General features: G+C 62.2%; 9 protein-coding genes across 25 annotated transcripts in view; 5 read left to right on the forward strand and 4 right to left on the reverse strand.

The window, feature by feature from the left end:
• MEF2D (myocyte enhancer factor 2D) overlaps window positions 1-38827 on the reverse strand; it is a 107395-nt gene extending 68568 nt beyond the window's left edge. For 4 of the 12 annotated variants that reach the window (XM_074566264.1, XM_074566269.1, XM_074566268.1 and 1 more), the window contains exon 1: window positions 16772-16946. The gene's annotated coding sequence lies outside the window, so the exon portion shown is untranslated. Of the gene's footprint in view, window positions 1-5244; window positions 5496-12999; window positions 13757-16276; window positions 16411-16771; window positions 16950-38533 lie in introns of those variants that run through there. The other 8 variants (XM_074566267.1, XM_074566266.1, XM_074566258.1 and 5 more) reach the window with 7 other exon arrangements.
• A 5273-nt stretch (window positions 38828-44100) lies between these two features.
• On the reverse strand, window positions 44101-62605 carry IQGAP3 (IQ motif containing GTPase activating protein 3). The gene is made up of 38 exons (XM_074566225.1): window positions 62563-62605; window positions 60943-61030; window positions 59975-60131; window positions 59554-59631; window positions 59307-59383; window positions 59070-59137; window positions 58710-58823; window positions 57689-57867; window positions 57281-57368; window positions 56432-56595; window positions 56151-56238; window positions 55840-56003; window positions 55528-55688; window positions 55198-55322; window positions 54844-55007; window positions 54180-54270; window positions 53901-54068; window positions 53080-53222; window positions 52829-52999; window positions 52426-52509; window positions 51537-51608; window positions 50917-50986; window positions 50362-50570; window positions 49950-50102; window positions 49679-49842; window positions 49290-49514; window positions 49062-49202; window positions 48472-48556; window positions 47959-48191; window positions 47736-47868; window positions 47318-47420; window positions 47016-47160; window positions 46777-46864; window positions 45852-46064; window positions 45586-45749; window positions 45312-45413; window positions 44482-44590; window positions 44101-44214 (listed from the first exon to the last, which is right to left on the reverse strand). Exons 1-38 carry the CDS (start codon window positions 62591-62593, stop codon window positions 44101-44103), a joined length of 4926 nt encoding a protein of 1641 aa, XP_074422326.1. The 5' UTR covers window positions 62594-62605.
• A 2077-nt stretch (window positions 62606-64682) lies between these two features.
• On the forward strand, window positions 64683-69140 carry TTC24 (tetratricopeptide repeat domain 24). The gene is made up of 10 exons (XM_074566193.1): window positions 64683-65415; window positions 65495-65707; window positions 65788-65916; window positions 66940-67061; window positions 67180-67324; window positions 67556-67629; window positions 67753-67885; window positions 67953-68004; window positions 68561-68610; window positions 68914-69140. The coding sequence occupies exons 1-10, from the start codon at window positions 64683-64685 to the stop codon at window positions 69138-69140; spliced, it is 1878 nt and encodes a 625-aa protein (XP_074422294.1).
• A 1415-nt stretch (window positions 69141-70555) lies between these two features.
• Window positions 70556-73500, forward strand: NAXE (NAD(P)HX epimerase). 2 transcript variants are annotated; one of them, XM_074566301.1, is made up of 6 exons: window positions 70556-70812; window positions 72037-72211; window positions 72303-72413; window positions 72540-72653; window positions 72739-72886; window positions 72969-73500. In XM_074566301.1, the coding sequence occupies exons 1-6, from the start codon at window positions 70643-70645 to the stop codon at window positions 73169-73171; spliced, it is 921 nt and encodes a 306-aa protein (XP_074422402.1). In that variant the 5' UTR covers window positions 70556-70642; the 3' UTR covers window positions 73172-73500. The 2 variants fall into 2 exon arrangements, with proteins under 2 accessions (XP_074422402.1, XP_074422403.1); XM_074566302.1 differs by having other exon boundaries at window positions 70559-70812; window positions 72103-72211.
• Window positions 73461-76005, reverse strand: GPATCH4 (G-patch domain containing 4). 2 transcript variants are annotated; one of them, XM_074566283.1, is made up of 7 exons: window positions 75862-76005; window positions 75504-75556; window positions 75301-75393; window positions 74993-75100; window positions 74711-74814; window positions 74531-74581; window positions 73461-74399 (listed from the first exon to the last, which is right to left on the reverse strand). In XM_074566283.1, the coding sequence occupies exons 1-7, from the start codon at window positions 75935-75937 to the stop codon at window positions 73844-73846; spliced, it is 1041 nt and encodes a 346-aa protein (XP_074422384.1). In that variant the 5' UTR covers window positions 75938-76005; the 3' UTR covers window positions 73461-73843. The 2 variants fall into 2 exon arrangements, with proteins under 2 accessions (XP_074422384.1, XP_074422383.1); XM_074566282.1 differs by having other exon boundaries at window positions 75483-75556.
• Window positions 76006-83450: 7445 nt separating this feature from the next.
• UBQLN4 (ubiquilin 4) lies at window positions 83451-95989 on the reverse strand. 4 transcript variants are annotated; one of them, XM_074566246.1, is made up of 11 exons: window positions 95751-95989; window positions 93403-93554; window positions 90664-90869; window positions 90069-90331; window positions 88667-88825; window positions 87730-87955; window positions 87241-87380; window positions 86710-86793; window positions 85966-86081; window positions 85143-85320; window positions 83451-84681 (listed from the first exon to the last, which is right to left on the reverse strand). In XM_074566246.1, exons 1-11 carry the CDS (start codon window positions 95901-95903, stop codon window positions 84529-84531), a joined length of 1830 nt encoding a protein of 609 aa, XP_074422347.1. In that variant the 5' UTR covers window positions 95904-95989; the 3' UTR covers window positions 83451-84528. The 4 variants fall into 4 exon arrangements, with proteins under 4 accessions (XP_074422347.1, XP_074422349.1, XP_074422348.1 ...); XM_074566248.1 differs by lacking the exon at window positions 86710-86793 and having other exon boundaries at window positions 95751-95852; window positions 95901-95921; XM_074566247.1 differs by lacking the exon at window positions 86710-86793 and having other exon boundaries at window positions 95751-95982.
• Window positions 95990-97080: 1091 nt separating this feature from the next.
• On the forward strand, window positions 97081-99767 carry LAMTOR2 (late endosomal/lysosomal adaptor, MAPK and MTOR activator 2). Its single transcript, XM_074566310.1, has 4 exons — window positions 97081-97274; window positions 98812-98974; window positions 99108-99197; window positions 99503-99767. The coding sequence occupies exons 1-4, from the start codon at window positions 97081-97083 to the stop codon at window positions 99557-99559; spliced, it is 504 nt and encodes a 167-aa protein (XP_074422411.1). The 3' UTR covers window positions 99560-99767.
• A 340-nt stretch (window positions 99768-100107) lies between these two features.
• RAB25 (RAB25, member RAS oncogene family) lies at window positions 100108-104675 on the forward strand. Its single transcript, XM_074566311.1, has 5 exons — window positions 100108-100424; window positions 101418-101613; window positions 101747-101940; window positions 102103-102183; window positions 103820-104675. The coding sequence occupies exons 1-5, from the start codon at window positions 100385-100387 to the stop codon at window positions 103948-103950; spliced, it is 642 nt and encodes a 213-aa protein (XP_074422412.1). The 5' UTR covers window positions 100108-100384; the 3' UTR covers window positions 103951-104675.
• Window positions 104676-105979: 1304 nt separating this feature from the next.
• Window positions 105980-110849, forward strand: LOC141734473 (ras-related protein Rab-11A-like). Its single transcript, XM_074566307.1, has 5 exons — window positions 105980-106019; window positions 109684-109879; window positions 109957-110150; window positions 110237-110317; window positions 110563-110849. Exons 1-5 carry the CDS (start codon window positions 105980-105982, stop codon window positions 110700-110702), a joined length of 651 nt encoding a protein of 216 aa, XP_074422408.1. The 3' UTR covers window positions 110703-110849.
• Window positions 110850-116349: the final 5500 nt, after the last annotated feature.

Raw genomic sequence — 116349 nt, forward strand, 5'->3', positions numbered from 1 at the left:
TTTCTCTCCAGCGAGGTGCAGAGAAACGCTTGCACATTCGGTGCCGTCGTCAGCAACTCCTACACCACCCCCCACGTACGGCGCTGCGAGGGGAAAGCAGAAGGGGGATTTTATAGGCACCTACGGAGACAAAAAACAAAAAAAACCCAGAAATCTCTGTGTAATTTGGGTAACCGCTCCACCAAGCGGCACCAACCCATAGGAAACTGCCCTGCCACTCCCCGACCGACCCGTGGCCGGTGCGAGCATCACCTCCCTCTGATGGCTCAGCCCCGATAAACCCTTGGAAAAAAAAATCCCAATTACCAACCCCAGAATGAACACGCCGGCACCGGGGGAAATGCCAAAAAAAAAAAAAAGAGAGAAAAAGAGGGGATTTTAAGTCTTGCAACGGCCACAAAAACTCTTGGTGCTGCAAAAGGGCTTTTTCCCCCTTAAACCCCCAGCCCCGCTGTCCTGTCACGTCCAGCGAAAATCGCAGCGTTCGGATGCGAAAGGGAGGGGAGAGAAGCCGGTCTCTGGCCCCGGAGCCAATTAAAACAAATGGAAAGTGTTTTGCTTTTTAATCTCCCTCATTATTTTTTTTTTTTTTTTTAGCTAATCCCCTCGTTGGAAAGGGAAGATGGGCTCGGCGGCGGCACGCTGCACATGTGGAGCCCTGGCCAGGAGGGCAACCGGAGCCCTTGCTCTCTCCATCCCAGTCCTTTTTGGTCGTATTTATCCCGATTTTTTCTCTGAATTGCTGTACAGCGCTGGAGAAACAATAGCAGAGCTTTGGGAAACTTTTCAACGGGGGATTTTGACGTATGTCTTGCTCTCCTTTACGAAGAGGGGAGTTTTCTCTTTTAAAAATACTCTTTTCGCTTTGAGGTTTTTTCCCCCACTTTGCACGGGAGGGTTCAGAGGGAGGAAAACCCTCCCCAGCCCCAGCAGACCCCTCTGCTTTGCCCCCTTTTGGGAGAAAATCGGGGTCCTCTTCCCCACCTGGCTGAAGATCATGGAATCGCTGAGGTTGGAAAAGCCCTTTGAGACCACCGAGATGCTGAAAAAGGGAGCCCCGCTCCTGGGAAATTCATAAAAAGGGCACGTTTTTGAAGTGGAAAGGACCGCAAAACACCCGGGAACGGGGTTTGGTTCCTTCTCCAGCCTTGGCAGGACCCTGGATGGGACGGAGAAGGGGAAAACAAGACCCGGGAGAAGCCGGGGGGGGGTCTCCTCGCCCCCGCCGCCATCCAGCACAGCGGGGCAGGATGGGTTTGAACCTCTTCACCCATTTTTACCGTTCCCTCGAGGAAGGGGAGAGCCGGAGCGGGGAGGAGGCGGCCGTCGGATGCCGTGCCCAGAGCCCATAAATTACAGCGGGGAAAAGAGTCGCATTTGCCCTATTTCTTATCTGCTTGGAAACTGCACCGCTTTCCCAGCTGCAGCGGCGAGCTCCGTTCCCAAGAATTTCAGCAAAGCCATGACCTCTTTCCAGGATCGTGCAGTATATGGTGGCGGGGAGCCAGGGCTAATTATAGGCACAGGAAAAAGGGGAGAGAAACGCTTGGAAAAGCTCTACCTTCCCCGCAGCACGGCCCCGGCCGGCAGCACCCCCAAAGGCAAGGTGAAAGCGAAGCCGGCGCTTCCCAGACATCGCTATTCCCCTTTTTCTGGAAGGATAAAAACGAGCATCCATCACGGCTCATTCCCCCATTCCTCTGTGCTCCAGCGCGGAGGGGAAGCCCCACGGAGGGAAGCAGGACCCGGCACAAGCGCCGCGCCGGCTGCAGAAATAAATGTGAGAAGCAAAGTCATAGAATCACAGGCATTTAAGTCGCTCAGTCCTATGTTGGGAATCTCAGTGTTCCATGCGGAGACTCCGTCTCCCACCCCCCAGCGATGCCACCGGCCCCTCACTGTGCCCCATCGGCTGACGAAACACTCGCCCCACAGAGACGCTCCGCAGCCTGAAGGCAAATAAACGGGCATTAAACTTGGAACCGCCAGCAAAGCCTGCGGAGCAAAGCACGAGCAATTACGGAGCCCGGTTCATTCTCGCAATGCCGGAGGAGTCACCTCCCCTCTCCCGACCCCTCTGGCTCTGGGACGTAGGAGCGGGCGAGGAGACGTCCACGTCCTGCGAGACCTTCCAGCCAGGAGGAGGGAAGCACTAAAACAGGCAGCAATTTTTTTACCCACCACCCTCCTCTTCAGAGCCACGTTTCTACACCACAACGAAAACCAGGGAAGATAAAAATCCCACGTTGTTATTTCTTTTTGAGGCGGGGGGGGTGGGAAATAAGCTGAGGTACCCTCTCTGTTGCCGCAATGGTTTTCATTTTCCACCAAATAAAACCGAGCCTCAGCTCCGGCTGCTCGCTTGTCCCCCCGCGCGCTCGCTTCCTCGTTTGCCGGCGCATGTGGGAGCGTGGGGGTGTGCGGTTTTTGGTTTGCTTTTTGCAATCGCTCCGCGGACCGGCGCCTGATGCCGAGCGGCTCGCGGAGGGCCCCCGCGCCGCGGCCCAGCGGCACGCACTCGCCACCCCCCGCGGCTTCCGAAAAAGGGGGTGCAGAGCTCTTCCCGTCACCCCGAGAAGGATGGGATGATGGGGAGGATGCCCAAGCGAAGGGGAGCAGCTCCAGCCTCCCAGCGGGAAACCGGCCGCTCGCTAAGGGAAGGAATCCGCGGCGGCACGCCGGCTCCGGCCGATGCCCTTTTTAAGGCTCCCGTGGCAGCGGGAAGGGGTTTAAGCGTGCACCGAGCTCACCCCCCTCCATCCGGGGTCGCCTCCCGCGAGCTCACCCAATAACCCCGGCTAAAACCTTGCCCTTGGCAACCGGGACGCTCAAAAAAGCTCCTAAGGAGGACCCAACCTCAGCAAAACCAGCTCTACTTCACATTACACACACCCCCGTCCCCAGCACCGACACCCCAGAAGCCAAACAGCAACGACGTCCCCCGCAGTCCACACCAAAGACACCGGGATGGCGGAGTTGTGTTGGGTTTTTTTTTGCACTCACTCGTATTTTTCCCGCAACCACCGACACCAGAAACTTTCTCCCTCTGATAAAAGGGCAACGCCGCTCTCGCCCCGTCGCGGGACTCCGGGAGCTGGGGATTTACTAACCCAGCCCCAAAAGTGGGAATGTCCCAGGAGAGATGAACCAGGCAAGCGGGGATGGCGCTGAAGCTGCAGGAGGTGGTGGGAGCGGGAGGGAGCCGCAGGCACCCATCCCACCCCAGCCGGGCACCCATCCCACGCCAGCCGGGCACCCGGCACGTCCCGGCGCAGCACGTGGCGCCGGCGGGGACGCTGCAGCCCCGGCTCTGCGGGCGACGCCGCCACGCGCGGCTCTAAGCCCTAACGGGATAACAAGCTCACAATGAGATCCTAATGAAGGATTAGCGAAATACAGTTTAAAGAGATTAAGGCTGGGTGCAGCACTGAAACTTTTTTATTTATTTAATTTTTTTTTTTTTATTGTTTTCCCCTCTCGAGGGCCCGGCAGAGGCGAGACCCCGGATTTCAACATTCGCCGCCGGCTCCGGCGATTCGGGCTGGTTTTTCCGACGCAGCCGTGCAAAGAGGGGCCGGGGCTGCAAAAAAAACAAAAAAGGATGGAGGAACACCAGGGACAAAAAAAAAAAAAAAAAAAAAAAAAAAAAGAAAATAAAATTGCTCGTGGCGCCTGAAAGCCCTGCCCCAGGCGCTTTAAAAGCGAGCCAGAGGCTTCCTTCATCTCTCCCCTCCCACACCAGTCCCTTCCCATCTGCATCCCAGCTGCGCCCGAGCGATGCTCTCGGTCCCGTTCATAATGACTGTTGATGTTATCCGGCCGAGCCGGAGCTTTCCAAGGAGCCCCAGGGAAGCAGGTACTCAACTCTCATTCACGGAAAGTTATTAATATTAATTTCTTGGCTCTACACAAACAGAGCGAGAAGTCAGCCCCGGCCTCGGAGAGCTCGGCGCGACTGCCAGCCCCACACGCGCTCCGAAAGGTCAGGAGTCTGGTTCCCCCCCCAAAAATCAAACGCTGATGGTTTAAAATAGAAAGCAACACATCTGGGGTTGCTTTTGCGGGGGGGGGGAGCTTTTTTTTTTGGGTCACTCGGATTTTTCCCGCAACCACCGACACCAGAAACTTTTCCCTTCCCAGAAAGGGCAACGGCGCGTCTCATCCCATCACGGGACTCCAGGAGCCGGGGATTCGCTAAAGCAGCGCCAAGAGCAGGGAACGCCCCGGGGGCGATGGGGCAAGAGGGGCTGGCGCTGAGCGGGGCAGGGATGGGCTCGGTCATCCTGAATTTCAGCCGAACCGGCCAAAAACGGGCGACGAAAGGGAGGTGGGGAGGGGATCTGAGAAACATCCCTGTCGAGAGACTCCAAAACAAATCAAATGAAGATGTCTGGAGCGGATCCAGATGTTTACTGGTGACGCAGATGGAGGTATAAATAATTATCCGGTAGGAATTTTGTTCACAGGCAGCTCCCCCTTATCTAATCAGATCTCCGCGCGACGCAGCCCCGGCCTCCCACCCCCACCTCTGCTTAAAAAGTCTTGAGAAAACCAGATGAAAAAAAAAAAAAACAACAAAAAAAACTCGCTAGGAGCACCAATGTAATCCCATTAATCACTGGACATTGGGCCCAGGGCTGCCAGGACTCAGCCCTCACCCACGCACGGCTCTAGGAGGGGGGATTTTTCCTGGGGGTGGGTGCGGAGCCGGACTCTCACACCCTGTCCTGAGCGTGGTGGCATCTGGGGGGACAGGAGCCGGCTGCGGCATCGGCTGGTGGCTCTCGCCCGGAAAAAAACCCATCTGCTTCAAATACCGCCCCCGGCGAACAAAACACCTCCCTTGTCCGGCTGCGCGTTACCGACCGGCGGCTTCAGAGCCCGGACACTGCAATTACCTAAAAATAAATGGACCACAAACCCCGAGACGCCGAAGGGCAGAGGGGGACGAAGGCGGCAGCCTCGGCAGCGCCCAGCCTGGCAAAGCGGAGGGACCGCAGCCACCGGCGCCGGTGGCGGCATCACCGGGAAGCTCAAGTTTGCGTGCGACGGCACAAACAGGTAGAGAAAAGGCTTTAACGGCTCCAAAAAGAAAAAAAAAAAAGCCCACCTGAGCTCTTTTCCCAGCCATTAGCATCACACCTAACCCAGCGCCGCGGGTGCCGGCACCGAGCAGCTCCGCCGCCCCCCCGCCCCCGCCGGCAGCGCCGATGGTTTTCCAAAAATTAAACCAACCCGACCCACCGTAGGCGAAGCCGCCGAGGGTTTCGCAGAGGCCGGAGACGAGCCGTGTTGGAAACTTACTGCAGAAAAATTGGCCGCTCGGCTCCGGCTCCTTGTCCCTACTGGTGGGAAAGTCTATAAATCTCTAATAAAGAAAAAAAAAAAAAAAAATATCCCCTCCCATTTTATTCCTTCTCTCTCTCCCCCCCTCTCCAGCACCAAAGGATTGCGAAACCGAGAGGGCAGCCGGGGCTTGGATCTGCAGCATTTCTGAGTTCCTACGGAGTCTGGGCTCCCTGCCACCAGCAACAGCGGCTCTGGGGGTGTGGAAAAAGGGAGGGGGAAAAAAAAAAAAAAAAAAAAAAAGAGAGGAGAGGAGAGGAGAAAAAAAAAAAATTAGCCAAAAAAAAAAAAAAAGTCCTGTTTATTTTGGGGGATGAGAGAGAAAACTTGCAATGCACAAAGCTGGCAAAGCTGGGGGGGGTGGGAGTGTGGGGAGCGCGGCTCTGGCGCTTCTGCAAGCACCGCGCACTTTGTGATGGAGAGGAGTTTGGGTTCAAAAGCCTGGATTTCGGAGCTCGCAGGGGATGCTCTTTCCTGGGGGGCACACAGGCCACGAGCGATCCCCGGCACAGGGGGGTTGAGGCACCCCCCCGGGGAGCACCCATGGGTGCTAACAGGGGCTCTGCCGCGTCCCCAAGCTCACGGTAAAGGGAATTACAGAAGACAGGCTGGAAGAAAAGCCCGCTCCAGCCGTGACCCAGATTCCCCTCCAGCCTGATCCCTCACTGAAGTCATAATCCTTGGAGGGCTTCTGGTCTTTTTTTTCTTTTTTGGTCTTTTTTTTTTCTTTTTTTTTTTTTTTTTAAAATACATCCCTGCGCATTGCCATGGCAACGAGGGTGATGCTATAATTTCAGCATTATAGACTTCAGCGCGAGAACAGGAGGGAGAAGAAGGCTGAAATACGGACGAGCTGCACTGCTAACGGATTTGGGGAAAAAGAATTATAAAAAGAAAAAAAAAAAAAAGAACTAACCAAGGCGGCACCTCGACTTCCTCGGCAAAGCTGGAGAGCCGGGGTTCAGCTCCTGCCCCGCGCCAGGGTTTGGGCATCGTTTGGGCCCTGGCCACGGATGCTCCAGACCCCGCAGGGCTTTGGGGGATGGAGACTGTCACCCTGCCAGGACAAAGTGACAAGTCACAGAATGGTTTGGGTGGGAGGGGACCATGAAGACCGTCCTGTCCTGTCCCCTCCCCTGCCCTGGGCAGGGACACCTCCCACCAGCCCAGGTGGCTCCAAGCCCCGTCCAACCTGGCCTTGAACCCCTCCAGGGATGGGGCAGCCACAGCTTCTCTGGGCAACCTGGGCCAGGGGCTCACCACCCTCGGAAGAAGGAATTTCTTCCCCACATCTCATCTCAGTCTCCCCTCTTCCAGTTTGAAGCCATTCCCCCTTGCCCTATCGCTCCGCGCCCTGGTGAAAAACCCCTCTCCATTTTTCTCTCCCAAACCCCCAGGGTGGCCCTCGCAGCACCCCACGCAGCCCCGAGCAGGATCACCCCGTTTCGGTGCCCACCACGGCTCAGCGCCCACTCGGCGGCAAAACCAATCAACTCGGCAACGAAAAATTGCTGGGAGCTGCAGAAACAAATACCCGGGAACACATCCCATGCCCAACAGAGCCACCCGGCCCTTTTTTTAACCATTATTTTCCACCCCCTTTCCTTACCGCCCCGGCTCTGCCCAGGTCAGGTCCTGGTGGCATCCCAGTGGGATGCGGGAGTGCCCAGGGCTCCCCCTCTGGCTCCCGATGGGAGAAAAAAATCACGTTTTTGCAAGCCCATGAGATACCTCTGGGCGCTCTTAGTGTCACGCTGTCACGGTTTGGCCCCATCGGCGAGTTTTTAGACTGGAAGGCAACCGGTGACCCCACAGGAGGGATGAACCAGGACCGGAGCTGGACCCCAAAAGAGCTTCATCCCCCCACAACATCCCAGGAGCCTCCAGCTCTCCTGCACCACAGGAAAACTCCACCAGCAGAAGCTAAACCAGTTTTAACCCCGTTTCCATCTCCCTCCTCATCGCCCGGCACCAATCCGGCACCCGCCGCACTGAAAAATTTCCGAAAGCCGCCCAAATACAAACCAGCTCGTAGACAAACACCTCTGCCCAAACCCAACCCAACGGCCCGTGACCCCCCCCTCCCCTGCCGCCACGAGGGAGACGGGCTCCCGGGGTCCCAAAGGAAGCCAGAAAACCCCGGGGGACATCTCGCCCCCACGCCACGCTCGCCCACGCGGCCTTCCAGCTCCGGTCCGGTGCACGGCACCTGGCACAGCATCCTGCACCCTTCGGCTTCTCTCTCCTCCCCGACGGCAAAATCTGGGTGGCTGGTGTCAGGGCGGGGGGGACACACAGGAATCACCATGGATGGAGCCACGGTGCCTGGACACAGCTGGGAAAGGCGGCTTAAAGTGGGGATCCTCGGAAGGCGGCGTGATGTCGGGACAAAAGGGTCTCCCGAGCCCCTCAATGCTTGGAAAAAGAAGAAAAAAAAAAATCATTGCAAAAATGGGAAATTCAAAGTGGGTGCTGCGCTGGGCGGGTCCCAGCCATGGGACCCTCCTCGGTGCAACGTCCCACCTCTCCCAGGCTGGGAGAAAAAGGAGGGGAAAATAATAATAAAAAATTCAGAACATCGTGTTTCAGTCCCCAAAGGGGAGCCAACCCCCCCTCAAGCCCCAGCGCCCGACCCGGCAGCCCTTGAGCCCTCAGTGTTGCTTTTCGCTCTGTAAATTTAGCCTGGGAGGTTATTTATCTTCGAGAAGCTAAAAACAAAGCTGCATTTGCATAATAAAAAGACCCCGATCGCTCGCTGGGTGCGTGTGCGGCATGGCGGCGGTCCATGTGTAGCATGGCGGGGAGAAGGCATGCAAAGCAGCCTTCCTCCCGCGCCAAGCTGAAGGTCACCCGAGCGGATGCCGAGCGCGCGGTGGCCGGTCCTCCGGGCGGGAAAACACGAGGCAACAACATCTTTCCCTTACGGAAAAACCCGACCTCCCCACTTCCAGCTCCTCCGGCCGGAGCAAAGGCAGGCGTGAAATTCTGCTTCCCAAAGCTGGCGTCCGGCCTCAAGCCTCGACGGTGACGGTTTGATGGTTGGACTTGACGATCTGGAAGGTCCCTTCCAACCCAGACAATTAACAGGGTTGGTTTTTTCCCCCCCCCAAACTCTCTTGATTTTCAACCAAAGCCGGTCTCAGCGATTCCTCTCCCGGCTCCGGAGCACGGCGGTGTCCCCCGTGGGGATGAACCTGACCTTTGGCGGGGTGCAGCGAGATGCCCCACTCCCTCCGAGGAGGGAGAGGTGGGTCCCAAGGTGGCTCCTGTCACCCTTGGGGACCCCGGGCCCACACCCCGCCGCGACCCCCACCCTCCCGTGGCTGGGAGGCTCAGCAGCCCCACGCTCCCCCCGTCCCGCACCCGCTGCCGCACCGGGCCCGAGCCCCAACCCGCCACCGACCTCCTTGTTTTGGGGCAAAATCCCTCGGCGCCGCCCAACTCCCCGACTCCTCCTTATCTCGGCACCGCGCCGAAACCCCCTTTGCCCCGCCGCCCCCACCCCTACCGAAAACCCAAAGGAGCACCCCAAAAAGCCCCGACGCCGCCCCGAAAAGCTCGCCTCCCCCACCCCACCCCCCCGCACCCAGCCAGGGAGGGGATTGATGGAGGGAGCAAGAAGCAGCCGAGCAGCCACCAGCTGCCGCGGGAAGAGGCTTGGCCGCCTTTGCCGCCGCCGTCCCGCTCCAACCATTTGTTCTTGCTTCTATTTTCGAAAGCGCCGAGGCTCGGCGCTCCCCGGCTCCCAACCTCCCCACCGCCCGGTGAGGCGACAGCTTTCCGCAGAGCGGGGAGCGCCGGCTCCGCTCCCCGTCTTGGCAGCCGCCATCCGCGCGGGGCCGGGGATATTTTTGACACCAGCGAAGTCGAGAGGCGCGAGTTTTTTTCCCCCCGGCGGCTCGGTGCCGGCGCGTGGGAAGGGGCGGCCGTGCCGAGTCAGGGAAGGTTGAGGATGGATCCGGGATTGATCCCTGCGCCTGAAAAGCGGGAGACGGGGGTATATGGAGTCCTTTATAAGCGAGATGTCCATCGCTGGGAAAGGGAAGAGGATGGAGAGAAGCCTGGCTGCAGCCCAATCCATTCCCACACCAGTCCATGCACCCCAGGGAGAGCCCGGAATACGCACATGGGAATACCAGCCTGAAAGCTAAGCCCCCCCCGCCCCCAGGCCGTGCAACCCAACTCTTCCACCTCGCTTCCCAGTTATCGAAATAAATTCGCCACTACGGCAGGGTTTTCCTAAGGGCACGTGGTTTATCCCCAGGGATAACCGTGCCCGGAGGCACCTCCTCGCCTCCGCGTCACCTCCCCGGTGGCGCGAGGGGATGCTGGGCAGGCGCCACACGCAAAACTCATGGGCCCAAATTTCTTTACTGTTTTTGGGGGGCCTGGAAAGAAAAGAATAAAATAAAATAAAAAATTAAAAAAAAGAAAATTTCTCAACCGGCGCGAGCGCCACATGCCGGGCTCCGCACCCCCCAAGTCAAAGCTTTAAAGGGCAAAATTCCAGAGCTCCGGCAACGCCGGGTTTTTCAGCCACTCCGCCCCAGCCGAGCGGCACCGGGGTGTCCCCCCGGCCGGGACACAGGGCCCCGCACCCCAGGGACAGTCCCCGACCGCTTGCGCTCCGTGAGACGGGTTGTACCTCCCAAGGCTGGAAGCCGACGGGGAGCCCGCAGGGACCAGCTCCGCAGGGACATAAATCACGACGTTTAGCCAATATAGCAGATATTTAGCCACTATTCAGACCCCCACCTACGGTTACGTGGCCCCTCTCTGCCGCCGGATCGCCTCAAAAGAGGGGAAAAAACCCACTTATTTCTCTGCAGCCCGGAGGTTTGCAGAAGGTCCTCTCCCATGGGTGCCACCACGGAGCAGGAGCACCCGCGTCGCTCCCAGGAGATGCCCTCGGCGCAGACACCGCGGCCCGGGACAGGAGGGGACCGAACTGGTGAAAAATAAAAAAAAAAAAAAAAAAGGAATCTGGATGGTCAAAATAACTCATCCGCGGTTTTTTGGGGTTTTGTTTTTTTTTTAATACATTTTTTTCTTCCCTGTCAGTGGAAACTCCTGCTACGGCACCGCGTCTCAAGGTTACCGCTCGGGGTGGGGAAGGATTTCAGGTTTTACAACCAAAAAATTCCAGAGAGAAACCCAGAAATGTTGCCAGTTTTTCACTAAACAGAAGCCCTTCGTCCAATTTATTTAATTTATTTCAGGGTTTGGGGTTTTTTTCCCCCCCCAGCAAAAACCCCGTTTTTTCAGCCCCCAAAATTTTGACCGCTTCGATAGAAAACTCCCGCCGACGCCGCGAACGTTCTCCGTTCCCATTTGCTTTTGGGAGGCGAACCGAACAAACCAAATCCCACCCCACATATTTCCCCCACCTGCACGGCATGGGATGCGCTCCTGGGGATTTGTTTCTGCGGCCCCTAGCAATTTTTCCCTGAAGTCTTCCAATAATCGGAAAGGAAAAAAAAAATCTCCTTTTTTTTAAAAAAAAAAAAAAAAAAAAAGCTGCTCTCCAAAAGGGTTGGAGAAAAGTCACACTGTTCCAAAAGGCGCTTTTCATTTAAAAAAGGAAGGTGAAAACTTTCAACCAGGGCTATTTATAACCTTCAATAACACCTTCCACCCCGCAAGCTCCGCTGCGTCCCCCCGGGCAGGGAACACCCTGCCACGGCCCCCGGCACCGCGGGGCGCAGGACCCCAACCCCGCAAACGACCCCCCTTTCGGGGGAGGATGAGGAGGAGGAGGAAGAGGAGGAGGAGGAGGAGGAATCCCTTTGTTGCCTGATGAGCCTATGAGAGGTGACACCTTTGCAGGCGGGCTCGGGTCGGGGAATCCCAAAAATCTCTTTACTAATTTTTTTTTAGGGCTGCGGGGGGGGCGGGGGGAGGAATTAAAATAATTGAAATAATTAAAAAAAAAAAAAATTAAAAATTTTAAAAAATAAAATAAAAAAATAAAAATCAGGAGCTGGGGTTTTCCTTCCGAAAAAAGGCCGGTGCGGCAGCGGGAGGTCGCCCTCCCCGCAGCACCCGGACACCCCCCCCCGGCCGGGGGGCGACGGGAGGTGCCTCCTCCTAGAAGCGGTTTTGGGTTTTTTCGCCGGCAGCTTGCTGGAAGCTGTTTGAAGTTCTGGAAAGAGAAATAATTCCTCCTCCTCTTCCTCCCTGCCCAGAAATAGGTCATTTAATTACCACCTTTCCCACCCCAAAACAACACTGACTCAGGGCAGGAGGTGGGAGAGCTTCACCCCACGTGGCTCGTGGCCCGCAGCGGCCCGAAGCCACCACGGGATGGCTTTGACCTTGAGACGTCCGCGCCGGCAGGACCCCGGCGTCGGGGCAACGGCAGGGCGGGTGGCAAAGACTCAGCTCCCCAACTTCTGGATTTCAATTAGCGCCGGTTAATTAAAGGAAGGAGGGTCGGGAGGCGGGTGGTGCTGAGCCCCTCCGCGCAGGGCGGCCATCTGCCGGCTCCGGGAAAACCGACGGCTAATTGCACGGTGTGAAATAATAGGTGTCCTGCTCGGCACGGGGTGAAACGCGCGGCTCCGGCGCGGTCCGGGAGGGGACACCGCGGTGGCTCCTGGGTGGTGGCCGGAGCCTGACACATCCCGGCGCGGGCATCATCCTGCTCTACCAGCTCGTCCTCACCAAAGCGCCTGCCCTGGCACCACTCCGGCCGGTTTGGGCTTCGTTTTCGGCACCGGTTGCCCGTTCCCGCCGGGGACTGGGGCTGTTAAAAGCCCTTTGGGCGCCACGGCAGCACCCGGCATCGGGAAGGGGCCCCGGCGGCTGCTCTGGCATCCCGGCACTCAACCGCAGCCTGGACATCTCACCGCGACCGGACACCGCCGCCTGCACCTCGGCTCATCCATCCATCCCTCCCGCCCCGCTTTTCCATAGCTCGGGAAAACTGGGGGGTGGCTGCCGCATCCTCCCGGCCTCGGCACAAACCACGCGAAAACAGGCCGAGCTTCTTCCCCCCACACACACCCATCCCCCCCCAAAAAACCGCTCCCCCCGCGCAGCCCACGGCCCCCATAAACTCCCACCGTTCACGAGAAACCAAACGTACAGCCCACCCCTCCCAAAGAAACGGCTCCGAATTGATTTCCCGCGTATTTAACAAGCCCTCGCTCCACGTGGGTGCTTTTTTTATTATTATTATCATTATTATTTATTTTTTTTAAAGGCTGCCTTGTCCGTTTTTTCAAGCGGTGGGAAGCTGGCAGCGGGGAGGCACCGGGAGCGAGGGAAAAGGCCGGGGAAAAAAAAAAAAGGAAAAAAAAAAAAAAAGAAAAAAAATTGAAGACAAACCACCAGCAGCAAAGCGAAGTGGAGTGCGAGATGAAAACGCGAGAGATGCGGGGAGGCAGAGCTGCCGGCAGGCAGACGGCTCGATCCATCTTGAAAGCAAAAGCAAACTGCTGCTCAAACGCGGCGGAGGGAGAAACCTCCGGCTCTGCCGAGGCTCTCCGATCAAACAAAAAAAAAAAAAAAAAAAAAAAAAAAAGGGCTTAACCAAATTTCGGCTTTTTATCGAAAGCTTCGCTAATTAGAGACGGGGAGGGGGGAAAAAGGGAAGAAAGGTAAAATTTAAAAAAAACGAACTGAGGTGCAGCGGATGGTAAATGTAAATACCGTCTCGGGGCGGCGAGGGGTGGATGCATCCCGCGGTCCTGCCGGCACAGGGAGGGCGAGTGTGGCCGGGGGCAGCCGGCACCCAGCACGGCCGCGGGTTTCTGCGCCTCCCCAGCCCTACTCCTCCTCCTCCTCCTCCTCCTCCTGCTCTGACTCACTCGCTGCTTGCTCCCTGCGCCAGGCTGGGCGGCAGAGCCGTACCTTCCCGGGGGCAGGACTGTCACTTGCAATCGAGTCACCTCTGAACTCCGGACGGCTCAGCCTCTAGGAACTGCCAAAAGAGCTATAAAAATAAGAGGGAAAAAAAAAAAAAAAAAAAAAAAAAAAAAAGAGTCCCTGGCTCGAGGAGTTCGCCCTCCCGACAGACGGGACGGGACGGCTACGGGGTGAGGCAGAGGGGGGTATTTTTAGTTCTGGTTTGCAGATGGGGAAGTCCGGCACGGCGTCTACGCGGCTCGCCACGGTCCCGCTCCGGCCACCTCCCTGGGTATTAATGGGATTTAACGGGATGCTTCCCGCTCCCTTCCCGAGCCTCGGGCACCGCCTGGCCAGGGCTCGCACCGCCAGGGCTCTGCACGGCGTCTCCACCGGCGCTGGGCATCACCCCGGTGCCGGCAGCACACGGCCCTCTGTCCCCTTCCCCTCCGTTCCCAAAGAATCCGTCAAACTGTGGGGACGCCACGCAGCATCCCATGGCGGGTCCCTCCCGACATGCTCCGAGCAATGCCGGCCTGACACCGGGAAGCGCTCTGGCTTGGCAAAAAAAGAGCAAAAAGCCATTTCTACCCCTCACCATCGATGGTTTTTTTAGGTTTAAATGACTCGCCCGGGGTGACAGCGGCAAAGCCCGTAACTGAGCCCCCTCCTTCTGCTCCAAGCCCTCCCGGACCATCGGGATGAGCGGGGCGGCATCACCCCCCACTTCATCCTTCATCCTTCCTCGGGGGCCTGCACCGGCCTCGCCGCCTCCGTGCCTGCCGGCGACTCCCGGCACGTGCTGGCACTGCGGCGGCCGGGTCCCGCTCCCGGACTTTTCAGCCGCGACACTTCGGGCTTTGTCCTCCTTCGCGCGAAGCCGCCGTCAGGCTGCCCTGGCAGCACGGCGGGCCCTGGGAGTGGATGTGGTTTATGACCATATTTAGGCTCCTTTACGTTGCCAGAGTCGCAGTTAAAGGGCTGCGGCATTAAATGAGAATCAGACCCCACTTGTTTCACTTGGCAGCCTGGGAAAAATCCACCCCGGGCGACTCCAGCACCATCCGCGCCTCCACCCTGCCCGCTCGGGGTCGGGATAAAATAGCAACAGCCTTTTCCAGCTCCGCGGCTGCGCTTCCCAAGCAGAGCTGAGTGAGGAGGGGGAGGATTAAATACATTAAACACCCCCCTCTCCCTTCCCGAGAGCAACACCGACGTGTGGGGAAGCAAAGGGACTTGCCCAAGGTCACCCGCTGATGGAGCCGGCACTGCCCAAGGTCCCCGGAGCCCCCCGGCAGCACCGAGTGCACGCGGGGATGCGACCGCCCCCGGCACGAGGAGCCCTCGAGATGGTTTGCGCCAGAGCAGGAGCGGCAGCCCCGAGCCACCGGCCGCCGGAGCTCCTGTCCCTTCAGGCACCAGCACGTTAAATCCCTGCCGCGGCGCGGGCGCCGGCGCTCTCCCACCGCGCTGGCAACACCGGCGAAACCCGAGCGGCGGGGGGACATCGGCCACCTGCTCCCGGCCCAGCGCAAGTGCGGATGCCTGGGCCTGGCAGAGCCGTGACAACTGCAGGGGCTGAAGGGCAATGCCGGGGGGGGAGGAAAGAAGAAGCCATGAGGCCCTTCCAGAGGTCCGTGACCTTCAGGAGCCCCCGGGCAACAATGCCGAGGGCAGGGCAGGCACCTGGAGCTCTCCCGGGACACGGGCAGCACCAGCGCTCCCCATGTCGGCGCCACCGGCACCGAATTCTCCCGGGGAAGGAAAGAAAATCCCCAGAATAAACCTTACCTACACCCAAAATCCACAGCCCCTCGCCTGGATGAGGGGACGCGGCAGCTGCACCATCCGGGGACAGCCCCGTCCCCGTCCCCAGCGAGGTTTCGGGGTGTCTGTCCTGGGACACCCACCTCAGCAGAGCACGAAAATCCCCGCTGGGGCCAGACGCGGCAAGGGAAGGGGCTTCGGAGGGGCAGGATCAGGCCTCCCCCAGCGCGGGGAGGGGGGGGCCGCCGAAGCGCTGAGCACCAGCTGTGCTCCACTTACCAGTGTCGTCCCCCTGCCCAGAGCCCTGCCTGCAAGGAGTGGGGGGGGGGGGGCGAGTCACCAGCCAAAAACGCCTGGCAGCTCCCGACAGCCGGGGAGGATGACGAGGGGGGGACACGCCATGGGGTGCCACAGGGCGAACAGCCATGGGGAGCGGGAGGAGGGGGGGTAGACACACGTGCGTCTCATAAGTAAGAGGCGGGAGGGGGATAAAAAAATTAAAATCCCCTCTACCAAAGCCAAGGGGGCGAGCTGTCGGGAAGGAGATAAGCCGCCGGCAAACGGGCCTTAGGGATGCTCCGCGCTGGGACGCCCCGTGCCCCACATCCCTCTCCCAGCCCAGGGAACGCTCAACGTCCCGGGGAGGCCACGGCGGCGGAACCGGGGGGGGCTTTACCCCCACCACCACCACCAACGACAACCCTCGCCATGAGGGCAGCTCGCTGCGGCCGCTGTCAGATGGCAGCCGCCGTGCCGCGTCCGTGTCCCCACCGCTGCCACCGGGCCCGGAGGAACAAACAATCACAGCTGTCAGCTCCGGAGCCGGCACCCGGCCAAGGCATCGAAGCTCCAGGACTCGATTTACCGCCGGCTCGCCCAAAAGCTGCTCTTGCCACTCAAACCACAGCCCCCCCCCGGCCACCCACCCACCCACTCAGCCAACACCGCCGGTGGCCCCCTCCGACCCGGTGGTGAATTCACCAACCCCCCCACCTCCCCCCAAGCACCCTTCGCATCACCCCCCCAAAGCTGCCCGGCCCCACGGCTCCCGCTGGTCCCGCCAAGGCCGCCGCGGGGTGGCTGCGATGTGGCGGCTGCGCTCGGGGACTGTCCCCGTGGGGGTCCTGTGGGGTTGCGACCCACCCCAGGGTGGGGTGAGCACCCGCCGGTGCCTGCCCCCCCACCACCCCCCCCACCACCACCTCCCCCCCATCAGCAGCACCCGGCGGGCAGAGGGACCTGCGTCGCACCCGCATCCCACGCGTGTGTGTGTGTGTGTGTGTCGTCCCCCCCCTCCCCATCCCGCCCCTCTCACCTGTCCCCCCCCGCAGCGCCCGAGGCCGAGGCGACACTTCTTCCCTTTCCTCCCTTCTCCCTCCTTCACCTCTGCACCATTTTGGTGACGGTTTGTTTTGAAGCGGCGGCGGCGGCGGCGGCGGGGGGGCGGCGGGGGGAGGATGTGCCGCTCTCCGCCCCCGCCGGCTGCGCGCTCCGGCCGCGCTCCGCCGCCCATCCCCGCCGCCTCGGGGCGGCACCGCGCAGCGGGGCGAGGCGGGGGGGGGGGGGGCTACCAGGGACCCCCCCATACACACACACACACACACACACACACACGCACCCCGAAAACACACACAGACCGAGCTCCTCGCCCTCCCGCGGCGCCGTTCTCGGAAGTAACGCCCGAATCGCGAAATAAAAAAAAAAAAAATAATAAAAAAAAAAAATTGAAAATACCGGTTAAAAAGCGCTAAAGAGGCGCGAGCGCGGGGGAAGAGGGAGGTCGGGGGGGGGAGGGGGAACGACGACCCACCTCAGCGGGGCGCGGAGCCCGGCCGCCTCCCGGGGCTGCGGCGCGGAGCGACCATGGCCGGGGCCGGCCCAGCCCAGCGTCAGGACGCGGCGCGGCGCAGGGCGCGGGCGGCGGCGCGGGCAGCCAATGGCCGCCGCGGCGGGGAGGAAGCGGAGCGGGGCCGGGGCAGAGCCGGGACGGGGGCGGGGGGGGAAGAGAGAGAGCCCGGGGAGGGCAGAGCCGGAGGAGGGGGCAGAGCTTTGGGGGACGCGGGGGAGAGAGCCGGGGGGGCGCCAGAGCCGGGGACGGCGGGGGGGCAGAGCTCGGGGGAGGGGGCAGAGCTTTGGGGGACGCGGGGGAGAGGGACGGGGGGGGGGGCAGAGCTCGGGGGAGGGGGCAGAGCTTTTGGGGACGGGGGGGAGAGAGCCGGGGGGGGGCGCCAGAGCCCGGGGGGGAGCAGAGCCGGGGGGGTTGGGGGGGAGAAAGCCGGCGGGGGGAGAGCGGGGCCGGGGGGTGGAGGGGCAGGGGCAGAGCCGGGACGGAGGGCCAGAGCTGGGGGGGGGGAGAGAGCCGTGGGGAGGGGGCAGAACTGGGGGGGACGGGGGGGAGAGAGCCGGGGGGGCGTCAGAGCTCGGGTTGGGGGGGGGCAGAGCCTGGGGGGACAGGGGGGAGAGAGCCGGGGGGAGGGGTCAGACCTGGGTGGGATGGGGGGGAAGAGCCGGGTGGGGGGGAAAAGCCGGGGGGGGTGAGAGCCGGGCCCAGGGCGGGGGGACACACACAGGGCCAGGGCCAGAGTGGGGGGGGGGGCAGAGCTGGGGGGGACGGGGGGGAGAAAGCCGGGGGGGGAGAGCTGGCGGGGGGGAGCACAGAGCTGGGGGGCTTGGGGGGCAGAGTCGGGAAGGGGGGGGGAAAACTGGGGGGGGTTGGGGGGGAGAGAGCCGGGCTGAGGGGGAAGCCAGGGCCGGGGGGACCAGAGCTGTCGGGGGGGGCTCTGGGGGGGAGAGAGCCGGGCTGGGAGGGGGGGAAACTGGGGTGGGGGGGTCAGAGCCGGGGACTGGGGTCGGGGGAGAGCCGGGGCCGGGGGGGCAGAGATGGGGGGACTCAGCGGGAGAGAGCCAGGCTGGGGGGGCAGAGCTGGGCTGGGAGGGGGGAGGCTGGGGGCGGGGGGGGGAGTGGAGGAAAATGGGGATTTGGTGGGGAGGGGGGGAACAAGGCTGGGGCTAGGGGGGGGAGGCAGAGCTGGGTTTGGGGGGGTCAGAGCTGGGGGGAGAGCCGGGGGGCAGCGAGCCCAGGGAAAAGCTGGCGCTATGGGAGGGGGGGAAGAGCCGCGACCCCCCACCCCTGCCCACAGGGTCTGGCTCCCGCCAGCACGTCCCCACTCGTGTGGGTGCCATCCCGTGTCCCCCAGCCCCCCCGGGCAGCCCACCCCCCGCAGCCACCCACGGGTGATGGGGCAGGGGGTTGCCCAGCGCTCCCATGGGGGGGACGAGGCGTGGGGCAGTGGGGTTGGGGGGGTTTGGGTGTCGCCATCCCAGCCCTGAACCCCGGGGTTGGACCTGGTGCGTGTCCCTAAAAGCCACCCCGGGGCACGTGTGTCCCCCCTCACCCCGGTGGGAGGGGGTGCAGTGGGGGCGCTGGATCCCTCCGACGGGGCTTGGAGCAACCTGGGCTGGTGGGAGGCGTCCCTGCCCGTGGCTGGCGGGGGGACGTGGAACGAGATGGTCTTCACGGTCCCTTCCACCCCAAACCATTCCACGATGCCGTGATGTGGCGCTCGGAGGTGGTCTTGCTTCCACGTCCGGTGCTGGCAGGGACCCCTCCTGGGCACAACGCAGCCCAAATTGCCCCAATACGGGCCATGGGGCTGCTGTCACCTCCGGCATCTCCAGGATGTGGGCGTGAAGCCGGCCCTGCCCCAGCCCTTCTCCGCACCGAGTCCTCGGGGCCACACGCCACCGGCACCCACTGGCCACGGCAAAGGGTTTCCCGCGCTCCGGGCCTGGCTCCAAGCTGGGGCATTCCCTTCCCTTCCCACTCCTGTATCTTCAACCCGGATAAACCGCTCTGTGGTTACCCTCAAAAAATCCAACCCATTGAAGGATGGCTCCCAGTGGGCGCCGGGGCCGTGGATTGGGGCAGGACAGGGATTTTTAGGGGGTTGGGGAGCCGGTGCCGCGCGGCCACAGCGTTGGGGCAGCGCTGGGTGCCGGTGGCCTCAGGGATGGGGATGCGGAGCTGTGTCTGGTTCTCCCAATGGATGAGTTTAGCACCGGCCGGAGATGCGCCGTATGGCACGGCGGGGGCTCCCGCGTGCCACGGAAAGCAGTAAAAATGAAAATCAAGGTGGCGTGGGACTGAACCCGGCGGAACCGAGCCCGTGCCAGGGGTCGGACCCCTCCCAGGGGGTGTTTCATGGGCCCCCACGCGGGCAGCGCAGAGCCGGCACGAGCCCAGCGGGAGGACGGGGAGGGTGAGCGCTGACTCTGTCAAGGCCACTGTCCCGGCACGAGGGGGCTGGGGACCGGTGACGGGGATGTCCCAGCCCCGATGGGTCACATCCAGCCGGAGCACTGAGAATCGGGGGGTGCCGGGGAGTTGCCGGGGATGGGGGAGCGGAGCCAGCCATCGCGTTTTTACCAAAACCGCGCCGTTAACCGTCACCCTTAACCATTAACGCAGGCCCACCTGCGCCGGCCTCCTGTGGCACAAAGTGCTTGCCAGACCCCCCCAAAAAACCCCGTGACCTCCCCAAAAAAATGCCTGGGGTGATGTGGGAGGCTGGGCTGCGCTCCCGCTGGGGCTCTTCAGCACGGACGGCGCTTCCTCGAGCCCCTTCCCGGGGCCGGTGATGGGTTCCCCGGGGCCGGTGACTCAACTGGTGCGTTGGAAAGGAGGCGGTGAATTCTCCGAGGTGTGCGGCGAGCGCGCGGCAGGGGGGGAAAGCCGGGGGGGCGAGCGGCCCCGCAGCCCCCAGCTGGGGAGGGGGGTCCCACTGTGGGGGTCCCTGCGGGGACAGCGGGTGCTCGGGGCCGGGATGGTGGCGCGGGCGCAGCCAACCGCTCCGGGATGGGCATTTTTGCGGCCAGAGCACGACCCCTGCGCTTTTCCCCACATTAATTTGGGACAAATTAATCAAAGACACAAATATCTGCGTTAAGGTGCTCAACGGAGAGGCCGGATCCGACCCAAGCGTCACCGGTGGCACCGGCACCTCCGCCGTCGCCGCCCCTCTGACTCGGTGACACAGTTCCCTGCTGGCTCCTTCCCCCTCCACGATACGTATTTCTGGTGGACTTTCCCGTGTGTTTGGCTTTTTGGGGCTGTTTGTTGTCAGTTAGTTATTTTATTATATTTATTGTTAGAAATGGGGCTATTTTTAGCACCCTGTTGGTTTAGATAGAGAGGGGATTAGTCATCTCACCGAGAGCTGTTTGCAGTCTCTCCTCAAGGATTCTCTGGGGTTTGTTTTCCAATCAACTGAGATCATGTAGCCAAAGAAATAAAAAATAAAAATAGTCGTAATAACGCGCAGCAGCCGAGCTCCGGTGCCTCTCCGCGAGCCACGGGGTGGAAAAGAAGGGAGGATCCAACCCGGGATATTTATGAGACGAAGACGAGAACAGTACTATGAGCCTCAAAGTATTTTGGAAAGTCAGTTTGAGCGGTATTTTTTTTTTTTTTTTTTCTTTTTTCTCTTGGGAACCGAATGCTGAGTAACTCCCTTCCCACACCGGGCTGATGGCTCCGTACTGGAGCCTCCCGACAGTGGAAATTGCTTTCCCTTGCCCTGTGCCAGCGGGTAGGAGGCAGCGCTCCTGGGTCTTCCAAGATACGCAGCCACCTACACCCTCGGGCGATTAAAAAAAAAACCAAAACACCACCACCCAAGACACCCAAAAACCTAAAGTGGGAAAAATATTTGCTCCTTTCCCGCCCCGAGCAGCCGGAGGACGGGAAAGGAGCCGGTTGAGGGCTGGTTTCAAAGCCAAGAGCAGCGTCCCGTGCCGCGGAGCAGCATCTCTACCCTCCGTGCCGTGATTTTCGGTCTCTCTCCACCGCCGTTCCTCCCTCCAGCCCAGCGGGAGCGGAGCTCCCACACCGGTTTTTGGGAGACCAGTTTGGCTCTTACAAAGACCGGAGTGGGATGCCGGGAGGAATCGTTGCCCGCGGCTCGTCTCATGGCTCGCTGGCGTGGAAGCGCCGCCGCCAGCTCGTCCCCGGCAACGCCAGCGCCCTCGGGATGCCGCAGAGCGAGGGGGACGCGGGTGTCCTGCCACCCCCACGGCAGCCGGACCCTGACCCCGGGGGTGGGTGGCAATGCCATCGGCGGGGCCGCTTTGGGGGACAGGGGAGCAAACACCAACTGGGGAGGGGAGATGCACTCGCAAGGGCGTGGAGCGACAGGATGAGGGGTGACGGTTTTCAACTGAAAAAGGGGAGATTTAGGTGAGATACTGGGAAGAAATTCCTTCTTCCGAGGGCGGTGAGCCCCTGGCCCAGGTTGCCCAGAGAAGCTGTGGCTGCCCCATCCCTGGAGGGGTTCAAGGCCAGGTTGGACGGGGCTTGGAGCCACCTGGGCTGGTGGGAGGTGGCCCTGCCCAGGGCAGGTGGCGGGGACAAGATGGTCTTTAAGCTCCCTTCCCACCCAAACTATTCCACGTTTCTACGGTTCATGGGGACAATCCCCCGAGCCGAGGGACAGCCCCGGTGACCCCCGCCAGCCCCCGTGGCACCGCCACCCTGCTGCCCGCAGGGCGCACCCTGCACCCCTGGCCTGCGGGGAGGACGCGGGTGGCACATGTGCGGTGCCGAGCCGGGGCAGCGGCCCGGGGGGGGGGAACGGACGGACGGACACGACACCATGCGGGCGGGAAGGAAGCGTCGCCTTCACGTGGCCCACCCCGGGCCCCCTACCCCCACCCCCCCACCCCACCCCGGAGGCGGATTATTTGCCCTGGCAGCTGGTGGAGGCCGCGGTGTTTGCTGGAAGGGGGGGACGGGGGACCGCGGCGGGGGGGATCGCTGCGCGGAGCGAAGCCGCCAGGCGATGTCCCAGGGGACGGCTGCCAGGCTGGGTGCTGGGTCCTACCCCGGCCACGCGCCCCCTCGGCCCACCCCTGCACCCTGCAACGGGCCCTTCCTCCCTACCCCCCCCCCCCCCCGCCCCCAACCCCCCCCCCCCCCTCTTCCTCTCCAAGTCTAAATTCTCCCACAGCGTCCATTGACGTCCTGCCTGCGTCACCGTCTCCAGCACGACCAGACAGCACGTGGGAGAGGCAGGTTTAAAGCGGCAGGGCCCTGCCAGGCCTCCAGCTGCGCGGGGAGGGGGGCACGGGGTGCTGACCCCCCCCTGCACACCCCCCCTACACCCCCACTGAACCCCCCACCCAAACCCCCCCGAGGTCCTGCCACAGCCGGGAGGAGGCGTCTCCCGCTGCCACCCCAGGGTGACGTGGGAGGGGGGGGGGGGGGGGCAGCACGGGTTGGGGCGAGACGAGGCTTTTTCTCCCCCGTGGCAGGGCTTGAGCCTGAAAACACGCCGCTTCCAGGGCCCTGCCTGCCGTCCCCCCTCCCTTCCTCCCCGCCGCCCTCCAAACCCACCCCCAACGCCGAGCGGGAGCAGCTGGCGTTAGACGCGGAAGCTCCAAAAGCCGGAGCCAGATTCCCGGGCGTTTTATCCCGGCTGCCAGTCCCCGCACTTTTACATCTGGGCTTCGACTGTGCCCAAATTACGGAGCAGCTCGGCTGGGTCCTAAGGGCTGGGAACGGGGTTTTTACGCGGGGCAAGCGCCAGACCTCTGGGCGCGGGGTGCAGCGAGTTTTGCAGGGGCTCAGGTGCCTGCCCTGCAGCCCACTCATCATTCCTGCTCCTGGACATCGCTTTCCCACCGCGGGACGTCAACTTCCCACGGACTCAGGGCTGCGGGGTGGGTTGGGAGAGCAACCCCCCCCCAGGCCCCAAAACATCCCCGCTTCCTCTCTCCGTCCACGCCGCAACCCTGGGGGCTATTTTCGTCCCTTCCCTTCTATTTATTGTGCCAAAGCCGTGTGCGGTTGGAGGAGGCTGCGGTGTTTGCTTTATGATTGTTTCCTTCCCGCCCATAACCTTTTGCCTTAAACCGGGATTCGCCCTGATCCTCGACCCGAGGCCGGGACGCCTGGGCAGGGTGCCACCGGCGCTGGCACCGCAAGGCTTGGGGACACACACACACACACACACACACACGCGCACACACAGATTCCTGGCTGTGACCCTGATTTTGATGCAAAGCTGAGCGCAAACGCGCTGCCCTTCATCTCCCCGGGGGCTTTCGCAGGGCACAGGCTCGCGGTCCCGAAAAGCCTCCCCTGGAGCATCCCCAGCCCCTGCTCGGTGCCGCGCTCGCAGCCGGACCTGGGAAACGCTCTGCTTTCCCGAGGCAGCCGGATGGGCGAGGGGGAACCCTCGCGGCGAGCCCTCAAACGGGAGCCACCAGGAGAAAGGGGAAAAAAAGAAATTTAATAAAAAAAAAAAAAAAAGAATTTGCAGAAGGCGACCACCCTCGGCCACCGTCAGCGTCCTGCCCAAAGTCCCACACACCGTCTGCGGCCGAGAGAGGAACTGAGTCAGGGCCACCCCGTTGGTGGGGGCCAGGCGGTGACAGCCCTGTGTGAGTGTCCCCAAGGCCAGCACCGGACCCGCCGCGGGGACGGCTCGTTCTCATCCTCTCCGACACCGTGCTCGGAGCACCGAGGCAAAGGAAGGGGACCCGCTCCAGAGTCGGGCTACTGGGGCTGGCTGGAGGCTTGGACCCGCTTGGAGACCACAGGGCCACCAGCCTTGATGAATGGGAAGGGGGGTAGGATCCCACTGCTGTCCCAAAGCATCGGTCCACTGGGCAGGACCGTTTGCTGGCCTCCCCCGGCACGCTGCTGGCTTCGCCCCTGTGCAGTACGGCGGCGGTGTGGGAGCTGCACACCAGGAATTACGCTCCTCGGGGTAACGGTCGGGGCCAAACCCTGATGGGAAACGTCCAAAAGCTGCTTCTGCAGGCAGCAAACCCAGCCGGGGCTCGGCTCAGCACAAACCGGTGGCAACTTTGCTGGTCTGCACTGGGGGGGTTCCAACAGCAGCAGCTGGGGCAGAGCGGGCACAGCGAGAGCACCGAGGGCTGGGGGGCGAGGGGGGGGATTCTGCCCCTCTGCTCCCCTCGGGGGAGACCCCCCTGCAGTGCTGCCTCCAGCTCCGGGGCCTCGGCACAGGAGAGACACGGAGCTGTGGGAGCGGGGCCGGAGGAGGCCCCGGAGCTGCTGGGAGGGCTGGAGCCCCTCTGCTGGGAGGACAGGCTGAGAGAGCTGGGGGGGGTCAGCCTGGAGAAGAGAAGGCTCCGCGGAGACCTTGGAGCCCCTTCCAGTCCGTCAAGGGGCTCCGGGAAAGCTGGGGAAGGACTCCGGAGCAGGGAGGGGAGCCACGGGACGTTGGGAATGGGTTGAAACCAAAAGAGGGGAGATTGAGATGAGATGTGGGGAAGAAATTCCTTCTTCCGAGGGCGGTGAGCCCCTGGCGCAGGTTGCCCAGAGAAGCTGTGGCTGCCCCATCCCTGGAGGGGTTCAAGGCCAGGTTGGACGGGGCTTGGAGCCACCTGGGCTGGTGGGAGGTGTCCCTGCCCAGGGCAGGGGAGGGGACGGGATGGTCTTCCAGGTCCCTTCCCACCCAAACCATTCCATGGTTCTATGCTCCCCCATCTCCTACTGCCGGGGGGGTTTATCAGCGAAGGGAGGTGTCTTTTAGCCCCCCGCCGAGGGTTCAGCCCAGCGCGCAGCTCATCAGCCAACCGAGGCTGTGAAAAAGTCCGCCTCGGAAGAAAAAAGCCGCGGAGCATCTTGCAATTTCAAATTAACGACATCTCTCCTTTTTCCTTCCAAAGCAGAAGACCGCAGCCACGCTCTCCCTTTGCCGGCGCAGCAGCCAGCGGGGTCCCGGCAACCTCCCCGGGGCGAGTGCATCTCCTTCGCGTGTAGGAGGAGCTGCCGCTTGGGAGCAGCCCAATTTCAAGGAACTCCCCAAAAGTTACAAGGCTTAACGCCTCGCTGAATCAGAGGGCGAGATCCAGAGCGGCTCCGTGCCCTGCAGCTTGGAGGAAGCGAAGAGCTGGGTTTCTGCAGCCGGGACCTCTTTGCTCTCCGCCACCAGCTCCGTTCCCCCTCCCACAGCCCTCCCTGCGCACACTCCTGGCCCTAACGAAAGGGCCCCCGGCACCTTCCCCATCGCCCAACCTGCACAAACGGAGCCCAGCGCGCACACACACACCAAAAAAAACAAAACAAAAACCAAAAAAACCCTCTCCTGGGTGAGGTCCTTATCACCCGTGAGTCAAAGCAGCCTCCCAGCGCCGTGGGTCCGACCCATCTCGGCCCCAGCGCCGATGGCAGGTGCCCAGGGCTCGGCGTGGCAGATTCGGCCGCCAATTCCAGGGTTTTGCACCACCCAAAAAAAAAAAAGCTGGAGCCCTCCCGGCCGTGGCCCTGGGGTTTGGGACCCCCCCCGCCGCCCCGGCCCTGGCACGGCAGCGGCCACGCTGCCCTGGCTGCTGCTCACTTGATCCCGTCTCCTCCCTGCCTAATCCCCGCTCCCCTCCCGGTATCCTCTGCTCCACTTTAATGCCAAACCTTGGCTGGCGGCCACTCGGCTCCAGAGGACGCCTTTTTTTTTTTTTCTTTTTTTTTTCTCCCCCCTCCCCGGTTATGCAATGCGTGCCGAGCCTTTTGCCCGGCACTGCCAGGGAGTTTTTGGGGAGGCCGAGCTGGGAGCCCCTCTCTGGAGAGCAGGGCTGGTCCTGGGGTGCCCCAAACGGGGACTGAGAGGCGGCGAGGCTGGCTGCCTCCCTCCCCCTGCCCCCAGGGCTGCCATCCATCCCCAACCCCTTCCCCTTCTCCTCTTCCCAGCCATCCCACCGGGTCCAGCCCTGCTCCCTTTCCCCGGGAGCTTACAGCAAGGGAGAAGAGCTTGCGGCAAGCTCGCGGTGCACCTGGCACAGCATCCCAGCGAACCCTGCCGTCTCCCAGCCGGAATAATTAATTACACTCCGAGTGGTGGTTGCAGCCCCGTTTCACCTCGCCGTGCCCCGGGACCGCTGACACCGGGTCCCATTTTGCTTCTCCCCGCGGGACACAAGAAGCACAAGCCCCCACACACAAGGGACAGTGTGGCACGGGCACGGTGCCACATCCCTGCGCCCCGAGGGACCCTCCCCAGCCCTGGGTCTCCCCTTGGAGGCCTCTCCCGCGAGCGGAGGCCGGAGCAGAGCCGTCACCTTCCAGGCGCTGGGTTTATCTGCCCCACCGCAGACCCGCTCTCACGCTGGAGAGCTTTGAAGATAAGCGCGGGCTTGGGAGAGCGGGAATTTAAGGCTCAGGCTGCCGCGTCTGGGGACGCTATTCCTGGGCTGCCATACACGGAGCCACCTGGACCACGGGCTGGGTGGTCGACGGTGCCGCCGGCTTATTTTGGGGTAGGTCTTGGGTGCTGGCGTGGAGGACAAGCCTCCAAGCGGGTGCCCAAATGGGTCCCTTCCTGGCCGCAGCCTGGGACCCCCCCAGCCGAGGCTGCTGTGCCCTTCCGAAAGCCACCGTGACATAAAAAGCAGCCAAGGACCCTTTTCCAGGGAATAAAGCTTCCCCAAACCCGGCAGCTTTGGAGGGCATCCCGGCTACCCATCACCGGACCCCCGCTCCCGATATCCATCACCGTCCCCGTGCCCGGCCGGCACCCACCGAGCCGTCAGGGGGACGGTTGGGACACAGAGGACATTCTGTTCCCTTCTCTCCCCTTAAATTATCCTGCCACATCCAGTAGATCTCGGCGCTATTTTTAGGCCTTGCTTGTTTAATTATTGAGAAAGATTTTGAAGGATCTCTCGAAGGCGGGGAGACGAGCACCCGCGGGTGCTCACCAGATTTCTCATCCCGCTGCTGCCGGCGGAGGCTGCTCGGCCCCGAAGCGCCGGGCAGAGAGCGGGGACAAAGCCACCAACGTCCCCCTTTTGCCGCAGCCACCGTCGTCCCCCTCGGCCACACGAATCCTCCGACACCAGCTCCAGCCTGGCCTTCCTTTTCCCGCGGGGATGGCCGTGGGGGTGGGCTTTGAAACCGGTGGGCGAGCAACCCCGCTGCCGTCGCCAGGGCGGGAGGAAAAGCAGCTCAGGGGCTGAGACGGGGACAAAATCTGGTCCCCAGAATGACACTTTGCCAGCGGAAGGCACCATTAGAGCTGGGAACCGCTGGGTCCCAGCTAGGAAAAACCAGCGCAAATCCCAGCACCCCTTCCACCAGGAACGGATGCGGCCCACAATTCACCATTTTCAACTAAAACGGCCACTTTTCTTGCTGAAAAATGACCTTATTCTCAGCTCGCCAAGTGGAATGGCAATGGCAGGAGATTTTTATTAGTTTTGGTTTTTTTTAAGCCGGTGCCTTTCATGTTTCCGCTTACAAAAAGCCAAACAGAGGAGGGCCTTTATTTGAGATTAAAGGGTTACGGTCAAACTTGAAGTCTGCTGAGATTTCAGCAAAATAATACGTGATGAAGGAAGAGCCGGATGCTCAGGCGGCATCAACTGCCGTGGCTTTTATTATCTGCGGTTTTGCAACACCTTTCCCTACCTGCCGGCAACCTGCCCCCGGGGACTTCAAGGAAAACATTGATTTCCCCCAGCTGCTGGGCTCCGCCAGCTGGGATTAACGCCCACCAGCTGAGGATATGGGCTGTTCAGGGTATCCAGGATGCTGCCCATGTTTCCTAAGGAAACAAGATTTTAAATATATATATACATATATATAAAAAAATCATGTATTTGGTCTGTTCATCCTCCCCCTCTCAAGCATATGGGGTACAAAGGTAAAGATAATCACTTTAATAGCGCAGATACCGAGGTGCTACAGGTTGTATGGAATAATTATCCGCCACGAGAGACCCCGTGCTCCGGGGAAGGTACGGCGGGGTGACCCCCGACTCTGTCCTAGCCATCGGCCACGTCGCAGGGCGGGTGGCCCGAACGGAGCGCCTTTGGGGCCGGACCCCACAACCTCCCCCCCCACACACACACCCCCTGCATCCAGCCCCCCGAGCCGTGCCCCCCCACCCCACGTCTGCCTCTCCCCGGGGAGGTCCCCGAGTGATGCCGTTCTGCCGGGACGCTCCAAAAAAAGTGGCCCAAACTGATCGCTGCAATTAATTGTGGTGCGATGGAGGGGCTGGGATGGGCATCCCGAGGCAGAGCTGCTCCGGGGGCTGGAGCCGGGCTGAGCTGCTCCTCCTGGGCGAGAGGGGGGGGCAAGTTGTCAGCCCCTGCTCCTTAACACCCTGACAAGCTTATAACTATTTCATTTGTTACACTGTGAACCTTTTTAAATTAATGAACATAAGGTTGTCACGGTTGCTGTGGCGACGACACGTTGCCGGGGCAACGGCAGCGATGCAGAGCCTGCGGAGTGTAATCAGGGGTCAGGCTAACGATGGAGCCGGGATGCATGGGGGGGGTGACAGCGGGAAGGGGCAGCGAGCCCCACTGCTCCCACCACCCCCGCGCCGCTCCCCGAGCCCCCCCCCACCCTCAAAACCAGCGCCGATGGGGGGGAAAACCACCATCGCAGCCCTTCCCAGTCGCCGCCGCCCTGAACCCGGGCGCGGAAAACTGCCTCGGCATCCTCCACCTCCGCATGGCCCGAGGATGCACGCGCTCCGAGCGAGCCCGACCCCTCTAACGGGGCAGACGGACGACTCGCAGACCCCATCCCACGGTCACACCGCCTCCCCTTCCCAATATTCCCATCCTTCCCATCCTTCCCATTCCCCACGGGGCTCTCCAGGTCTCCAGTGCCCACCCGGCAGCGGGCGTCCGTCCACGCCAAGGGTGGCCGAAGCACAAGAGACGCGGCCACAGGGCAAAACTGCACCTCTGGGTCCCCTCCCAGAGGGACACCAGGACACCGGGGTGGTTTGGGGACAGCTCGCCCTGCCTCGCCCGTCCCACCAGGCAGGCGCTGGGGACAGGGACACCTCGTCCCACCGAGCCCTGCCCCGGCATCTCTCCACCCTGGCAGTTCGGAGGCTGCGTGTGACCCACAGCAGCGGAGATTTTTGCAGCCATGAAACGCTTTAAATGCATTTCTTCCCCCCCACCTACCCCACCCCCCCACCCCAGCAACATGCTGGGAAAGGATGGGGAGGGAGGGGGCAACGGAACACCTCTGCGAAAATCTCGCTGAAGGCGAAGGGCTTGGGGGCGCTGGGGGGTGAGAAGCTCAACACGCCCCGGCAACGTGCACTGGCAGCCCATGAACCCCCCCCCCCAGCCTGGGCTGCATCCCCAGCAGCGTGGGCAGGGGGGCGAGGGGGGGATTCTGCCCCTCTGCTCCCCTCGGGGGAGACCCCCCTGCAGTGCTGCCTCCAGCTCCGGGGCCTCGGCACAGGAGAGACACGGAGCTGTGGGAGCGGGGCCGGAGGAGGCCCCGGAGCTGCTGGGAGGGCTGGAGCCCCTCTGCTGGGAGGACAGGCTGAGAGAGCTGGGGGGGGTCAGCCTGGAGAAGAGAAGGCTCCGCGGAGACCTTGGAGCCCCTTCCAGTCCCTCAAGGGGCTCCGGGAAAGCTGGGGAGGGACTCTGGAGCAGGGAGGGGAGCCACGGGACGTTGGGAATGGGTTGAAACCAAAAGAGGGGAGATTGAGATGAGATGTGGGGAAGAAATTCCTTCTTCCGAGGGCGGTGAGCCCCTGGCGCAGGTTGCCCAGAGAAGCTGTGGCTGCCCCATCCCTGGAGGGGTTCAAGGCCAGGTTGGACGGGGCTTGGAGCCACCTGGGCTGGTGGGAGGTGTGCCTGCCCAGGGCAGGGGCGGGGATGAGACGATCTTCCAGGTCCCTTCCCACCCAAACCATTCTGTGATTCTATGAAATTCGGAGCAGGAAAATGCCTCCGCAGGGTCTCCAGGCAAGTGGACTTCGAACTCCTCCTCCTCAATCCAAAAGGATCTCCAGCCCCTCTCACTCCTCACGCTGCAGCTCGGCAGCCCCCTGCGCACAGTGCCGCACGGGTGCCACCATGCACGTGCCACCCCTGTCCGGGGACCCCGTGGGCACCGCACCCACAGGGACAGCGGTGGGTCGGGGGGCGGAGGGAGGCTGGAACCGGGCAAGGCGACGGGGTGAAGCAGCTGGGACAAGGGGACGGGGAGCGGGATGGGAACCGTCCCCTCCCAGCGCAGGCTGCAGTGGCCGCCCTCCGCTCGGGGCAAAGCGACCAGCCCTTCTCCGCACTGCCGTCTCCCCGCGACCAGACCTGCAGGGTGTGAGCGGGGGAAAAAAATGGGGTGGGGAAGGCAAGTTTCGGGGCTGGGGATTTCTCTGCCTCCTGGGAAGGGACGTCGGGGCTCATCCCGGGGCCGTGGGCACGCAGGGGGGGGCAGCTCTGTCCCCAGCAGCCCCCGCTGACACCCCCGAGGTCCCTGCAGCATCGCAGGGCGGCGCGTGGCCTTCTTCCCCGCCACATCTGGCCCAACATCTGTTTGCACCCAGACACCCCGGAGAGCCCCGCGGTGGGAAACCGGGCGGGGGGGGGGCTGGTACGAACCACAAACACCAGCTCCCCTTCCAGCCCCGAGAGATGCACAACGTAAAGTAAAATATGTTTCTCAGACCAAAAAAAAATGTATTTTAATGTATTTTTATATATCTATTACGACTTTTGTAGGGGTTTTTTTTATATGTGTATATATAAAAAAACACGCATATTCCAAAATCCTCCCCAAAACCAGCTCAAACCTTAATTTTCTCATCCAGCTCCTGAAGGCACCACCGTGCCGGGCTGCTGGAAGGAGGAATGACCCATCAGGGACCGGCACCGCCATTCCCCGCGCTGGGGCCCGTGCTGCAGCCCGGCGGGGGGCTGCCGAGGACGCGGGCGTCCCCGAGCCCCGCTCTCGGCGCTGAGGTTTCGTAAGCGCGCACGTGCGCCATGCCGTACCGCAGAGCAGCTTTCCGAGCCCTTCCAGCTCTTGCCGCCTGTCTAAATATTTCTATTTTCCCCCCAATACGTTTCTCATCAGAATTGGAAAGGGGGAGGGGAAAAAAGAAAAAAAAAAGATAAAAAAAAAAATCATGACAACATTGAAATCCATGTTCGGGTTTGAACAAAAGCAGCATCTGATGATCCGAGGGACGGACCCGCGCCCCGCTCTCGGGGCTCCGCGGGGTCGCAGCATCCCATAAAGCCCTTTTCCCATCCTACTGATGGGGGTGACGCACGCGGGGGCCCGGGGGACGATTTCCCTCCCTATCTGCCGTGGAAATCCACCGCCAGCCACGGAAGAGGGGCCAGAGCGGAGCCTGGTCTGCTGGTGTCCCAGATAATGCTGTCACCCCACACAAACCAGGCTCGGCCCGGCAAGGCCAGAGGGGGAAGGGGAAATGTCAGAGCCTCCCCCCGCCCCCCCCCCGCTGTGCAAAGTGGGACTGGGGACCCCCAGGAGGGACGAGTGTCCGGGGGGACCTGCCCTGGCTGCCCCCGGCTCTGCTTTCCATCACTCACAACCGGCCGCGGGGGCTGCGGCAAAACCTCAGCGGGGCAAATCGGGGGTGGGGGGGGAAGTAAATTAAAAATTTTAAGTAAAATAAAATAAAATGAAATAAAATAAAAAGGAAGGGAAGGGAAGGGAAGGGAAGGGAAGGGAAGGGAAGGGAAGGGAAGGGAAGGGAAGGGAAGGGAAGGGAAGGGAAGGGAAGGGAAGGGAAGGGAAGGGAGAGGAGAAAAAAGAAAAAGAAAAGAAAAGAAAAGAAAAGAAAAGAAAAGAAAAGAAAAGAAAAGAAAAGAAAAGAAAAGAAAAGAAAAGAAAAGAAAAGAAAAGAAAAGAAAAGAAAAGAAAAGAAAAGAAAAGAAAAAAGAAAAAAGAAAGGAAAGGAAAGGAAAGGAAAGGAAAGGAAAGGAAAGGAAAGGAAAGGAAAGGAAAGGAAAGGAAAGGAAAGGAAAGGAGAAAAGAAAAATAGTAATAAAAAATAAAATAATAAAAAATAAAATAATAAAAAATAAAATAATAAAAAATAAAGTAATAGAAATAAAACAATAAAAATAAAATAATTTTAAAATAAAAATTAAAGTAAAAAAGAAAATAAAAATGAAAACATCTCCATGACCAGCAAGGGTGCTTGGGTCAACCTGGGGCTTGTTTTCCCGCACGTCGCCTCCGAGGCTGGGTGGTTTGTGGTGGGGAAAGGCATGGAAGCCGGTTTCCCCGCAGCCCGGCGTGAAGTGAGCGGCTGGGGCTGAGCTCCATCGCTGCCAGGGTGCGGAGCAGCATCACCCGGGGACTGGGCATCACCCAGGGACTGAGCGTCACCTGGGGTCTGAGAATCACCCAGGGACTGAGAATCACCCAGGGACTGGGCATCACCCAGGGACTGAGCATCACCTGGGGACTGAGCATCACCCGGGGACTGGGCATCACCTGGGGACTGAGAATCACCCAGGGACTGGGCATCACCCAGGGACTGAGCATCACCTGGGGACTGAGCATCACCCGGGGACTGGGCATCACCCGGGGACTGAGAATCACCCAGGGACTGGGCATCACCCAGGGACTGAGCATCACCTGGGGACTGAGAATCACCCAGGGACTGAGAATCACCCAGGGACCGAGCATCACCCGGGGACTGGGCATCACCTGGGGGCTGGGCATCACCCAGGGACTGAGCATCACCTGGGGACTGAAAATCATCCAAGGACTGAGAATCACCCAGGGACTGAGAATCACGCAGGGGCCGAGCATCACCCAGGGACCGGGCATCACCCGGGGACTGAGAATCACCCGGGGGCTGCGTGTGAGGTCCCTTGCTCCCACTCCAGTGTCCCAGCACCGACGCTGCTGCCTCTCCTAGGGGGGCTGTGTGAGTCCCCCCCCGCGAACCCAGCTTGGCTTATCTTTCCAAGAGGGTCATTTCCAGAGGCCAAAACACGACCCGGCGGCCAAACCGCAGCTTCCCCTTCCAGCAGCAACCGAGTCAGCATCATGTGCCTGGGGTGATGCTCTGCTCCCTCCCTCCGCTTTCCTTTTTTATGTGCAAGAATTTTTTCTTTTTTTTTTTTTTAAAAAAAAAAAAAAAGGCAAGGAAGGAAAAAGGAAAAAAAAAAGAGGCATAAGGAGCCTGGCCTCACGGAGCCCTGTGAATTCAAGCCTGGGCCAGCTTCAGAGAGGAAAAGACCAGCAAAATCTGCTCCAGCAGCAGCCGAAGCTAATTAAATGGCAAATGCATCCGTTCCCAAAGGACTCGGTGCTTCCCAGAGGCCCCTGACCCCCCGCCACCACCTCGGGCTGCAGCGACGCCGCTCTTGGTGCCCCTCTCACGGCGGCTCCGCGCCCCAAAACCTGGGGGAGAGCTGGGTGCTGCCGGCACCCCGCTTCGCATGGCCGTCCCGGCGCTCCCCGCTCGGCCGGGGGGCGCTGGGTGCCACGGGGGACATCCCGGGGGGTGCTCACCCCACGCTCCCCCCTCCCCAGGTCGTGCTCCCTTCCCTGGCCTAACACCCAGGTCGGACACACAGAAAGCACCCACCGGCTCTTAACATCTCCGGGCAGCAGGGACTAATCCCGTTTTCCGGATTAAGGCAGACTTTCGCCACGTGATGGGTTGGAAATAGCGCCCGAGTCCCGCTCTGACCCACGGCCAGCCCCCCCGCCCCGCCCCGGCTCCGTCGCCGGGGACGGGACCCCCCCCCTTTTATTGCGTTATCCCCAATCCCGGGGTTTCATTCCCCCCGTTCCCCGGGCTCAGGGCTCCGTTCTCCCGATCCATCCCAGGGACAACCTCCCGCCTCCCTCCCCGCTCCCTTGTTCCCGGTCTCTCCCCGCTCAGCGGGCGCCCGCTGCCCACCCGCCTCCGCTCCCTAATCCCTCCTAATCCTCATTCCTGCCTCCACCGCGGAAAGCCTTATCGAGCTCCCGCGTCTAACTCGGGAGCAGGGAGAACTCGCTATCTCCCACCCCAATCTCTTCCACACTCTATTTTCTTCCCGCCCGGAGTTGATTTCCCTCACCTAATTGCCCGGAAAGCTCTTTTCCCTTCCTCTAATCAGTCTGGAGCAGACTTTCTCCAGATAATTGTGCCGAGACCTGATCACCCTTCTCATCTCCCTCTCTCCAACACTCCCAATTTCTTCACTAAACTCATCTGCCGGAGCTGCGTTCCTTGGTCTAATTATTTCAAGGCTCCGTTGAGTTACTTAATTGCTTGCTCGTCTGGCGCCCGTATCTGAAAGCTCCCAGAGCATCTGGGACGGGACTCGGGTCTGAGTTATCCTGGTGTAACCGCGTTTCCCGTGAATAAACCAGCTCCGGGTGCGCAACGGTGTGAGCCCGGAGCAAATCCCGCTTTAAAAAAAAAAAAAAAACAAAAAAAAAAAAGAAAAAGAAATTCTCCGAGACGAAGAACTCGCTGCTTCCCTCGGCTGGAGGAGCAGGACCTCCCGGGCCGGAGGAGACGCTTCGCTGCAGCCCGCCATGGGCTGCCCGGGGCTCGCGCTTGGCCACAGCCAACAAGGATCTCGTTTTTAGGCCAAGCTGGGAATTTACCTGCGCTAACGTCAAGCCGAAAATAGGCCATTAAACTTGGCCGGGTGCTGGAGGAGCCAGCTGGGACCATTTTTCTCCCATCCCCATCCCCATCCCCATCCCCATGGTAGCATCCACAGGGGTTGGTTTTCCCGGCTCCGCTCCCCTACTCTCGTTATCGCCCAGCCCCGTCCGCTTTCCCCGGGCTAATTGATCCACTGTTTTGTTTTCTTATCAAATCGCTCTCGGCCTCTGATGCTCCTTTAATCAATTCCCAGCCCTATCTTGCGCCCGGGGCCGCCGGGAGACCTTTCTCTGCAGCCGCCGCTGTCTCTAATCGCTGGGGGACTTTACCTAATTGGTGTAAAACCTGATTTCTTTCTCTAATCGCTCCCAGGCCCTGATTCACTTATCTAATCGCTCCAAAGCCCAGGCCTTGCACACCTCCTCTCCGGAGCTCCGGCGTATCCTCCTCCCTGGGTTTTCCCCCCCGCCCTGTCCCTGTCCCTGTCCCCGTCCCCGTCCCCGCCGCCGTCCCCCCCGCAGGTGGCCGGGCTCTCCTGACTCCCTAATCCCGCGGCTGCTTGAGCTCTTTAACTAATCCAGCCAAGATTTGGCCCCCGCGCTCGGCTGCTCCCCTGACCCACTGCCGGCAGGAGCAAACCCACCGCCGGGGGGGCCGTTTTCTCCATCTCACCCCCCCCATGCACCCCGCCGAAGTTAGATTTTTTTTCCCTACTTTCCTCCCCCTCCACCTCCGACAGCCCCCTGGGAAGGGCGACACGGTCCCCTGGGGGTGCCATGGCCACCCCGATGATGAAGGTACAGGCGATGAAGGTGATGGAGGTGTCTTGCAGCCCCCCCTGCCCTGCCGCAAGGATGTCTGTCCCCCCCCCTCACCAAAGGAATCTCCCCTCTCCGCCGGGACGGGGTGCGCCGGCTCAACCAGTTCCCACCCTGCTGCACCCACTGGGCCGGGCGCGGGGAGGGGACGGCCATGGGATGGAGGCACCCCCGGGCTTGTGTGTCGTGTGTGTCCCCCCCCCGGTGATGGGGTTTGCACCCCCGTCCCCAAAGGGCCACGCTGTGGCCGCGGCGGCAGGCGCGCAGCTCGCCCCAAGCCCTGGCCTTCCTCCCGGTGAGTCACGTCCGCTGATTCAAGCCAAAGAAGTTGTCGTGGGACGGCGTTGGCGGGGCAGGGGGGGGAAAATATTCCTGAGCACCAGCCTGGGAGGATCCCAAGGCAGAGGACGGGGTGGCAGGCACAGAGCAGAGGGCAGATTTATTAATTTACACACACACGCGCGCGCGCGCGCACCCCAGAGTTTCACAGCGGGAGAGGGGGTCCCGGGCCGGGGCGGCTGCAGCGTCACCGAACCCTGCGCCACGCAGGCCAGGGATGGCCAAATCCTGCCTCGAGGCTCCAGCAAGACCCTTCCGAGAACGGGGCAGACCCCAGACCCACCCTGACCTCTTGCCTGTTGCTCCAGTTGCCTCCAGTCGCCTCCAGTCCCCTCTGGTACCCTCCAGTCACCTCCAGTCCCTTCTGGTACCCTCCAGTCCCCTCTGGTCCCCTCCGGTCCCCTTCGGCCGGCGGTTTCGGCCCCAGAGCTCATTTTTTCCCTTGGAGCATCCGTGCTGAGCAAAAGCTTCCCCTTCCCATGGCCGGGGGGGGCCGTGGCCCCCCAGCCCACGCTGGCTCAGCACCACAAGGTTGCTCCTTCCTCACGGGGTGACTCACGGCTGGCTCCCGTTTCTGCTCAGCCCCACAGCTGGGAGGTGTTTTTGGGGGCAGAAAATGCCGCCTCCCCCACCCCAGCCCCACATCCCGGGAGTCGGAGGCGGCTTCAAGCCCCAGCTCCATCCTCTTATTGCTCCAGTTTTCCCGGCTCCCGAGGCTGGGGCTGGAGCTGCCCCCGGAGATGCTGTGATGGAGACGGTACGTCGAGGAGGGTACGGGGCTACGTGGGGCTGGACCCAAAGGAAATGGGAATTGGGTCCCACCTGGGAGCTACAGCAAAGGTGCACAAGCGCTGGGGCCCGATCCTTGCTCTATCCATTCGGGAAAGGGAACAGAGCGGTGCATCACTGCGCTTTGGGATTTTTCAGACCCTCATCAGAGCAAAGTGGGGTTTTCCCCCCGCCTGAGGCTTTTATCCCCCCTTGAGATGGCTCCAGATGCCACCAAAGCTCCCCCCCTGCTCGGAGGATGGAGGATGCAGGCGTATACCCAGCCCCTTCCCGGGTCCCTGCCCTCCGCGCGGGGCCGGGAGCACGTTCCCAGAACCCAGCAGTGGGAATCTGGTGTGTTTATTTGCAATCCAGCGCTGACCCCGGGACTGGGAGGAGAATGAGTCAGCTTCCAGTTCAGGGCAGGATTCCTCCTCGGGCCTCTCCTCTCGGTTAAAGCAAGCGCCATTTGGAGATGCGGCGATTAAATCATGTTCATTGAATTGGCGCTTCTAAACCGGCGACGGGCTGCAAGCTTTCCGCACCGACACTTCTCAGGGTGGAAAGCGCCCGAGCCCCCAAACCCCCGGGTTGTGGGAATAACTACGGAAGCGCCGGGGTCCGCAGGCTGCGGGAGGTCGGTGCCCGCGTCCCCCGAGGAGCTCGGTTCGGAGAATCGCAGGATGGTGGAGGTTGGAAGGGACCTTTCAGATCATCGCGTCCAGCCGTCAACCTGACGCTGCCCAAACCCCCACTGACCCACGTCCCTCAGCACCGCGTCTGCCCGGCTTTTAAACCCCTCCAGGGATGGCGACTCCACCACTGCCCTGGGCAGCCTCTTCCAATGCCCGACAGCCCTTTTGGTGAAGAAATTTTTCCTAATATTCATCCTAAACCTCCCCTGGCACAACTTGAGGGCATTCCTTTTCTCCTATTGCCTGTTCCTTGGGGGAAGAGTCCGACCCCCCCCGGCTACCCCCTCCTTTCAGGGAGCTGTAGAGAGCGAGGTCTCCCCTCAGCCCCCTTTTCTCCAGGCTGAACACCCCCAGCTCCCTCAGCCGCTCCTCGCAGGACTCCTGCTCCAGACCCCGAAGAGTTAACGCAGGTCTCTGGTGCTGCTGTGGCTGCTCCGAGCAGATCCTGGTCCCCGGGGACCTTCACCCACCCCCTGACTGCTGTGCCCTGGGGATGCCGCGGGGCACAGGCGGCTCCTGCTCTGACGGATGTCAGCGCTCGCACAGCTCCCCGGGAGGGACCCTGGCAGCATCGCCATCTCCCCGAGCCCAGTCTTGGCCCCTCTCCCCTCCCCTGGTGTGCCCCCAACCCCGACCCCATCCAGGCTCCATCCCTCCTGTCCGCACAGGCAGAGGCCACCTCCAGCCCGGAGCAGGGAGGAAGCTACGGGAGACAGAGCGGAGTTTAACCCTGCCTGCACGACGCCACGCTTTGGTGCCCCCGCTAGAAGAGGAATGATTCCGTTCCTGGCTGGATGCGGGTGCAGCCCCGGCGTGACCCGACGCCCCCGCAGCCCCTCCTGCGAGCTGTGCCCGCTGCCGCGCTGCAGCAGCCAGCCCTCCGCCACGCTGCTGGCTTTGCTGCCTTCCTTCCGGACAAGAAGGAAGGGGATGCCGAGCCCAGACGCTCCCCGTGCCCCTGGGGACCAGGACCTGGCTGCTTTCCCCACGGGCAAGGACAACCCGAGGACCCTAAAGCCGCTCTGCTTTTACTCGTCTCAGACCCGGGTCCCTCTCGGAGGATGCCGCGGCCGGGGGTGCAAAGCCAACCCCCACCCCAGGCTCACCCAGGAGGGGGCAAAGGTGACCCCCATCAATCCCCCTGCCCCAAAGCCCCCCTGTCCCCGCCGGGGGCTGTCACCGGGCCGGCAGCGTCGCCCCACGGAGCCCAGCCCCGGCTCCTCGCCACGCAGCGCTGGTACCCGCCATGCTCCAGCCTGGCATGTCTTCCCAGGGTTGCCAAAGCAACGGCGGAAACACAACAAACAGCAACAACACACAGCAGACAGTCGGCAAACATTCCCCTCTTATTTTCTCCCCGGTTCGGTTTGTGCTTTTCCCCCTTCTCCCACGAGGAAGCTGCTGCCATCGGAAGGGAACAACAATATTATTCTCAAGCGCGTGAAGCCTGCGCCATCCCAGCAGGAGCAAAGCTGCCAGGAAAGCGCCGGCTTCTGGGGAGGAACCCGAAAACCCCCATCGCTGAACCCCGAGTCCCAGCCGGGGTGGCCGGAGCCGCTCACCTTACCTGCCGGGTGCCGCAGGCCAGGTCTGCCTGTGCCGAGCAATCGGGGCTGTGCCCAAGCCAGGTTGGCCGAATAAAGGGAATTCCCTCCTCCTTGGGCAGCCACCGGTGTTTTCCCGGCCCGTTGGGGACCTCGGGGCTGGGATGCAAGCGGTCCGGCGTGACTCTATCCAACAGTGTGTTTTTTGTGTGTGTGTGTGGGGGGGTCGTCCGGGGCTCAGCACCCTTTTGCACAGGGCGGGTGGCCCAGGAGCATCCTCGAGGCTGAAGCAGGAGCGGGTGGAGGATGCCGGAGGCGGAGGGGCCCTGGGTGCGCGGACACCCCGGGGCTCGCCGAGGCAGCGCCGCAGCCGCCGTGGCGAAGGGGGATTAACGGGCGCAGCGTGGGGCGCGGGCTTTCAAAACGGGATTAGCATCGCCGCGGCACGTGACGCCGGGGGAGAGCGGCTCTCCGGGAGCGCTTGCCTTCGAGCCAGCACCAAACAACCCCGGCACCCGCTCTGCCAGCTGGGCAGCCCCCCAGCCGGCAGCATCGAGACGCGGCAGCAGCTTTCTGAGCCCAATTTAACAACTTTTCATCCTTTTTGGGTTTGTGGGTTCCTGCAGGTGTACTGGAGTAGGCAGAGGATGCTCCCAGGGCAACCAGCTTCCAGCCATGAGCCTTCCTGCTATCCTCCATCTCATCCCATCCCATCCCGTCCCATCCCATCCCACCTCTCTCTCCACAAATCTGGGAAACCCCAGACCCAGCAGCCCCTTTCCCAGCCCGGAGCAGCCCCAGGCTGGGTCTGGTGGCACTTCTCCCCACTGATTACACTTGGCAGCTGCCTCCAATCTCCTTAACTCCGGCAAATGCCGAGTGCCACGGGATGCAGGGCTCTCTCAGATGCCCCGAGATCCAGCCTGATTAGACTGGAAACACTTCACGCATATCCCATACCCCGCGCCACTTTTCTCTCCCTCTCGCACACACGTGAACACACATGTGAATATACTTATACTTCTGTTAACCCTCTCTCATGCCCTGTAATGGCATCAACTGGCTGTTACATGGGTGCACAGCACTGGATGTGGCATGGGTGCAAGGTGCTGGGTGGTGCATGGGTGCATGGCATTGGACAATGCATGGGTGCGTGGCGCTGGATGGTGCATGGCTGCAGGACACTGGTAGGTGCAAGGCACTGGACGATGCACGGTTGCATGGCACTGGCTGTTACATGGGTGCATGGCACTGGACGTGGCATGGGTGCAAGGTGCTGGACGATGCACGGTTGCATAGCGCTGGACGTTACATGGGTGCATGGCACTGAATGGTGCACGGGGACAAGACACTGGAAGGTGCAAGGCGCTGGACGATGCACAGTTGCATGGCGCTGGATGGTGCATGGGTGCAGGACACTGGTAGGTGCAAGGTGCTGGATGATGCACGGTTGCATGGCACTGGTTGTTACATGGGTGCATGGCGCTGGGTGGTGCATGGTTGCATGGCACTGGACGATGCATGGGTGCATGGCGCTGGACAGTGCATGGGTGCATGGCGCTAGATGGTGCACGGGTGCAGGACACTGGTAGGTGCAAGGCATTGGAAGATGCACGGTTGCATGGCACTGGCTGTTACATGGGTGCAAGGTGCTGGGTGGTGCATGGGTGCATGGCGCTGGACGATGCATGGGCGCAAGACACCGGAAAGTGCAAGGCACCGGGCAATGCACAGTTGCATGGCGCTGGACAATGCATGGGTGCCTGGCGCTGGATGATGCATGGGTGCAGGACACTGGTAGGTGCATGGCACTGGACAACGCACGGTTGCATGGCACTGGCTGTTACATGGGTGCACAGCACTGGATGTTACATGGGTGCAAGGTGCTGGGTGGTGCATGGGTGCATGGCATTGGACAACGCATGGGTGCATGGCGCTAGATGGTGCATGGCTGCAGGACACTGGTAGGTGCAAGGCATTGGAAGATGCACGGTTGCATGGCACTGGATGTTACATGGGTGCAAGGTGCTGGGTGGTGCACAGGCGCATGGCGCTGGACGGTGCAAGGCGCTGGATGAGGCACGGTTGCATGGCGTTGGATGGTGCTGGAAGGTGCTGGATGGGACCCACCGGTGCTGGATTAGGTGAAATAACGAGCCACAGGGGGAGCCCAAATCTCTCCCTTTCTCCCCATCCCCAGATAACACCTTTCAGGATGGTTTTAGGAACAGGTTGGGGCAGGACCTGACTTTCCTCCCTGTCCCCTTTGGTGTCACAGTCTGGGCAAGCACCACACTGCCCCAGCGAGCCCAGGGCCCTGGGGAAAGCCCACAGGGCAGAGGAGAGGCCAAGGGCTGCGTGTGCGAGGACAGGCCCCTGTCCCCGGGTGCCTCGGTCTCCCTTTGTCCCAGATTTGGACTGTGCGCCCTGGGATCCGTGTGACTGAGCTGTCCCTCCAGCCTGGGCTACACCAGGGGGCCAGCAGCACGGTCACATCCAGGCCCCCGCGGCAGGAGGCTGCTGGTACCTGCAAAGAATCATAAAATCACAGAATGGTTTGGGTGGGAAGGGACCTTGAAGACCATCCCGTCCCACCCCCTGCCCTGGGCAGGGACACCTCCCACCAGCCCAGGTGGCTCCAAGCCCCGTCCAACCTGGCCTTGAACCCCTCCAGGGATGGGGCAGCCACAGCTTCTCTGGGCAACCTGGGCCAGGGGCTCACCGCCCTCGGAAGAAGGAATTTCTTCCCCACATCTCATCTCAATCTCCCCTCTTTTGGTTTCAACCCATTCCCAACGTCCCGTGGCTCCCCTCCCTGCTCCAGAGTCCCTCCCCAGCTTTCCCGGAGCCCCTTGAGGGACTGGAAGGGGCTCCAAGGTCTCCGCGGAGCCTTCTCTTCTCCAGGCTGACCCCCCCCAGCTCTCTCAGCCTGTCCTCCCAGCAGAGGGGCTCCAGCCCTCCCAGCAGCTCCGGGGCCTCCTCCGGCCCCGCTCCCACAGCTCCGTGTCTCTCCTGTGCCGAGGCCCCGGAGCTGGAGGCAGCACTGCAGGGGGGTCTCCCCCGAGGGGAGCAGAGGGGCAGAAGCCCCCCCTCGCCCCCCTGCCCACGCTGCTGGGGATGCAGCCCAGGCTGGGGGGGGGGTTCTGGGCTGCCAGCGCCCGTTGCCGGCCCATGGCCAGCTTTCCCCGCCCCAGCACCCCCAGGCCCGCCAGGGACCGATGCTGCAGGGTGCCCGCAGCACCCACGGCCGGGGCCGGGGCTCCCTCTGGCCCCGCCGCTTTCCCCCAGCTCACGCTGACATCTAGTGGAGCTGCCTTGGGAAATCGCTCAGCCCGACATCCCTCCTTCGGCAGCTCCAGGGCTCCACTTCCCCCTCCAAATCCCTTCTGGAAAAGGTGTGGGGAGGAGGCCAGAGCCAGCACCCCATTCCCAAGCCGGGGTCGCCATCGCACAGCTTTCCGGGAGTCAAAAAATCCCTTTTTCCACAGCAACACCGAGTCCCCTCCAGCCCATGCCGAGCCTCGTGCAAGGTGTCCGTTTATCGGAGAGCTGGGGGTGACCGCCGTCCTGCAGAGCCGTACATCAGGCTCCCCCTCCATCCCCAAAACATCCCGAATAAATGGTTCCAGGGCGTCAAACGCTGCTCCCGCAAAGCCAACGGCTGCCGGTGGCAAAGAAACCCCACCGAGCCACAGCTGGGGAAGCGACAGTTCCTCCCCTGAAGGTGAGGAAGGAAAACAAGAAATATGGTAACCAGAAGAAAGAAAAAAAAGCGGCAACGCGTAAAACACACCAGCAGCTCCCAGGGACCACGTCCCCATCGACGGTGCGGCACCCAACAGGTTAACGGCAGGCCGGGTTTATTTTAAAACTGGAAAAGTGCTGCAGCTCGCTCCCGCTTCGTTCCTTCAGAGATATAATCATAGGCTTTAGGAGAAGTAATCATAGTATTTATTTAAGAATTAAGCGCGGCTGAAAGTGGCCTAAATTCCCCTTGCAAGAGCTGAGTCGATGCCTCAGCGCCTGACTCAGCCCTGCTTCGAGGCAGCCGGGCCCCGACGATTCCCCTCGGGAACGATGATTCCCGACGGGGTGCTGGAGGAAAGGCCAACGCGGCCCTGATTCCCATGGGGAACGACGATTCCCAACAGGGTGCCGGAGGAAAAGGCGAGAGCCCGAAAGCACCCAGTGAGTGATGGGGAGGGGGGGGGGAAAGCTGGTTTAAGGAGAAAGGACCGTTCAGAGCACTTCTGTATTTTCTTATCCGTATTTATTGAGAGTAAATGAGCGGAGGCGGCACAGCTGGAACACGGCACAGCTGGACCACGGCACCCTCGGTGCGAGGGGTAAGCGCCGGTTGCAGCTTTGAAATGACAGAAAGGAAAAAAAAAAAAACAAACAACCCAAAAAATACATAAAAACCTCACGAACAAACGTCACCTTCTGAAGACAAGACAGAGGCCAAGACATCAGGGTAGCGCTGAGCTGCCAAGGCGGTTACCGAAGCAGCGATGGAGTTTCCCATTCAGGTCCCTTCCCCCCCTCCCAAAAAAAAAAGCTCCTTTACAGGGCAGGTTGGAGACCTGCTGCTCCTGCGCCTGAAGGAGACGGGGCTGGGAAGAGGCTTGGGACCATCACCAGCTCCTTGTCCCTCCCGTAGAAAGCGTTTACGGGGAGGAGAAAGTGCCTTAAAAACAGCCATGGCTGCGCTTTAAAAAAATAATTAAGCGTCAGAGCAGATCAACGGGGGAGGGAGCAGCCGCAGGCCTGGCTGAGCCAGGGGCTCGGGGCTTCTCCGCACCCGGCAGCGACGTGGTCCGGACGGGAGGAGAGGTCCCCGCTCGGGTCCCGCCGCAGCATCCCCGGGACAGCAGTGGCTCTGAGCCGCTATTTCCGCCCCCAGCCTGGCTGGAGAGCAGGCAGGGAAACTCATTTTTAAAGAACAAAATTCTTTCCTATCGCACCTTGGTTGAGCGGAGAAGAGCCCCTGGGTGTCGTCAGGAGCCGTTATCGCCTCTGGGTTCTCCCTCTCTCCCTACCCCGACATAAAGCCCGATTCTGACCTCTTTGACAATCACCTGACACCTAATTCTGACATCATCTTCCCCACGTTTAGTGGGAGGAAGAAAAAAAATATATATATTAAAATATACCTTTATTCCATCACTAAAAACCTGTGTAGTGTCCAGAAATCCGTAGCGTCCTCCAGCAGCCGGCCGTTAGCAACGCGGGAACTAAACAGCCAAAATACCCACCAAAAAACCCGAGAGTTTTTTGTTTTGTTTTTTTTCTCCCCCAGAAGCTACGTGCTCTGCAAAAGCTGCGGCAGCCGCATCCTTCCTGCGGGGAGGGTCGGGTCCCGGCTCACGCCCGCGCGAGCCGCAGGGGTTGGGGGGCGGGGGGGCTCCTGGCCAGCCTCTAGCCAACACCGATTCGGGGTTGCCCAAGGCTGAGCTCCGAACCCTGTGCTCTCCCCAGCCGGGCGCCGGCTGCTGCGGCTGCTCAAAACACGCGGGATGGGGGCAGGAAAGCTTCGCTTTGGCGGGTCCGTCCCACCCCCCCATAACCCCCTTTCCCCCCCCCAACCCCGTTACTTCTTGAAGAACTTCTTGTTGAGGAGGAAAATGAGCAGGTTGACGTTGACTTTGGCCTTGTCGAACATCTTCATGACGGCTACGCCCTCGTATTGCAGCTGCAGCAGGTCCTGCGGGAGAGGTGGCCGTCACCAGCCTGGGGATGGGGGGGACGGACGGACAGACGGACGACTGTCCCACCCTTAGCACCCAGCTGCAGCATCCCCCAGGGCAGCGGGGAGCCAGCGCAGAGCTGGGTTTGCAGCAGGGACGCGCTGGGTGAAGCTGTCCCCAGCTTGGGGCAGGGGGTCCCCCCATGGGCTCCAAGTCCCCCCAAAACCAGCCAGGTGGGGAGACACCAGCCACCCCCCCCGGCAGCCCCAGGATGGGCTCCCAACCTGGTAGTGCAGCTGGAACCGCTCCATGTCAATCCCCATGAATTTGGCTTTCACCTGGAACCTGCCCGATTCCTCACACGGGTTGATGTCGAAAATCACGTTCCTGAACCTGAAGGGAAAGGAGCCGCTGGCTACCAAAAGGGGCTTCACAGCTTTAATGCAGCCAAGGAGCAGGTCACCCACCCGGCGCAGCCCCTTGGCACACACGAGGCCAGACCCACAGCCCAAAAGCCCCCTTCCAAATCCCAACTCTCCCATGTTCTCCTGGTAATCATGGAATTCCAGAATGGTCTGGGGGGGAAGGGACCTGGAAGACCATCCCATCCCACCCCCTGCCCTGGGCAGGGACACCTCCCACCAGCCCAGGTGGCTCCAAGCCCCGTCCAACCTGGCCTTGAACCCCTCCAGGGAAGGGGCAGCCACAGCTTCTCTGGGCAACCTGGGCCAGGGGCTCACCGCCCTCGGAAGAAGGAATTTCTTCCTCACTTCTCACCTAGATCTCCCCTCTTCCAGTTTGAAGTCATTACCTCTTGTCCTACCACTCCATGTCCTTGTAGAAAGTCCCTCCCCAGCTTTCCTGGAGTCCCTTGAGGGACTGGAAGGGGCTCCAAGGTCTCCGCGGAGCCTTCTCTTCTCCAGGCTGACCCCCCCCAGCTCTCTCAGCCTGTCCTCCCAGCAGAGGGCCTTTAGCCCTCTTACCCAAAACAACTCACCCCATCCGCAGAGTGATGATGGTGAGCCCACACGCACCCTCCTCCCAGGCTATTTTCCTCCGACCCGCCCAAGCTTTGCTCTCCGGTAGCTCATCCCACGGACCAGTGGCTACGTACTGGCTGAGCGGCAAGTCCTCGATCTCCAGCAGCACCCCCTTCTCGAACAGCCGGGCCGCCGTGTAGTGCAGCGACTGCAGCTTCTTGTTCTTCCCGCTGACCCTTGAAGAGAAGGGACCACGCGCTCAGAGCCTGTCTTCCAGGCACACGCAACCCCTCGGAACCATCCCCCCAACATCTCCAGGACCCACCACATCCAGATGGCAGTAAAAAAAAAAAAAAAAATATTTTCTTAAAAAAAAAAATATTTTTTTTTTTTTGTAAGAAAACATACTTGTTGGCTGCCAGGTTGTCGAGGCAGGTCTTGATGTACTGGTTGTAATAATCAATTTGCTCCTCGTAAAACAAGGTCTTGGCGTTGAGGCCCTCCAGGGTCTGTCTCAGCTTCAGGAGCTCCCCTTTGCGGTGCTGCCGGTAACGCCTCTGGTTGCGGATGTCCTGGAGGAAACAAAGCCGTCCAAGAAAGCCGATATAACTCATTCTGAGCTTTATCGAAGCACCAGGGAAGGTTTAGAGAGGTGACCTCCCGACCCAGCCCACCTTGGCCAGCTCATCGATGAGCTCCTGGTACTGACGGGCAGAGTCCACCAGCCCCAGGCTCTCCAAGCGCCGCAGGTTGCGGATGATCTTGCGCTTCTTCTCCTCCATGGACAGTTGGCTGTTAGCAGCCAGGGAGCGGTTGCGTTTCAGCTTGGCAGGGGTCTGGGCGTCCCGCAGCGCTCGCCTGTGCATGAGGTGGTCATGGGACGCTTCCTAGGGACAAGAATCATGGAATGGTTGGAGTTGGAAAGGACCTTGAAGATCATCCCATCCCACCCCCTGCCCTGGGCAGGGACACCTCCCACCAGCCCAGGTGGCTCCAAGCCCCGTCCAACCTGGCCTTGAACCCCTCCAGGGATGGGGCAGCCCCAGCTTCTCTGGGCAACCTGGGCCAGGGGCTCACCGCCCTCGGAAGAAGGAATTTCTTCCCCACATCTCATCTCAATCTCCCCTCTTTTGGTTTCAACCCATTCCCAATGTCCCACGGCTCCCCTCCCTGCTCCAGAGTCCCTCCCCAGCTTTCCCGGAGCCCCTTGAGGGACTGGAAGGGGCTCCAAGGTCTCCGCGGAGCCTTCTCTTCTCCAGGATGAACCCCCCCAGCTCTCTCAGCCTGTCCTCCCAGCAGAGGGGCTCCAGCCCTTGGATCACCTCCGGGGCCTCCTCTGGACTTAAGCCTTGCACACGGCTGGAATGGGACGTGAGGAGATGGAGCAATCAAACCCCCCTCACACACACACTTTGATATGAGTCTCTCCTGGCCCAAAATACGTGATTTCTCTGAAAAATGGAGCCCAGCCACTGCTGGAGCATAAGAGCAATGGCCAAGCCTTCAAGAGGAACAGGGCAGCTTTTAGCTGAGGGCTTGTTTGACACTTGCCCGAGAATTTTTTTAGTTCATCCCCAGCAGCCACCTCATGCATCCCACCTCATGCTCCGAGGCCTGTGTCCACAGGATTTCTGGAAGGGAATCTCCAGGCTGGGACTGGATGATGTCCACCAGCATCTGCTTGGTGCTAGAGACCAGAGGGAGAGCTCAGGCGTCCGCTGTGGACCACCCACCACCCTCCTCCACCACAGCAGCCTCCCAAGGGTTTCTTGCCCCCCTTGACCATCCCAGCTGGCACACCCCAACCCCCAGGAAGCTCCCCCAAAGCCCATCCTCACCTCAGCAGCAAGCTCCTTGCATCGCTCTCCTCGCTGCTGGCTGCTGGGACCAGCTTGCTGGTGAGGGTGAGGGACATCTCCATTTTGCTGAGCTGGGAGAGTGCCTGCTCGGCGCTGCCGTCCACCGGGCTGGCCACGCTCTCCCCTGCGAGGGCAGAGAAAGCCCAAGTAGCCATGGGGGCTCAGGAGAGCTGGCTTTCCCATGCCCAAAGCGATCCAGCTAGAGCTTCATGCAAGGAAACCATCCTGATCTCCATCCTCCTCCTGCTGGGGTGGGTGGTGGGCCCCAGAGCTCTACCTACCGACAAGGGACTGGACCGTAGGAAGCTCCTCAAGGTCTTCCAGAAGCTCGTGCAGGGGGTCTCCGTGGTCCGGCGCGATGGAGTCCTGGTGCTCAAGCAGGAGCTGGACGGTGCAAGGGAAGAGAGTCAGTGGCAAAGGGACACGCAAAGAAACAGGGAGCAGAGGCCAGTTGGGAACGATGTGGTGGCCTTTGCAGCCGAGAGGGGACTGCAGAGCTATGAGGTTCAGGGCAGGACAAGCAGCAGAGAACCTGCAGAATCTGCATTATTTCCTTGCTTAAAAAGGCAAAAGACCAAGGCCAGGAGGAGCTCTGCTGGTGGTGGGATAGAGCGGAGTGCGATGAAACCCAGCAGAAAGCCCAGGAGGTGGGAGGAGAAGTGGAGCCTGCTTGTTTGGGGATGAGTTTTACGCTCTTACTTTGTGCGTGTCGACGAGCTCCCCCACCGTGATGTAGATGACTGGTTTGGCCACTGCCACCATCTCCGAATACTCGTCCATGTTAAACCTCTCTTCCGGCTCAGGGACACAGCAAGCAGCAGAGATGAACCTCCTGCAGAGAAGGACCTCTTTCGTCAGCTCCAAAAACCTTGCCACCAGCTCATAGTTGCCCTCCCACCCCAATGCCATCCCCGGTGCCCACCTGAACTTCTTGTGGGTGTCCTCCAGGTACCGGTTCACCCCGCAGAGGTGCGCGTTCTCCCCATCAAAGGCCTTGTGGGCAGCCGCGTGCTGCAGCACTTTGGCAATGGAGCCCAGGTTGCGGCGGTGGTCGGGATGCAGGCTCACCCCAGCCGAGATGTCTACGATGTCAAAGCCGTCGGGGGCCACCACCGCCGGGTTCATGAAGCGGTAGTAGAGCAGGTTCCCCACAATCTAGGGCACAAGACCGGCTAGGGAGCATGCAGGCTGGTGCCCCAGGAGGTGGTAGCTCATCAGGGAAGGGTGTTTTGTCCTGGTGGGACCCTCCCAGAGGGGACAGCAGCACAGAGAAGAGCCCAACCACTGGCATTTCCTTGGTGGCTCAAGGAAAATGTTGACTTGAAGGCTTTTTTAAGCCAAGAGGGCTTGACCTTCTGAGGAGGGATACTGGCCCTTCCCTTGCCCACACAGTTGAACACCACCAAGCCACAGAGACCCCCCAGCCTCATGGTACCTTGTCAATCTCCTCCACCGAGGCCCTGGGGAATTTCTCAGCCAAGGATGTCCTCAGGATTTTGGCCACATAACGCATCCCATAGCTGAGGAGAGTGCAGGAAGAGGTCCATTAGTATGTGGGGCAGCACCAGGCTTGGCCACCCTGCCCCCTCCCTACTACCCATCACCCAAGAAGCATTAAGCCCCCAGCCTTGGAGTGATGGAGGAGCCCATGGGAGAGGCTGGCGACCAAAGCATGGCTCAGCTCCCTCCCACACCCCGCCGCCAGCCCAGACATCCCCAGAGGAAGCCTTCATCCTCCAAGATTACCACAAAGCTCAGCTTCTTCCTTGCAGACACCTCAACACCAGCAGTAAAGCACTCAGAAGTGGAGTGACAAGAGGAGCCACCCCCCCCAGCCAGGGGGCATTGCTGGAGGAGCCGAAGCAGAGGCGCCCACCGATCTTCGGGTTTCCCCTTCGTGACAGTGCAGTAACTCAGTCCTGCAGCAGCTCCCATCACCCAACCTCCCTTTCTAAGGCCTGGCTGAAGCCACCTTCAAACCAACAGCACTGCAGGGGTGCGCACACAAACCACCCAGATACGTACGGGATCTTGTCTACGGAAGAGGTGATGGCAGAGACGAACTTGTCCGTCATCGTGAGGAGGTTGCGGACAGAAATATCCAGCCGCCTTTGGACCTCAGGGTGGCTGAGAGCCTGCTCAGGGCTGACCTCATACGGGAGCTTGCTGCAGATGGAAGACAAGGTCCCCCATCACCATCCCAGTGCCTGTCACCCTGGTGGTTGGGCTGAGCCTCCTTGCCCAGGGCCTGACCTTTTCTGGCCGCTCTGTGACTCGGTCTGGTTGATCCACGCCTTGTAGATGTCCACAGGGTTGGTGCGGATGCTGAGGGTCTTGTCCTGCAGGACCTCCTGCACGGGGCCACCCAGGATCTGCCGCAGGGCATTCTGCCCACGGGCGTTGCGGTAGAAGCTGACCACCAGCCGGATCACCGTGGCGTTCCCCGTCAGGATATCATGGACGTGATCCACCTTGGACCTGGGCAGAGAGACAGGATGGATGGGATGACGGGGATGGACTAGTGTGTTTGTTCTCCGACACAGGACACAGCAGCCAGGGGAGACAGGTGCATCCAAGTTGGTGGTTCTGGTCGAGCCTTTTCCTAGACCTTCCCCCAAACTGGGGCACCCACGGCCACCCACCTGATCTCCTCCTGCAGCGCTGCTTTGAAGAGCTGGAGCAGCAGGTAAGCCTCCCGTGGGTTGGATGCATAGTTGTAAAGTGTAAAGATCACCGACTCCATGAACTTGGTGGACTTGTTCTGGGGCATCTGGAAGATCAGCCTGGCCAAGTACACAGGCTGGGTCTGCAGGGATGAGGAACACCAAGCTAACCCCGAGTGGCGTGGGCGGGTGGGGGTGGCAGGGTCACCGCACTGCTCCCCCAGCTGTGGCAGACACAGCAAAGCCCCACCTGCAGCAGGTAGAAGAGATGCTGGTAGGCCTCCAGCTTCTGCCGCTTCTCCTTGCTGAGCGACTTGAGCCCCTTCTGCTTGTCTATGGACATCATCTCAGAGAGCTGCTCCTTGTTCTTCTTGGTCAGCTTCTTGCAGTGGGACACCACCTCCTGGAGCCGTGCAGGCAAGGAGAGAGAAGCGTTGGGGACTGCCGGCAAGCTCTGCCGTTCAGCCCAGCTCCTGGGGAAAGGGAGTCAGAGGCACCTCAATGCTCCCCAACCCTTTCAAAAGCCAAGCGGAGAGAAGTTCTGCTCGAGCCATGCTGCCAAGGAGGGCAGGACCAGCTCTGTGCTGGCCGAACAGGCTGGGGCACCATGGTAGAGCCACACGAGGCGGACGGGGTCCGCCCACCACCACCACGCTCCCCACCTGCAGCGTGATCCTGTTCTTGACCAGCAGCCCGATCTTGATGTCCATGAGGTCTAGGTCACTCTCCAGCTGCCGGCTGGCGCGGATCCTCTTCACCACCTCCTCCTGCAGCCGCAGCACCTCCGACTCCTCCCAGAAGTCCTGCTGGCTCTGCTCCAGCAAGTGGATGAAGCGCCGGACGATGCTCAGCGGTGGGTTCCTGGCGTGGACTGCAGCAAGGTACAGCCCCGCCATGAACGCTCGTGGGGAAGGCTGAGCGGCCACCACCCCCGCCGCGGGCCCCCAGCATCTCGCCAAGACACCCCCCATCCTCCTCCCCAAAAAAGCATCTTCTTGCGGCACCGGGGCACAGGACAAGACGGTGCCGTGCTCTGCAACACCTCCCCGGGGACGCCAAGGGGCCACCAAGCCTCTCCCACTCCTGTGCTTGCCATGGGGACGCTGGTGGCCAGCCTGCCACCGCCTCCCCCCCACGCAGGGCCAACGAGGGAGGAGGCCGGGTCGCCTTCCCAATTAATTATAACCACTTCGGAGCAGAGACAAGCAGGCACTTACCCAGCATCCTGTAATCCCCACGGGCCTTGTTAGCTCGCACGAAAGCCTGGATTTTAATTACAGCTTTAATCTGCCAAGACAAACAAGGGGGTGGGGGATGTTTCCCCACAGCGACCCTGGAACAACGCGGGGAGAGCTGGCCTGCTCCCACCGCCGGGAATCTGCCGATGCCCGGGATGAGGGTCTCCACAACCCAGGAGAGGCATGTCAGGATTTCACCCTCCTCCATGGTGGTTTCCCCTCCGCTTGCCGGATTTCCCATGCCGCAGCAACTCCAGAGGCGCGGCTTTGCTTCCCGCAGCCCATACACCCCTTTCCCCCCCAAATTTCCTTCCTCTCTAATGGCCACCTTGAAGCCCTTGTTGGTTTTTGATGGGACTGGAGTGTTTTGGTTTTTTTTCCCCTCTTCCTCGCACTTCACAGAGCCTGAGAGTTTGGCTTCCGGACCCATCGGGCAGCTTTTCCTTCCCCTTGCAAGGATGCACCGATTTCTCTCTCCAGCTGCTCCACAAGCACGCGGGGGCAGAGCTCCCTCCGCACGCTCAGGATCATCCCCTCCCGTCCCCGCTCACGGTGACGCGCTCCCAGGAGCCGTTTTGCTCCCCCGTCCCGTCACTCACGTTCTTCCTGAAGTAGCGCAGCCTCTCCTGGTACTTTCTCCGCGCCTGCCACATCCTCACGCCTGCCTGGATCTGGGGGAGATGGTCAAGCGGTTGGATACTGGCAGGACTCACTTGGCCGAAGCAAGTGGGTGGAAAACGGGGAGAACCACGGGGATTGTTGCAAGACATCAACCCAAAATCATCCTCCCCCAGCCCCAATCTCCCCCATGCCCAGCCTTGCCCTGGTCCGTATTCTCCCCCGGCCGCCTCTTTACTGGGCGTTCAGCTTAGCTCCGGTCACCCTGATTTCAGCGGAACCGAACAAGCTCACGCAGCGCTATTTAACTCATTAAGAAGTCATGATCAGGCTGATTTATGCAACAGGCAAATCCACGTCCCTTACTGAGCCTGCAGTCCAGCCTTAAAAATGGAGACACGTGCATGTAGGGTTGCCCGTACAAACCGAGTTAGTGGAGAAAAAAAAAAAAAAAAAAGATGGTGAGGCAAGAGGAGACCATATTAAAGCGGTAAAACAAGCGCACGCTCGCACGATTGTAGTTTTGGAGCCGTGGTACGCTGCCTGCGTCCTGAGTGTCGATTTTCTCCCCGTTGCCATAAAACAAAACCCAACGGGCAGAGCTTGGGAGGAGACGGTGTGAACAGGCTGGGCGTCATTTGAAGCACTGCTGGCTGGGGATGGGGGCAAAGGGATGAACGGAAGCACAAATCGCCCGTTCCCAGTTTTCCCAAACTCTACCGAGGTGTGGGGGTGGGAGTGTCACCTTTTTTCTTTCAATACTTTCCTCCCAGCTACTGGGACATGCAGGGAAATGCCACGCTCGTTGCCGAGCAAGCTGGTGGCCATGCCCAAGGCAGGAGCAAAGGGTGAAGGAAGAGTTTTCCAAACCTTTACGGCAGCGTCTGCGTTGGCGTGCAGGTAGCGCAGCCTCTCCTGGTAAGCTCTGCGCTGCTTGTACCCTCTCCAACAAGCCTGGCCGGGAGAAAAGACAACCAGCTACCACCATCTGTGGCGTCTGGTTGGTTTTTTAGAGAGCGCACAAGAAGAGATGATAACAGCACGGGGAAAAAAAAGAGAGGAAACGAGCACCTAAAGCGGCTGCTACGAGAAAAACAAGCCCCAAAATATCTTCTGCAGCACCTTGGGTGAGTCCTGGCTATTAAACGTATGGAGCAGTAAGCACCGGTGCTCCCTGGAAAATGCTGTGAGCATCCCCCTCGTGGTTTGCACCCCCCCGTGGTTTGCATCCCACCCCCTCCCGCAGAGGAGACACGGATTCTGGGTCTGTCACCTGGATCCTGATGGCAGCCGGCCACTGCTCCCGCAGGACATGCCGCCGCGCCGCGAATTCCCGACGGACCAGCCAGCCCCGCAGCCGAGCCTGCAGCCTCACCACGAAGGCAACGTTGGACACCCACAGGCGCTCCCGGTCGTGCGCCGCAGTCACTCGGGTGATGACCGACTGCGGGGACACGACGCACCAGCTCAGCCCCGGCAATGCCACCAGCGCCCCCCCCGCCCCAGCCCCATCCTCCCCGTAACCTGGATCTCCTCCCGGCTCAGGTGCGTGGTGTTGAGGCCGCCGTCGCGCGGGCGCTGCCAGCTGCCCTCGAAGGTCTGCAGGCTCAGGTAGAACTCGGCACCATCCGGCAGCTTGTGCTGGATCCAGCACGGCTTCACGTTCCCTGCACGCCGAGATAGAGAGGGTGTCTTGGGGGGCGCTGGGGGATGCTTCTCCCCCTGACATGGCTCGGGCAGGGGTGCACCCCAGGCTCCTGGGGGGGAAGGTTTTGCAGCCCCCCAGGCTTTTTGTAGAATCCTAGGATCCTCAGAGCACGTCATAGAATCCTAGTAATGGTGGGAACCCCCCCTGCTCAAAGAGCTGGCTGCAGTCTCCAGTGCCCGGGAAGCCCCCATGTCTCCAGCGAGCGCAATTGATCCAAAACCCGGGTGCTGATGGCTGGGAAGGGGCTGTGCCAGCTCCTGCGGCCACGCACGGGGCTGACGGAGAGCAGCCAAGGTGCCTCCAGTGCATCTCAGTCACAGAATGGTTTGGGTGGGAAGGGACCATAAAGACCTTCCTGTCCCAGCCCCTGCCCTGGGCAGGGACACCTCCCACCAGCCCAGGTGGCTCCAAGCCCCGTCCAACCTGGCCTTGAACCCCTCCAGGGATGGGGCAGCCACAGCTTCTCTGGGCAACCTGGCCCAGGGGCTCACCGCCCTCGGAAGAAGGAATTTCTTCCCCACATCTCATCTCAATCTCCCCTCTTTTGGTTTCAACCCATTCCCAACGTCCCGTGGCTCCCCTCCCTGCTCCAGAGTCAGTCCCTGCCCAGCTTTCCTGGAGCCCCCCCGCCTTTTACCTGCTTGTCTCTTGGTGGCCATCACAGCCGCGAGCTGCTCCTGGTACGCCGCGGCGCAGGCGCTCACCACGCCGCACAGGGCCACGTCAGGGTTGCGCAGCACCCGTAACGTCTGCGTCGCCTTCCCCTCCTTGATGGCCTGGTTGATGGCAGCGGTGCCCAGAGCCACTGCGGGAGCAGAGGGGGCTCACATCAGCCCCTTCTCGCCTCTCCCCCCACTAGCAGTGCCCTGGCCAGGGGTGGGGGGGGGCCAGCACCCACAGTGGGGCAAGCACTCACTCCTCCTGGCTGCCACTGTGTCCTGGTTGGCCCTGCAGACCCCTTCCTGGATCTCCTCCCACCAAAGCACAGCTCCATCATCCTCCGTGGCCTACAAGATGGGGGGAGACGGGGTTTAGCAAGCTGTGCAGCCCCCCAGAAGAGCTTCAGCCATGCTCGTCTTGCACTACAGCCCCCCTCGAGCACCTTCTGCTTTGTAGGGTGCCAGGCTGCCAGGGGGATGCCACGCCACCAAGGGAGCGTACTGCATGGACACGGGGGATGCTGCACAACCAGGGGGGGTTCTACACAGTCGGGGGGGGGATGCCACGCCACCAAGGGAGGGTACTGCATGGACGGGGGAATGCCACACTGCCAAGGGTGGGTACAACATGGCCAGGGGGATGCCATGCTCCCAGGGGTGTGTAGCCATGCTCCCAGGGTGGGGGTACCATATGGCCAGGGGGGATGCCACACAACAAGGGGGGTTCTGCATGGCCGGGGGGGGATGCCATGCCACCAAGAGAGGGTACTGCAGGGACAAGGGGGGTGCCATGCTGCCAGGGGGGAATGCCACACTGCCAAGGAACAGTACGACATGGCCAGGGGGATGCCACGCTGCCAAGGGTAGGTAGCCATGCTCCCAGGGTGGGGGTACAACGTGGCTGGGGGGATGCCACCCCACCTGGGCTTTCAGCCTTCGTGCCCGGGCCAGGACGTCATGGTAGCGCCGAGCGGTCGGGAGGGAGACGTCAGACAGGGCGGCCTCCGGCAGCAGCAACGCCGCCAGCGTCTTCTCGGGGTCCGCCTGCGCCAGCGCCTCGTTGATCAGCCGCACAGCGAGGACGCCTGCACGGGAGGGAAGGGACACACGGTTCAGCCCCCCGCCCCGATGCTCCGGGCACCCGGTGGAGTTGCAGCCCAGGGTGACGCGAGGTTCTCTAGTGTCTCATTGGGGCTGGGCTCCCCGTGCAAACTCCCTCCCGGAAAAGTTTGCAGAATCCCCTGCTCGAGCAAACGCCACGCAGGCAGGACTCACGGTCGTTTTCGCCTTGCACGGATGAATTGGTGTTGGTCACGCTGTCCTGAATGTCATTCCAGCTCAGGAACTCGACTCCCACTTCCCGAGACTGGCCTTTCAGCTGCAGTAAGTCCTCAAAATACCTGCAGGAGAGACACAGGGCAACGGCTCAGTGCATTTTAAGCAGGATCGGTGCCTGACAGAGGGCTTTCCAGAGTGGAAAAGGCAAGGCATGGGGCAGAGGGGCCGGTGAAACAGGCCCACAGCGAAGCCCAGGCCCCCTGACCACCCCCTCCCCATGTGATTTCTCCACACCGTGGACCCCAACCACAGAGAGCAGCTTCTTACCGCTGCGCATTTCCATCCTCGACACCCGCGAGCCCCAGGGCAGGACTGACCAGGCTGCTCCAGAGCCCGTCGGCGTCCCCGGCGTCCAAGGCTCGGTTAACCAGCGCCACGGCCGAAAGCATCTCCACAGCCACAAACAGCTCCTCCTGCACCAGCTCGCCCTGCACGGGGCAGGCAGAGACGCTGACCCTCCCTTACCCCCAGCCCCAGCCACCCCCTGAGGCAGGGGGGGAAGCACCCCTACTACCTCAGCAGAGGCACCGATGCCCCCGCTGCCGATGCGACCCCGAGTGCGTCCCCGGGAGCCCTCACCCGTGGGTGCTGGCGCTGCAGCAGGGCCAGCTGGAGCTGGTACAGGGGGGCGGCGAGCGGGTACACAGCGGGCAGCTGCGCTGCCGGGTCCATCAGCGCTTCCAATGTTTCGGCTGGCATCCCTCGACGGATGGCCGCGTTGATCCGGCTGACGGCCCCCAGCACTGAGGGAGAGAGCAGGCTTGCAAGAGGCGGCCGTGCCCCATGTCCCTCCCCTGGGGCACTTGGCCAGGCAGCCAGCAGGGCCACCAGGCAGCAGTACCAGGCAGCAAAACCTGCCGCAAGCCCCGGTGTCCAGCCCGGCCACTCACTGGCTCGCTCCTCCTCGCCCTTCTTGTTCGCCGCAAGGATCCCTGCTTCCACCTCCTCCTGCTCCAGCAGGTCCACGTAGCCCAGCTCCTGCAGCGGGCAGAAAGAGGGGCTTCTGGTCTCACGCCAGACCAGCCACGCTCAGACCCCTTGCCGAAAGCTGCTGATCTGCAGAACAAACCCCTGCCCAAGGAGGGGGGGGACCCTCCTGGGGACCCCTGCAGTCCTGGGGTGCCACCCCAGCATAGGTGCCCCGCGCCCACAGGCTCCTGCCAGCCCCTACCAGCGCCTTCTGCTCCCGGTCCATGCTGAGCTGCTCCAAGTAGTGGTGGAGGTTGTCCCGCTGGAGGCAGCGCAGGGCCAGGACGGGGTCCTGCAGCGCGCGGTACAGCGCCGGAGCGTCCTGGCTCTCCAGAGCATCGTCCACCTCCTCCAGAGCCCCGTGCACTAGGAGAGAGACCAGCCCCCAGGGAATCACAGAATGGTAGGGTTGGAAGGGCCCTCTGGAGATCATCTAGTCCAAACCCCTGCCAGAGCAGGGTCACCCAGAGCAGGTGGCACAGGAACGCGTCCAGGCGGGTTTGGAATGTCTCCAGAGATGGAGATTCCACCACCTCTCTGGGCAGCCTGTGCCAGGGCTCTGCCACCCTCAAAGGAAAGTTCCTTCTCATGTTTAGGTGGAACGTCCTATGGTCAAGCTTGTGCCCGTTACCTCTTGTGAGCAGGTAAATCATCCCACGGCCCCGGGGAGCAACGGGACCTACAGCTGGAGCCTGCATGCCAATAAGTTTAATTTCTCCTTGGAAATGCACACCCAGCCCGGCTCCTCACTGGCTCTGAAGCTGGCCTGAGCAGACACAGCCCCTTTCTGCCGCACCCACCACCCCAGGCAGGATCCCCCCGCCGGCCTGGGGTACCACGGTCCCACTGATAAGCTCACGGGCAGGGACACCTCCCACCAGCCCAGGTGGCTCCAAGCCCCGTCCAACCTGGGCTTGAACCCCTCCAGGGATGGGGCAGCCACAGCTTCTCTGGGCAACCTGGGCCAGGGGCTCACCCCCCTCACAGACAAGAATTTCTTCCCCACATCTCATCTAACTCCCCCCAGGTGGGAAGCCGCAGCTTTGCTCACCATTCGCTTTGTTGATGTTCCCTTGGATTTCAGCCTGGGTCAGACACTGGTCGTAGATGTCCTCTCCCTCGGGGATCACCTGCAGGCACTGGAATGGGACTCCCCACTCTGAGCTTTCCAGCCAACCTCACCCCAACAGCACACAGTGGGGGGCCCCTGCCGATGCCTGGGCTCATTTCCCAACCCCAAGCCCGGGGTAAACCAGTCCCCAAAGAGGAATCATTTCCCCACCACATCCCCCCCATCTTATGACCAGCACAAGGGCTCCTGGACTGTGTTTTACCCCCCAAGCCTGGGGACGGTCTCTGACCCAGAGGGACCCCTCCAGCTGGAAGCACCCACCAGCACACCAGCTAAGGGGCTGATCCTCTCCCAGCCCCCCCCAGACCCCCTCAGTGCCCTCCTCACCCTGTTCCTGGCATTGCTGCCCTTCTCCAGCTTCGCCCGGTGGAGCACCTCCTGGTAGGCACCCGCCAGAGCCTCACGCAGGTCGAGGAGCATCGCGTTGGGGTTGTGGAGGGCCACCATGGTCTGGTCCACCACCCCCCGATCCACTGCTTCGTTGATGGCCAGCACCGCGGCGTGCACTGGAGGCAAAGCGGGAAGGAGGGAGGTGAGATGGGACACGGAGGGCTGCGGTGGACCATCCGCTACATCGCTGTGTGTGGTGGGACCAGCCACGCCATGCTCAGTGGTGGGAACCCCCCTGCTCAAAGAGCTGGCTGCAGTCTCCAGTGCCCGGGAAGCCCCCGTGTCTCCAGCGAGCCCAGTTGATCCAAAACCCGGGTGCTGATGGCTGGGAAGGGGCTGTGCCAGCTCCTGTGGCCATGCACGGGGCTGAGAGAGAGCAGCCAAGGTGCCTCCAGTGCATCTCAGAGTCACAGAATGGTTTGGGTGGGAAGGGACCTGGAAGACCATCCCGTCCCACCCCCTGCCCTGGGCAGGGACACCTCCCACCAGCCCAGGTGGCTCCAAGCCCCGTCCAACCTGGCCTTGAACCCCTCCAGGGATGGGGCAGCCACAGCTTCTCTGGGCAACCTGGGCCAGGGGCTCACCGCCCTCGGAAGAAGGAATTTCTTCCCCACATCTCATCTCAATCTCCCCTCTTTTGGTTTCAACCCATTCCCAACGTCCCGTGGCTCCCCTCCGTGCTCCAGAGTCCCTCCCCAGCTTTCCCGGAGCCCCTTGAGGGACTGGAAGGAGCTCCAAGGTCTCCGCGGAGCCTTCTCTTCTCCAGGCTGACCCCCCCCAGCTCTCTCAGCCTGTCCTCCCAGCAGAGGGGCTCCAGCCCTCCCAGCATCTCCGGGGCCTCCTCCAGCCCCGCTCCAATCTCCCCATTCGCTGGCCCCAGATTTGACTTTTGGGAGCTGACCCAAGCTCTCGCCACAGGCCGACGCACTGCACCGCTCCCCCCATGGGCGCCCATTACCTGCTGCTTCGTCCACCGAGAGCTCGTTGGCCAAGATGCCCCCGATCTTGCTGAAGGCAGGCAGCTGCAGGCCGTACTTCTCCAGCTCCCGCTTCATGTTGTTGATCTCCTCCTCTGGAGCGGAGCAGAGGATTCACCGCTCACCACCGGCGCCCAGCGCCGGAGTGGGGCCAACCAGCAGAGCTCCCAACCCGAGGGGTGCGGAAAACCCCCACGCCGGGGTCAGCATCACTGAGGAGGCTTTGGAAAAGCTTGCCCAAGGTCTTCGCTCCCCACATCCTTCCCACCGCAGGGGTCAGAGCTGGCAAACCCCCCCCCCCTACCTCGCAACCCCCCGTTTCCCCCCGCCCGGTGCCGTACCCGTGAAGTCCACTTTCCCGTACAAGTCCTGGATCTGAGGAGCCAGCCCCAGCTTGAAGAGGTACAAGCTGAAAGACGAAGCAGACACATGCCATGACGCTGTGGCTTCTCCCTCCCGATTATTCTGCAATACCCCGGGCCATCACCCCACCCCTGGGGTGACGCCACCAAAGGGCTCGCGGCCACAAACACAAGCCACAACAGTTTTGGCCCCGGGGTGGGACCAGGGACCCCCACCTGAGCGCGTGGATGCAGTAGACGACGCGGGGCATGTTCTTCTTGTCGTAGATGTCGGTGGTCTCCGGGTGGAAGATCTGCCGGCAAGAGAAGAGACGGCTCAGGTGGAGACGGTCCATGGGGAGGACGGTGCCCCAGGGTGGGGGGACAGAGACAAAGCCCCCCTGTGATGCCAGCCGAGCTGGTGGCATGCAGCCCCAAGTGTCCCTCGGCCCCGAGCAGAGGAGGGGAGGACGTGGGACGTTACCGAGGGAAGCCCCACGTGGCTCATGGCGTCGCGCCAGTGGTTGATGTTATCCGTGTGCCGAAAGTGAAGGCCGGCTGCCTGGAAGAGAAGAAGCCGGGGTGAGGCCGAACCCCACCGTCTCCCATCCCTGGGGTCCCCCTCTCCCCCAGAACCCACCCCCAACCCCCCCCAGCCAGGGCACGAGGTTAAAGACAGAGGCAAAAACCCATGACCCCCGCCCCGGGGCAGCCCCCATTTGCAGCCCCGCTCTATTAAACCATCCCTTAACGATTGCGATCAGCATCGCCCCCCCCCCACCCCGTCCCCCTCTCCCCCAGACTTCGCATTCACCAGCGCTGGGAAAGGTCCCTGCGAGTTTTGGGGCGCGCCCTGAGGAACAGACACCCCCCCAACTCCCCCTCCCCCAGCACCACAGCCGTACCTTGTACCGCGTCTGCTGGCGGTCGTAGATCTTCTTCAGGGGGACCACGGCGGGGGCGAAGCAGTGGCCCAGCTTGGCCAGGAGCACCCCGTTGCGCAGGTTCTCCTCCAGCTCCGTGGGGGGGGGCAGCTCCTCGCTCAGGCAGCCCTCCATCCAGCTGGCAGGGCGAGACGGGGGCGCGTTGGGCACCCCCCCCGCTACCCCCCCTACCCAGAACCCTTCCGCAGGGGGAAAGGGGCACCCAAAGGAGATACCCCCCCGAATCCCCATGTGTTACCCCCATGGCAGGGAGACATCATCCCCCCCATTCCCATAAATTCTGCCCCCCCCATGGCAGGGACAGGTGACACTCCCCCCCCCCCCCCCCCATGGCAGTGAGAGGTTATACTCCCCCCCATCCCCATAAATCCCCCCCATGGCAGTTAGAGGACATATCCCCCCCCCCAACCCCATAAATCCCCCCCATGGCAGGGACAGGTCATATCCCCCAACCCCATAAATCCCCCCCATGGCAGTTAGAGGACATATCCCCCCCCAACCCCATAAATCCCCCCCATGGCAGGGACAGGTGACTCCCCCATCCCCATAGATTCCCCCCCCATGTCAGGGAGAGGTGATCCCCCCCATCCCCATAAATCCCTCCCCATGTCAGGGAGAGGTGACCCCCTCCCATCCCCATAAATCCCCCCCACGGCAGGGAGAGCGGTCGCCCCTCCACACCCCTTTGCTGCAGGGTTTAGCAGCACATCCCAGCACACACCCCCCCCCTCCCCCCCCCAAAAAAAAAAAAATCAACCCCTAAAACACCTTTTAAGGGCCAGAAAGTGCCAGGAGCCGGCAGGATTTCGCAGCGTTAATCCTTGCAGCCTCCCCCTGCCCAGACCCCTGTGCCTTATTCCCCCCCGCCCAAATTTTGCACGCCTTTCCTCCCCCCCCCCGCCGAGACAGGAGCTGGAGGGGGTCCCCACCGCTTGGCTTCCTCCAGGTGACACAGGTACTGGTAGGCGACGTTCTGCCTCCGGCGCTCGTCCATCTCCTCGGCGGTCAGGCGCTCGTCTGGGTGACAGGGACACGCCGTCACACCCCGCCATGCCGGGGGACAGGGTGGGGGGACGGGGGCTTTTTTTAAGCCCCCCCCTCACCACGCAGATTCAGGTTTTTGCCAAGGAAAGGCGGGTTTTCCAGCCCTCGCGTGGGTGGCACCGAGAGCAACGGTGACAGTGACACCAGCCAGGCCCTTCTGGCGCTTGGAGGGAAGTTGCCAATTTCCCTTTTTTCCCCCAAATAAATGCCATGGGGGGGGCCCCAGAGCCGGCACGAGGCGGGGGAGGGGGGACAGGGCTGCAGGTTCAGGGTCCTTCGGCACCACTGGTGCGGGTGGCCCCCGGGGGTGCGGGGTGGCCCCCCCCCCCCCCAGCAGCACCCCCACCAGCCACCTTCCCCAAAACACGTCCCCTCCAGCTGGAAGGGACCGCTGTCCCCCCCCCACACCCCCCTACCCCCACATCCCCCCGCACTCCAACCCTCCTGCTCCCCTCATTCCCCCGCACCCCCAGACCTGCCTGTTCCCCCACATCCCCCTACACCCCACACCCCCCTGGCACCCCCAGACCTGCCTGACCCCCACATGCCCCCTGGGACCCCCAGACCTGCCTGTCCCCCATGCCCCCCTGGCACCCCCAACCCTCCTGCCCCCCCCCCACCTGCACCCCAATCCTTCTGCCCCCTACACCACTGCCTGCCCCCCAACACCCCCTGCACACCAATCTCCCTGCCCTGACACACCCCCCCGGCACCCCCAAACCTGCCTGGCCCCCCACAGCCACCCAAATGCCTACCCTCCTGACTGCCCCCCCTATCTGACAGCCTCAGACCCACCTGTTTCCCTCACCTGCACCCCAACCCTCCTGCCCCCCACACCACTGCCTGCCCCCCAACACCCCCCCGGCACCCCCACACCTGCCTGTGCCCTCTCATCCTCCTCTACCCGAAACCCCCTGCCCCCCAACAACCCTCCTGCACCCCCAGACCTGCCTGCCCCCCAGGTGCCCCTGGCACCCCCAACCCTCCTGGTCCCCACACCACTGCCTGCCCCCCAACACCCCCCCAGCACCCCCAGACCCTCCTGTCCCCCACATCCCTCCAGCACCCCCAGACCTGCCAGCCCCCCACAGGCCCCTGACAACCCCAACCCCCTGCCCCCCACATCCCCTGCACCCCCAGACGCGCCTGCTCCCCACATAACCCTGCACCCCCAGACCACTGCCTGCCCCCCAGCACCCTCAGAGCACCCCCAACCCTCCTGCCCACCCCCCGACACCCCAACCCTCTTGCCCCCCGCACCGCTGCTCACCCCCCAAATCCCCTGGCACCCCCAGACCTGCCTGCCCCCCTACACCCCACACCACTGCCTGCCCCCCAACAGCCCCCCGGCACCCCCACATCTGCCCGTCCCCCCCCCACCCTCCTGCACCGCAACCATCCCCCACCCCCCCCGGCACCCCCAGACCTGTCCGCCCGTCCCCCCCACCCCCCTCTCCGGCACTGCCTCCCACCCCCGAGGCCAGCGCGGGGCCCCCCCGACTCACAGCGCCCCAGACCCGTCCCCGCTGCCGCCATGGCCGCGGCCGCCGCGGCCCCACCCGCGATTTGAATCTCCCGCCGCCCACGTGGGGCCGCGCGGGGGATGCCGGGAGTTGTAGTGCGGGACGGGCGGGGGTGGGGTGTCACACGGGGGGGCACACACCGGGGGCCAGGGGCGACCATGGGTGGGGGGGGTGGCACACACTGAGGGGCGGGGGTCGGGGGGGCTTGGGGGCGGCACACACCAGGGTGCAGGGGGTCCCATGGGTGCGGGGTTCACACACACCAGGGAGTCCCATGGGTGCGGGGGTGGCACACGCCAGTGTGCGGGGGTCCCATGGGTGAAGGGGGGGGGCACAAACTGGGGGGTGGGGGGGTCATGGTGGCGGGGGGTGGCACACACCGCGCGGGGGGGGTCCCGCGGGTGCGAGTGACACACACTGGGATGCGGGGGGGGGACCCTGGGGACGTGGGAGGGGGCACACACTGGGGGGAGCACATGGGTGCGGGGGGGTGGCACACACTGCAGTGTGGGGGGGGTCCCATGGGTGCGGGGGGGGGGCACACACTGCAGTGTGGGGGGGGTCCCATGGGTGCGGGGGGGGGGCACACACCGGGGTGCAGGACATGGGCACCAGCGCCCTCCGGGTGCCAGACGCTCAGCGCAGATGGGGACACAGGGGACACGGGGGGGGCTCCGCACACCCCAGGGCTGTCAGCGGGGGCGCACCCCGGCCCCACCGGCCTCTGCCCACCCGCACGGGGGCTGCTGGGGGGGCCCTGCACCCCCGGGGTGCCCTTCGCCCTGGCTGCACCGTGCCCCCACCCCAGTCTGCTCCAAACCACCAACGTCCCCCCCTGCCATTAAACGTGTCCCCACGCCTGTCACGGCCTCTCCGGAACCATCCGGCACACGGCTCCCACCCCGGCGCTCAACCAAGTTGCCATGGCACCGTGCACCGGCCGGCGACGGAGGTGAAACCGGAGCCAGCGGGGCCATCGCGGGAACCTGCCTCCCCCGGGAGACCTGGCTTTGTCCCAGTTTGTCCCTGCTGCGCGCGAGCCCGACGTCTTCCTGCCCCTGGGAATCTCTCTGTTCCCCAGCACCAGGCACCGGCGACCATCACCCGGGGGGGGCTGCGACCCGCTCTCAGTGCTGGTGGGACTCGGAGTCCCTTCGGACACCCTCCATCCCCGTCCGGAGCCCCTTCAGACATCCTCCATCTCATCCGGAGCCCCTTCGGACACCTTCTATCCCTGTCCGGAGGCACTTCAGACACCCTCCATCCCCACTAGAGCCCCTGAGGACACACCATCCTCATCAGCGCACCATCGGACACCCTCCATCCCTGTTGGACCCCCTTTGGACACCCTCCATCCCCACCGGAGCCCCTTTGGACACACCCCATCCCCACCAGAGACGGTTCAGACACCATCCATCCCATCCGGAGCCCCTTCGGACACACTCCATCCCCGTTGGAGCACCATCGGACACCCTCTGTCCCTGTTGGACCCCCTTTGGACACCCTCCATCCCCATCTGGAACCCATTTGGACACCCACTGTCCCCGTCTGGAGCCTCTTCGGACACCCTCCATCCCCACCAGAGACGGTTCAGACACCATCCATCCCATCCGGAGCCCCTTCGGACACACTCCATCCCTGTTGGAGCACCATTGGACACCCTCCGTCCCTGTTGGAGCCCCTTCGGACACATTCCATCCCCACCGGAGCCCTTTCGGACACACTCCATCCTTGTCACAGCACTGTTGGACACCCTCCGTCCCTGTTGGAGCCCCTTCGGACACCCTCCATCCCCATCCGGAGCCCCATTGGACACCTTCTGTCCCCTTCGGAGCCCCTTTGGACCATCCCCGTCCCCGTCCCCGACGTGTGGTTTGGGGCAGCGTCGCAGGAGGCAAGCGCCGAGCACAGAAGCTGGGCTGGGATCCTCCGTGGAAAGGCCCTTTTCCTCCCCAAAGCTTTAGCAGCCAACGGGCTACCAGGCTTTTCTCATTTTATTTTATTTATTTTTTTTTTACAAAATAATATCAAATAACGCTGCTCGTTTCAAGAAATCCCAGGACGGCGCCGGCTCAGCTGCCAGCAGGTCACTCGCCCGGCCCATGGCGCCGGAGGAGGATGCTGACCTGGGGGCGCAGCCCGCGGTCCCTGCAGCCCCCGCCGGCGGGAAGAAGAGCCGGAAAAAAAGGAAGGAGAAGCCAGAGGCCGGAGACGATGCCCAGGAGCGGGGGAACGAAGCGGCGGCGGAGACAGAGGGGCTGATGCGAGCTGGGGGGCGGGCGCTGGCGCTGGGCGACGCGCGGGGGGCCGTGGGGTGCTTCAGGCGGGCGCTTCTCCCGGTGGGGGGCACGGCCAGCCCCCGGCTCCGCAGGGCTTGTGCCTTCAGCCTGGGGGCCGCCTACGTGGAGACCGGGAAGCCCGAAAAGGGCCTGGAGTTCCTCCTGCAGTCCCAGCCCCCGGAGGGCCACGGCGGGGAGCGCTGGGGGGATCTTTATTTCAACGCCGGAGCGGCTGACGAAGGGCTGCGGGATTTTCCGAAGGCTCCGGAATGTTTTGGACGCGGCTGGGAGGCGGGGGCCGGCGGCCGAGCGGGGACGCGGGTGCAGATGGGCTGCTGCTACCTGGGGATGCGGGAGCCGGCGCGAGCGGCGCGATGCTTCCTGGAGGCCGCGCGGGGCTACGTGGCGGCGGCCAGCCCCGAGGCCGCTGCCGTGGCCCTCAGCAGGGCCAGCACCTCCATGCTGCAGAGCCGACGCTTCGGGGCGGCGGAGATCGCGGGGGTTCTCGCTCAGTGCCGCTCGCTCTGCGAGAGCATCCCCGACCCGGCCCTGCGAGGTAACGCCGCGCCGCAGCCATCCCTCCCGGCGCACGGCGCCGTGGCACCCGCACCCAGCGTTTCCCCTCTGTCCCGCAGGGAAGCTCTACAACGCCATCGGCCTGGGCTACTCCCAGCTCCGCATCTTCTCCCCGGCGGCCGAGAGCTTCCAGCGGGCCCTGGCGCTCTGCGGTGGCGAGCGGGACCGGCGCGGGGAGGCCGCGGCCCTGCAGAACCTGGGTGCTGCCCACAACGCCCTGCGCAGCTTCGGCACGGCCCTGGGCTGGCACCGGCGGGCGGCGGCACTGCACAGTAGGTCACGCCGGTATGGATCGCTCTGGGCACTGCCGGATGTGCCAGGCCGGGATGGAGCCCCGTGTTCCCCATTCCAGGTGCTCTCGGGAACCGGCGGGCGCAGGGAGAGTGCTTCGGGAACCTGGCGTACGCCTGCGGCCGGCTCGGGATGCACCAGGCTGCCGCCGAGAACTACTTGCACGCCCTGCAAGCCTTCCGGGAGGCGGGTAAGGGGAGGCACGGGGAAATCATCCCTGTGCTGCCGGGCAGAGTCCAGAGAGGTGTGCACCAGATCCAAAGGGATCATAGAATCACAGAATGGTTTGGGTGGGAAGGGACCTGGAAGACCATCCCGTCCCCTCCCCTGCCCTGGGCAGGGACACCTCCCACCAGCCCAGGTGGCTCCAAGCCCCGTCCAACCTGGCCTTGGACCCCTCCAGGGATGGGGCAGCCACAGCTTCTCTGGGCAACCTGGGCCAGGGGCTCACCGCCCTCGGAAGAAGGAATTTCTTCCCCACATCTCATCTCAATCTCCCCTCTTTTGGTTTCAACCCATTCCCAACGTCCCGTGGCTCCCCTCCCTGCTCCAGAGTCCCTCCCCAGCTTTCCCGGAGCCCCTTGAGGGACTGGAAGGGGCTCCAAGGTCTCCGCGGAGCCTTCTCTTCTCCAGGCTGACCCCCCCCAGCTCTCTCAGCCTGTCCTCCCAGCAGAGGGGCTCCAGCCCTCCCAGCAGCTCCGGGGCCTCCTCCGGCCCCGCTCCCACAGCTCCGTGTCTCTCCTGTGCCGAGGCCCCAGAGCTGGAGGCAGCACTGCAGGGGGGTCTCCCCCGAGGGGAGCAGAGGGGCAGAATCCCCCCCCTCGCCCCCCTGCCCACGCTGCTGGGGATGCAGCCCAGGCTGGGGGGGGGTTCATGGGCTGCCAGCGCATGTTGCTGGCCCATGGCCAGCTTTCCACCCCCACCCAGCGCTCCCAAGCCCTTCTCTCAGGGCCGCTCCCCATCCCTCCATCCCCAGCCTGGGCTGGCACCGGGGGCTGCCCCCACCCCGGGCAGGACCCTGCTCTTGGCCTGGTTGAACCCCATGAGGTTCACACAGACCCACGTCTCCAACCTGTCCGGGTCCCTCTGGGTGGCATCCCGTCCCTCCGGCGTGTCACCGCTCCACACAGCGTGGCGCAGCAGCGATGCTCCCTCCCCGGGACCTCGGCTGGGACGTGCTGGGCCAGCACTGACGCTGCCCTTCTCCTCCCAGGGGACGTGCAGGGGCAGTGGCAGGCGTGCGAGGGGCTGGGAGCAGCCTGCTTCCACCTGGGAGACCCCCAGAAAGCCATCGGGCACTACCAGGAGGCCCTGACGTTGCTGTCCCACTGCCAGGTAAGACACACTGGGGAAGCCCCCGAGGCCGGACTCTCCCCGTGTGTCCCGGGGCGACTGTCCCAGCCCTGGGGACAATCCCCCTCGTCCCAGCCCGTGCGGGCTCTCTCCTGCTCAGGACACCCCCCGAGCTGCCCGCCAGCGGGTCGTCCGCAAGCTGACGGAGGCCATCCAGCAGCAGCTCTGCCTCCACGGCCGCGGGGGTGGCTGGGCGCCCGCCCCGGCCCCGGTGAGCATCACCCCGGCGGCAGACCGAGGGGTTGGTGGAGGGAGGCAGCAGGGTTTTGGGGGAAGAGGGACACCCCAGGCCACCCCTCCCTCCTAGCAGGACCCCGGCCAGCCACGGCTTCGCTCCACGCCGCCCCACGCCAGCGGGACACGGCTGCGAGGAGGCGAGGCGTGAGTAGGAAAGCTGACATCACCTCCACCCTTCCTCCGTGGAGGAGTTTTCCCAGCGTCACCCATGAGATAAACCTTCTTTCCTTCGACCCCAGGTCCTTCGGGGGGAACCCCCAGCCTGGGGACGAGCTGTACGTGCCTGCACCGGCACCACGTCCTGGCCATTCAGGTAAGAGGGAGGGAAATAAAACCCAAACAATTTAATGAGCCGTTAGACCCCATTTCTGCCCGAGCCAGGGCCCCGGCGTGGGCCAGTACCGCGCTCCTGCCTGTTTGCCCGTCCTCCCCGCAGGCACAGCAGCCGCCCCGGCTGACGGCCCCGCACCGCAGCCCCGCGACCCACGCGGCCGCCTGGACGTCTCTGGGGAGGATGAGGATGGTCCCAGGGCGGCTCCAGGGTCTCGCAGTCAGCCCCGCGCTAACGGGTGAGTGGGCCAGGGGGGCGCGGGGTGGGGGCACCCCAGTAATCCTTGCACCCACATACCCCTGCAGGAGCAGCGGATGGAGTGCAGCGAGTGGCATCGCCCTCGGGGGCTTCTCGTGGGTGAAGGTGAAAATCCAGAGATTTTAAAAGATGCGTCATTTTGAGGAGCACGTTTTGGGGGAATTCAAGCTGGAATTTGGGGGGGGCTCGGTAACAATGTGATAGGGGAGAGTTTGGCACGCTGGGAGAGCTGGGGGGGTTCAGCCTGGAGAAGAGGAGGCTCCGCAGAGACCTTGGAGCCCCTTCCAGTCCCTCAAGGGCTCCGGGAAAGCTGGGGAGGGACTCTGGAGCAGGGAGGGGAGCCACGGGACGTTGGGAATGGGTTGAAACCAAAAGAGGGGAGATTGAGATGAGATGTGGGGAAGAAATTCCTTCTTCCGAGGGCGGTGAGCCCCTGGCCCAGGGTGCCCAGAGAAGCTGTGGCTGCCCCATCCCTGGAGGGGTTCAAGGCCAGGTTGGACGGGGCTTGGAGCCACCTGGGCTGGTGGGAGGTGTCCCTGCCCAGGGCAGGGGGTGGGACGGGATGGTCTTCAAGGTCCCTTCCCACCCAAACCATTCCATGGTTCTATGCTCTCCATCACCTCCACATGAGCCATCGTCTCTGCTTTGCTCCCAGGAAGCTGAACGCCACCCGCCCGCGCCCGGACCCACCACCCCAGCAGCCAAGTAAGTACCAAACTCAACCAGAGCTTTGCTTCCCCGGCGAGCCGGGGGGGGCTGCGGTTCTCACGCTGCGTTTCACAGGGCATCGTCACCGCCAAACCCCCCGGTGGAGGTCCCCGGAGCGGTAGGTGATGCACCGGAGGAGCGGGCAAGGGAGCAGATGGGAGGTCTGGGCTCCAGGGTGTCCTCTGAGGGGAGGGTTCAGGGACAGACACCCCCGGCAGGGCTTGGGACACCCCCTCTCCTCACAACGGCCGTGTCCCCAAGCCCAAAGCCACAGGGGCTTGGCATTTTGGCACCTTGTAGCCAACCCCAACACCCAGCCCTGTAGATGGGGCAGCAGATCCGAGGGTGGATTCAAGCACCCCTGGGTGAAATCCCCACCCCCCGCCCTCTTATTCTGCATCCCACCGAGCACCCCCACACCCCCTAACACCTCGGTGGACTTGCTGCCCCCCAGCCCCACCGCCAACCCCGCTGCCAAGCCCCGCACGGGGAGCAGGACGTTGTCCCTCATCTGCAACCTCGTGTGACGACGGAGGACACCGGGGAGATGGCCGCATCCCCCAGGGGTCGCCTGGCAGCGTGACAAGGCTCCAGGATCCTGCCTGGAGCGCGGGGCAGGGACGAGCTGCCGCTGGGAGCCCCTTCGCTGTGCTCCAGTCATAGAATGGTTTGGGTGGGAAGGGACCTGGAAGACCATCTCATCCATGGGCAGGGACACCTCCCACCAGCCCAGGTGGCTCCGAGCCCCGTCCAACCTGGCCTTGAACCCCTCCAGGGATGGGGCAGCCACAGCTTCTCTGGGCAACCTGGGCCAGGGGCTCACCGCCCTCGGAAGAAGGAATTTCTTCCCCACACCTCATCTCAATCTCCCCTCTTTCAGCGTAAAACCTCATCATCATTTACCCTTTTCAATGAATATTTCTTTCCACATACGGCTATACTGAAATGACTACGCTGTCACTGGCGCTAACGTCACGGAACTCTAGAAGGCAGGTTTTGACTGTAGGAATTTGTTTATTATTAATCCAATAACTATTAATTCAACAATCATTAATTTTTGAATTAATTTATTACTGGGGGAGAAAAAAGCCATGGTAAATGGATTGAACGGATTGTGTTTCATCCTAAAAGGGAACATACGATAAAATTTTGTCCTGTATTCAGCGTAGAGTCAAATCTGTTGCTAAAGCCTTTTACTGCTAAAGCTCATTCTGCTATTCAAAAGCGACCTCAAAAGAACTTCCCAAGAAGCTGTAGTTTGTCGTGGGGTAGGGGAGAACTTTGTAGAGTGGGGTTGATGGTTGGACTCGATGATCCCAGGGTTTTTTTCCAACCTGAATGATTCTATGGCTCCCCTCCCTGCTCCAGAGTCCCTCCCCAGCTTTCCCGGAGCCCCTTGAGGGACGGGAAGGGGCTCCAAGGTCTCCGCGGAGCCTTCTCTTCTCCAGGCTGACCCCCCCCAGCTCTCTCAGCCTGTCCTCCCAGCAGAGGGGCTCCAGCCCTCCCAGCAGCTCCGGGGCCTCCTCCGGCCCCGCTCCCACAGCTCCGTGTCTCTCCTGTGCCGAGGCACCGGAGCTGGAGGCAGCACTGCAGGGGGGTCTCCCCCGAGGGGAGCAGAGGGGCAGAATCCCCCCCCTCGCCCCCCTGCCCACGCTGCTGGGGATGCAGCCCAGGCTGGGGGGGGGTTCATGGGCTGCCAGCGCATGTTGCCGGCCCATGGCCAGCTTTCCACCCCCACCCAGCGCCCCCAAGCCCTTCTCTCAGGGCCGCTCCCCCTCCCTCCATCCCCAGCCTGGGCTGGCACCGGGGGCTGCCCCCGCCCCGGTGGGTTCACACCCCTGCGAACGTTCACCGGACGCACCCCGGGTCTCTCCCCGCTCCGTCGCCTTCCCGAGCCGCGGACCGGGGGCGGTTCGAGCGACGGCGGCTCCGCCCCGGGGCCGGCCCCGCGCCTGCTCCGTGCCGAGCTCCGTGCGGGGCCTTACCGGGCCGAGCTCCGTGCGGGGCCGTACCGGGCCGTACCCGCCGCATGCCGGGCCCGCGGGCGCTGCTGGGGCTGGGGCTGCTGGTGGCGGCGGCGGCGGCGCGGGGGGGCGGGCGCTGCCCGGGCCGGGGCTGGGGCTGGGAGCGGAGCTGGAGCCGCCCCCACCGCGCCATGCACCGCGCCGGGCCCGGCCCCGCGGGGCTCCGCTTCCTCGGGTACGGCGGCGGGGGGCGGGGGGTGCGGGGGGGAGCGCAAAAGGGTCGGGGGTGGGACATGGGGGGGGTGCGGAGGGGTTGGGGGCACACGGGGAGGTGCAAAAGAGTCGGGGGTGGGATAGGAGGGGGGTGCAAAGGGGTTGCGAGGGACACGGGGGGGTGTGGAGGGGTTGGGGGGACACGAGGGGGTGCAAAGTGGTCGGGGGGACACAGGGGAGGGACTGAGGAAGGACATGGGGGGTACAAAGGGGTCAGGGATGGGACATGGAGGGGGTGCAAAGGGGTTGGGGGGACACGGGGAGGTGCAAAGGGGTCGGGGGTGGGATAGGAGGGGGGTGCAAAGGGGTTGCGAGGGACACGGGGGGGTGCGGAGGGGTTGGGGGGACACGAGGGGGTGTGCAGAAGGATCGGGAGGACACGGGGGGGTTCAGGAAGGACACGGGGGGTGCAAAGGGGTCGTGTGGGATATGGGGGGGGTGCAAAGGGGTCGGGGGTGGGATATGGGGGGGGTGCGGGGGGACACCGGGGAGGGACTGAGGAAGGACATGGGGGGTGCAAAGGGGTCAGGGATGGGACATGGGGGGGGGTGCAAAGGGGTTGGGGGGACACGAGGGGGTGTGCAGAAGGATCGGGGGGACACGGGGGGAGTTTGAGGAAGGACTTGGGGGTGCAAAGGGGTCATGTGGGATATCGGGGGGGGGGCGCAAAGGGGTCGGGGGTGGAATATGAGAGGGGTGCGGAGGGGTTGGGGGGACACAAGGGAGGCGCAAAGAGGTCGGGCAGGACACAGGGAAGGGGACAAGGAAGGACATGGGGGGTGCAAAGGGGTCGGGAGTGGGATATGGGGGGGTGTGGAGGGGTTGGGGGGACACGGGGGGGTGCAAAGTGGTCAGGTGGGATACAGAGGCGTGCAGAAGGGTCGGGCAGGACACAGGGGGGTGGCTGAGGAAGGACACGGGGGGTGCAAAGGGGTCAGGGGGACACAGAGGGGGTGTAAAGGGGTCGGGGGACACATGGGGGGGCTGCAAAGGGGTTGGGGGTGCAGAGGGGTGGGGGGGAACACGGTGCGGGGGGATGCAGAGGGGTCAGGCAGGACTCAATGGGGACTCAGAGGTGCACGGGGGGGGGGGGGTTCAGCATGGGAAGCCTGTCCCCCCGCCCCGGCTCCATCCCCGCTGGTGCTCCGCCGAGTCAAGGGGAGCACAGTTGCCCCCAAACCCCCAGGGCCAGGGTCCGGACGGGTCTGGAGGCCCCCAGGGGTGCCACCCTTTCCCTCCCCCCCCGCCCCAGGCAGGAGGAGGCCCAGGCCATCGACCAGGAGCTCTTCACCGAGTACAAGTTCAGCGTGGACCAGCTGATGGAGCTGGCGGGGCTGAGCTGCGCCACCGCCATCGCCAAGGTGGGCCCAAGAGAGGCGGGTGGTGGTCCTGGGGACGCGGGGGGGGGGCCCCCTTCCCCAGCATGACCCCACGCCTCCCGTCCCACCCCAGGCCTACCCGCCCAGCTCCTTCACCACCAGCCAGCCCACCGTGCTGGTCGTGTGCGGGCCGGGGAACAACGGCGGCGACGGCTTGGTCTGCGCCCGGCACCTGAAAATGTTTGTGAGTCTCTCGTGCAGGTTCCCCCCACCTCCCGCCGCCCCGTCCCCGTGCGCCCCTGGATCCACAAGCTCTGGGGTTCCCCCTCCTGCCGCCAGGGCCCTGCTCAGCTCCCTCCTGCTCTTGCAGGGCTACGAACCGACCGTGTATTACCCCAAGCGCCCCAACAAGCCCCTCTTTGAAGGTTTGACCACCCAGTGCCAGAAGATGGACATCCCCTTCCTGCCCGAGTTCCCGGCCGAGGTGAGGAGCAGCCCCCGGCCAGGGAGCAGCCGCCCTCAGAGCCATGGCGGGGGCTGTTTGTCACCCATCGCTGTCCCCGCCGCAGGCTGCGCTCATCGATGAGCTCTACGGCCTGGTGGTGGACGCGATTTTCGGGTTCAGCTTCAAGGGAGCGGTGCGGGAGCCCTTCGGCAGCATCCTCAGCACCCTCGAGCGCATCACGGTGCCCATCGCCAGCATCGACATCCCCTCGGGTGAGTAACAGCCGGACCCGCCGGAGGAAGGTGCCCGGCCGGGGTTTTCCTGGCTCCAGCGTGTCCTCGGGGCTCGTTGCAGGCTGGGACGTGGAGAAAGGGAAGGCGGACGGTCTCCAGCCCGACATGCTTATCTCGCTGACGGCGCCCAAGAAGGCGGCGATGCATTTCGCTGGCCGCTACCACTTTCTGGGGGGCAGGTTTGTGCCCGCCGCGCTGCAGGAGAAATACGCTTTAAACCTGCCGCCGTACCCCGAGACAGACTGCGTCCTGCAGCTCACCTAGGGCTGGAGCTCGGCGGGGGCTTGGGGTGCAGCAGATCAGGGCCTAATTCTGCCAAAGCCGCAGCGCTCTGCTAGGAGGATGCTCGGCACCTCACTGGGCTCCAGTCCTACCCAGCTCTGCCAGCGGGATCGAAGTGCGCTGCAGACCAAAGCCCCCGGGAGCTTTTTGGAGCAGGGCGGGGGGCTGCCAGGCGGGCGGTGTTTGGGGCCGGTGCGCGATCTGAGCGCTTCCAGGCGTAGACGCGACCCAGGATCCCGGGGTCTGCCGCATACCTCGCACTTCAGCATAGTTTCACTGCAATAAAGGTTTATTCATGCCCTTGAAAAAAATATTTCCATTCTCTGTGGGGTCTGTCCCCGCTGTGTCCCTCTGCGACAGACCCGCGGCAAATGTGTCCCTGCCCCAGGGCCTTGGGGGGAACTGGGGTCAGTTCCCATCCTCCTGATGGGAGGAAGGCTCAGGGAGTGAAATAAAGCTGGATCCAGCTCCAGCCCAACCAGTCCCAGCCCAGCATCCCCAGGCAGCGAACACGCAGCTGGGCCACGGCGCTGGGCTCCACCTGGGAAGAGCCCGGAGCATCCCTGGGCACCCGCCAGCGCCAGCGGGCAGGATGGGGACCCTCACAGCCGGGTGGGAGCAGCAGCCGCGCAGTGCAGCAGCCTTGGCCCTTGATCACTCTGGCTCCCTCTTCCTCTTCTTCCTCTTCTTCCTGGGGCTGTGCCCAGCCTGATCTGGTCCATCTGTGTCTTCTAGAGGGATCTCTGTCTCAGCCGGCTCTTCTTCGTCATCCTCCTCCTTCTTCTTGTCCTTCTTCCTCCTCTTCTTCTCTTTCTCTGTCTCAACTGGCTCTTCTTTGTCCTCCTGCTTCTGCTTCTTCTTCTTCTTCCTCTTCACAACCTTCCCTTCCTCTCCCGCCACCTCCTCTTCTCCGCTTGGCTCCTGGTTCTCCTGGTTCTTCTTCTTCTTCCTCTTTGCAACCTTCCCTTCCTCTCCCGCCACCTCCTCTTCTCCGCTTGGCTCCTGGCTCTGCAGCACCTCGGGATCAGCTCCATCCCTGGACAGTTTCCTTTTTTTCTTCTTTCTTTTTTCCTGCCTCCCCGCTGGGGGGCTGCTCTCCGGGGGCTGCTGCTGCTGCCGCTCCTTGTGTCGGTAGGTGGCCAGGAAGGCTCGCTCCTGCTCCTCCAGGCGTGCCAGCTTGGCGCTCATGGTCAGGCCGTGACGGGCACCCCTGCAACGATGGTGGGCAGCCGGGGTCCGGCACCTCCCTGGCAGGGAACGTGCCCCCCAGCCCAGCCTGCTCGAAAGCCCCCGCCAGGAGGGGGGAGCCCAACTGTGCAGCAACCCGCCCCGACCACTTACTTGTGCGCCGTGCGGCCCCCACACGCTCGCATCAGCTCCTCGTCCGTCAGCCTGCGGGACACAGACAGGACGTGTCACCCCCAGCATCGGCACGGGGGGGGGAGCACGGTCCGGAGCGGGGCTCCCCCTCACAGCCCTCGTCCCTCCCCACCGCCGCATGCACCGCTGCCCCAGCCTCGCCTCCTGGCCGAAGAGAGGTCCAGCTTCTCCTCCTCCTCCTCGCTGCTCTCTGAGCCGGCGGGCAGCTTCGCGGACTCCTCCCCGTGTGCTGTGAGCGTGGCTGACTGCGGCGGGGAGAGGCAGAGGGGCCGTGAGAACGGGGGGACACTGAAAAGGGGGCCCTGGGGGCCACAGCAGCGACGGGCTGGGGAGGCTGCGCTGGCAGGGGCGGTGTGCGGAGTTCACAGCAGCCTTCCCAGAGATGCCAGCTGCTCCCCAAGCCGCATCCCCAGGGCCGGTTACCTTCACGAAGCGGCCGTACAGCATGCTGCCAGCGCCGCCGGCCTTGCGGGGCTTCTTATTGCTGATCCCGAATCCCTGCTCGGAAAGTGTCTTCACGGAGATGCCATCCTGGGAGGGGGAGAGAGAGAGACAAAGGGCTCGAGAGCGTCCTGCCCAAGGGGCTTCGTCCCCTCCAGCAGCACATCTCTGCCACCGCAGTCCCCGTGGAAGATGCTGGAGGGACATGCAGCGGCAGCGGGCTCTACGTGGGACCCCAACGCCCTCCCCTGCCTTCAGCCCCATCCCGGCCCGACCCCCAGCCCTCCTACCTGCCCGGCCTCCACGGCGACGTTGGCAGCCGCCTTGTTGAAGACGTGGTCCCACCAGTGGAAGGCGAACGGCTCCGCCGCGTCGTGTCCCACCTGCGGGGCGCAGAGGAGCCACCGAAATGGCCGCAGGCGGCGGCGGCGGCGGCCGCGGGGGCCGAGCAGGGGCAGGGGGCTGCGCTCACCCCCGCCGTGTCACACTTCACCTTCACCCGGATGGCCTCGGCGATGCCGTCCTGCCGCTTCCCCAGGCCCTGCCCTGCGGACAAGGGCACCCGTCACTCGCCGCAGCGGCTGCCCCGGCGGCCACCGCGGGGGGGGCTGCTGCGAGACCCCGAGCGTGGGGGGCGAGGCCGACCCCTGCTCCTCCGGGAAGGGGGCTGGGGACGCCCGGGGGGACGGGCCGTGAGAGCGGGGAGGGACGGGGACCGGGGGGGGAGGGGGCCTGCGGGGAGACGGGGCCCGGGCACCGCAGGGGGCCCTCAGGGAGGAACAGGGGATGCCGGGACCGGCCGGGGACGGGAGACAGGCCGGGCCAGGGGGACCCCCCGGGGCGGCCCCCACCTCGCCGCCAGCCGTGCCGCCGCAGCTGCCTCTCGGCGAAGCCCATCCCGGGGCCCGGCGGCTCCGGCGCGCTCATGGCGGCGGGTCCACGCCGCCGCCGCCTCCCGGCAGGAAGCGCCCGACGCGCATGCGCGGGGCCGAGGGGCGGGGCCTGAGGGGGCCGGGTCTGAGCAAGGGGCGGGGCCTTAAGGGGGCGGGGCCTGCGCGGGCGCACTGGGCCGGCGGCGGGGCGGGGGCTGTGCGCGTGCGCGGGCGGCGGGAGCGCGGAGACACGTACGGACACGCGTACACACGTACGGACACACGTATGGACACACGTACACATGTATGGACACACGTATGGACACATGTATGGACACACGTACGGACACATGTACACATGTATGGACACACGTACGGACACACGTATGGACACACGTACACATGTATGGACACACGTATGGACACACGTACGGACACATGTATGGACACACGTACGGACACACATACGGACACATGTACACATGTATGGACACACGTATGGACACACGTACGGACACACGTACGGACACATGTACACATGTATGGACGCATGTATGGACACACGTATGGACACACGTACGGACACATGTATACATGTATGGACACACGTACGGACACACGTATGGACACACGTACGGACACATGTATACATGTATGGACACACGTATGGACACACGTACGGACACACGTATGGACACACGTACACATGTATGGACACATGTACGGACACATGTACACACCTATGGACGCATGTATGGACACACGTATGGACACACGTATGGACACACGTACGGACACACGTACACATGTATGGACGCATGTATGGACACACGTACGGGCACATGTACGGACACACGTACACATGTATGGACACACGTACACACACAGACACACATAAAGACTCTCACACTCACACACACACTGTCACACACACACACACACACACACTCACACGTGCCCGCCCAGCCCCGCGCTCGCCCCCGCGGGCTCTGGGGACCCGACCCCGAGCCCTTTCCCCCCTCCCCGGGGCAGCCCGGCCCCCGCCGCGCCGCGTCCTCGTCCCTCCCAGTCCCGGCCCTGCCACGGCCGCCGCTCACGCTGTCACCGAGACCACCTCCTGCCCGGCCCGGCTCGCCACAGGGCTCCCAGCCGTCGGCAGCTGCCGGCCTTGGGCACCCCGGCCTCGGGCAACCTGGGCCTGGCCCCCCCTTGCCCCGCTGTCCGTGGAGGGGGGGGGGGGGGTGTCTGTCCGGGGGGGGTGCCACAGGGATGGGGACACGCACCGCTGTCACCTCCCCTGGAACTCCCTCGGCTCCAGCGACGCTGCGCTCCCAAAGCGGGGGGAGGACGTGGTGCGGGGTCAGGGGGGAGGGATGGTGGCCCCCCACAAATGGTCCCCGCACCCTGCTTGGGCTGGGCAGGGGCAGCCCCGAGGTGCCACCAGTGCCACCAACTCCTGGGCGTTACCGCGGCTCCTGCCCCGCTGGGGAGGACGGATGGACGGACGGACAGTCCCCAGGTGAGCCGGGGGCGTGAGGTGTGTGACGGGGTGTGGGGTGTGTGAGGGGGTGCAGTGCGGTCTATGGGGTGTGCTGTGCAATGGGGTCTACGGGGCGCATAGGGGTCCTGGAGTGCAATGGGGTGCATGGTGGGGCATGTGTGGGGTGTGCAGTGGGGTGTACAGGGTGTGTACTGGGCAATGGGGTGCATGACGGGGCGTGTGTGGGGTGTGCAAGGTGTGCAATGGGGTCTACGGGGTGTGCGCGGGGTGTGCTGCGCAATGGGGTGCACAACGGGGTGTGCAATGGGGTCTAGGGGGTGCACATGGGGTCTGCTGTGCAATGGGGTGGGTGCATGGTGGGACGTGCGTGGGGTGTGGGGCGTGCGAGGGGGGCAACGGGGTCTACGGACTGTGCATGGGGCGTGCTGTGCAACGGGGTGCTTGATGAGGCGTGCACGGAGCGCACGGCGGGGTGTGCGTGGGGTGCGCTGTGCAACGGGGTGTGCACGGGGTGTGGGGCATGCGAGGTGTGCATGATGGGGTGCGCGTGGGGCGCACACAGGGCGCATGACGGGGTGCGCATGGGGCGTGCTGCGCAATGGGGTGCATGATGGAGCGTGCACGGGGTGTGCAGTGGGGTCTCTGGGGCGCGCGTGGGGCGTGCTGTGCAATGGGGGTGCACGATGGGGTGTGCAATGGGTCTACGGGGTGTGCCTGGGGTCTGCCGTGCAATGGGGTGTACGACAGGGCGTGCGAGGCATGCAGTGGGCGTCTATAGGGCACGCATGGGGTGTGCCCTGCAATGGGGTGCCCATCGGGGTGCGCGTGGGGCGCACACGGCGTGTGGTGCTGCGCACCCGCATCCAGCCAAGGCGCCAACCCCGTGCTCCGCGCGACCGTCGCACGCGGCAGCGGCGTTTCGCCGTGGCTGAGGGGGCCGAGAGCCACCCCCTGCCCTGCTCCGGCCCCCCCCCGGCATCGCCCCTGCACCTCCTCGCGCTCCCTCTCCCACCCGGCCCCAGCACCCGCTGCCCTCTCCCCCCGGTACGAGCGCGGGGGGCTCATCTCCAGGGTCGCGCCGCGCTCGCGGGGCAGCAGCCCTGACCGCTCCCGTATTTCACCGCGCGCTGCTCTGTCTGCCAGGATTAAAATAAGCCGCAATAACCTTGGTGGAGGAGCCGCCTGACGGCCGCACCCCAGACGGGTCTCCTGGGGCAGGGGAATGCAGGAGGACGGACGGGGACGTTCCCACCGGGACCCCCAGGAAAGCGGGAGCAGGGCAGGACCGAACACCCCGGCACCGCGAGAGCTGCCCAACGCAGAGACCCTTCCCACGGGATGCTTCTCCTCCGTCCACGGACACCCCGGGCTCCCAAACAGGAGATCGGGGCTGAGCTGGGGCTCAGACCCATGGCTGGCACTGGCGGGGGGGGGGGGACGGGCCATGGGGCACAACCACTGTCCTTTGCGTCACCGCTGCCAGCCCAGGGCTGTTCTCCGGCACCCTGGACCCTCTCCCGGTGCGTCCAGCGGGTTCCGCGGGTGATGCAGCCCCTCGCGCACCCAGGGGCGCATCCGCCAGCCCCAACCCAACCCCGCATGGGGCCAGGCAAGGGCAGGCGCGGACCCAGGGTGGGGGGACAGGAGGTGCCCAAACGTCCCCCCTCTCCCTTTCTCTCTCCCCAGGGCAGCTCCGACGGGGCTCTCCATCCGCCCCTCGGCCGCCCGCGTGTCCTTCAGCCCCGGGGCAGGCTGGAAGACTTGTGATTTTGTTGTTTCCAATGTCAAGGGGAGCAAACAACAAATCCCAGTCTCCGGCCTGCCCCGGGCACGGGCTCCCTGCCGGCGGGCACTGCCGACCCCAGGGAGACGCGGCCAGGACCGGGCAGGGAGCCGCAGGGAACGAGGTATTGAAGTGCCAGAGAAAATTACAAATAAACCCAATCGGAGCAAGGTGAATTCGGACGTGAGAGTGACACGGTCAGGGCCCGCTGGCCGGCAGCCGAGCGCCGTCCCAACCCCTCTCTAAATCGTGGGGTTCCGCCCCAAAACGCCACGGGATTGAGCAGAGAGGCTGAGGAGCATCACGCGGCCGGCTCCGCCGCTCGCCCTCCCTCACGGCTCCCCTGGCCGAGCAAAGACGCTGCAGCAGCTCAGCGCACACACACATACGTCCATTTTTCCAAGTTATCCCACTCCCTGACCTCCGAACCCCTTTCCCCACTGACCCCCCCTCTTGCAGCACGTTCATTGACAGGGTCAGCCTGAGCTCGCACCCCCGTAAATCAGGGCTGGGGCGGCAGGTAACGCCATGGCCCGGGGACCTTAGTGAGAAAAAACAGGTTTTTTCAAAGAAATTTAGATGTTGGTTTCCTGCCCTATCTCCCTCCTCCACATCGAAGAGGTCGGGTTTCCAAGTTGAAAGTGTTTTTTGGGAAAAAAAGCTGTCGTTCTTCTCCGGGGAGGGGGAAGGAATAAAGTGAATATTTTGACAGCAGCAATCTCTCCAAATCCATCAGCCGGATTCACCGCTACCTGCTGGGGAAAGCGCCCCTTCCATGACATTTTAATTCTATTGATCAGGAAAGAAGGAGAGGAAACAGTCAGCAAGGAACAGCCTGGGGCAATTCCTCGGGGAAGGAGAGCGACGACAGCGAGAAAGTGCAATCGTTCCTTTGAAAGAGGGTTTCCGACCAGCACATCACCGGGATTAGGGAAAGCTCTCTGGAAGGGATTCCTGTCTCCCTAAAAACCTCTCTCCCCGCCACTCTCCAAAGCCGCCTTTTCCTCCCCAGCCCGGGCCGGGCAGAGGTGGGACGCGCTGGGGAGCAGGGCTGGAGACTCCATCCCAGCTCCGTCCATCCCAGCTCCATCGCGTCCCACCCCGCAGCCCCCTCCTCCTGCCACGCTGCTGGGGAAGCCCCAAGCCCTCCGCTCCCGGCTCTTCTCCCCTGTTTTGAGACGGGGTCTGGGGCTGGCGGGGGACGCTGCTGGTCCCACATCCCTGCCCAGAGCTGAGGCCAGCGGCTGCCCGGGCTCCGAGCTCAGCACTTCGTCCCAGCGCGTGGGACCGGTGCTGTGTAACGGCTTTGTGGGCAACGTGACCCCATGAATCCCCTGTGGAATCCCACCAACAGTGGGATTGAGGGTGCCCTCAGCAAGTTTGGCAACGACACCACGCTGTGCGGAGCGGTGACACGCTGGAGGGACGGGATGCCATCCAGAGGGAGCGGGACAGGCTGGAGAGGTGGGACCGTGCCAATGTCATGGGGTTCAGCAAGGCCAAGTGCAAAGTCCTGCCCCGGGGCTGCCGCAACGCCAGGCACAAACCCAGGCTGGGGATGGAGGGATGGGGAGAAGCCCTGAGAGAAGGGTTTGGGGGCGCTGGGGGGTGAGAAGCTCAACATGCCCCGGCAACGTGCGCTGGCAGCCCATGAACCCCCCCCCAGCCTGGGCTGCATCCCCAGCAGCGTGGGCAGGGGGGCGAGGGGGGGATTCTGCCCCTCTGCTCCCCTCGGGGGAGACCCCCCTGCAGTGCTGCCTCCAGCTCCGGGGCCTCGGCACAGGAGAGACACGGAGCTGTGGGAGCGGGGCCGGAGGAGGCCCCGGAGCTGCTGGGAGGGCTGGAGCCCCTCTGCTGGGAGGACAGGCTGAGAGAGCTGGGGGGGGTCAGCCTGGAGAAGAGAAGGCTCCGCGGAGACCTTGGAGCCCCTTCCAGTCCCTCAAGGGGCTCTGGGAAAGCTGGGGAGGGACTCTGGAGCAGGGAGGGGAGCCACGGGACGTTGGGAATGGGTTGAAACCAAAAGAGGGGAGATTGAGATGAGATGTGGGGAAGAAATTCCTTCTTCCGAGGGCGGTGAGCCCCTGGCGCAGGTTGCCCAGAGAAGCTGTGGCTGCCCCATCCCTGGAGGGGTTCAAGGCCGGGTTGGACGGGGCTCGGAGCCACCTGGGCTGGTGGGAGGTGTCCCTGCCCAGGGCAGGGGCTGGCACTGGGATGGTCTTCCAGGTCCCTTCCCACCCAAACCATTCTGTGATTCTATGAAAGCCCCTCGGGAGCGGGAAGGAGGAGAGGGGGGAGGGTGGCAGATTTGCCAAAGTGCCCGGGGGAAGGTGGAGAGCTGGTAGCTGAAGATCAGATGCAACCAGAGGCTGCACGCTGAGACAGCAGCCTGCCCCGTTAGCTTTATTTTAGCACCTTGGCTGGTGGGCTGGCAGCAGGTGAGGAATGATGTCAAACTGACATAAGAGCGGATGCTGCGACGTGGAGAGACGGGAGAAATATGTTTCCCTGCTTAAACGAGCAGCGAGACACTGGGGACTGAACGGCCTGGGAAGACTCAGCATTTCCCCCTCCTCGCTTCTCCCCCCCGACAGACGACAACCGTTACCCTCCCTCTGCGGGAAGCGCTGGGGAATGGCTTCCACCCGCTTGTTCAGAGCCCCCTCTACAAAAGCAAGACCTCAGCTTAAGAAAAAAATACCCGAGGAAGAACTTCTACAAGAAGCAGATTAATCCTCCTCGGTGGCTGCCAGCAGCCTGCCCACGCTGCCAGCAGGAGCCCAGCGCCACGCAGGTATCGCCAGCCAGCTTCGCTCGCAGGCACCCAGCAGCTCAGCGCCAGCATCACCCCAGCCCTGCCCAAGCGTCACCGCCTGCTCCGGCCTGGCAGGAGCCCTCCCTCGCGCTGGGGTCACTGCTTTGGACCCACCGGACCCTCCAAAGTCCCTCCAGCATCCGAAGGTGCCCGCAAGCAGCGCGCCAGCTCGCCCGCCGACGCAGCCGGATCCCTCGCGTTGGTGTGATTTACACCACATCAGCACATCTCGCTAACGCCGAGGAGGAGGGAGCTGGAAGGGCCGCGGCTCGCCACAAACAACAGGGTTTGGGACCAGTTCTGCTTTTCGAAGAGGTTCAAAGGCAGAGCACAACCTTACGGCAGAGACGGGGGGGGCTGTCTCCGCTCCCCGCGACCCAGCAGCGCCAGCCGCCTTCTTTGCTCCCCGTCGCTTACCCCGTCACCCCGTCCTCCTCTGCAGGAGCTGGCTCACGTGGGGACAGAGCCTTTGCAGAGACAACCAGACCTCAGTGCAGGCAAAGGACATCTGCCAAACCTAAGAGATCACAAAGGACTGCACAGGCCTTTTTATAAGTCCATTTTTAGCTGCAAAGGGGCCGATTAACATCAGGAAGGAGCTCTGAGCCTGCCGGGGCGATGAGGAACCTCGGCACCCATCCTTACACAACGCTCTGCAAATTCGTTTTAGGTTTGAGGAGGAGGCTGCACAAAGAAATCCACATGTATGTGCACGGCCTCCAAGAGGAGAGATTAAGGCGAGGCTTTCCGAATCCTCCTCTAAACCGCCCCAGTCTCGTTGCGATGCGCACACACAAAGGCAGGCGTGCGCGCGCTCCCGTGTTTTCTCAAGCAACCGCTGCTCCACCTACGCTCTCCGTCAAGCCGGGGTATTACTGATAGATCCCATCTCCCACTCAGAAGCAAGCTGGGCGCAGCAGGTTTTACAGGTACACAAGAAAGCAGCGCGGGGATTCCTCCCGTTCCCTCGCGCTGCCCGATCCTCCCTACAAAAAGAAGCTTTAAAAACAAAATAAAACCAGAACGCTAACACCCAGCTATCAGCAAACACCGGTGGCTACAGAAAAGCAGGGGTAAAATCCATCGTGCACTGACCAGCCGCCAGCAAATGCCTCGGGGTCAGCAGAAGAACCCGCTGGGTTCTCATATACCGTGCATCAGGTCATCCAAATACCGCGGAACTACAAGTCACTGTCGGTTTGTCCTACGCATGCTCCAGAGTCCCTAATTCAAAGGAAGCTTTTCCAAACGGGCACGTTTGGGGTCAGGTTTGGGGCAAACCTTCAGCATTTCCGAAGTATTTCAGCATCCAAAAGGTTTCCTGCCACAAGAGGGAAGCGAGCCCGGCCAGGTGGGGAAGGACGCCCCACGCCGCCTGCACGGGGTAAGGATGGGGGACAAGACAGATTCATCACAAATAACTAGGGGAACTCAATCAGCGTCAATGTGGCAATCAAGGAAGATACATGGAGTGCAGGGAGACAGATGGTTGTGCGCATTTATTTTTCTTTGATAAAAATGGTATGCAAATTACACAGCCATGGAGGCTCTTGGGAAAATATCACCCTGCTGGTCCTTGGGGAGTTTCTTGGAGAGTCATAACATTCAAACACACCAAAATGGAGGGAGGGGGGGGGGGACGAGGGATGGATCTAAACCGGGAATAACATGAACTTCAACATTTTCCAGTGAAGCGAAAAGATTGTTAACGTATTTTTTTTTCAATTTCCTTTTTTGTTTTTACACTTTCAGGAACGAGCCTACTGAGCACACGAGTCAACAAACCCCTGCCACCACCGCGCGAGAACTACATCGCTCGGGCAAAAACACACCTTTCGAACACGTTCTTCTACACGGCACTTTCAACTCAAGTTCAAGAACAGCAAGCCTGATCCCCGAAGGCATCGAGGCTCCTTTACACCATCCCAAGAGCGTAAAGAGGCCATACTTCATCAGTCATTTTCATGCACGTTAGCCCTCTACCAGGAGATCAGAGGCACCTGTACGCGAGGGACACAGGCTCAGTTCATCCAATGGAACATTAAGACAAACGACATCAGAAATTTCCAGGTCATTTCAATTTTTCTTTTGATCCATTCCCAATAAGATGCTGGGAGAAATAACCAAAACCCAAACGTGGCTCAAGTTTTAAATATTTGCCTGAAAGGAGGGCTGGGGGAGGGAATCATGTACAGTTAAAATCAAGCTACTCAAAACACAATCATTCAGGTAAGTAACTAGAAGTATCGCCTCTACCATCTAGAGAGAGAGAGAAGAGTGTCTGAGACAGAGGGCATATTTAGGAAAAAATACACATCTGAAGTCTCTGTGGCCACGATGAGAACTGGAATCCACATACAAGCCAGTTAAAGAGCATTTCAACATGAAATCTTAACTTAGTAGGAAGGTCAGGGGTTAAGCTGTTTCTTTTTGTTTTAAATACATGGACAGCTGTCAGATATGAAAATGATGGTGGGCTTTCCTGAAAGATCCCCCTGTGCATGTGTATGGATGCATGTGCTGACATCTGTGGGGCAGCATGACAAGAGTTTAGGAAGGCTGGGAGCCCAGCAGTCTCTCAATAGCTGCATTGATGTCTCCACCAGTGGCTATAAGCGCCTGGAGGTTGGCCTCACGATTAATGAAGCCCATGGCGTTCAGCTGCTCCAGCTGCTGTTGGAATCGCACTTCAGGACTCTGCGCCTGCAGAGGGAAAGGACAAAGACCTTAGAGTCAGACAGCAGAGAGCAACAGCAACACGGGCAGGGCCAGCGACGGCGGCTGAGCGGGACCCTGAGCTCAGCTTTAGGGGTACTGAAATACGCCAGGCTCCCCACATCGCCGAAATACTCCCCGCATCGCCACGGGCTTTGGCACAGCAGCCACACTGCACACGGTTAGTCCAAGTTCTGTACCTACGGTGAGGGCAGCACTGCGAGGAGAATCCCTGCCACTCTTAGCTTCAAACCTGCGCAAAGGGTTACCACACCCCAAAGAACCAGCCAGCCCGAGACACCAAACCCGGCATAAAGCACCACAGCCAAGAGAAACCTGTTGGGGACCACATCCCTAGAGTGGGAGGGGGACGATCCGAACATCCTCTAGCTCACCCTGGAGATGTCCCTCCCCAGAAAAGTATCGGCATGCAGCTGGGCATTACATACTTGAGAGCTTCCTCCGGCCAGCAGCTGGATCATCTGCTGCATGAGCTGCTGTTGGGGGTTACCACCCCCAGCTGGAGAGGCACTGGCCGGCGTTGAAGCGGAGGGAACGGGGTTCTCCGGGATTGTGCTTCCTCCTGTGGAGGACGGGGGCATTCGAGGCATGCCGAAGGAGCCGAGGCTGCAGAGGAAGGGAGGGCACGCTCAGAGGCAAGCTGGCACTTCTGGGTGTCCCCCGAGTGCCGGGCAGCAGGGTAACCGGCAGGCTCTGCCAGGCTGGCCCTCGCTGAGGCCCGTACTACCGGACAGCTTTGTAAATTAAACTGGCTGCGTCTGTACCCTGGTCACACACGGTGCTGGGAGTACGCAATCCTAACAGAGGCGCAGGCCTGAAAGGAACTGCAGAGACTGAACGTGACCCACGCTGCCAGAGGAGAGAGGGCCTGCGGGCTGCCGGCAGACCAGTCCGCCCCAAAGCACCCACCCAACCTTGTGGCTGCGCATCTCAGACTGCTCTCCAGAGATAAAATTCTTGAGTTCAGCCAATACCGAATACAGCAAACAAAAGACGAAGGAGGGACCAAGTGGTTTCCAAACCTTGTCTCCAAAAAGAAAAGGTCAAGGACTTCCCCGCGTGAAGTACAAACAAGCAGAAAGTGCTAATTAGCTGGAACGCAGAGAGGCCTGCAGGCGCACACATACACAGACAAGTCCCCATGACAGAGAGCCCTAAGCAGATCTCCTCGATGAATCAACAGCTAGTTTGCCTGCTGCTATCAAGCATGTCATCTCTGCCTGCAGAAACCCACTCCGAAGCGCTCTTTACCTTGGCACTAGTCCTGGGGCCTCCGTTTGCAGCGTCTGGAGTCCCTGCTGGATTTGGAGGAGCGCCTGCATGGCGCGGGGGTTGGTGAGAATGGAGAGGGAGTCTGGGTTCTGCATCTGGGAACAAAGGCAAAAAAAGACACAGCGGTACCAAACAGCGAGAGCTTCGGCAGCCAGAGATCCACCAGCTTTAAATCCGAACAACGATTAGCACAGAGCTTCGCCTCTCGCCCTGCAGCCAGAGCAAACCTGCGAGTCTGGTTCCTCCTTCAAGTCTCCAGACTGCAGGGCTCATCATCTACAGATACTCAGAGAGTTCAGATCAAATTTCCTAAATGAACTAGGTGAATCAGATTAGAACTGGGGGCCCATGCCTTTGGAATTAAAGTGATTTTATTTGATTTACCTGAGTGAACCAGCTGCTCTAGCACAATTAGCTCGTTTAATTTTTGTAACCTCATTACAGTGAGAGGCTGTCCACACAGGGGTTTCATGTAGCTTAACTAGTCTAATTCGAAGCCCACCTTTAGGTAGATTACTTAATTTAGATTGCCTCGTCTAAATAAGCTCTTCCTTTCTCTCTCCCCTGTGCAAACCCCTTTCTTTCACAGCCCAGACCACCCGAGCCCACATGCTTCCTCATCCACTTGACTAAGCAGCCGAGCTACTCCCTCTCCTACAGAGGATGGAAAAGCTCTGGAGCCTGGGGGCCGAGAGCAGCACAGGGCCAGACAGGGGCCTTTACCTGCTGCAGGAAGACAGGGAGCTGAAGGCGGAGCTGTTCTTGAAGCTGTGGATTCCCAGCAAAGAGGGGGACATTTACCATGATCTAGCAAGAGACAGCACACGTAGGTAGGGTCAGAGGGTTGCTGCCACTGGCTGTTAAGCCCTACATAACTAAGCCATGAAGAACAAGTCAGTCATGCCCCTGTCTCCCTCCCTGGGCTTTTCAACACGTTCCCCTAATGCTAATGGGGACTGAAACAGGACAGCTCAATTCCTGGCAACAGTATTGAACAGGGACCACTTGGCCAGGGGAAAAAGAAGGCTCATTCCCATGTCCCTTTGAAAGCCACTTTTTTTTCTTAGGGGCTCTGCTAAGACACAGGGTTCAGTACTGCGACTGCCTTCAAGCTACCAAAAAACACAACGAAACTGTCTACATTCACTCAGCTCTCTGGTTTTTGCAAGAGGAAGCACTCCAACCACAGAAGCAGATCACAAGCATTGTGCTCACGGCCAGCCTGACAAGAGAAGACAACTGTAACACTTTTACCTGTGCTGCAAAGTCTGGGTTCTGAGCAAGAGTTTGCATCATGCTCCGCATATAAGGGGCAGAGATCATGTTCTGCATCAGCTGAGGGTTTTCAGAAATTTGCTGCAGGAGGCCTTGCATCTCTGGGCTGTTAAACATGCCTGCAAGGGGAAAGGGAAGAGAAGAGAAAGGAAAACCTGAGTGCTGCCTGAAATACAAGACGACATATAACACCAATGCCTTTACTTCATCCCCTGGCTAACAGGGAATATCGCTGTGGACAGCAATGGTAGTGCTTTGCTTGCCGCTCCCCCATGCCCTCGAGGGCTGCAGGGACCTCAGGGTAACCCTCCGACAGGCACACATTTGTGCTTGCAGCCAGGCTAGATTCATTCATTTGGAGAGCAGCCACTGGCAGGCACTCAAATGCCAGAGGAAACCGCCCTCCAAGGAAGCGTGGGTGACCTCTTCAGTCAGCAGCACCCTCTGGTTCCTCTCTTGGTTACGTACCAGCCCCAATGCTAGCAGCATTCAGCCCAAAGGGGTTGGATACAGTCGGTGTGCTTTGGGTCGTTGCTGAGCCGGTGCTCCCTTCGCTGCTGGGTGCCTGGCTCTGGGAAGCAGGGGGCGTGGGGCTCCAGGGGTTCGGTAACGGCTCTCTGTTCTCCGTCCGCAAAGGCTGAGAGCTTGAGCTATCAGAATTCCCCGTCAAGGAAGAGAAAGGATTGTTGCCAAACTAGGGAAAAAGAAAAAAGAAATAGCCGTAATCAGTGAGCCCCAGTAGAGAACGTCAGACTAACCCCACCACTGTGTGAGCTAGGGAACAGCCGATCATATTCATCCAGGCCCAGAATTTGCTAAACACACGCCATAATTTGCCTCCTGAGAAATCTGTAATCCACAACACACCTCGGTCAGAAAATCACCAGGCTCAAGAAGTGGCCACAGCCCTAGATTTGGCTCCCAAATGCAGGCCTTCAAAACATCCATGTAAAATCAGCACCCGGACATACCAGTAGGTAATGCTAGACTGGAGTATGTCTGCACGGCCTTTTGCAGACAGACCTGTGCTCACTCCTCCTGCGCTTCAAGCCAGCTGGATCTCAGCCAGCTCCAATCCAAAGGCGTCAGGCTCCAGCTAATACAGTAAGCCGGGCTGAGAGCAGAGGGCTGCGCTAACGAAGCTATGGGGCCTTTGCATCGGCAGTGGCTGGCATCCAGCCTGCTTGGAGACCAAAGGAGGGAGGGCAGGTCTCTGCTCAGATACACCGAACCGCGTAATAAAACCGGATGACGGGCACTGCCCAACATTCTCATTCATCATCTAGAGCAGGAGGGGTTAACAGCCACGCTTGGGGAAGGCTGCCCCGTTAACACAGGGGTCGGGGAAAGAGCCCTTTCCCATACTCAGCACACTGCAACCCACTAACGGGATTTCAGTCCGTACCTGCTCCCTGGCTGCACTAAACATGGGCTCCTGGATGTCCGTGTACATCCGGCGCAGGGCGTTGTATCCTCCTGGAATGCTCTCGAGGTTACTCAAAGCACGGTCCTGGTTCCGCATCATCTCCTGCATCATGGCAGGGTTACGAGCCAATTCCATTGTCTGGGAGAAGGAGGAAAACATGGAAAGCTCAGGCCCATGTGCACCACGGGAAGGCCGGAGTGGATCAGAATTAGCAGCCCAGCGGTATTCTACTGATCTACCAGCCAAGCACTGAAAGAGTTAAATCTCAGCTCCCAGAAGAAAGAGTATAATTAAACCCGTTTCACAGCCAGAGAGCAGAGAGATCATTTATCCAAGCAAAGAGAGCCCAGGGATCCTGGCTCCTCCCATCCTTGCTCAGCTCTCTTCCTTCTCAACCTCAATTCAGCTGGATGAGATTGTTTTGTTTCTAAGCAGTATCAGGACATCCAAACATTTAACACCCATATGTTCCCACTCAAAGTAGATGGACTGCATTCAAAAACTGAGAAGGTGGAAGAGATTGGATCCTTCCCATTTCAAGAAAACCCACAAATTCACCCTCTCCAGACTTCCGATGGGTCTCCCTGCACAAAGAACATCCAGATCTCGTTTAAGTACGGACCATTCACAATTTAGTCCTGCAACTCTGGAATTTCGTGTATGGCCGACACAGTTGAAAGAAAGATAACCAAGAAGCAGATGGAAACTAGGCTCGTTCAGCAACGAGCCAGAAAGACCTCCTGACAAGTCTTCCTGGGGGAACAGCAGAGTCCTGTCAAAGGCTATTTAACACTCAGGCTCTCACTCATCCCTTATGCTTCCCTTCCGATGAACCTTCGGTCTTCCAGATAGACAGTCCTCTAGGGCGTGGGTCCTCTCTGTTCTGGGACTGTACAGAAAATTGAGACCTCTAGGATCCCGGCCTACGACTAGTGCTCTCCACTGACACAGGTAGTAAAATACTGACTGTACAGCTCTGTAGCCTATACTTAATCTATCAAGAGAACGAGAGAGAAACAAAAAGCTTTCACAGTAGCTTCGCTTCTCCATGACTGCTTTTACTCCCCTTGCTGAATCAGAACACAGTAGCCTCGTATTCAGCACGCTAGGATGATCCCATCATCCCTTTTTTGCCCAACACCTGATGGATTCAATAGCCCTGAAAGGGAAATAAGAGTTGCAAGTATGTGGGTTGAGTAACGAGTATTCAGATAACTCAAGACCACCATCTGTTTGTGGGGGGCTTACAGCAGGAAGGAAGAGATGTCTAAAAAATCACTGATCTGGCATTCACACACTCCCTTTGGAGAGCAGACACTGGAGCTGGTCCACAAAGATTCTCCTGAACATGCTTTAAACAGGCCCTGGCCTGCTGACTCACCTGCCTCATGAGCTCCGGGTTATTCAGCATGTGGCTTATCTCTGGATTTCTCTCCATGAGCTGCTGCATCTGGGGATTGGCCATGATCATCTGTCTCATGAGGTCAGGGTTAGACATCATGTTCTGCACCAAGGGATTCTCCATGATCTGAGACAGCATCTCTGGGTTGGACATCAGCTGCCGCTGCATCTGCTGCTGGAGCTCCATGAAGTTGGCAGAGCCCATCCCAAGGTTGCCCAGCCCAGTGATGCCACCAAAGCCAGCTGGAGAGGGAACAACACACGGGGAGAGAGGCGTGAGTCAGTAACTGTCGGCAGCTGCAAAAAGAGGACAAGCACGTCAGCTGAGCTGCACCCACACGAATCTAGGGGTATCCTATATTCCTACGGCAGCCAACTCTGAGGGAGGACACCCCCTACACATGCTTCAACAAGGGCCTCGGCATTATCCTGAGCAGGGAAACTGAGGTACGCTGGTGGAAACGACTCATGCAAAGCCTACAGCAAGCAGAGATAACTGCAGGGGTCAAGAACTCCTTGGTCTAATCCTAGGAAATTCTTCTTTTGGGCCACACCTTCTCACAGCCGTCACTTACACAGGATGGATGTAGCACTATTAGGGCCTCCGTCTCCAGGACCTCCCATGGTCCCTGACCCACTGCTCCGTCTGCTGCCGCTCCCTGTGTCAGAACCGGCGCTGCTGGATGTGGAAGGCTGAGACGGGGCAGCAGGAGAAGAAGGGTTTGCAGTGGGGGCAGAAGCAGCATTGGGGGCAGAAGCAGCAGATGTTGAATCTTGGACCCTGCGAAGAAACAAAAGAAGGCATTAAACTCGTGAGATTCAGGAACGGTGAGCAGAGGCCTCTGTGGGGGACACAGGACAGTGCACCCCACACCGACCGAGCCTCCCTTTGCGCCTCTTGTCCCCACAGCAGCCAGCCCTGGCTGCTTCCATTCCTGCCTGGACGGATGCACAGCTGTGCTCCCAGATGCCTTCCATCTGCTGGAATCTGCCTCCCAGCCTGATGCATAACAGCCCCGGATATTTTATGCTGGCCCACACAAAGTGGCTTGACTGGTCTTACCCTGAGTTGTATGTAGCTCTTCCTTGAATCGCACTGAACTATTTACCTCAGCTATATCCTTGAGCAATGAGTTTGCTCCAAACAGGAAAATCCTCCTGCTGCTCCCACAGAAACCACAGGAGGTTACAGCAGGGCTAGCGCATGGGGTAAACAAGAATCTGCTTTTCTGCAAATCCTCCCATGCACTGAATATTCCTATCAGTGCTCCTGGGGGCAAAATTAAGTATCAGCATTGCTCTACAGATAGGGAAACTGAGGCACGAGGCAACCAGCATCTGCCCCATGAAGCTACAGAATGTTTCTGGCCGGCTGGGCTATGAATTCACATCTCGCCACACCTTGCACACAAGGCTTCTCCGTCCAACACAAGTTGACTAGAGCTTCTTTTAATACACACGTGCAGACACTGCGCCATAAGCCACAGCGGAGCAGATGCTGGACATGGGCTTTATTGAATAAACCAACCCAAGCTAATACCTTGTAATCACAGTTCCTCCTTAGGCTTTTTACAGGAATTTGAAAGAGAACATTTAAAGATTCTCTGAAGCAGCTGCAGTCATGACAGTTGAGTCCTGGACTAGTGCTGAGGAGCTTTCACATGAAATTAGACCACAAAACTCACTTTACTTGCCTCAAATAATGCCATTATGCCACTGACAAGTAAAAAAGAACAAACATTTCCTGATTATTTTTTTTTCCAAACCAAGAAAAAGTCCTTTCTCTAACTCGTTTTCCTTTTTCACTCTTATTCTAGGACTTTAAAAATCAAACCTGAAGGTCCCTGTCCACTTTCCAGACTCACCTGACTGCTGCTGCTGAAAAGCAGCAGCCACTGAGAGGGAGGCAGAGAGTGCGGAAACAAAGCAAAAAGGAAGCTGAACAAAAAAGGAAGAAGGAAGCTGGAGAAAGGTCACTTGGTTTCTCGCAGCACAGGAAGAGGCTGTAATGTCTTCAGTAAGCACTTATCTATGACTATTATAGCAGGGGAAAAAAAAAATGAGCAACCCGGGACAGCTCTCTTGTTTACCCTTTGAAATGGTTCACAAGTACCGCCAGTTTGCTGTGGAGACAGTGGTAAACAGCATCAGGCTATCAGGCTACCTGGAGATGCACAATCCAGAGAGAGGCCTCCTGCAGAAGCTGACAATACACTTGCTTGTCTTTGCAAAAAAAAGAGAAGGGGGGGGATAAAAAAAGCAGTAATCTTGACTAAGCCAGTAAGGCAGCTCTCCCAAGGGACAGCAGAACCGCACAAAGAGACACAGCCCCACTAGCTCACTGGGAGTCCCATCAGACTGCAGCAGGGAGCCCGAGAAACAGTTGCAAAGGGGGTTTCGAGATCAACGAGACACGGCTGCGCCTGAAGTATACCAACCGTTCCCAAGAGCCTTCCGTGCCCGCTACTCCATCGGGCAGCACTGGGAAAAGCCTGCAGGACCTTGCGGTCAATCCTGCGTCCCTTTCTCAGGCCAAGCTACACGGTGTAGATGGACATAAGCGAGCCGTGTCCAAGCTGGGAGCCACCCCAGGGTGTGCCTGCAGTACTATACTTGACCTAACAACCACACCGCTGCGTGCACGTGGTCATACATCCCGAGCCTCCGCACACTCCCACTGAGGTGGAGCACCCACCTGTCTGCACCTGCCCATGCAGACATACTATAGGTACCACACAGAAACACCACTCTGCCCTACAGTTAGTGCTCTGTACGTGCAGCATGCCTCCCGTGGCACCCAAGAGAGCGTGAGCACAGGCTCAGAGCAGAGAATACGACAGGAAGCAAAAGAAAAACTGGGTATTGGTTTCAACTTCAACACTAATTCATTGTGAAAGTAATTTCAGTTAACAGCACCTTATCTTTGTTAGACCTAGTATCAAGTTCCAATGGGTTCTTTCACGATTACTAAATTATAAAGGCTCAAAATACGCAAAGCCACATACACGAGTTGTGTTAAAGAAGAGTCAACTCCCTCAGGTACTTGCCACAAACTTACAGCACCGTGTAACCTACGGAAAAGACAGGGCAAACGATAAACGCCACAGCTGCACAGCAAAGCCGTGGCAGGGAGAGCGCCTGGGAGAGTTCTCCTGCCAGATCACCGCTGCCAGACTCACACGCACCCCAAAACCGGCACTCAGGCCTCACGCAAGTACTCCGCTTCAGTCGCCAACCGCGCAGAAGTGCTCCACCACCATTTATCCGCATCATCCATTTATCCTCAGCCCCCCCAAGACGAAACAGCTTCTTACTTCTGTGGAGTCTTAATGACCAAGTGTACAGTCAGCCCATCTTTGATCCCATGTTGATTCAACGTGTCTCCATCCTTCAGGATCTTCCCAGCAAAGATCAGAACCAGCTGATCCTGTTTGGCTTTAAACCGCCTGGAAATCTCTTCTTTGAACTGAAAAACAAACAAAAGCATTTTTCAGGCAAAGGACCGAGACCAGAAATTTAAAGCTAATACTCCAGATATTACATCCACTATGCAAACGGCATAAGGAACTGACAGTCCTCCAGTACCTCACCCAAAAGCAGCCCATGCAGGTACCAATTCAGTCACCAGTTGCTGAGGATGTCTGAGGTGTTAAGAAAAAAAAAACCAACACAAAGACAAGCTCTGCATTTACATAATGCCGAGTAAATTTCTGAAAGAATAGAAAGATTACCTCACGAAGAGGTGAAGGCTTCCAAAGCCAGACCAAGTGTGTCTCTTAGGTCTAATCCAAATACACCATTTATCCTCTGAATGACTGAACTTTTTTTTTTTTGTCTCTGCTCATTTGATTTTTTTTCCTAAGGAAAGCCCAACTCTGATTTAATACAGGACAGAGCTCTATGCAAAAGGGAACAATCCTTTATCAGCCAATGGAAATAAACTAGGTCTTCTCCAATTCCTATTTCTGCAACTGAATTCCCTATGAGCATGCCACGCCACGTAACACGGACACCTCTTCTTTACTCTGTGATGGGGTGGGATTAACACCTGCCAATACGATTGTCATTGCTAGCCCAGCTGGGACATTTCCAACCTGAACTGTACGGAAAAAGCCCTGCGTTTGGAAGCCACAAACTAGAGGAAATCAGAGGGAAAGGCCAGGATGGAAAGAGAAGCACACACCTGCCCCAGAGGAGCTCACAGCCTTCACACTAGAAGCCTCAAAACCAGTGTCTGGGAGAGCGCAGCCCTGACCCCAGGTCATCCTGGTCACAAAGCTTTGTGCCCTCCTCTGCACAAAGCCCGTCACTTAACATCACACTTATACCCACAGGCTCTCAGGAGCCAACCGAGAAGGAGCAGGAGGGCCACACGTCCTACAGCCCCTGCCTACCCCACAATTCTGCTCCCCACAGATCTCCGTCAGGTCCTTCACACCGCAACCTCGTGCCCTACACCCCAGATCAAAGCATGCAGCAAGCCACGAAGCCGAAAGCCGTGCTGATGACACCTTGTCCCAGTGGGCACAGCCACTTCCACCAGCGCTTGAGCCAGGCCTTGCAAATTCCAGCCCCCTCCCGCTTGCCCCATGCCACCGTGCCCTGTGAAGCTCCCTCGCAGGAAGGGCTGATGTTCCCTTTCCTCTGCTCCATCCAACCTTTGACCCAAAAGACTTGCCCAGCCCCCCTCCTCTCGCCCGAGGGATCTGCCTCCCAGCGTCCAGACCCACACCACCAGCTGCTTCCCCCCAGGCAGCCTCAAACACACTCCTCCAGCTCTGCCCCCAAAGCCACTTCTCCCCGTTGCGGCAACCTTCCCAGACCAACTGCTCAAGGAACACCTTCCCTCCAGCACCCCGCGCAGCCCAGCGCGCAGACCGAGCCCCCAGACCCCCACCCCAATCCTTCACAGCCCTCTCCCCACAGCCACCATCCACCCCAAAGCTCCCTTCCCCATACAGCCACTCTCCAAGCCCCTCACCCCCCATCCCATCCACGAACCCTCCCACATATTAGCCCAGCACCATCCTGCCCCCTCGCCACCGGGACTGTCCCCATCCCAAGTGTCACCTCCCCACTCAAAGCCCCCCGCCAAGCCCCTGCCCTCACCCAGGTCTCCCAGCTCCCCCCGAGCCTGGCTCCCACAAGGCCCCAAAGGCCAGGAGTGCCCCCCAAGCCCCCCCAGCTCCACTGCCAACCCAAATCCAGGTCTCCCAAAAGTCCTCCAAGTCCCGCTAGCCCTCATCTCCAACCCAAAGCTGTGTTCCTCCAATTCCAAGGGCCCCCCGGCACCCGCAGTTCCCCTCCAAAGTCCTCCCCGCCTGCCTAAAGCCAGGTCCCTCCCCCAAAAGCCCCTGCATTCAGATCCCTAGTCCTTTACTCCCCGCAACCGCAGGCCTCCCCGGGTCCCCTCACCCCACCAAAACCAGGCCCCTCCAGGCCCCCTCAGCCCCTCATCCCCACAAAACTAGGCCTCTCCAGGTCCTCTCAGCCCCTCACCCCGCCCCCAAAACCAGGCCCCTCCAGGTTCCCCCAGCCCCTCACCCCAAAGCCAGGTCCCCTCAGCCCCTCACCCCAAAGCCAGGTCCCCCCAGGTCCCCTCACCCCAAAGCCAGGCCCCCCTCGCCCCTCCACACCCCCCTAGGCCCGCCCCCGCCCCCACCTCGCGCACGGAGGCGCCGTCCGCGATGACGATCTCCTCCTTGTCCTTAGGGGTCTTCACCGTGACGCGGATGAGAGCCCCGCCGGGGCCGCCCGGCCCCGCCTCGCCCTCCCCGCCGGGGCCGGGCCCGCCGCCGCCGCTCGGCTCCGCCATCTTCGCCGCCCGCCCCGCCAGCCCGGGCCGCCACCAGAGAGAGGCGGCGCGCGCCGCCGCGCGAGAGAGCGGCGCTCCGGCCCCCCCCCCCCGCCCCCGCGCCGCCGCTTGCGCCCCCTGGCGGCCCGGCGGGGACCTGCTGCAGCGCCCCGAGCGGGGCGGGGGGGGGTGTTAAAGGGGCAGGGAGGGGGCAGCTGCCTGCCGTGCGGCCCCCCCAGCAGCATCCCCAGCGGCTCCCCCGGGAGACCGATCCGTCCTGCACCCCCTCCTAGTAGCTGGCTTCAGCCTGGACCCCCCCTGGGTTAGCTGGGTCTGTCCCGCACCGCGCCCCCCCCCCCCCCGCCCCCGCCTTATTAGCTGGCCCTAGCCTGGATCCCCCTCATTAGCAGGGCCCGTCCTGCACCCCCTTCATTAGCTCGGTCCATCCTGCAACCCCCTTATTAGCTGGCTGCAGCCTGGATCCTCTTGGTCAGCTGGATCCATCCTTCCCTCCCAGCCTCATTAGCTGGCTCCAGGTTGAACCCCCCCTCCTTATTAGCTGGCTCCAGGTTGGATCCCCTTGATTAGCTGGATCTGTCCTGCATCCCCCTCGACCCCCCCTCATTAGCTGGCTCTACCCTGGATCCCCCTCATTAGCTGGATCCATCCTGCACCCCTCTTATTAGCAGCCTGGATCCTCTTGGTCAGCTGGATCCGTCCTGCCCCCCCCAGCCCCCCATTAACTGGCTCTACCCTGGATCTTCCTCGTTAGCCGAATCCATCCTGCACCCCCCTCATTAGCCAAATCCATCCTGCAAACCCTTCCCTCATTAGCGGGATCCATCCCGCACCCCCCCGCCGCCCCGAACCCCGGCCCCCCCATCTGTGCCCCCTCCCTTTGCTGAAGCCGCTCTAACGGCTCCATTTTTGACAGACCCCCCCGCCCCTTCACTTGGGCTAGCGGTGGGGACCAGGCCCCCTGCCGCCGTGCCACGGCCTTTCCCCGGGGCTGATCCAGGCCCCGGTGCCACCGGGGTGGCCGAGGGGTCGGTTTGGGGGTGTCCGACCGAGGGCTCAGTTCGGGGGTGTCCAGCTAATCCCCCCCCCTCTGGCCGGGCTTCCCCTTGCCTCGTCCCTCTGGGCGCGGGGGCAGCACCCCGGGGTGTTCCGGGGGCGCAGGCCACCGTCGGCGGGATGCATGGCGTCCCCGGCACAGGGACTACATGTCCCAGCGTGCTCCGGGCAGAGCATGGCCTCGCTGACGGAGGAGGCCTGCTCCGGCCTTCCCCGCCATCGCAGGGCCCGGAGCGGGGCGGCGGCGGCCATGCTGCGCCCCAAGGCCCTGACGCAGGTGCTGAGCCAGGCCAACACCGGCGGGGTCCAGAGCACCCTGTGAGTAGGGGCCGGGGCGAGGGGCGATGGGGGCGGCAGCGGTGGCCGGCTCGCTCCCGCTCCCCGCAGCGACACGCGCCTGCCAGGACACGCTGCCTTCCCTCCCTCCAACCTCCGGCCCTGGAAATGGCCCCCCGGGGCGCTGAGGGGCCCGGCCAGGGCTGTGCACGGTGCTGGGGCCCATGCACGGGGCGTGATGGATGGTGCTGGGGCCGTGCAGGGTGCACGGTGCTGGGGCCCATGCACGGGGCGTGATGGATGGCGCTGGGCCACGCACAGTGCTGGGGCCGTACACGGTGTATGATGCACGGTGCTGGGGCCACGCAGGGCGCGCGGTGCTGGGCCATACACGGTGCACAATGGACGGTGCTGGGGCTGTGCACGGTGCACAATGGATGGTGCTGGGGCTGTGCATGGCGCACGGTGCACAGTGCTGGGACCATGCACGGTGCCGGGTCTATACATGGTGCTGTGCTACGCGCGGTAGCAGGACCATTCAGGGTGCTGGGACCATTCAGGGTGCTGGGACCATGCAGGGTGCACGGTGCTGTGCACGGTGCTGTGCACGGTGCCGAGCCTGTGCACGGTGCACGATGGATGGTGCCGGGCTGTGCATGGTGCTGGGCTGTGAACGGTGCCGGGGCTATGAACGGTGCTGGGACCGTGCACGGTGCACGATGCATGGTGCCGGGACCAAGCACGATGCATGGTGCCAGGTGCATAGCGCACGGTGCTGGGGCCATGCAGGGCGCATGGTGCTGAGCACAGTGCCAGGGCCATGCACGACACACGATGGACGGTGCTGGGGCCATGCATGATGCACGGTGCTGGGGCCATGCACAGCACACGATGGACGGTGCTGGGGCCATGCACAATGCATGGTGCCGTGGCCATGCATGATGCAGGGTGCTGGGGCCGTGCACAGTGCCGGGGCCACGCACTCTGCGTAGCGCATGGTGCCGGGGCCATGCACTGTGCACGATGGACGGTGCTGGGGCCATGCACGGTGCTGGGGTCGTGCACAGCGCACGATGGGTAGTGCTGGGCAGTGCATGGTGCACGGTGCTGGGGCCACGCATGGTGTCAGGACTCGTGCGTGGTGTCGGGGCTGTGCACGGGTGCCGGCGCCACGCACGGTGCTGGGGCTGTGCATGGCGCTGGGGCCATGCGTGGTGCTGGGGCCGTGCCGGTGTGTGGTGCTGGGCGGTGCGTGCTGCATGGAGCTGCGTGGTGCCAGGACTGTGCGCAGTACCCAGTGCCGGAGCCATGCACGGTGGTTGCCCGCCAGGCTCGTGCCCGGGCTGCAGCCGGCACCGCAGGCCCACCACGCTGCCCTGCTCAGGGTGGGGGCACCCCGAAGCTTCCCGGCTTTGAAGCCCCCCACCCCCTGCCCAAATCCCCTTCAAACCTGGGGCGTCCTGGGTGGGGGACTGGGCTGGGGCTTTTGCTCTGCCCCCGGCATGCAGCAGGGTCTGGTGCCCCACTGGGTTTAGAGGCACCAATTCGCCCCCCCCCCCCCCCCCCATTTCATTTCCAGGCTCCTGAACAACGAGGGGTCCTTGCTCGCCTATTCGGGCTACGGGGACACTGATGCCAGGGTCACCGCGGCCATCGCCAGCAACATCTGGGTGGCCTACGACAAGAACGGGCACCAGGCGTTCAATGAGGACAACCTCAAATTCATCCTCATGGACTGCATGGTACGTGGGGCTGGGGGCTGCCGTCCCCTCCCCAGGCAGCCGGGCACCGCCGTGGCCCTGGGGGTCCCCCGGGACCCTGCGGGCCGTCCCTGCCAAGGCGGGGGTGCGACGGGTGCTGTTTCTCCCTGGGCAGGAGGGGCGAGTGGCCATCACGCGGGTGGCAAACCTGCTGCTCTGCATGTACGCCAAGGAGACGGTGGGATTTGGGATGCTGAAGGCCAAGGTAACGCCGGTGGGGAGGGGGCCGGGGGCGGGGGGCACAGGGCTGCATCCCTGCTGTGGGGTGGGAAAGAGCTGTTGAGGAGGATGAGGATGGGAGTGGTGGAGGAAGCTGCCGTGCCTGGGACACTCCTGGGACAGAGTCCTCCTTGCAGAGGCTCCTCCGTCCCCTGCGCCAGCCCAGGCGCCGCACCACACCTTTTTAGGCTCTAAAAGGAAATAGAAATGAAAACGAGCGCACGGGCGGGGTGTGCGCACGCGGGTGGCACCGTCCAGCCGGGCCCCGCTCACGCCGCTCCCCGCTCGCAGGCGCAGGCGCTGGTCCAGTACCTGGAGGAGCCGCTCACGCAGGTGGCCGCATCCTGAGCTCGCGTCGCAGGGCTCGCACCTGCCGCCGCCCAAACGCCGTTTGCTTCGACGCCGTCACCGGTGCTGAGGGTGCGGGGGGGTAGGGGGGGGTGAGCAGCCCCACGGGCATCTTGGAGGTCGGTCCTGCTTTGGCGCGGCCTTTAAAAATAAGGTGGGGGGAGCGAAAAAATGGGTGGGGAATAAAAGTGTGTCTGATTCTTGTGTCCTTTTGTGTCTCGTGTGAATAAAAGGAGGAGCTGGGGCGGGGGGGGTCATGCCGGGCTTGGGTGGTGCTTCGGGGGTGCCCGTAGGGCCACGATGGGGAAAAACAAGGCAGGGGGTGTGGGGGGTTCATGTCAAGCGGGGACAACAAAGCCCTGGCACCCCTGTCCGGCTGCGCTGGGATAGCGAGGGGCGGCGGGAGCTCCTTCGCTTCCCCAGTTTCCCCAGTTTTCACACGATGGCAGCAGAGGCGAGGGAACGCGTTCTCAGCTGGCGTGAGCCGGGGCTGGGCTGGGGGTTCTGGCCCCGCAGCCCCAGCCTGCCCCGCGCCGGCCTCGGCACCCAGGATCAGGCCCCAGCTCCTCCTCCCGTGACGGTCCCAAGGGTGACACTACCTGCCCAACCTGCGCTGCGACACCCGGTCCCACCCCTTGGGTTAACCCGTCGCGCCACGCCGCCAACCCCGCCGGCCTCGCCGTCGTCGCTCCCCCGCACCCCGCTCGCTCCCCACCGGAGAGGAAACTTTGTCCCCTCCGTCCGCTCCCTGGGTGCCCCTGGGCGCCCGTCCCGCCCTGCGCCGTCCGCTCGGTGGGAAGGAGGAAACCCGGCGGCGGCGGCGACATGGGCAGCGCCGAGGAGGATTATAACTTTGTCTTCAAGGGTGAGTCCTGGGCTCGATGTCGATCCCCCTCCCCAAACGGGATGGAGCTGGAGGCCGGGGGCTGCCTTCCCCCCCTGCCCCCCGCCCAGGGCTGCTGTGTCCCAAACTGGGATGTTGACCATCGCTGCAGCTCTGATGTGTGCAGGGAGCTGCGAAGGGTTGGGGGATCGGGGAGCAGGCACCGGCCTCGGCCACGTCCCCGGGCTGATGGCGGCGAGGTCAGGGCTAGTGAATGGCACGGGGGGCACGGGGACACCCATGCCCACCCCAATGCCACACGCGTGGGACGCCGGGCGAACGGCGGGCAGTGGGGGCTGAGACAGCTGGGGTTGAGCGTGCGAGACGTAAATACCGTGTGAGCCCATTAACCCCTGAGAGCAGCGGGCGTTTAAAAGTCATTCGGCTGCGGTGACCTGGGCGGTGGCACACGCAGAGGACACAGGGGGGGTCAAACCGGGGCTGGAGAAACGGGGGCAAGGCCTCGTGCCCACCCCCCCAGCTTGAGCTCTGCAGGTCGTTGCCTCAGCCGGGTGCTACCGGCCAGACCCCGCTGGACCTCGGTGCTCCCCTTGGGCAAGCGGAGATGGACGGGCTCCACTGTGCCACCAGTCCCGGGTGCCCACCGCAGTGGGGTGACCCGTGGCCAGGGCAAGCATGGTAGCCGTGACCCCCCCAGACAGCAGATGGGGAGCGCGGCTGGGCTCAGCCGTGAGCTGAGAGCTCATGGTGCAGGGACGGGACCCCCGTTTGCTGAAGGAGTGACGGTGCCAGGTCCTGCGTGGCCTCGGTGCCCGGGTCGGGGGGTCATCAGGCAACGCAGGACCCCCGTGCACCCCGTGCCAGCAGCTGGGGCGGTCCGGCTGCCACACGGGCAAGGCAAGGAGCTGCTGGCTGGTCTGGCTCAGGTCAGAAAGGGTTGTTTGAATTATTAAGTGTTTTGGAGCTGCCCTCTCCCCTCCCCGATGTCTCCAACGGGCTTTCTCCCTTCCGCAGTCGTCCTGATCGGGGAATCCGGGGTGGGCAAAACCAACCTGCTCTCCCGCTTCACCCGCAACGAGTTCAACCACGACAGCCGCACCACCATCGGCGTGGAGTTCTCCACCCGCACCATCCTGGTGGGAGACGCCGTGGTGAAGGCTCAGATCTGGGACACGGCCGGGCTGGAGCGGTACCGCGCCATCACCTCCGCGTAAGGACGGGATGCCCGAAATCGGGGATCCCCCCTGGCACCTGCCTGGTGATGCCCTCGTAGTTGAGCCCCACGGGGGAGGACACTGTGAGGGGTGTCCGGAGCGGGGGGTGATGGTGGGGTTCTCCCGTAGGTATTACCGGGGAGCCGTGGGTGCCCTGGTCGTCTTTGACATCACCAAGCACCAGACGTACGACGTGGTGGACCGCTGGCTGAAGGAGCTGTACGACCACGCTGAGGCCAGCATCGTCGTCATGCTGGTGGGGAACAAGACCGACCTCGCGCAGGCTCGGGAGGTGCCCATGGAGGAGGCAAAAATGTTTGCAGGTACAGGCTGGCACCCTGCCCCGGGGCTGGGGGCCTGGCGACCTCCCCGAGAGCAGGGACCCGCACCACGGCGGGCACCCTGACACCTCTAAAGGGGCTCGGAAACGGAGCCCGTGCCCTCGCCGGGGTCTGCATCGTCTCGGGGGACCCCTCTCGTTGCAGACAACAACGGGCTGCTGTTCGTCGAGACCTCGGCGCTGGATTCCACCAACGTCGAGCAGGCGTTTGAGACCATCCTGAAGGGTAGGTGCACCGACGCCGTGCTGCAGCGGGGTCCCGGGGGCCGGGGCATCGCGGGGTCCCTTACCGGGGACGCAGGGCCGGGCAGAGGATGTGCGGCGCATCTCTCCTCTGCCCTGCTCCACCTGAGCTCTTTGGGACAGGTTTCGGCGTCGTCTTTCTGGCTGGTTTGGTTTCCGGCCTTTTGCACTGGGCGTTTCGCTCTCCGCGCCCCATGGCTTTGTTCCCGCGGCCCCTGGGCATCCCCGAAGCCCCGGGGGCTCCTCCTCCCCCTGTAATCCCTGGTCCCCTTCCTGTTGTCCCGGGCTCCTGACTCAACGTCTCCAGCACCCTGCCCGACCGGCCGGGGGCACCTGGGGGCAGGGGGATGGCCAGGAGCACCTCTCCGGGAACGGCAGCCGGCAGCACCCGGGCAGGAGCGCGACGAGGTGTGCCGTGCCGTGCCATGCCATGCCATTCCGTGCTATCCTGTGGCGAGCCGTGCCGTGCCATGCCGTGCTATCCCATACTGTGTTATCCCATGCCGTGCTATCCCATGCCGAGCTGTGCCATGCCGTGCCATTCCGTGCTATCCCGTGCCGAGCCGTGCCGTGCCATGCCGTGCTATCCCATGTCGAGCTGTGCCGTGCCGTGCCATGCCCTGCTATCCCATGGCAAGCTGTACTATGTTGTGCCATGCCAAGCTGTGCCATGCTGTGCCATGCCGTGCTGAGCCATGCCGTGCCATGCTGTGCTATCCCATGCCGAGCCGTACTGTGCTGTGCCATGCCATGCTGTCCCATGCCATGCCGTGCCATGCCGTGCTGTGCCATGCTGTGCCATTCTGTGCTATCCCGTGCCAAGCTGTGCCGTGCCGTGCCATGCCGTGCCATGCCATGCTATCCCATGCTGAGCTGTGCTGTGCCATGCTGTGCTATCCCATGCCAAGCTGTACCATGCCGTGCCATGCCATGCTGTCCTATGCCGTGCCATGCCATGCCATGCCATGCTATCCCATGCTGAGCTGTACCATGCCGTGCCATGCCATGCTATCCCATGCCGAGCCGTACTGTGCTGCGCCATGCCGTGCCATTCCGTGCTATCCCATGCCAAGCTGTGCCAAGCTGTGCCATGCCATGCCGTGCCGTGCCATGCCGTGCCATGCCATGCTGTCCTGTGCTGAGCTGTGCCGTGCCATGCCGTGCTATCCCATGCTGAGCTGTACCATGCCGTGCCTTGCCATGCTGTGCCATGCAATGCCGTGCCATGCCGTGCTATCCCGTGCCGAGCCGTGCCATCCCATGCCGAGCCAGCCCAGCCCGGCATGCTGCCAGCCCCGTCCCGGGGTGAAGCACTAATCCCAGGTTGGGCAAGAGGAAATTGCCCAAGCGCAGGGTGTTCCCCGGGCACCGCGGGGATGCAGCGTGGGGGAGCCGCTCCCTTGTCACCCTCAACTCGTCCCCTCTGCTGCATAAAGGGCAAGGAGAGCCACTAACGTGCCAAGCCACGGGCCAGCGGGCGAGCAATGGGGGCCAAGCCATGGGCTAGCGGGAAAGCAACGGGGGCTGCGGGCTCGAAGCTGTCCCTGCTTCCCAGGGGGACCCTCGGGTGACGCACAGACACCCCCCCCACCACCCCCCCGGCACCTCTTGCTTTGCAGAGATCTTCCACAAAGTGCAGAAGCAGAAGCAGAGGAGCAGCCAAAGCAACACGGTGTCCCTCGGCAGCGAGAGCCCGGGGAGCACAGCTCCGGCGCAGACGGAGAAGCGCCCGTGCTGCGTGGCCCTCTGAGCTGGCCGGGCACCCCGGGGACCCCCGGGGACCCCCGCAAACCCGGGACACGCCAGTGGCGCCGAGCTGGGTCTGCCTCTGCGCGGACTCGTCTGGCCACCGGCACGGGCTGGTGTCACCCAGCCTGCGGTGCCACCCCCGTCCTGGGGCAGCGGGGACCAGCAGCCCGGGCAGTGGCCAAATTCTGCCATAAACGGTGAGAAGCGCCAGTGCCGGGAGCTCTGCTCTGTCTGCTTCGTTTTTGCCGGGCCTTGATCAGCATCACCACCGTCCCGCACGGACCCCCCCAGCCCCTCCGGACCCCCGGTGCAGAGGACTGAGATACCCCCCAGGCACCGCTGGGGAAGGAGCCAGGAGGTTCTGGCCACGATGGTGCCAGCGATGGTAGCCACTCCGATTGTGTCTGGCCCTGGGGTTGCTCCCCTGCGGCCAGCCTGTGCCACGCGCTGGGGATGTGGCGGTCCCCACAGGTCTCCGTCCCCACCGGGGACTGCTCTGGGGTCACCCCAAGCCCTAAGGAGCGAAGCGGCAGCGCTCAGCCCTCGGCGCATCTCTGTCCCCATCCCAGACACGGGACAAACGTGACGGCGGCACCCAGCGAAGGTCGCTCCCGTCCGCGGGGTGGGATGGGGCCGGTGCCCGGGGGCCCGGGAGCAGCTCCGTGCCCAGCGCAACCGGTGACGCAACCATTAAAGGACTTGCGAAATGCGGGTTTGCTGAGCTGGAATTCCTGCGTGTTTGTGGTCCCGTCCCCTGGTCCCCACCTCTGCGAAGCGCTGGAGATCGCGGTCACCCGAGCAGCCCAGCCCGATGCCACCTACGACCCCTCCCAGCCTGATGCCACCATCCCCCTGAACCCCCTCCCAGCCCGATGCTATGGCCCCCCTGTGACCCCTCACAGCCCGATGCTGTGGTCCCCCTGAACCCACCCCCAGCCTGATGCCACCGTCCCCCTGAACCCCCTCCCAGCCTGATGGCATGGTCCCCCCATGACCCCTCCCAGCCCGATGCTGTGGTCCCCCTGAACCCCCTCCCAGCCTGATGCCACAGTCCCCCCATGCTCCCTCCCAGCCTGATGCCACCGTCCCCCTGAACCCCCTCCCAGCCTGATGGCATGGTCCCCCCATGCTCCCTCCCAGCCTGATGCCACCGTCCCCCTGAACCCCCTCCCAGCCTGATGGCATGGTCCCCCCATGACCCCTCCCAGCCCGATGCCATGGTCCCCCCGTGACCCCTCACAGCCCGATGCCACCGTCCCCCTGAACTCCCTCCCAGCCTGATGCCACCATCCCCCTGAACCTCCTCCCAGCCCGATACCATGGTCCCCCCATGCTCCCTCCCAGCCCGATGCCACCGTCCCCCTGAACCCCCTCCCAGCCCGATGCCATGGTCCCCCCGTGACCCCTCACAGCCCGATGCTGTGGTCCCCCAATGCCCCCTCCCAGCCCGATGCCATGGTCCCCCCACGCTCCCTCCCAGCCCGCTGCCACAGTCCCCCTGCGCCCCCTCCCCACACAGCCTGTCCCAGCCCGTGTCCCCACGCCCTCGCTGGTTTATAGGGGACAGCTGGCGGTTTATCAGTCCAAGCCGCGACGTGGCCTCAGCCAGTTCCTGAAACCCCTCGGGAACGTGAGAATCGCTCCGGATTCTCCGCATCTTCCTCTAGTTCCGGGCACTCGCTTTCCCTTGGCCCAGCTCCCATCCCGTCCCCGTCCCCACGGCAGTGGCCGTGGCTGTCCCCATGGCTGGCACAGGCGGTGGCCTTTCCCTGCTGCCCTGGGGTGCCCCATGCCCCGGGGAAGGCACCGTGGGGCTGAGCTGGGGCCCACGTACCTGCCCGCCCCCGCCCCTTACCTGGCCCAGGTGAGCGCACCTGGGCGGTGACGGGCAGCCCTGGCCACCAATGGGCACGGAGGAGGAAGGGCTGTGGCCACCAATGTGTGCGGAGGTGACAGCCCCCGCCAGGGCTGGAGAGGGCCCCGGAAATCCCAGTCGTCCCAGTGGGAGTGGGGCTGCGGTGCTGGGCGAGATGCGGGGCAAGGAGGATGAGTACGACTACCTCTTCAAAGGTGGGTCTCCTGCCCTGCCATGCCTGCGATGAGCTGTGCTGGGTCTCAGCCTGCGCCGCTCTGGCCATGCCCGCGATGAGCTGTGCTGGGTCTCAGCCTGCTGCGGGTGGGTTCTACCTCCATGCAGCACCCTCGGGATGGAGCTGGAAGCCGGGGCTTTGGCTTGCACTGGGATATAAACACAGCTCCCAGCGCTGGGGATCTGGGGGGGCGGTGGTGTTGGGGGGGCTCCTCCGCGCTGGGCAGAGGCGGGGTGGGTATCGGTGGTGCCGGGGCTTCAGGGTAGAGGCTGAACCGCTGCCATGGCCCGAGGGTTGGCAAAGAGCTGGTCTGTGTCTGTTTGTGGCCCTAGCGCTAATTAAAGCAGCTCGTTACTGCTGGGGGGGGGGGCAGTCTGGAGCCCTCACCTGGGTGCAGCAGCCAGGGGGGTGGTGGCCGTGCCCCGGGCAGGGTGGGGGGAGGCAGGGGCCCGGGGGAAGGCAGGTCCCTGCGGGTGCTGTGCCGGCCCCTGAGCCCCTCGGTGCAGGGGGGCGGTTTGGGGGCTCCCCTCTGCGTGGTTGGGGCGGGGGGAGCCGTTCTGGGGCCTGAGGGGAGCGTTCCCGAGAGGAAAAGCTGCTGCTCTCCCGGCTGCGGCGAAGGGAGAGGATCCAGGGCTCCGGGGTTGTCCTTCCCGGCGCCGTTCGCGGTGTGACATCTCCGGTGTGCGAGAGGGGACGGGGCTGGGCCCTCGGGGACACAGCGCCGGTTTTACCGGCTGTAGGAGCCAGCATCCCCGTCGGAGCCGCCATCCCGGCCGTATGCTGGCTTTCCCTGCCTTTAGCAGCTCTGCCGGTGTCCCGGGTGGCTGGGGGAAGCCAGGGGACAACGTCACAACCTCCCGAGCCATAAAACCCGGGGAGTGAGATCAGCCGGCGGCGGCCGTGAGTCAACCTCCCCGGGCAGCGCTGCCCGAAAGGCCCCCAGTAATTCCAGCCACCGACAGGCCGGTGGCCCCCGGCTCCTCGCACACCTCCCCTGGCTCCTGCCCAGGAAAATCCTCCTCTCCGGAGTTATTCTGGGACCCGGTGAGGGGGAAACTCTGATGCAGCCGGAGCTGGGTCGTGCCTCCGGCTGCTGTGCCCTTCCCTTCCCCAGCAGCCTGGCTCTGAGGTGGCCCCGGCGTGTTGTCCTCCCCCGTCCCTTCCCTGTGATCTGTCAGGAGCCGGGGCTGGGAGCAGCTCCACGCCGGGCTCTGCGTTCCCTTCCTCGGTCTCATGGTGATCTCTGGAGTCCTTAAAATAACAAGAGAGCCCAGTTTTGAACGGCAGGCCTGCTCATCCCTGCTGAAGCAGGAGCAAAGTCCGAGGCAAGACGCGGTGTTTAGGGGCCCGGTGTGGGCCAGTGCTCTCGGGGGTCCCATGGCTCTGCTGAGCCCAGCCGCTCCCCGGGGAAATGGGAGATGGTCACCGCTCGCAGCGGCATTATCCCGATTTCCACCGAGCCGGGAGAGTCAGCTGCCTTCTCCGGATGCAAAACATGGCGCGAATTCCAGCTGCGCTCACGGGAAAGCCCTGGGTGCTGCTGGAGGGGCTTGGGATAGATGAGAAACGGCCCTGGGCACGGCTGCTCCGTGGACCCTTCCCTCAGGCCCCTCTGCGGAGCTCCAGGCTGTTTCCATCCCCGCCGCTGCGGTGGGCCGTGATGCGGCAAGGACGTTTCCCCAGGATTCATGGGATGCTTTGAACCGTGCGCGCGGAGGCAGCGAGGACCCAGAGCGCCCTTGTGCGCGGGGTGGAGGATGCCGCTCGAGTCCCTCTTGCCCTCCAAGCTCGGGGGGGATGGGACTGAGCACGTTCCCCCCTCTGCATCGCGGTGCCGGATCCATCCATCCCCCTCCCCACATCCCTGGCGTGGTGCGAAGCCCGCAGGAGCGTGCCGTGGCCGGGGGGGCTGTGTGAGGTGTGCCCGGCACGGGCTGGCTCTGCTCCTCGCCGCCTCCCCCAGCCCGCTTTCCCAAGGCGTTCCCCTGCTGATACGGGTTTTGCCGGCTGCGGGGGTGCCGCAGCACGGCGCGCTCCTGCCTCAGTTTCCCCTGGCCGTGCTCGGTGCTGGCTCCCGGTGGGCCGGGCGCTCGCAGGCTGCGCTGCCCTCCCATCCCCGGGGCTGCAGGCGGCAGGAGCGCGGCACTGCCGGCACGGGGGATGCAGCGGTTGAGCCAGAGGAAGTGGCAACTTCCCGTTGTTCAAACGCCGAGCCGGGATCAAAGCGGCGAGGCTCGGTAAGCGTTAACGAACCCAGCTCATCACCGGCCTGCATTTTTCTGCTGGTTCGTCCAGGGTAGCCCCGGCTGTCGTGGTCCTCCTGGGCCTCCACGTGGCAGGCGGTGGCTTTCAGGGCTGCGCGGAGGAGCCGCCATTGCCTCCGTCGCCGGCTGCCCCGACATGGGGATGGCCATTGAGGCTCCGGTGCCTTCCAGCCGCCCTTGGTGATCACCGGGAGCTGCCCCGCATGGAGTCGGGCTTCGCGGAGCGATGCTACGTGCTGCCTGTCCGGCACCGAGGGTTTTGGAAGGGGGTGGCTGCGCTGCTGGAGGCTTTGCATCCCAGCCCGCGGGAGGGAACCGAGTCCCTGGGAGCGGGAGGTGCTGGGGAAGGGGTTACCCAGGACACGGAGCAGCATTCCCGGGGGATGGCGGCTGCTGGGCCTGCAATGAGTGCAGATGCCTCTTGCCGCAGAATTGCAGCCCTGAGGACGCGCGGCGGCGCGGCTGTGGCGTAGCCGGGGGTCCCTTGCTGCTGTGGCAGCTCCGGGGTTCTCCCAGAGCCGTCGCTGGAAGGTTGTGAGCTCAGCCCTGCTGTTTGGTCCCGGGGAGGGGTGGGGGAGAGGCGTCCGTCCCCCCCCCAGGCTTGGTGCCGTGAGGGCGGGCGGAGAGAAGCGGGGCCGCGTTACACAGCGCACCCGGAGAACGAACAGAACCGGCAGCGGGGGAATAAAACGATGATAGTAATAATTAAAAAAAAAAAAAAAAAAAAAAAAATCCAAACCTGTTGAGTCATAAACTCAACAAACTCGATAGGGGAGCCACGTGATAACGCCTGCCCGGAGCCTGTTGCGCCAGGTTTTACAGGAACCAGCCAGATCTGGGACAGGCAGAAAATGCACTTAAGGAACCCACACCCAGGGACTTCCCTGCTCTCGGTGGCGGCGGAGGAGGAGGAGGAGGAGGAGGATGATGATGATGCTTCCTTTCAGACCATGTCCTTAAGTCCTCTTGTGTGCCCTCAGGGTTGGAGCTCAGGCTGGCAACAGGAGACCCAGCTCTGCTTGGCCTCTCTGGCCCGGCCGGTTTCCACACAGGCTCTGGTTTTCTGCCCCTCGCGGACCTTCCGGGGCGCAAGAAACCATCGCAACTTCCAGGCGATGGCAGGAATTTTCTTGCGGGGTGTTCACAGGCAGCTGCGGTGCCGCCGGGACGAGTGGAGGCTGCTGGTTCCCCCACCCCGAGGGCAGCGTCGCGGCCCCCTCGCCCGCCAGCTTCTCCCCGGGGGTGGGAGAAGATGGGGAGGTGCCCCCCCCCCCGGCCAGTCTGGGCTGTGGGGTTTACTGGGACGGTTGGCGCTGTGGGATGCAAATGCCTTTGCTGGGTCCGGGGCGGGGGTGACACTGTGCTTGTCCCCCCCCGCAGTTGTGCTCATCGGGGACTCCGGGGTGGGGAAGAGCAACCTGCTCTCGCGCTTCACCCGCAATGAGTTCAACCTGGAGAGCAAGAGCACCATCGGGGTGGAGTTTGCCACAAGGAGCATCCAGGTGGACAACAAGACCGTGAAGGCTCAGATCTGGGACACAGCCGGGCAGGAGCGGTACCGGGCCATCACCTCAGCGTGAGTTTCCTTGTCCCCCACCCGCCTCCCTCGCCCGGCGCCCCGCTGTGACCCTGTCCCCTCGCTGTCCCCCCCAGGTACTACCGGGGGGCGGTGGGAGCTCTGCTCGTCTACGACATCGCCAAGTACCTGACGTACGAGAACGCCGAGCGCTGGCTGAAGGAGCTGCAGGACCACGCTGACGCCAACATCGTCATCATGCTGGTGGGCAACAAGAGCGACCTGCGGCACCTGCGGGCCGTGCCCACCGATGAGGCCAAGAGCTTTGCAGGTATCGCCCCCGTCCCACCCCGTCTCCCCCCGCCCCAGGGCGGCTGTGGCTCATGGTGCCCACCTGAGCTCGCCCTGTCCTTGCAGAGAAGAACGGGCTCTCCTTCCTCGAGACGTCTGCCCTGGACTCCACCAACGTGGAGACGGCTTTCCACAACATCCTCTCGGGTAAGGGGCAATGGCGGAAAGGGGAGGGATGACGGAGGGAGATGGTTTTGGACACGGTGTCCTCCCAGCACCCCGCTGGGGACGTTCTGGGGTGGGATCCTGCTCCCTGGGTTGGGGAGATGTGGGCCTCTGCACCCCTGGAGCCGTGTGTTTTGGGAGGGGGCAGGTCCCCCGCTGAAATAGAAACTTAAAGAACATTTTTTTTTTTTTTTTTTTGGCGCTCTCTTCTCTCTCCGTGCTGGCAGAGATCTACCGCATCGTCTCGCAGAGGCAGATCGCCGGGCAGCCGGAGGCCGAGTTCGGCCCCGCCACGACCATCGAGCCCATCCGGGTGCTGCCCACGCAGCAGGAGGGCAGGCAGGCGCCCTGCTGCCAGAACATCTGAGCCCCCCCCCACACCCCGGGGGTGCCCCAGCCCTGACACCCCCCCGCCACCCCCCAGCGCGTGGTGGCATCACGTTTCTCACCCTCTACCTCTGCTCGCTGCAGCCCCCCCAGGACAGGGCGGGCTGGCGGCTGCTTCTGCACTGCTCTTGTGCGCGCCATCACGCCGCGCTCCCCGTGTTTATGTAGGACCTACACAAATGGGGAGGGGGGCAGGGAAAAGCATCAGGGTCCCTCCGCTCTCTCCCCACGGCTTGGGACACGCCATCCCCTCGTGTCCCTGCTTCCTCCAGCCCTGAAGGAGCGTCACCGGGTGACTCAGGGTGGCACCGAACAAGCCCCAACACCGCGACTCCCTTGTTTGGTGCCACATTTCCCGCGGCACCCCTGGGTGCAGCACCTCCGGGGCAGGGTGTGTGTGTGGGGGGGACACACGCAGGGTGCACCCTTCTCTGGCCCGGTGAAGCGAGTGCGTGCGCCCAGCCTTGCCCCCGCGGCACCCGGGGCTGGCTGCGCCTCTGGGTGCAGCGGGGGCAGCTCTGGGACACCCAGTGTGGGGTGCGGGGGGGTGACTCCCCCGCTCCTGCCTGCTTTTCGTGCCGTCAGCCCCCCCAGGCGTCCCTGCAGCACAGCCCCGGCAAAGGGAGACGCTGCACCTCTGCCACTGCTGCCCCAGCGCAGGGGGACATGGCGGGGGGGGCATGTCCTTTGGGGGACCCCCCGGGAGGGGACAAGGGGGTCCCGGGGCTTTAGTGGGGTGAAGGCGGGGATGGGGCGCTGAGGGTGGGCACCTGGTCCCTCCGCACGCCTCCCCGTGTGGTGGCCGGGACCAGCACATGGGTCCCCTCGGCTGCGAGGAGCATCCCCCCCCCCGTGACTTGCGCCCGCTCCACTCGAGTGTTTTGCCACTGGTGACAGCGTGGCCCGGCCGGGGGACACGGCTGCCACTAGATGGAGCGGCTGCTGCACCTACAGGGTGACAGTGGCCCCGTTCCCCCCGCCCCGGGCCCGGGGGACAGTGGGTGCCCCCCAGGGTGGATGTGGGGACAAGGTGCTGGGACAGGCTGGGCTGAGCCCAGTGCCCCTGGCGGGGGGTGACTGGGAGGGGTCAGTCAAGAGGGGTGCGGGTGCCGCAGTGGCCTTCCTGGGGGACGCCGTCCCCATTTAGCCCCGATGCTGGGAGCGTGTCCCCCATCCCAGCGTGGGCTTTTTTGCGGGGGGGGGGTGTGTCTGTCTCCGTGTGGCTGCCCCCGCTCACCCCACCCCACTTGGCCTGTGCCGGGGTCTTGCCTTGGGGAGCCATTTATCGGCGAAACAGGAATTTGGGCAAAATCCCCAAATAAAGTTGCTGCTGGATGTTCTTTTTCTCTCTGCCAGGGTCTGGCCTGGAGGCCAGGAACTATCCCAGCTCCGGCCCCGCGCCTCTGCCCACCTGGGCACGGGGCAGCATCCCCCCGCGACGAAGGGCGAGGAGGAAGAGGGGTGGGGAGGAAAGTGGGACCTGGGCAAGGGGGTGACTTGTCAGGAGATTGGAGGGGAAAAGCTTGAAATTCGGGCTCGGAGGGGCGGGTTAGATCCTGCCGCCCTGGCACCGGGGCAGGGGTGCATGAACCGGGTGCAGAAATGGCCGCGCCGCGCGGGTGCCAACCCCCTTTGGGCTGAGGTTGTCCCTTTTTGCCCAACTGCCACCGCAGCCCCGGCAGCATCGTGACCTCGGCTCGAGCCACCCCGCCGCAGCGTGTCCCTGCTGTCCCAGGGGCAGCCCCATCGTCCCTCAGCTGGCCGGACCCATCCGTGGCCACGTCCTCGTTGTGTCTGACCGTGGCCGGAGGCTGTCCCCAGGCCGGTGACAGTTCCTACCCCACCCGGCCGGACTCTGTCCCGTGCTGCGAGCGGCACGGCTCTATGCAGAGCATCCGGACCGCTGCCAAGCGTGTCCCCCCCTGCCCCGCCATCTGCCCGCACCAAACGCGGTGCCAAGAGGTGATGTCAGCCCCCAAAGGTGGGTGCGGGGGGGAAGGACGCTGCCCCCGGCCCCGCAAAGGGACAAGGCTCGAGCCAAGCGTCCCTTGGGGCTCGCTGCCGCCAGACGTGCCACCCCGCTGGCACGGGCACCCGGGGCAATGAGCTCATTTGGGCTCACGGAGACGCTTTCAGGCTTGGTAGCTCCGTTTCGTTCCAGGTTTTCCAGCTTTTATACGATTTCTGGCGGAACGAAGCCATGGGAAGGGTGCAACAAGGCACGGGGCTGCACGCAAGGCTCGGGGACGCGGGACATTGCTGTCACCGGGACTGGGACCGGCAGCCGGCGGCAGGGGAGCTGCCAGTCTCGCAAATGAAACTCCTTCGCTCGAACGAACCCCGAGAAGTGTCGCCAACGGCGTGAAACTCAGTGGGGGAGACCCATGAGGGGTGGGAGAAGGAGGTTACGGCCCCACCGACCCCCCCCCGGGCTCAGCCTGGCCGGGGGCCCCTTCCCAACCGCCCCCTCCCAAAGCGGGGATAGAAACCCAGAGCAGACATCAAGTTTCTTAAGTAATAATACTTTAATAAAATTAAGTTCTTAATGTAATTTAGCACATTTAATACATTAACCCTTTCCCTTCTTTGTTTTCTACAAGTTGTGCAACATCATTATTTTAATTTTTTATTTTATTTTAATTTTTTTTCCTTCTCCCCTTATACTATATGCCTCAAAACTCAGACAACGAGCCTAACTCTACTTCTATGTTCGGTTATATCTCTCTCTCAGGCCTTTATTTTTGCGTAACGCCAGAGAGATGAAAATACCTGGATGGAACATGTGATCGGTTTCCAATAGTAACAATCCCGACTACAGGTTTCCTATGACGTTAAAAGAAAAGAGAGAGAAAAAAGAGAGAAAAAGAAAAAAAAAAAAAAAAGAAAAAAAAGCAAACACAACGTAAGAGGGAATGGACTTTAAATGAAAGGGCCACACAGTCAGGACGGCCGGGCTAACACCGGGCAACTCTGTGGCCAGCTGGCTCAGCGCGAGGTTGGTGGTACCGTGGAGTAGGACCGTGTGCTTGCACCCGGATCCGGGGAAAGCGGATACACCCAAACTTGTACGGCGACTGTTTGGAGCGAGGACGAGAGAAAGCTGAAACGCTACTTGGTCAAGAGAAAGCCACGAAGGGCTGGCGGAGGGCTGCGCTCCCCCAGAAGCCACCGCCGCCACGCGGCTATCGCCGACATCGGCTGCCGAGGGTCCCCGGTGGCTTCGGTTTGGCTCACGTCTTCCATGGGAAATCCCACCGGAGTCCCAGCGGCAGCAAGCCGGAGCCCAAATCGCTTTGATAGCGGGGCAGAGCCGGAGGAAACCCTCTGCAGCCCCACAGGCTCCCGGCCGTGCCGCCGGGCACCCGGGGGCTGCTCTGGGCATCCCTAGGGATTCCCCTGGCTGGGATCGGAGGCGGCTCCGCGGCACGGCAGCGTGAGCGGGTCCCGCAGCGCCCAGGGCTCTGACAGACCTGCCGGCTTGGGACTCCTGCCCGCTGCCTTTCGTGTTTGCTTAACACTGCTTCGAACCCAGGAGCAAATCCTCAATGGCAAAACAGGATCCGGCCCCTGATTTATTTTTTTTCCCCCCCCTCTTTTTTTATGATTACTTTGAGCAGAATTCCTAAGGAAAAAGGCGGGGGGGAAAAGAAAAGTGCTGATTGTTTCACAGCCGAGCCAAGCAGCCTGCGACCGCGTCTCTCCGTCCCGGCTCCTGGGAGCCCAGCGAAGACCCCTGCGGCCACGAAGCGCTGCTCTGTCTCGCCGCTCCGTTTCTCTGCAAGTTGTTTGAGAAGCACCATCGCCAAGACCGAAGAAAACACATTCTGCCGTCAGCTGCCCGGTAAAGCGGTGCCACCGTCGTCGGAGGGTGACTTCATTTTTTTTCATGCCTGCGCAGACACCCGTGGACCCACTCCAGGTTTGACATTAGTGTCACTTTACTGGGGGTGACTTTCAATTTGCTCCGTTAGCAGCCCCGGAGCGACGCTGGAGTGGAGCCAGTGGTAACGCAGAGCTGCCAGGGCTGAAGCGGCTTCTGATTCCAGCAGAGTAACCCCATCGAAACGGGGGCGTTAACGCGGGGAGGGAAGGCAGGAGCTGCCCCACCTCCGCCGTCTCGAGCCGGCACGGCACAGGCCAAGCCCGGCGTAATTACGGCTGAATTTTTCACCGGGTCAACCGACAGCAGAACGTGACTTCCGAGTTTCTACAGTATGTGAAAACCCACAGTAAAATACAGAGATTGCTCCCTAATATCCTAGAAAGGTTTTTGGAAGAACCAGCCCCGTCCTGGCTCTGCTCCTGCCGGTGCTGACACCGAGGAATCCTCGCCGCCGGCTCGGCAGAGGCGGGATGGGACCCCGCTATCCGTATACAAGTTACTATAAAGTGCATCCACTCTCCAGTCCAGGGCATCACTGTACAATGTCAACCACTGACTCTTCTTCAAGTATTCAAACCAAAAAAATGAGGTAAAAACAAAAATGAAAGAGCAAACAGGCCGCCTCGCCGCCCCCGCCAGGGAAGGACCAGGCGCTTGATGCCACCAAGCACGGAGCCCTCCCAAAGCGCGGGGGGACGTTGTGCCCTGCTTTCCGACACCCCCACCCCCACCACCCCCCCCCCCCGCCCCTCCCGGGCCTGGCGGGGAGCGTCCCGTGGGGTGAGCTCTGATTCACAGTGCTATCCGCAGAAACCGACTGAGAACTGTCTTCGCTTTCCTGTCCTAACCTAATTGCATGGCTTTGCTGAAGGAATGCTGGTTGAGCGGCCGCCTCGGCCCCCCCCGCCCCCGCCCAGACGCCGGAGAGGGAGCGAGGGGCAGCCGCCGTGTTTCTCGAAGGCTTTGGGATCCTTGTGGATGCTCCCGAACTGCAGGACATCCCTGGGTTCGCTACGACTGAGCCACGACGCAGAGGACAGGAGCAAAAGCTAAACCCAGACGCAACCACCTTCCAAGAGTGTTTTCTTTGCAACGCTCCGCTTCCCTAATAATAACGGAGTTGACGCTAAGTCATTTATTTTCGAGTTATATCGTGTAAACGGTGATTTTGGCGCAGGGAAAAGCAGTCACCAACGCTCCGGAGAAAAGTGCTGGCCTGGCTCCGAAACGTTAAGGACCAGGGTTTCACCGGGGGGCGAATCCTGCCCCACCGCCGGTGCCGGGGCCGCGCTCCCCTGCCCTGAACCGCCCAAAGTCGATCTGCCGGCAGCGGAAAAGCTCTGTGCGAACGGACCCGCCGTCCGGCCTCCGCACCCAAAGGCTGCTCCGCCAGCCCAGGGAGCCGGACCCTCGGCACCGCAGGGACGCAGAGCCCGACGCGCGGCACCGACCGAGAACAGCCACCACCTTGGCTTTCACAGCCAAAAAACCAGGCGCTCGCGGTGAAATGTCACCGTCCCAAGAGGTGACGGCGTGGGACCGGCCATCGGGAAGCAGAGCGGTGGGATCAGGGATGCCGTGGCCCGGCACTGCCATGGGAAGGACCTCCCAGGCCAGCAGAGCCTTTTGCCAACATTTCACCCGCGGCTCCGGCGCTCGCACCCGATGATTTGAGGCTGAACAAGAGCATCCGGCGCGGAAAAACCACCCAACGAGGCAAATCCGGCATCCCGAAAGACGCCCG

This window comes from Larus michahellis, chromosome 24 (genome assembly GCF_964199755.1).
Source record: "Larus michahellis chromosome 24, bLarMic1.1, whole genome shotgun sequence".
Taxonomy (NCBI): domain Eukaryota; kingdom Metazoa; phylum Chordata; class Aves; order Charadriiformes; family Laridae; genus Larus; species Larus michahellis.

Coding starts and splice junctions, on each gene's coding strand:
- IQGAP3 (XM_074566225.1), bottom strand. CDS start 62,593: ATGGCGGCAGCGGGGACGGGTCTGGGGCGCT. Junction 55,689..55,839: donor TGCAGCGCCAGCACCCACGG/GTGAGGGCTCCC, acceptor TGCCCCGTGCAG/GGCGAGCTGGTGCAGGAGGA. Junction 49,843..49,949: donor ATCTCTTCTACCTGCTGCAG/GTGGGGCTTTGC, acceptor TCATCCCTGCAG/ACCCAGCCTGTGTACTTGGC.
- TTC24 (XM_074566193.1), top strand. CDS start 64,683: ATGGCGCCGGAGGAGGATGCTGACCTGGGGGCGCAGCCCGCGGTCCCT. Junction 67,325..67,555: donor GGCGGCAGACCGAGGGGTTG/GTGGAGGGAGGC, acceptor CTTCGACCCCAG/GTCCTTCGGGGGGAACCCCC. Junction 68,005..68,560: donor CCCTCGGGGGCTTCTCGTGG/GTGAAGGTGAAA, acceptor CTTTGCTCCCAG/GAAGCTGAACGCCACCCGCC.
- NAXE (XM_074566301.1), top strand. CDS start 70,643: ATGCCGGGCCCGCGGGCGCTGCTGGGGCTGGGGCTGCTGGTGGCGGCG. Junction 70,813..72,036: donor GCGGGGCTCCGCTTCCTCGG/GTACGGCGGCGG, acceptor CCAAACCCCCAG/GGCCAGGGTCCGGACGGGTC. Junction 72,654..72,738: donor TGCCCGAGTTCCCGGCCGAG/GTGAGGAGCAGC, acceptor TCCCCGCCGCAG/GCTGCGCTCATCGATGAGCT.
- GPATCH4 (XM_074566282.1), bottom strand. CDS start 75,937: ATGAGCGCGCCGGAGCCGCCGGGCCCCGGGATGGGCTTCGCCGAGAGG. Junction 74,815..74,992: donor TGTACGGCCGCTTCGTGAAG/GTAACCGGCCCT, acceptor TCCCCGCCGCAG/TCAGCCACGCTCACAGCACA. Junction 74,400..74,530: donor GGGGGCCGCACGGCGCACAA/GTAAGTGGTCGG, acceptor CCATCGTTGCAG/GGGTGCCCGTCACGGCCTGA.
- UBQLN4 (XM_074566246.1), bottom strand. CDS start 95,903: ATGGCGGAGCCGAGCGGCGGCGGCGGGCCCGGCCCCGGCGGGGAGGGC. Junction 93,555..95,750: donor ACGGCGCCTCCGTGCGCGAG/GTGGGGGCGGGG, acceptor TTTGTTTTTCAG/TTCAAAGAAGAGATTTCCAG. Junction 88,826..90,068: donor ACCCGGAGCTCATGAGGCAG/GTGAGTCAGCAG, acceptor TCCTTCTCCCAG/ACAATGGAATTGGCTCGTAA.
- LAMTOR2 (XM_074566310.1), top strand. CDS start 97,081: ATGGCGTCCCCGGCACAGGGACTACATGTCCCAGCGTGCTCCGGGCAG. Junction 97,275..98,811: donor GGCGGGGTCCAGAGCACCCT/GTGAGTAGGGGC, acceptor TTTCATTTCCAG/GCTCCTGAACAACGAGGGGT. Junction 99,198..99,502: donor TTGGGATGCTGAAGGCCAAG/GTAACGCCGGTG, acceptor CCCCGCTCGCAG/GCGCAGGCGCTGGTCCAGTA.
- RAB25 (XM_074566311.1), top strand. CDS start 100,385: ATGGGCAGCGCCGAGGAGGATTATAACTTTGTCTTCAAGG. Junction 101,941..102,102: donor GGAGGCAAAAATGTTTGCAG/GTACAGGCTGGC, acceptor CTCTCGTTGCAG/ACAACAACGGGCTGCTGTTC. Junction 102,184..103,819: donor GTTTGAGACCATCCTGAAGG/GTAGGTGCACCG, acceptor CTTGCTTTGCAG/AGATCTTCCACAAAGTGCAG.
- LOC141734473 (XM_074566307.1), top strand. CDS start 105,980: ATGCGGGGCAAGGAGGATGAGTACGACTACCTCTTCAAAG. Junction 106,020..109,683: donor GTACGACTACCTCTTCAAAG/GTGGGTCTCCTG, acceptor CCCCCCCCGCAG/TTGTGCTCATCGGGGACTCC. Junction 109,880..109,956: donor TACCGGGCCATCACCTCAGC/GTGAGTTTCCTT, acceptor TGTCCCCCCCAG/GTACTACCGGGGGGCGGTGG.